This window comes from Triticum urartu, chromosome 7A (assembly GCF_056163025.1).
Source record: "Triticum urartu cultivar PI428250 chromosome 7A, HENAU_Tu73, whole genome shotgun sequence".
In the NCBI taxonomy this organism is placed as follows: Eukaryota; Viridiplantae; Streptophyta; class Magnoliopsida; order Poales; family Poaceae; genus Triticum; species Triticum urartu.
This window is the reverse complement of record NC_141879.1, coordinates 143338595-143482773: the sequence shown is the minus strand read 5'-3', so window position 1 is coordinate 143482773 and position 144179 is coordinate 143338595. Positions and strand designations below refer to the sequence as shown.

Genomic DNA, 144179 nt, shown 5'->3' with positions numbered 1-144179 from the left:
ATCAATTGTTGTGTCTTTGGGGTGCCCCCTGCCCCCGTATATAAAGGAGTGGAGGAGGGGGAGGGCCGACCCTCTCTATGGCGCACCCTAGGGGAGTCCTACTCCCACCGGGAGTAGGATTCCCCCTTTCCTAGTAGAACTAGGAGCCCTTCCAAGTAGTAGGAGTAGGAGGGAAGGAAAGGGAAGGGAAAAGGAGAAGGAAGGAAGGGGGTGCCCCATTTCCCTAGTCCAATTCGGACCAGCCCATGGGGAGGGGTGCGGCCACCCTTTGAGGCCTTTCTCTCCTTTCCCGTATGGCCCATTAAGGCTCAATACGAATTTCCGTAACTCCTCGGTACTCCCGAAAATACCCGAATCACTCGGAACCTTTCCGATGTCCGAATATAGTCGTCCAATATATCGATCTTTACATCTCGACCATTTAGAGACTCCTCATCATGTCCCCGATCTCATCCGGGACTCCTAACTCCTTTGGTACATCAAAACACATAAACTCATAATATAACCGTCATCGAACTTTAAGCGTGCGGACCCTACGGGTTCGAGAACTATGTAGACATGACCGAGACACGTCTCCGGTCAATAACGAATAGCGGAACCTAGATGCTCATATTGGATCCTACATATTCTACGAAGATCTTTATCGGTCAGACCGCATAACAACATACGTTGTTCCCTTTGTCATCGGTATGTTACTTGCTCGAGATTCGATCGTTGGCATCTCAATACCTAGTTCAATCTCGTTACCGGCAAGTCTCTTTACTCGTTCCATAATACATCATCCCGCAACTAACTCATTAGTTGCAATGCTTGCAAGGCTTAAGTGATGTGCATTACCGAGAGGGCCCAGAGATACCTCTCCGACAATCGGAGTGACAAATCCTAATCTCTAAATACGCCAACCCAACAAGTACCTTCGGAGACACCTGTAGAGCACCTTTATAATCACCCAGTTACGTTGTGACGTTTGGTAGCACACAAAGTGTTCCTCCGGTAAACGGGAGTTGCATAATCTCATAGTCATAGGAACATGTATAAGTCATGAAGAAAGCAATAGCAACAAACTAAACGATCAAGTGCTATGCTAACGGAATGGGTCAAGTCAATCACATCATTCTCCTAATGATGTGATCCGTTAATCAAATGACAACTCATGTCTATGGCTAGGAAACATAACCATCTTCGATTAACGAGCTAGTCAAGTAGAGGCATACTAGTGACACTCTGTTTGTCTATGTATTCACACATGCATTATGTTTCCGGTTAATACAATTCTAGCATGAATAATAAACATATATCATGAAATAAGGAAATAAATAATAACTTTATTATTGCCTCTAGGGCATATTTCCTTCAAGAGTCACTTCAAAGTCACTAATAGCGGAGAACAAATGAAGAGTTTATGGTAGGGTACGAAACCACCTCAAAGTTATTCTTTCCAATCAATCCGTTGGGCTATTCCTATAAGTGTCACAAACAGCCCTAGAGTTTGTACTAGAATAACACCTTAAGACACAAATCAACCAAAACTCTAATGTCACATAGATACTCCAATGTCACCTCAAGTATCTGTGGGTATGATTATACGATATGCATCACACAATCTCAGATTCATCTATTCAATCAACACATAGAACCTCAAAGAGTGCCCCAAAGTTTCTACCCTAGAATCACGACGAAAACGTGTGCCAACCCCTATGCATAGGTTCATGGGCGGAACCCGCAAGTTGATCACCAAAACATACATCAAGTGAATCACGTGGTATCCCGTTGTCACCACAGATACCCACAGCAAGACATACATCAAGTGTTCTCAAATCTTTAAAGACTCAATCCGATAAGATAACTTCAAAGGGGAAACTCAATCCATTACAAGAGAGTAGAGGGGGAGGAGAAACATAAGATCCAACTATAATAGCAAAGCTCGCGATACATCAAGATCGTGCCAAATCAAGAACACGAGAGAGAGAGATCAAACACATAGCTACTGGTACATACCCTCAGCCCCGAGGGAGAACTACTCTCTCCTCGTCATGGAGAGCACCGGGATGATGAAGATGGCCACTGGAGAAGGATTGCCCCCTCCGGCAGGGTGCCGGAACGGGTCTAGATTGGCTTTCGGTGGCTACGGAGGCTTCTGGCGGCGGAACTCCTGATCTATTGTGCTCCCCGATAGTTTTAGGGTATATGGAGATATATAGGTGGAAGAAGTACGCTAGGGGGCCACGAGGGGCCCACGAGGGTGGAGGGCGCGCCCAGGGGGTGGGGGCGCCTCCCTACCTCGTGGCCTCCTTGAAGCTTCCTTGACGTAGACTCAAAGTCTCCCGGGTTGATTCCCTTCCAAAAAACGAGTTCCGTGAAGTTTCAGGTCAATTGGACTCCGTTTGATTTTCCTTTTCTTCGAAACCCTAAAATAGGCAAAAAACAGAAACTGGCACTGGGCTCTGGGTTAATAGGTTAGTCCCAAAAATGATATAAAAGTGTATAATAAAGCCCATAAACATCCAAAACACTAGATAATATAGCATGGAGCAATCAAAAATTATAGATACGTTGGAGACGTATCAGCATCCCCAAGTTTAATTCCCGCACATCCTCGAGTAGGTAAATGATAAAAACAGAATTTTTGATGCGGAGTGCTACTTGGCATAATTTCAATGTAATTTTTCTTAATTGTGGCATGAATATTCAGATCCAAAAGATTCAAGATAAAAGTTCATATTGACATAAAAATAATAATACTTCAAGCATACTAACTAAGCAATTATGTCCTCTCAAAATAACATGGCCAAAGAAAGTTCATCCCTACAAAATCATATAGTTTAGTCATGCTCCATTTTCGTCACACAAGAATGCTCTCATCATGCACAACCCTGATGACAAGCCAAGCAATTGTTTCATACTTTAGTAATCTCAAACTCATAAACCTTCATGCAATACATGAGCGCGAGCCATGGATATAGCACTATGGGTGGAATAGAATATGACGAGGGGGTTGCTACCTCTTGAGCACTATGTTGGATTTCCCCGAAGAGGAGAGGATGATGCAGCAAAGTAGCATAAGTATTTCCCTCAGTTCTTGAGAGCCAAGGTATCAATCCATTAGGAGGCTACGCGCGAGTCCCTTGTACCTACACAAAACAATAGCTCAACGCAACCAACGCGCTTAGGGGTTGTCAATCCCTTCACGATCACTTACGAAAGTGAGATCTGATAGAGATGATAAATAATATTTTTGGTATTTTTGGTATAGAGATGAAAAGTAAAAAGTAAAAAGCAAAGCAATAATAAAGTGATGGAGATTGATATGATGAGAAAGAGACCCGGGGGCCATAGGTTTCACTAGTGGCTTCTCTCAAGAGCATAAGTATTCTACGGTGGGTGAACAAATTACTGTTGAGCAATTGACAGAATTGAGCATAGTTATGAGAATATCTAGGTATGATCATGTATATAGGCATCACGTCCGAGACAAGTAGACCGACTCCTGCCTGCATCTACTACTATTACTCCACTCATCGACCGCTATCCAGCATGCAGCTAGAGTATTAAGTTAAAAGCAGAGTAACGCCTTAAGCAAGATGACATGATGTAGAGGGATAGTTTCATGCAATATGATAAAAACCCCATCTTGTTATCCTCGATGGCAACAATACAATACGTGCCTTGCTGCCCCTTCTGTCACTGGGAAAGGACACCGCAAGATCGAACCCAAAGCTAAGCACTTCTCCCATGGCAAGAACAACCAATCTAGTAGGCCAAACCAAACTGATAATTCGAAGAGACTTGCAAAGATAACCAATCATACATAAAAGAATTCAGAGAAGATTCAAACATTATTCATATGTTGGGGAACGTAGCATAAATTCAAAATTTTCCTACGTGTCACCAAGATCTATCTATGGAGTCATCTAGCAACGAGGGAGGAGTGGATCTACATACCCTTGTAGATCGCGCGCGGAAGCGTTCAAGAGAATGGGGTTGATGGAGTCGTACTCGTCGTGATCCAAATCACCGATGATCCTAGCGCCGAACGGACGGCACCTCCGCGTTCAACACACGTACGGAGCAGCGACGTCTCCTCCTCCTTGATCCAGCAAGGGGGGAGGAGAGGTTGATGGAGATCCAGCAGCACGACGGCGTGGTGGTGGAAGTAGCGGGATTCCAACAGGGCTTCGCCAAGCGCTGCGGGAGGAGGGAGATGTGTCATGGGAGGGAGAGGGAGGCGCTAGGGCTTAGGTATGGTTGCCCTCCCTTCCCCCCACTATATATAGGGCCAAGGGAGAGGGGGAGGGCGCAGCCTTGCCCCTTCCTCCAAGGAAGGGTGCGGCCAAGGGGGGGAGGAGTCCATCCTCCCCAAGGCACCTCGGAGGTGCCTTCCCCTTTTAGGACTCTCCCCTCCTCTTGTCCCTTTGGCGCATGGGCCTCTAGGGGCTGGTGCCCTTGGCCCATATAGGCCAAGGCGCACCCCCTACAGCCCATGTGGCCCCCGGGGCAGGTGGCCCCACCCGGTGGACCCCCGGGACCCTTCCGGTGGTCCCGGTACAATACCGGTGACCCCGAAACTTGTCCCGATGGCCGAAATAGCACTTCCTATATATAATTCTTTACCTCCGGACCATTCCAGAACTCCTCGTGACGTCCGGGATCTCATCCGGGACTCCGAACAACTTTCTGGTTACCGCATACTAATATCTCTATAACCCTAGCGTCATCGAACCTTAAGTGTGTAGACCCTACGGGTTCGGGAGACACGCAAACATGACCGAGATGACTCTCCGGTCAATAACCAACAGCGGGATCTGGATACCCATGTTGGCTCCCACATGTTCCACGATGATCTCATCGGATGAAGCATGATGTCAAGGACTTAATCAATCCCGTATACAATTCCCTTTGTCTAGCGGTACGATACTTGCCCGAGATTCGATCGTCGGTATCCCGATACCTTGTTCAATCTCGTTACCGGCAAGTCTCTTTACTCGTTCCGTAACACATCATCCCGTGATCAACTCCTTGATCACATTGTGCACATTATGATGATGTCCTACCGAGTGGGCCCAGAGATACCTCTCCGTCACACGGAGTGACAAATCCCAGTCTCGATTCGTGCCAACCCAACAGACACTTTCGGAGATACCCGTAGTGCACCTTTATAGTCACCCAGTTACGTTGTGATGTTTGGCACACCCAAAGTATTCCTACAGTATCCGGGAGTTGCACAATCTCATGGTCTAAGGAAATGATACTTGACATTAGAAAAGCTTTAGCATACGAACTACACGATCTTGTGCTAGGCTTAGGATTGGGTCTTGTCCATCACATCATTCTCCTAATGATGTGATCCCGTTATCAATGACATCCAATGTCCATGGTCAGGAAACCGTAACCATCTATTGATCAACGAGCTAGTCAACTAGAGGCTTACTAGGGACATGGTGTTGTCTATGTATCCACACATGTATCTGAGTTTCCTATCAATACAATTATAGCATGGATAATAAACGATTATCATGAACAAGGAAATATAATAATAATCAATTTATTATTGCCTCTAGGGCATATTTCCAACAGTCTCCCACTTGCACTAGAGTCAATAATCCAGTTCACATCGCTATGTGACTAACACTCCAGGTCACATCCCCATGTGACTAACACCCAAAGAGTTTACTAGAGTCAATAATCTAGTTCACATTACCATGTGATTAACACTCGATGAGTTCTGGGTTTGATCATGTTATGCTTGTGAGAAATGTTATAGTCAACGGGTCTGAATCTTTCAGATCCGTATGTACCTCGCAAATCTCTATGTCATCTTGTAGATGCAGCTACTACGCTACATATGGAGCTATTCCAAATAACTGTTCTACTATACGAATCCAGTCTACTACTCAGAATAATCTGGATTAGTGTCAAAGTTTGCATCGGCGTAACCCTTTACGACGAACTCTTTTACCACTTCCATAATCGAGAAAATTCCTTAGTCCACTAGTTACTAAGGATAACTTTGACCGCTGTCCTGTGATCCATTCTTGGATCACTCTTGTACCCCTTGACTAACTCATGGCAAGGCACACTTCAGGTGCGGTACACAGCATAGCATACTGTAGAGAGCCTATGATAAAAGCATAGGGGACGACCTTCGTCCTTTCTCTCTATTCTGCCGTGGTCGAGCTTTAAGTCTTAACTTCATACCTTACAACTCAGGCAAGAACTCCTTCTTTGACTGATCCATCTTGAACACCTTCAAGATCATGTCAAGGTATGTGCTCATTTGAAGATACCATTAAGCGTTTTGATCTATCCTTATAGATCTTGATGCTCAATGTTCAAGTAGCTTAATCCAGGCTTTCCATTGAAAAACACTTTCCAAATAACCCTATATGCTTTCCAGAAATTCTACGTCATTTCTGATCAACAATATGTCAACATATATTTATCAGAAATTCTATAGTGCTCCCACTCACTTCTTTGGAAATACAAGTTTCTCATAAACTTTGTATACACCCAAAACTTTGATCATCTTATCAAAGCATACATTCCAACTCCGAGATGCTTACTCCAGTCCCTAGAAGGATTGCTGGAGCTTTGCATACTTATTAGCATCTTTCAGGATTGACAAAACCTTCCGGTTTGTATCACATACAACCTTTCCTCAAAAGACGTCGAGGAAACAATGTTTTGACATCCTATCTGCAAGATTTCATAAATAATGCAGTAATCACTAATATAATTCCAACAGACTCTTAGCATCGCTACGAGTGAGAAAGTCTCATCATAGTCAACTCCTTGAACTTGTTGGAAAAAATCTTAACAACAAGTCGATCTTTCTTAATGGTGATACTTACCATCATTGTCCATCTTCCTTTTAAAATCCATATGTACCTAACAGCCTTACGACCATCAAGTAGTTCTTCCAAATTCTACACTTTGTTTTCATACATGGATCCTCTCTCGGATTTTATGGCCTCGAGCCATTTATCGGAATCCGGGCCCACCATCGCTTCTCCATAGCTCGTAGGTTCATTGTTGTCTAGCAACATGACTTCCAAGACAGGATTACGTACCACTCTGAAGTAGTACGCATCCTTGTCATCCCACGAGGTTTGGTAGTGACTTGATCTGAAGTTTCATGATCACTATCATAAGCTTCCACTTCAATTGTTGTAGGTGCCACAGGAACAACTTCTTGTGCCCTGCCACACACTAGTTGAAGAGACGGTTCAATAACCTCATCAAGTCTCCACCATCCTCCCACTCAATTCTATCGAGAGAAACTTTTCCTCGAGAAAGGACCCGATTCTAGAAACAATCCCTTATTGCTTTCGGATCTGAGACAAGAGGTATACCCAACTGTTTTGGGTGTCCTATGAAGATGCATTTATCCGCTTCGGGTTCGAGCTTATCAGCCTGAAACTTTTTCACATAAGCGTCGCAGCCCCAAACTTTTAAGAAATGACAGCTAGTTCATACGGTGTCATCTCATCGGAATTACGTGGTGCCCTATTTAAAGTGAATGTGGTTGTCTCTAATGCCTAACCCATAAACTATCGTGGTAATTCGATAAGAGACATCATGGTATGCATCATATCCAATAGGGTGCGGTTATGATGTTCGGACACACCATCACACTATGGTGTTCCAGGCTGTATTAATTGTGAAACAATTTCCACAATGTCTTAATTCTGTGCCAAACTCGCAATTCAGATATTCATCTCTATGATCATATCATAGATATCTTATCCTCTTGTCACGACGATCTTTCAACTTCACCCTGAAATTACTTGAACCTTTCAATAATTCAGACTCATGATTCATCAAGTAAATATACTCAACATCTACTCAAATCATCTGTGAAGTAAGAACCTATCGATATCCACTACATGCCTCAGCACTCATTGGACTGCACACATCAAAATGTATTACTTCCAACAAGTTGCTTTCTAGTTCCATTTTACTGAAAACGAGGCTTTCAGTCATCTTGCCCATGTGGTATTATTTGCATGTCTCAAGTGATTTAAAATCAAGTGAGTCCAAACGGTCCATTTGCATGGAGTTTCTTCATGCATATACACCAATAGACATGGCTCGCATGTCTCAAACTTTTCAAAAATGAGTGAGTCCAAAGATCCATCAACATGGAGCTTCTTCATGCGTTTTATACCGATATGACTTAAGTGGCAGTGCCACAAGTAGGTGGTACTATCATTACCATCTTATATCTTTTGGCATGAACATGTGTATCACTATGATCGAGATTCAATGAACCATTCATTTTAGGTGCAAGACCATTGAAGGTATTATTCAAATAAACAGAGTAACCATTATTCTCCTTAAATGAATAACCGTATCGCGATAGACATAATCCAATCATGTCTATGCTCAACGCAAACACCAAATAACAATTATTTAGGTTTTAATACCAATCTCGATGGTAGAGGGAGCGTGCGATGCTTGATCATATCAACCTTGGAAACACTTCCAACACATATCGTCAGCTCACCTTTAGCTAGTCTCCGTTTATTCCGTAGCTTTTATTTCGAGTTACTAACACTTAGCAACCGAACCGGTATCTAATACCCTGGTGCTACTAGGAGTACTAGTAAAGTACACATCAACACTATGTATATCCAATATACTTCTATCGACCTTGCCAGCCTTCTCATCTACCAAGTATCTAGGGTAATTATGCTCCAGTGGCTGTTCCCTTTATTACAGAAGCACTTAGTCTCGGGTTTGGGTTCAACCTTGGGTTTCTTCACTAGAGCAGCAGCTGAATTGCCGTTTCATGAAGTATCCCTTCTTGCCCTTGCCCTTCTTGAAACTAGTGGTTTCACCAACCATCAACAATTGATGCTCCTTCTTGATTTCTACTTTTGTGGTGTCAAACATCACGAATATCTCAAGGATCATCATATATGTCCCTGATATATTATAGTTCATCACGAAGCTCTAGCAGCTTGGTGGTAATGACTTCGGAGAAACATCACTATCTCATTTGGAAGATCAACTCCCACTTGATTCAAATGATTGTTGTACTCAGACAATCTGAGCACAAGCTCAACAATTGAGCTTTTCTCCCTTAGTTTGCAGGCTAAGAAAATCGTCGGAGGTCTTATACCTCTTGACGTGGGCACGAGCCTGAAATCCCAATTTCAGCCCTCAAAACATCTCATATGTTTCGCGACGTTTCAAAACCGTCTTCGGTGCCTCAACTCTAAGCCGTTTAACTGAACTATCACGTAGTTATCAAAAAGTGTATGTCAGATGTTCGCAACATCCATAGACAACGTTCGAGGTTCAGCACACCGAGCGGTGCATTAAGGACATAAGCCTTCTATGAAGCAATGAGGACAAACCTCAGTTTACGGACCTAGTCCGCATAATTGCTACTATCAACTTTCAACTAAATTTTCTCTAGGAACATAACTAAACAGTAGAACTGAAGCGCGAGCTACGACATAATTTGTGAAGACCTTTTGACTATGTTCAGGATAATTAAGTTCATCTTATGAACTCCCACTCAGATAGACATCCCTCTAGTCATCTAAGTGATTACATGATCCGAGTCAACTAGGCCGTGTCCGATCATCACGTGAGACGGACTAGTCAACGTCGGTGAACATCTTCATGTTGATCGTATCTTCTATACGATTCATGCTCGACCTTTCGGTCTTCTGTGTTCCGAGGCCATGTCTGTACATGCTAGGCTCGTCAAGTCAACCTAAGTGTTTCGCGTGTGTAAATCTGTCTTACACCCGTTGTATGTGAACGTTGGAATCTATCACACCCGATCATCACGTGGTGCTTAGAAACGAACGAACTGTCGCAACGGTGCACAGTTAGGGGGAACACTTTTTTGAAATTTTAATGAGGGATCATCTTATTTACTACCGTTGTTCTAAGCAAACAAGATGCAAAAACATGATAAACATCGCATGCAATCAAATAATAGTGACATGATATGGCCAATATCATATAGCTCCTTTGATCTCCATCTTGGGGCTTCATGATCATCTTGTCACCGGCATGACACCATGATCTCCATCATCTTGTCTCCATGAAGTTGCCTCGCCAACTATTACTTCTACTTCTATGGCTAACGGTTAGCAATAAAGTAAAGTAATTACATGACGTTTATGTTGACACGCAGGTCATAAATAAATTAAGACAACTCCTATGGCTCCTGCCGGTTGTCATATTCATCAACATGCAAGTCGTGATTCCTATTACAAGAACATGATCAATCTCATACATCACATATATCATTCATCACATCCTTTTGGCCATATCACATTACATAGCATACCCTGCAAAAACAAGTTAGACGCCCTCTAATTGTTGTTTGCATGTTTTACGTGGCTGCTATGGGTTTCTAGCAAGAACATTTCTTACCTACGCAAAAACCACAATGTGATATGCCAATTGCTATTTACCCTTCATAAGGACCCTTTTCATCGAATCCGATCTGACTAAAGTAGGAGAGACAGACACCCGCTAGCCACCTTATGCAACTAGTGCATGTCAGTCGGTGGAACCAGTCTCACATAAGAGTACGTGTAAGGTCGGTCCGGGCCGCTTCATCCCACAATGCCACCGAATCAAGATAAGACTAGTAACGGCAAGCATATTGAACAAAATCAACGCCCACAACTACTTTGTGTTCTACTCGTGCATAGAAACTACGCCTAGACCTAGCTCATGATGCCACTGTTGGGGAACGTAGCATAAATTCAAAATTTTCCTACGTGTCACCAAGATCTATCTATGGAGTCATCTAGCAACGAGGGAGGAGTGGATCTACATACCCTTGTAGATCGCGCGCGGAAGCGTTCAAGAGAATGGGGTTGATGGAGTCGTACTCGTCGTGATCCAAATCACCGATGATCCTAGCGCCGAACGGACGGCACCTCCGCGTTCAACACACGTACGGAGCAGCGACGTCTCCTCCTCCTTGATCCAGCAAGGGGGGAGGAGAGGTTGATGGAGATCCAGCAGCACGACGGCGTGGTGGTGGAAGTAGCGGGATTCCAACAGGGCTTCGCCAAGCGCTGCGGGAGGAGGGAGATGTGTCATGGGAGGGAGAGGGAGGCGCTAGGGCTTAGGTATGGTTGCCCTCCCTTCCCCCCACTATATATAGGGCCAAGGGAGAGGGGGAGGGCGCAGCCTTGCCCCTTCCTCCAAGGAAGGGTGCGGCCAAGGGGGGGGAGGAGTCCATCCTCCCCAAGGCACCTCGGAGGTTCCTTCCCCTTTTAGGACTCTCCCCTCCTCTTGTCCCTTTGGCGCATGGGCCTCTAGGGGCTGGTGCCCTTGGCCCATATAGGCCAAGGAGCACCCCCTACAGCCCATGTGGCCCCCGGGGCAGGTGGCCCCACCCGGTGGACCCCCGGGACCCTTCCGGTGGTCCCGGTACAATACCGGTGACCCCGAAACTTGTCCCGATGGCCGAAATAGCACTTCCTATATATATAATTCTTTACCTCCGGACCATTCCGGAACTCCTCGTGACGTCCGGGATCTCATCCGGGACTCCGAACAACTTTCTGGTTACCGCATACTAATATCTCTATAACCCTAGCGTCATCGAACCTTAAGTGTGTAGACCCTACGGGTTCGGGAGACATGCAGACATGACCGAGATGACTCTCCGGTCAATAACCAACAGCGGGATCTGGATACCCATGTTGGCTCCCACATGTTCCACGATGATCTCATCGGATGAAGAATGATGTCAAGGACTTAATCAATCCCGTATACAATTCCCTTTGTCTAGCGGTACGATACTTGCCCGAGATTCGATCGTCGGTATCCCGATACCTTGTTCAATCTCGTTACCGGCAAGTCTCTTTACTCGTTCCGTAACACATCATCCCGTGATCAACTCCTTGATCACATTGTGCACATTATGATGATGTCCTACCGAGTGGGCCCAGAGATACCTCTCCGTCACACAGAGTGACAAATCCCAGTCTCGATTCGTGCCAACCCAACAGACACTTTCGGAGATACCCGTGGTGCACCTTTATAGTCACCCAGTTACGTTGTGACGTTTGGCACACCCAAAGTATTCCTACGGTATCCAGGAGTTGCACAATCTCATGGTCTAAGGAAATGATACTTGACATTAGAAAAGCTTTAGCATACGAACTACACGATCTTGTGCTAGGCTTAGGATTGGGTCTTGTCCATCACATCATTCTCCTAATGATGTGATCCCGTTATCAATGACATCCAATGTCCATGGTCAGGAAACCGTAACCATCTATTGATCAACGAGCTAGTCAACTAGAGGCTTACTAGGGACATGGTGTTGTCTATGTATCCACACATGTATCTGAGTTTCCTATCAATACAATTATAGCATGGATAATAAACGATTATCATGAACAAGGAAATATAATAATAATCAATTTATTATTGCCTCTAGGGCATATTTCCAACATCATAGATAGACTGGATCATAAACCCACAATTCATCGGTCTCAACAAACACACCGCAAAAAGAAGATTACATCGAATGGATCTCCACAAGAGAGGGGGAGAACATTGTATTGAGATCCAAAAAGAGAGAAGAAGCCATCTAGCTACTAACTATGGACCAGTAGGTCTGAAGTAAACTACTCGCACTTCATCGGAGGGGCTTGGATGATGATGTAGAAGCCCTCCGTGATCGATGCCCCCTCCGGCGGAGCTCCGGAACAGGCCCCAAGATGGGATCTCGTGGATACAGAAAGTTGCAGCGGTGGAATTAGGTTTTTGGCTCCGTCCCCGATCGTTTGGGGTACGTAGGTATATATAGGAGGAAGGAGTACGTCGGTGGAGCTTTGAGGGGCCCACGAGGCAGGGGGCGCCCTCCACCCTCATGACCGCCTCGTGGCTTTCTTGATGGAGGGTCCAAGTCTCCTGGATCTTATCTGATGAGAAAATCACGTTTCCGAAGGTTTCATTCCGTTTGGACTCTGTTTGATATTCTGTTTCTCCAAAACACTGAAATAGGCAAAAAAACAGCAATTCTTGGTTGGGCCTCCGGTTAATAGGTTAATCCCAAAAATAATGTAAAAGTGGATAATAAAGCCCAATAATGTCCAAAACAGTAGATAATATAGCATGGAGCAATAAAAAATTATAGATACGTTGGAGACGTATCAACAATCCCCAAGCTTAATTCCTGCTCGTCCTCGAGTAGGTAAATGATAAAAACAGAATTTTTGATGCGGAGTGCTACTTGGCATAATTTTAGTGTAATTCTTCTTAATTGTGGTATGAATATTCAGATCCAAAAGATTCAAGACAAAAGTTCATATTGACATAAAAATGATAATACTTCAAGCATACTAACTAAGCAATTATGTCTTCTCAAAATAACATGGCCAAAGAAAGTTCATCCCTACAAAATCATATACTTCAGTCATGTTTCATTTTCGTCACACAAGAATGCTCTCATCATGCACAACCCCGATGACAAGCCAAGCAATTGTTTCATACTTTAGTAATCTCAAACCTATAAACTTTCACGCAATATATGAGCACAAGCCATGGACATAGCACTATGGGTGGAATAGAATATAATGAAGGTGGTTATGTGGAGAAGAAAAAAAAGGAGAAAGTCTCACATCAACGAGGCTAATCAATGGGCTATGGAGATGCCCACCGATTGATGTTAATGCAAGGAGTAGGGATTGCCATGCAACAGATGCACTAGAGCTATAAATGTATGAAAGCTCAACAAAAGAAACTAGTGGGTGTGCATCCAACTTGCTTGCTCACGAAGACCTAGAGCATTTGAGGATGCCCATTGTTGGAATATACAAGCCAAGTTCTATAATGAAAAATTCCCACTAGTATATGAAAGTGATAACATGAGAGACTCTCTACTATGAAGATCATGGTGCTACTTTGAAGCACAAGTGTGGTAAAAGGATAGTAACATTGTCCCTTCTCTCTTTTTCTCTCATTTTTTCGGGCCTTTCCTTTTTTATGGCCTTTCTCCTTTTTTGGGGCCTTCTCTTTTTATGGCCTTTTTTTATTATTCCTCACTTGGGACAATGCTCTAATAATGATGATCATCACACTTCTATTTATTTACAACTCAATGATTACAACTCGATACTAGAACAAAGATGACTCTATATGAATGCCTCCAGCGGTGTACCGGGATATGCAATGAACCAAGAGTGACATGTATGAAAGAATTATGAACGGTGGCTTTGCCACAAATACTATGTCAACTACATGATCATGCTAAGAAATATGACAATGATGAATGTGTCATGATGAATGGAATGATGGAAAGTTGCATGGCAATATATCTCGGAATGGCTATGGAAATGCCATAATAGGTAGGTATGGTGGCTGTTTTGAGGAAGATATAAGGAGGTTTATGTGTGAAAGATCGTATCATATCACGGGGTTTGGATGCACTGGCGAAGTTTGCGCCAACTCTCAATGTGAGAAAGGGCAATGCACGGTACCGAAGAGGCTAGTAAGGATGGAAGGGTGAGAGTGCGAATAATCCATGGACTCAACATTAGTCATAAAGAACTCACATACTTATTGCAAAAATCTTGTAACATCCCAAATTTTCAATTTGGAATGTTATTCACTAGATCATCATTGCATATCATATTTATTGCATTTTGGTTGATCCTAGAAATTTTTCGCAACTCAAGGACCCTCGGAGAGAGTTGGGGATTTTGTTATTTTCATATTTGAATTGTCTCAAATTTTGAAAATAGGATCTTTTGATTTTATTTATTTTATCTTCAATTATTTCCATTACAAAAATATGAGAGAGGGAATAAAACGACTTTCCCAAAATAAAGAAATATTGAGGATTTAATAAAAAAATCAAATAAGATTTTATTTGGTTTTATTTGATATTTTATTTGAATTTAGGAAAAATGCGCGTTTTAAAAAATTGCATTTAGGCCCCAAATAAATGTTCATCCTGTGCGGCTTGATTTTAGAAGCCGGGGAAAATTTATTTCGGGATTTTTGGAGTCCGTTTAGTAGTCATTTTGTTTTTTTCCGAGCGTAAGTTTTTTTAAAAAAAAAACGTCCGAACCGACCTACAGGCCGTGCTAGGCCTGGACTCCTCCAGGCCTCAGCCATTATAAGCCGCCGGCCCACCCCGGGCCGAAACCCTAGCCGCCGCCCGCCTCGGACCCCGCGCCGCGCCGCCGCCCCGCGCCCTCGCTGCCGCCGCCGCGCCCGACGCCGCCGCCCCGCGCCCTCGCCGCCGCCGCCTCGCCGGAGCCGCCGACGCCCGTCTCGCCGCCGAGTCGCCGAGGTTGACCCGCCGGTTTTCGTTCGTTTTTTTAGTTTCATTTTTTTTCATTAGATCGGTTTTTTTCGGTTTAGGCTAATTAGCGAGCTTCGCTCGTTCGTTCGTTTTAACGAACATGTTCTTCATTTAGATCCAGTTAACGAACGTTCGTTCGTTAAACTGTTCGTCGTTTTTCTTTTTATCGGATTAAATCCGCGATTTTTCTGATCGTGATTTCTGATCCGATTTTCGTTTTAGTCTAACTTTTCGCTCGTTTATTGGAATCAGGCGATTCAAGCGCCTGGTGTTTCGTTTCGAAACCCTCTTTCCGTTAACCAACTTAAACAAGTTTTTGCCACTGTAAAAAAATTGCCTTAGATCCAGAATAGTAAACGAAGCCTATTTCTTTTGCCTTTTGTCTTTCGTTGTTTCGTTCTATTTGACTTTTGCCAACCAGAGTTCTTAAGTTGAATTTTCTGGTTATATCTGAAGGAAATATGCCCTAGAGGCAATAATAAAGTTATTATTTATTTCCTTATAATCATGATAAATGTTTATTATTCATGCTAGAATTGTATTAACCCTACAAATACATGTGTGAATACATAGACAAACAAAGTGTCACTAGTATGCCTCTACTTGACTAGCTCGTTAATCAAAGATGGTTATGTTTCCTAACCATGAACAATGAGTTGTTATTTGATTAACAAGGTCACATCATTAGTTGAATGATCTGATTGACATGACCCATTCCATTAGCTTAGCACCCGATCGTTTAGTATGTTGCTATTGCTTTCTTCATGACTTATACATGTTCCTATAACTATGAGATTATGCAACTCCCGTTTGCCGGAGGAACACTTTGGGTGCTACCAAACGTCACAACGTAACTGGGTGATCATAAAGGAGCATTACAGGTGTCTCCAAAGGTAGATGTTGGGTTGGCGTATTTCGAGATTAGGTTTTGTCACTCCGATTGTCGGAGAGGTATCTCTGGGCCCTCTCGGTAATGCACATCACTTAAGCCTTGCAAGCATTGCAACTAAATGCGTTAGTTGCGGGATGATGTATTACATAACGAGTAAAGAGACTTGCCGGTAATGAGATTGAACTAGGTGTTGGATACCGACGATCGAATCTCGGGCAAGTAACATACCGATGACAAAGGGAACAACGTATGTTGTTATGCGGTCTGACCGATAAAGATCTTCGTAGAATATGTAGGAGCCAATATGGGCATCCAGGTCCCGCTATTGGTTATTGACCGGAGACGTGTCTCGGTCATGTCTACATTGTTCTCGAACCCGTAGGGTCCGCACGCTTAAGGTTACGATGACAGTTATATTATGAGTTTATGCATTTTGATGTACCGAAGGTTGTTCGGAGTCCCGGATGTGATCACGGACATGACGAGGAGTCTCGAAATGGTCGAGACATAAAGATTGATATATTGGAATCCTATATTTGGACATCGGAAGTGTTCCGGGTGAAATCGGGATTTTACCGGAGTACCAGGAGGTTACCGGAACCCCCCGGGAGCCATATGGGCCTTAATGGGCTTTAGTGGAAAGGAGAAAGGGGCAGCCCAAGGTGGCCGCGCGCCTCCCCCCTTCCCCTAGTCCTATTAGGACTAGGAGAGGTGGCCGGCCCCCCTCTCTCTCTTTCCCCCTCGGGGAATCCTAGTCCAACTAGGATTGGGGGGGGGGGGAGTCCTACTCCCGGGAGGAGTAGGACTCCTCCTGCGCCCTCCTCCTGGCCGCCGGCCCCCTCCCCCTTGGCTCCTTTATATACTGAGGCAGAGGCACCCCAGAAACACACAAGTTGATCCACGTGATCTATTCCTTAGCCGTGTGCGGTGCCCCCTGCCACCATAGTCCTCAATAATACTGTAGCGGAGTTTAGGCGAAGCCCTGCTGCTATTTGCATCAAGATCGTCACCACGCCATCGTGCTGACGGAACTCTTCCCCGACACTTTGCTGGATCGGAGTCCGGGGATCGTCATCGAGCTGAACGTGTGCTCGAACTTGGAGGTGCTGTAGTTTTGGTGCTTGATCGGTTGGATCGTGAAGACGTACGACTACTTCCTCTACGTTGTGTCAGCGCTTCCGCAGTCGGTCTGCGTTGGGTACGTAGACAACACTCTCCCCTCTCGTTGCTATGCATCACATGATCTTGCGTGTGCGTAGGAAATTTTTTGAAATTACTACGAAACCCAACAGTGGCATCCGAGCCTAGGTTATTTATGTTGATGTTATATGCACGAGTAGAACACAAGTGAGTTGTGGGCGATATAAGTCATACTGCCTACCAGCATGTCATACTTTGGTTCAGCGGCATTGTTGGACGAGACGACCCGGACCAACCTTACGCGTACGCTTACGCGAGACCGGTTCCCCCGACGTGCTTTGCACATAGGTGGCTTGCGGGCGACTGTCTCTCCAACTTTAGTTGAACTGAGTATGGCTACGCCCGGTCCTTGCGAAGGTTAAAACGGAGTCTATTTGACAAACTATCGTTGTGGTTTTGATGCGTAGGTGAGATTGGTTCTTGCTTAAGCCCGTAGCAGCCACGTAAAACTTGCAACAACAAAGTAGAGGACGTCTAACTTGTTTTTGCAGGGCATGTTGTGATGTGATATGGTCAAGACATGATGCTGAATTTAATTGTATGAGATGATCATGTTTTGTAACCGAGTTATCGGCAACTGGCAGGAGCCATATGGTTGTCGCTTTATTGTATGCAATGAAATCGCGATGTAATGCTTTACTTTATTACTAAGCGGTAGTGATAGTCGTGGAAGCATAAGCTTGGCGAGACGACAACGATGCTACGATGGAGATCAAGGTGTCACGCCGGTGACGATGGTGATCACGACGGTGCTTCGGAGATGGAGATCACAAGCACAAGATGATGATGGCCATATCATATTACTTATATTGATTGCATGTGATGTTTATCCTTTTTATGCATCTTATCTTGCTTTGATTGACGGTAGCATTATAAGATGATCTCTCACTAAATTATCAAGAAGTGTTCTCCCTGAGTATGCACCGTTGCGGAAGTTCTTCGTGCTGAGACACCACATGATGATCGGGTGTGATAGGTTCTACGTTCAAATACAACGGGTGCAAAACAGTTGCACACGCGGAATACTCAGGTTATACTTGACGAGCCAAGCATATACAGATATGGCCTCGGAACACGGAGACCGAAAGGTCGAGCGTGAATCATATAGTAGATATGATCAACATAACGATGTTCACCATTGAAAACTACTCCATCCCACGTGATGATCGGTTATGGTTTAGTTGATTTGGATCACGTAATCACTTAGAGGATTAGAGGGATGTCTATCTAAGTGGGAGTTCTTTAACTTGATTAACTGAACTTAAATTTATCATGAAACTTAGTACCTGATTAGTATCTTGCTTGTTTATGTTTGATTGTAGATAGATGGCTCGTGCTGTTGTTCCGTTGAATTTTAATGCGTTCCTTGAGAAAGCAAAGTTGAAAGATGATGGTAGCAATTACACGGACTGGGTTCGTAACTTGAGGATTATCCTCATTGCTGCACAGAAGAATTACGTCCTGGAAGCACCGCTGGGTGCCAGGCCTGCTGCAGGAGCAACGCCAGATGTTATGAACGTCTGGCAGAGCAAAGCTGATGACTACTCGATAGTTCAGTGTGCCATGCTTTACGGCTTAGAATCGGGACTTCAACGACGTTTTGAACGTCATGGAGCATATGAGATGTTCCAGGAGTTGAAGTTAATATTTCAAGCAAATGCCCGAATTGAGAGATATGAAGTCTCCAATAAGTTCTATAGCTGCAAGATGGAGGAGAACAGTTCTGTCAGTGAGCATATACTCAAAATGTCTGGGTATAATAATCAGTTGATTCAATTGGGAGTTAATCTTCCAGATGATAGCGTCATTGACAGAATTCTTCAATCACTGCCACCAAGCTACAAGAGCTTCGTGATGAACTATAATATGCAAGGGATGAACAAGACTATTCCCGAGCTCTTCGCGATGCTGAAAGCTGCGGAGGTAGAAATCAAGAAGGAGCATCAAGTGTTGATGGTCAACAAGACCACTAGTTTCAAGAAAAAGGGCAAAGGGAAGAAGAAGGGGAACTTCAAAAAGAGCGGCAAGCAAGTTGCTACTCAAGAGAAGAAACCCAAACCTGGACCTAAGCCTGAAACTGAGTGCTTCTATTGCAAGCAGACTGGTCACTGGAAGCGGAACTGCCCCAAGTATTTGGCGGATAAGAAGGATGGCAAGGTGAACAAAGGTATATGTGATATACATGTTATTTATGTGTACCTTACTAATGCTCGCAGTAGCACCTGGGTATTTGATACTAGTTTTGTTGCTAATATTTGCAACTCGAAACAGGGACTACGGATCAAGCGAAGATTGGTTAAGGACGAGGTGACAATGCGCGTGGGAAACGGTTCCAAAGTCGATGTGATCGCAGTCGGCACGCTACCTCTACATCTACCTTCAGGATTAGTATTAGACCTAAATAATTGTTATTTGGTGCCAGCGTTAAGCATGAACATTATATCTGGATCTTGTTTGATGCGAGACGGTTATTCATTTAAATCAGAGAATAATGGTTGTTCTATTTATATGAGTAATATCTTTTATGGTCATGCACCCTTGAAGAGTGGTCTATTCTTGTTGGATCTCGATAGTAGTAACACACATATTCATAATGTTGAAGCCAAAAGATGCAGAGTAGATAATGAAAGTGCAACTTATTTGTGGCACTGCCGTTTAGGTCATATCGGTGTAAAGCGCATGAAGAAACTCCATTCTGATGGACTTTTGGAACCACTTGATTATGAATCACTTGGTACTTGCGAACCGTGCCTCATAGGCAAGATGACCAAAACACCGTTCTCCGGTACTATGGAGAGAGCAACAAATTTGTTGGAAATCATACATACAGATGTATGTGGTCCGATGAATATTGAGGCTCATGGCGGATATCGTTATTTTCTCACCTTCACAGATGATTTAAGCAGATATGGGTATATCTACTTAATGAAACATAAGTCTGAAACATTTGAAAAGTTCAAAGAATTTCAGAGTGAAGTTGAAAATCATCGTAACAAGAAAATAAAGTTTCTACGATCTGATCGTGGAGGAGAATATTTGAGTTACGAGTTTGGTGTACATTTGAAAAATTGTGGAATAGTTTCGCAACTCACGCCACCCGGAACACCTCAGCGTAATGGTGTGTCCGAACATCGTAATTGTACTTTACTGGATATGGTGCGATCTATGATGTCTCTTACTGATTTACCGCTATCGTTTTGGGGATACGCTCTAGAGACGGCCGCATTCACGTTAAATAGGGCACCATCAAAATCCGTTGAAACGATGCCTTATGAACTGTGGTTTGGCAAGAAACCAAAGTTGTCGTTTCTAAAAGTTTGGGGCTGCGATGCTTATGTGAAAAAGCTTCAACCTGATAAGCTCGAACCCAAATCGGAGAAATGTGTCTTCATAGGATATCCAAAGGAAACTATTGGATACACCTTCTATCACAGATCCGAAGGCAAGACTTTTGTTGCTAAATTCGGAAACTTTCTGGAGAAGGAGTTTCTCTCGAAAGAAGTGAGTGGGAGGAAAGTAGAACTTGACGAGGTAACTGTACCTGCTCCCTTATTGGAAAGTAGTACATCACAGAAAAATGTTTCTGCGACACCTACACCAGTCAGTGAGGAAGCTAATGATGATGATCATGAAACTTCAGAACAAGATACTACTGAACCTCGTAGATCAACCAGAGTAAGATCTGCACCAGAGTGATACGGTAATCCCGTTCTGGAAGTCATGCTACTAGATCATGATGAACCTACGAACTATGAAGAAGCGATGGTGAGCCCAGATTCCGCAAAGTGGCTTGAAGCCATGAAATCTGAGATGGGATCCATGTATGAGAACAAAGTGTGGACTTTGGTTGACTTGCCCAATGATCGGCAAGCAATTGAGAATAAATGGATCTTCAAGAAGAAGACTGACGCTGACGGTAATATTACTGTCTACAAAGCTCGACTTGTCGCAAAAGGTTTTCGGCAAGTTCAAGGGATTGACTACGATGAGACCTTCTCACCCGTAGCGATGCTTAAGTCTGTCCGAATCATGTTAGAAATTGCCGCATTTTATGATTATGAAATTTGGCAGATGGATGTCAAAACTGCATTCCTGAATGGATTTCTGGAAGAAGAATTGTATATGATGCAACCAGAAGGTTTTGTCGATCCAAAGGGAGCTAACAAAGTGTGCAAGCTCCAGCGATCCATTTATGGACTGGTGCAAGCCTCTCGGAGTTGGAATAAACGTTTTGATAGTGTGATCAAAGCATTTGGTTTTATACAGACTTTTGGAGAAGCCTGTATTTACAAGAAAGTGAGTGGGAGCTCTGTAGCATTTCTGATATTATATGTGGATGGCATATTGTTAATTGGAAATGATATAGAATTTCTGGATAGCATAAAGGGATACTTGAATAAGAGTTTTTCAATGAAAGACCTCGGTGAAGCTGCTTACATATTAGGCATTAAGATCTATAGAGATAGATCAAGACGCTTAATTGGACTTTCACAGACAACATACCTTGACAAAATTTTGAAGAAGTTCAAAATGGATCAAGCAAAGAAAGGATTCTTGCCTGTGTTACAAGGTGTGAAATTGAGTAAGACTCAATGCCCGACCACTGCAGAAGATAGAGAGAATATGAAAGATGTTCCCTATGCATCAGCAATAGGATCTATCATGTATGCAATGCTGTGTACCAGACCTGATGTGTGCCTTGCTATAAGTCTAGCAGGGAGGTACCAAAGTAATCCAGGAGTGGATCACTGGACAGCGGTCAAGAACATCCTGAAATACCTGAAAAGGACTAAGGATATGCTTCTCGTATATGGAGGTGACAAAGAGCTCGTCGTAAAAGGTTACATTGATGCAAGCTTTGACACTGATCCGGATGATTCTAAATCGCAAACCGGATACGTGTTTACATTAAACGGTGGAGCTGTCAGTTGGTGCAGTTCTAAACAAAGCGTCGTAGCGGGATCTACATGTGAAGCGGAGTACATAGCTGCTTCGGAAGCAGCAAACGAAGGAGTCTGGATGAAGGAGTTCATATCCGATCTAGGTGTCATACCTAGTGCATCGGGTCGAATGAAAATCTTTTGTGACAATACTAGTGCAATTGCCTTGGCAAAGGAATCCAGATTTCACAAGAGGACCAAGCACATCAAGAGACGCTTCAATTCCATCCGGGATCTAGTCCAGGTGGGAGACATAGAGATTTGCAAGATACATACGGATCTGAATGTTGCAGACCCATTGACTAAGCCTCTTCCACGAGCAAAACATGATCAGCACCAAGGCTCCATGGGTGTTAGAATCGTTACGGTGTAATCTAGATTGTTGACTCTAGTGCAAGTGGGAGACTGAAGGAAATATGCCCTAGAGGCAATAATAAAGTTATTATTTATTTCCTTATAATCATGATAAATGTTTATTATTCATGCTAGAATTGTATTAACCCTACAAATACATGTGCGAATACATAGACAAACAAAGTGTCACTAGTATGCCTCTACTTGACTAGCTCGTTAATCAAAGATGGTTATGTTTCCTAACCATGAACAATGAGTTGTTATTTGATTAATGAGGTCACATCATTAGTTGAATGATCTGATTGACATGACCCATTCCATTAGCTTAGCACCCGATCGTTTAGTATGTTGCTATTGCTTTCTTCATGACTTATACATGTTCCTATAACTATGAGATTATGCAACTCCCGTTTGCCGGAGGAACACTTTGGGTGCTACCAAACGTCACAACGTAACTGGGTGATCATAAAGGAGCATTACAGGTGTCTCCAAAGGTAGATGTTGGGTTGGCGTATTTCGAGATTAGGTTTTGTCACTCCGATTGTCGGAGAGGTATCTCTGGGCCCTCTCGGTAATGCACATCACTTAAGCCTTGCAAGCATTGCAACTAAATGAGTTAGTTGCGGGATGATGTATTACAGAACGAGTAAAGAGACTTGCCGGTAACGAGATTGAACTAGGTGTTGGATACCGACGATCGAATCTCGGGCAAGTAACATACCGATGACAAAGGGAACAACGTATGTTGTTATGCGGTCTGACCGATAAAGATCTTCGTAGAATATGTAGGAGCCAATATGGGCATCCAGGTCCCGCTATTGGTTATTGACCGGAGACGTGTCTCGGTCATGTCTACATTGTTCTCGAACCCGTAGGGTCCGCACGCTTAAGGTTACGATGACAGTTATATTATGAGTTTATGCATTTTGATGTACCGAAGGTTGTTCAGAGTCCCGGATGTGATCACGGACATGACGAGGAGTCTCGAAATGGTCGAGACATAAAGATTGATATATTGGAAGCCTATATTTGGACATCGGAAGTGTTCCGGGTGAAATCGGGATTTTACCGGAGTACCGGGAGGTTACCGAAACCCCCCGGGAGCCATATGGGCCTTAATGGGCTTTAGTGGAAAGGAGAAAGGGGCAGCCCAAGGTGGCCGCGCGCCTCCCCCTTCCTCTAGTCCTATTAGGACTAGGAGAGGTGGCCGGCCCCCCTCTCTCTCTTTCCCCCTCGGGGAATCCTAGTCCAACTAGGATTGGGGGGGGGGGAGTCCTACTCCCGGGAGGAGTAGGACTCCTCCTGCGCCCTCCTCCTGGCCGCCGGCCCCCTCCCCCTTGGCTCCTTTATATACTGAGGCAGAGGCACCCCAGAAACACACAAGTTGATCCACGTGATCTATTCCTTAGCCGTGTGCGGTGCCCCTGCCACCATAGTCGTCAATAATACTGTAGCGGAGTTTAGGCGAAGCCCTGCTGCTGTAGTGCATCAAGATCGTCACCACGCCGTCGTGCTGACGGAACTCTTCCCCGACACTTTGCTGGATCGGAGTCCGGGGATCGTCATCGAGCTGAACGTGTGCTCGAACTCGGAGGTGCCGTAGTTTCGGTGCTTGATCGGTTGGATCGTGAAGACGTACGACTACTTCCTCTACGTTGTGTCAGCGTTTCCGCAGTCGGTCTGCGTTGGGTACGTAGACAACACTCTCCCCTCTCGTTGCTATGCATCACATGATCTTGCGTGTGCGTAGGAAATTTTTTGAAATTACTACGAAACCCAACAATATCTCTTATTTGAGTTTTACCTGTGCATTAGTTGAGTACTTATTGTATGCTTGTTTGTTTGCGATAGAGTACCCGGAGTGTGCCGCTTGCTACTTCAAATCGCTAGGTTTCCCGGATCATCAGCAAGGCAAGTAACACTTTGGTCATACCTCCTACTACCCAGTTTTATTGCATTAGATCAATCCTTACACATTGCATGATTAGGATCTAATTAAATTGTGGGTTTGGGAAGTAGTTGAGGTAGTACCTATTACCTGTTATTATCAAACCTTTGGGAGTTACTTCTACGTTTGCTTATTATGCCATGCTATGCTAGTAGACGTGGATTGGGTGAGTGTATCCATGACAGATGTGAGATTGTTAATTAATGGTTTATTTATGGTGGCAACTTAAACACACATCTGGGTGGATTGAGGTACCTGGGTATTCCAGGATTGCCTGTTTTTCTTTATGGACCGCCACCCAGGCTCAAAGGGATCATGAGATTATTCATGCTAGAAACTTCCGTGTGCAGCCACAAGCTATTATGGGCTCTAGCATAGTTGACTAAGTCGTGCGAACTCTTACAGTGGTAGACTAGCAGATGTAGGGGATGTAGGTGGTACGGTCTACCCATCGTAAGGTGCTAGTGCTTCTGAAAGACTATGTCTCGGTCATCTGTTTCTCAAACACCATGTAGTGCGAGAAACCCAACGGAGGAGATCGAGTCTTGTGGGGAAAAGTGCGCAAACCTCTGCAGAGTGTATAAACTAATCATGATTAGTCGTGTCCCCGGTTATGGACATCTTGAGTATCTAGTACCTGGATTATCATGTGAATCTCAACATGTTACTATAAAATTAATTTTGATGGGTTTGTTTAATGATGATGCTTAATTGGGATTAAGAATGCTGTCAACCATTCTCAATGTTTAACAACCACCATGATAGTTAAATAAATTTATTCCTTTGCAGTAGGGAAAAATTGGCTTTACGCAAAACTGTAACCATAGAGCTTTCCACCAGCCAAATATGCATATAGAATAGCTGTTTCATTCCATTACTCTCTATGTGTTACATTGCCAGCATATTCCATGTGCTGACCCGTTTCGGGCTGCAACATTAATGTTGCAGACTTTTCAGATGACGATTAAGGAGTTTTAGGTCGTGGTTCTATACTCAGTGATGCCGTTGGAGTTGATGGACTCACTTATCTTCCAAGCCTTCCACTGTTATCGTTATTAGATGGCCTTAAGCCATATTTATTGTAATAAGTTCTCTATTGAGACACTCGATGCAATAAGTGTGTGATTGCTACTCTGTTATAAATCCTTCAAGTACTGTGTGGTGTCAGCATTACTGATCCAGGGATGACACCGAAGCACAGAGATTGGACCGTTTGAGGTCTGGTCGCTACAAGATGGTATCAGATCACACGCTGACTGTAGGACACGACCACTAAGCTAAAGACCTAGATCACTACTCACTCTCTTCTCTTTTCTGACTTCTCATCTTCTCTACTCTTTTAGGATGGCGGATGCAAGGAACTAGTTCACTCAACCGGATGAAGATACACCCTTTGGACGTCATTTGAAGGAAGTCACTAGATATCTGAACATAGGAGTACCAAGCTTCACCGGCACCTACAACGCCACTTTACCTGAAGAAGAGCGCTGGATGATTCAAGTTCAAGTTCCAGGAAGGACATTCATGCCAGTCACTGAGCCCATAGAGTTTGCTTTTGATGCTCCAACTTGGAGTCTAGGAAAGGGCATGACAACTCACATCGCCATGGGACGCATTGGAGAAGTCTACCGAAATGATCTCAAGGATACTATCTACCAGATTTGTGGGCGCCGAGATGAGCACTGGGAGATGATCAGCACCAGAAAGGATAGATCAATTGTAGCTTTTATCCAGGTGTTAAACTAGCACATTCGACGTCAGGAGAACCAGAAGTGCGCCGACATGATAGACCTGAAGAAGGCAAAGACAAGAATCAATGAACTGGAGGAAGAACTCAGGGCTACACGTGAAGATTATGAAGAGGAAATTGAAGTATTAGTGGAGAAGAATGACGATCTGATCAAGAAGATCGGAATATTTATGGGAGGCCCTACACCGGTAGAAGAAGAAGAAGAACCCAAGGAGATTCGCCCGGAAGACTACATCATCATCGACGACACCGACTCGGATCCAGATGATAGCGATGATGACTATGTTGATGAAGCTGGAGCAGATATCATGGAGTCTGCAACTGAAGAATATCTCTAGTAGACCACCTCATGAGTAGTAGTAGTCCACCATGTAAATATATTAGTCCGAGCACTTTTGCGAAAGTTAGATCGATTGTATGCCCTTGTTTGATTGATTGAATGAAGTGAATTGTTTGTTTTGCCTCATGTGCATATGGGTAGTGTTTTCTCTTTAGACCCCCTCTATTCTTAAATCTAATCTTTTCTAAAAACCCTCAGATGCCTCTGAGACGTGACCCGGATTTACCTTCCCACCGGCGCTCACCCAGTTGATCCAGCAACATAACACATTGATGCAGTTACTAGTCCAGAATCAGAATCAAGGGAACAACAACAACAACCCACCACCACCACCACCATCTGTTGATCACTTAGCCCGTTTTCTTAGGCTGAATGCGCTGGTGTTTTCCAGTAGCACCGAGCCGATAGTAGCAGATGATTGGCTCCGCAAGACAGCTAGAGAGTTAACCACAGTAGGATGCACGGATGCAGAGAAGGTGAAGTTTGCCGCACATCAGCTTGAAGGACCCGCAGCATCATGGTGGGAGAATTTCACAGCCACTTTCCCTGTCGATACTGTCACATGGGACCAGTTTCAGCAGGCTTTTCGAACTGCCCATGTTTCAGCAGGAGCTATGGCCATGAAGAAGCGAGAGTTTCACAACTTGCGCCAAGGAGGACGGACAGTTGGCCAGTATGTGGAGGACTTTAGTAAATTAGCACGTTATGCCTCAGATGACGTTGCTACGGATGCAGCAAAGCAGGAGAAGTTTCTGGAAGGACTGAATGATGAGTTGAGCATACAGTTGATGGTAGCAACCTTCAACAACTACCAGGAGTTGGTAGATCATGCTCTTATGATTGAAGGGAAGCAACAGCAAATTGAGAATCACAAGAGGAAGTATGGACAAGGAAAGTACAATTCTGGAGCTCAACAGAAGCCACGTTTTACCCCTAGACCGGGAGGACATTTCTAGCATACCCATGGAGGAGGTAGCTCGCACAATCACAATGGCCCCAAGACTGGTAATGGGAATGGAGGAAGCAACGGCTAGAACCGCACCAACCCATCAACCCCAGCCAAGAAAGACCTGCGCCAAGTCACTTGCTTTAAGTGCCAGAAGACCGGACATTATGCCAACGAATGTCCTGAATCACAGAATGGAAATGGCAATGGAAGCTCTGGAAAGAAGCCGAACCCTTTCAACAGGGGACAGGTGAACCACGTTAACATGGAGGAGGTTGAAGAGCAGCCGGATGCAGTAACCGGTAAGTTTTTGGTTAAGTCATTTACTGCACTCGTTCTTTTTGATACTGGTGCATCGCATTCATACATATCAAGGGGATTTGTGGATAAATATAAACTGCCAACCCAAGACCTTAGGTCACCCATGTTAGTAACCTCGCCTGGAGCAGAATATATGGCTAGTCTATGGTGTGATCGGTTACCATTAAGGATTGGTAACTACGTATTTCCATCAGACCTAATAGTGTTGGAATCTCAAGGATTGGATGTGATATTAGGCATGGATTGGTTGTCAAAGTATGAAGGGAATATTGAATGTGCTAGTAAGTCAATTTTGCTTACCACCCCAGAAGGGAGAAGGATCAAATATGTATCCCGACATGTGCCAAAAAGGACTCAAGCAAATTGTTTAACAGGAGTTGTGCAGGAGAAAGTACCAGTAGTGAAGGATTTCCCTGATGTATTTCCAGAAGAATTGCCAGGCATGCCACCGGATAGAGATATTGAGTTTCTGATTGAGCTTTTGCTAGGCACAGGGCCAATATCAAAGAGACCATATAGGATGCCTGCAAAGGATTTGGTGAAAATTAAGAAGCAAATTAAGGAGTTACTGGATAAAGGATACATTCGCCCAAGTTCTTCACCATGGGGATCGCCAGTACTTCTCATAGAAAAGAAGGATGGATCGTTAAGGATGGTTGTCGATTATCGAGGATTGAATGAAGTAACCATCAAGAACAAATACCCACTACCGATGATCAATGATCTGTTTGATCGATTGCAAGGAGCTAAGGTATTTTCCAAGATCGATCTACGATCAGGATACCACCAGTTGAAGATTCAGGAATAGGATATACCCAAGACGGCTTTTACCACCAGGTATGGGCTGTACGAGTATACCGTTATGTCATTTGGTCTGACTAACGCATGTGCATATTTTATGAACATGATGAACAAAGTGTTTATGGAGTTCTTGGATAAGTTCGTCGTAGTGTTCATTGATGATATCCTAGTTTACTCGAAGAATGAAGAGGAGCATAAGGAGCATTTGTGTTTGGTTCTTGGAAAGCTCAGAGAACATCAGTTATATGCCAAGTTTAGCAAATGTGAGTTTTGGTTGAAAGAAGTTGGATTTCTCGGACACGTTATATTCGGAGAAGGTATAACAGTAGACCCCACTAAAGTTGATACCGTGACCAAGTGGGAAGCACCAACCACAGTTGGAGAGATCCGGAGTTTTCTTGGAATCGCAGGATACTACCGGAGGTTTATTGAGAATTTCTCAAAGATTGTGAAGCCTATGACGGAGTTGTTGAAGAAGGATACCAAGTTCATATGGACTAAGGAATGTGAGGCTAGTTTTCAGGAGTTGAAGAAGCGTTTGGTTACCTCACCAGTGTTGATTTTACCGGATCAGACCAAGGATTATGAGGTGTATTGTGACGCTTCATGACGAGGACTTGGAGCAGTGCTTGTGCAGGAAGGAAGAGTTGTTTCATATGCCTCATGAGTTGAATTATGCTATGCATGATTTGGAGTTAGCAGTCGTAGTGCATGCACTGAAGACTTGGAGACATTTTCTGATTGGAAACCATTGCAAGGTGTACACGGATCATAAGAGTTTGAAGTATATTTTCACACAGAAGGAGTTGAATCTCAGACAAAGGAGATGGTTGGAGCTCATCAAGGATTATGATATGAGATTGCATTATCACCCCGGAAAGGCTAACGTAGTAGCTGATGTGTTGAGCCGTAAGAGCCACATCAACACCTTAATGACGGGAGATTTACTAAGGGAGTTAGCCAAAAATCTTCGAGAGCTATGTTTGGAAATAGTCCCGAGAGGCTATGTAGCAGCATTGGAGATTCAGTCTACTTTAATGGATAAGATCAGAGAAGCTCAAAGGACTGACAAGGAGATTGTTTCTATTAAGGAGAAAATGAGCAAAGGAAAAGCTAAGGGATTTTGTGAGGATGAGCATGATACCCTATGGTTTGAAGACCGTGTTTATGTGCCAAATGATCCGGAGATCAGGAAGTTAATTTTACAAGAGGCCCATGATTCACCATATTCAATTCACCCAGGAAATACCAAGATGTATTTGGATTTGAAGGATATTTTCTTGTGGACCGGAATGAAGAAGGATATTGCAGAGTATGTAGCAGTTTGTGATGTATGTCAGAGAGTGAAGGCAGAGCATCAGAAGCCAGCAGGATTGCTACAACCATTGCCGATACCCGAATGGAAGTGGGATAAGCTAGGCATGGATTTTATTACAGGATTGCCCAGAACACATTCAGGCTATGACTCGATATGGGTTGTAGTCGATCGTTTGACAAAGGTAGCTCATTTCATTCCAGTGAAGACTACCTATACCAGTGCAAAGTTGGCAAAGATATACATGACCAGGATCGTATGTCTGCATGGAGTTCCAAGGAGCATTATATCAGATAGAGGAACCCAGTTTACCTCAAAGTTCTGGAATCAGTTGCATGAGACTTTGAGAACCAGACTGGAGTTTAGCACAGCTTTTCACCCGTAGACAAATGGATAGACTGAGAGAGTCAAAGATTTTGGAGGATATGCTAAGAGGTTGTGCGCTAGACTACGGATCTAGCTGGGATGAGAATTTGTCGTATGCAGAATTCTCTTACAACAACAACTATCAATCCAGTTTGAAGATCGCCCCTTTCGAAGCCTTGTACGGAAGGAGGTGCAGGACCCCATTGTCCTGGGATGAAGTTGGAGACCGCCAATTGTTTGAACCGGATCTGATAAAGGAATCTGAACAGAAAGTGAAATTAATTCATGACAGGCTGAAGGTAGCTCAATCCAGGCAGAAGAGTTATGCAGATTCTAAACGCAAGGAGACAGTTTACGAAGTCGGAGACCGAGTTTATCTTCGAGTATCACCACTTCGAGGAGTTAAGCACTTTGGAGTTAAGGGAAAATTAGCGCCACGTTTTGTAGGCCCATACAAAGTTTTGGAGCGTATGGGAGAAGTAGCCTACAAGTTGGAATTGCCCAAAGGATTGTCGGGAGTTCACGACGTGTTCCATGTATCCCAATTGAAGAAGTGCCACGCAGAGATGGCTGACATACCGCTGAGAGATACGATACCACTGGAAGCGATTCAGTTGGACAGTGATTTGACCTATGAGGAGAAACTAGTTAAGATTCTAGAGTATGCCAGTCGAGTCACCTGCAGCAAGGTTATCGGGTTTTGCAAGGTTCAGTGGAGCCACCACACGGAGGATGAAGCCACCTGGGAACGAGAGGAAGAATTGCTGAAAGACCACCCTCACCTATTTTCTAGCCAACCCGAATCTCGAGGGCGAGATTCATCTTAAAGGGGGTAGGTTTGTAACATCCCAAATTTTCAATTTGGAATGTTATACACTAGATCATCATTGCATATCATATTTATTGCATTTTGGTTGATCCTAGAAATTTTTCGCAACTCAAGGACCCTCGGAGAGAGTTGGGGATTTCGTTATTTTCATATTTGAGTTGTCTCAAATTTTGAAAATAGGATCTTTTGATTTTATTTATTTTATCTTCAATTATTTCTATTACAAAAATATGAGAGAGGGAATAAAATGACTTTCCCAAAATAAAGAAATATTGAGGATTTAATAAAAAATCAAATAAGATTTTATTTGGTTTTACTTGCTATTTTATTTGAATTTAGGAAAAATGCGCGTTTTTCAAAATTGCATTTAGGCCCCAAATAAATGTTCATCCTGTGCGGCTTGATTTTAGAAGCCGAGGAAAATCTATTTCGGGATTTTTGGAGTCCGTTTAGTAGCCCTTTTGTTTTTTTCCGAGTGTAAGTTTTTTTAAAAAAAAAACGTCCGAACCGACCTACGGGTCGTGCTAGGCCCGGACTCCTCCAGGCCTCAGCCTTTATAAGCCAGCGGCCCACCCCGGGCCAAAACCCTAGCCGCCGCCCGCCTTGGACCCCACGCCGCGCCGCCGCCGCCCCGCGCCCTCGCCGCTGCCGCCGCCCCGCGCCCGCGCCGCCCCGCCGGACCCCCCCGCCGCCGCCTCGCCGGAGCCGCCGCCGCCCGTCTCGCTGCCGAGTCGCCGAGGTTGACCTGCCGGTTTTCGTTCGGTTTTTTAGTTTCGTTTCTTTTTCTTTAGATCAGTTTTTTTTGGTTTAGGCTAATTAGCGAGCGTTCGCTCATTCGTTCGTTTTAACGAACACGTTCTTCGTTTAGATCCAGTTAACGAACGTTCGTTCGTTAAACTGTTCGTCGTTTTTCTTTTTCTCGAATTAAATCCACGATTTTTCTGATCGCGATTTCTGATCTAATTTTCGTTTTAGTCTAACTTTTCGCTCGTTTATCGGAATCAGGCGATTCAAGCGCCTGGAGTTTCGTTTCGAAACCCTCTTTCCGTTTAACCAACTTAAACAAGTTTTTTCCACTGTAAAAAATTTCCTTAGATCCAGAATAGTAAACGAAGCCTATTTCTTTTGCCTTTTGTCTTTCGTTGTTTCGTTCGATTTGACTTTTGCCAACCAGAGTTCTTAAGTTGAATTTTCTGGTTAGATCTCTTATTTGAGTTTTACCTGTGCATTAGTTGAGTACTTATTGTATGCTTGTTTGTTTGCGATAGAGTACCCGGAGTGCGCTGCTTGCTACTTCGAATCACTAGGTTTCCCGGATCATCAGCAAGGCAAGTAACACTTTGATCATACCTCCTACTACCCGGTTTTATTGCATTAGATCAATCCTTACACACTGCATGATTAGGATCTCATTAAATTGTGGGTTTGGGAAGTAGTTGAGGTAGTACCTATTACCTGTTATTATCAAACCTTTGGGAGTTACTTCTACGTTTGCTTATTATGCCATGCTATGCTAGTAGACGTGGATTGGGTGAGTGTATCCATGACAGATGTGAGATTGTTAATTAATGGTTTATTTAAGGTGGCAACTTAAACACACATCTGGGTGGATTGAGGTACCTGGGTATTCCAGGATTGCCTATTTTTCTTTATGGACCGCCACCCAGGCTCAAAGGGATCATGAGATTATTCATGCTAGAAACTTCCGTGTGCAGCCACAAGCTATTATGGGCTCTAGCATAGTTGACTAAGTCATGCGAACTCTTACAGTGGTAGACTAGCAGATGTAGGGGATGTAGGTGGTACGGTCTACCCATCGTAAGGTGCTAGCGCTTCTGAAAGACTATGTCTCGGTCATCCGTTTCTCAAACACCATGTAGTGTGAGAAACCCAACGGAGGAGATCGAGTCTTGTGGGGAAAAGTGCGCAAACCTCTGCAGAGTGTATAAACTAATCATGATTAGCCGTGTCCCCGGTTATGGACATCTTGAGTATCCAGTACCTGGATTATCATGTGAATCTCAACATGTTACTATAAAATTAATTTTGATGGGTTTGTTTAATGATGATGCTTAATTGGGATTGAGAATTCTGTCAACCATTCTCAATGTTTAACAACCACCATGATAGTTAAATAAATTTATACATTTGTAGTAGGGAAAAATTGGCTTTACGCAAAATTGTAACCATAGAGCTTTCCACCAGCCAAATATGCATATAGAATAGCTGTTTCATTCCATTACTCTCTATGTGTTACATTGCCAGCATATTCCATGTGCTGACCCGTTTGGGCTGCAACGTTAATGTTGCAGACTTTTCAGACGACGATTAAGGAGTTTTAGGTCATGGTTCTATACTCATTGATGCCGTTGGAGTTGATGGACTCACTTATCTTCCAAGCCTTCCGTTGTTATCGTTATTAGATGGCCTTAAGCCATATTTATTGTAACAAGTTCTCTATTGAGACACTCGATGGAATAAGTGTGTGATTGCTACTCTGTTATAAATCCTTCAAGTACTGTGTGGTGTCAGCATTACTGATCCAGGGATGACACCGGATCACAGAGATTGGACCGTTTGAGGTCTGGTCGCTACAAATCTACAAGTCATCAAAAACCTCGGCACTACGCCCATGCTCCTAGGGGGGGGGGGTAGATTGGTAGGAAAAGACCATCGCTCGTCCCCGACCGCCACTCATAAGGAAGACAGTTAAATAATACCTCATGTTTCAAATTTGTTGCATAACGTTTACCATACGTGCATGCTACAGGACTTGCAAACCTCAACACAGACATTTCTCAATTTCACAACTACTCAACTAGCACGACTTTGATATTATTACCTCCATATCTCAAAACAATCATCAAGCATCAAACTTTTCTTAGTATTCAACACACTCATAAGAAAGTTTTATTATTAATCTTGCATACTAAGCATATTAGGATTTTAAGCAAATTACCATGCTATTAAGACTCTCAAAATAATCTAAGTGAAGCATGAAATATCAATAATTTCTATAAAACAAATCCATCACCGTGCTCTAAAAGATATAAGTGAAGCACTAGAGGAAAACTATAAAGCTCAAAAGATATAAGTGAAGCACATAGAGTATTCTATCAAATTCCAAGCCATGTATGGCTCTCTCAAAAGGTGTGTACAGCAAGGATGATTGTGGTAGACTAACAAGCAAAGACTCAAATCATAAAAGACGCTCCAAGCAAAACACATATCATGTGGTGAATAAAAATATAGCTCCAAGTAAAGTTACCGATAGAAGTAGACGAAAGAGGGGATGCCTCGCATCCCCAAGATTTGGCTTTTAGGTGTCCTTAGATTATCTTGGGGGTGCCATGGGCATCCACAATCTTAGGCTCTTGCCACTCCTTGTTCCATAATCCATCAAATCTTTACCCAAAACTTGAAAACTTCACAACACAAAACTTAAAGTAGAAAATCTCGCGAGCTCCGTTAGCGAAAGAAAACAAAAGACCACTTCAAGGTACTGTAATGAACTCATTATTTATTTATATTTGTGTTAAAACTACTGTATTCCAACTTCTCTATGGATTGTAAACTATTTTACTAGCCATAGATTCATCAAAATAAGCAAACAACACACGAAAAATAGAATCTGTCAAAAACAGAGCAGTCTGTAGTAATCTGTAGCTAGCACAAGATCTGGAACACCAGAAATTCTAAAATAAATTCCTGGACGTGAGGAATTTATATATTAATCATCTTCAAAAATAATTAACTAAATAGCACTTTCCAAATAAAAATGACATCAGTTCTCGTGAGCGCTAAAGTTTCTGTTTTTTACAGCAAGTTCAACAAGACTTTCCCCATGTCTTCACAACGGTTCTACTTGGCACAAAAACTAATTAAACACAAAAAAACAACCAAAACAGAGGCTATATAAATTATTTATTACTAAACATGAGAAAAAAGTAAGGAATAAAAATAAAATTGGGTTGCCTCCCAACAAGCGCTATCGTTTAACGCCCCTAGCTAGGCGTAACAAGCAAGAATAGATCTAGGTATTGCCATCTTTGGTAGGTAATCCATAAGTGGCTCTCATGGTAGATTCATATGGCAATTTTATTTTCTTTCTAGGGAAGTGTTACATGCCCTTTTTTAATGGAAATTTAAATCTAATATTCCCTTCCTTCATATCAATAATTGCACCAACCGTTCTAAGGAAAGGTCTACCGAGAATAATAGGGCAAGAAGGATTGCAATTTATATCAAGAACAATAAAATCTATGGGCACATAATTCCTATTTGCAACAATAAGAACATCATTAATTCTTCCCATAGGTTTCTTAATAGTGGAATCCGCAAGATGCAAGTTTAGAGAGCAATCATCAAAATCACGGAAATCTAGCAAATCACACAAAGTTTTGGGAATAGTAGAGACACTAGAACCCAAATCACACAAAGAATAAAACTCATGATCTTTAATTTTAATTTTAATATTAGGTTCCCACTCATCATAAGTTTGCATCAAGGCATCAACGATATGTTCGGTAAAGGCTTTATTTTGACTATAAGCATGAGGAGAATTTAGCACGGATTGCAACAAGGAAATACAATCAAATAAAGGGCAATTTTCATAATTAAATTCCTTGAAATCCAATATAGTGGGTTTAGCAACATCTAAGGTTTTATTTCTTTTAATCCCACTTTTATCAATTTCATCATCAAGATCTAAATACTCCGAATTCTTAGAACGCCTTCTAGGTAAGGGTGGATCATATTCAGTCCCATCATTATCAAGATTAATATTGCAAAATAAAGATTTAATAGGGGACACATCAATAACTTTTAGATCTTCATCTTGATTTTCATAGGAATTGGAAGAACACGCTTTAATAAAGGCATCTTTCATAGCACGCGTCCTAGCGGTTCTTTCCTTACACTCATCAATGGAAATTCTCATGGCTTTGAGAGACTCATTGATATCATGCTTAGGAGGAATAGATCTAAGCTTTAAAGAATCAACCTCAAGAGAAATTCTATCAACGTTCCTAGCCAAATCATCAACTTTAAGCAATTTCTCTTCAAGCAAAGTATTAAAATTCTTTTGTGAATTCATAAACTCTTTAACACTACTCTCAAATTCAGAGGGCATTTTATTAAAATTTCCATAAGAGTTGTTGTAGGAATTTCCATAATTATTAGAAGGATTACTAGGATAAGGCCTAGGATTAAAATTCCCTCTATACGCGTTGTTACCAAAATTATTCCTACAAACAAAATTCACATCCAGAGATTCATTATTATTCTCAATCAAAGTAGACAAAGGCATATCATTAGGATTAGATGAAACACTCTTAGTAGCAAATAATTTCATAAGTTCATCCATCTTTCCACTCAAAACATTAATTTCTTCTATCGCATGCACTTTTTTATTAGGAGATCTTTCAGTGTGCCATTGAGAATAATTAACCATAATGTTATCTAGGAGTTTAGTAGCATCTCCTAAAGTGATTTCCATAAAAGTGCTTCCCGTGGACGAATCTAAAAGTTATCTAGGAGTTTAGTAGCATCTCCTAGTTCGAGGGACGTCATCGAGTTGAACGTGTGCAGAACTCGGAGGTGCCGTGCGTTCGGTACTTGATCGGTCGGATCATGAAGACGTACGACTACATCAACCGCGTTGTGCTAACGCTTCCGCTTTCAGTCTACGAGGGTACGTGGACACACTCTCCCCTCTCGTTGCTATGCATCACCATGATCTTGCGTGTGCGTAGGAATTTTTTTCAAATTACTATGTTCCCCAACATACAAGTCATCACAATAATCATCATAGATAGCAACTTTGTTCTCATAATCAATTGGAACCTCTTCGAAAATAGTGGATTCATCACAAAATAAAGTCATGACCTCTCCAATTCCACTTTCATCAATATAATCATCATAAATAGGAGGCATGCTTTCTTCATAATAAATTTTCTCATCAAAGCTTGGGGGACAAAAAATATCATCTTCATCAAACGTAGCTTCCCCAAGCTTGTGGCTTTGCATATCATTAGCATCATGGATATTCAAGGAATTCATACTAACAACATTGCAGTCATGCTTAAGGGAGTCCTGGATTAGGGGGTCTCCGGACAGCCGGACTATATCCTTTGGCTGAACTGTTGGACCATGAAGATACAAGGTTGAAGACTTCATCTCGTGTCCGGATGGGACTTTACTTGGCGTGGAAGGCAAGCTAGGCAATACGGATATGTATACCTCCTCTTTTGTAACCGACCTTGTGTAACCCTAGCCCCCTCCGGTGTCTATATAAACCGGAGGGTTTTAGTCCGTAGGACAACATACAATGATACCATAGGCTAGCTTCTAGGGTTTAGCCCCTCTGATCTCGTGGTAGATCTACCTTTGTAATTGTCATATCATCAAGAACAATCAAGCAGGACGTAGGGTTTTACCTCTATCAAGAGGGCCCGAACCTGGGTAAAACATCATGTCCCCTGCCTCCTGTTACCATCCGCCTTAGACGCACAGTTCGGGACCCCCTACCCGAGATCCGCTGGTTTTGACACCAACATTGGTGCTTTCATTGAGAGTTCCACTGTGTTGCCACCATAAGGCTTGATGGCTCCTTCGATCATCGCTAGCAATGTGGTCCAGGGTGAGGCTTTCCTCCTCGGACAGATCTTCGTATTCGGCGGCTTTGCACTGCGGGCCAATTCGCTTGGCCATCTGGAGCAGATTGAGAGCTACGCCCCTGGCCATCAGGTCAGATTTGGAAACTTGAACTACACGGCCGACATCCGCGGAGACTTGATCTTCGACGGATTCGAGCCCATGTCGGACGCGTCGTACAGTCTTGACGAGCATGACGTAACTCTGCCGTCGGACAGTATTCAGGAGATCGTATCCGCAGCTACTCCGTCCATCAATCCGGAGCAAGTCACGCCATCCGAGAGCGGAGGGACGGACGCCGCCATGGAGGCCGCATTCTCAGTGGCGATAGAGCCGGATACTGACTTTACCCCTTACGAGAGCCGTGTCACCAAACCACTGGATTCATCCACGGCCACGGACTCCGAGCCGCTCATATCACTGCCCGTTGAGTCTGACTGGGTGCCGATCATGGAGTTCACCTCTGCGGACATCTTCCAGCACTCACCCTTCGGGGATATGATAAATTCATTAAGGTCTCTCTCCCTATCAGGAGAACCTTGGCCGAACTATGTCCGGCTAGAATGGGATGCGGGCGACGAGGAAATTCGCTGCCCACCCACCACCCACTTAGTAGCCACTGTCGATGACTTAACCGACATGCTCGACTTTGGCTCCGAAGACTTTGACGGTGTGGATGACGAAGCCGGAGACGAACAGGATCCACCACCCTCAGGGCACTGGACCGCCACCTCCTCATATGATATATACATGGTGGACACCCCCAAAGAAGCCAATGGGGACGAGAAAGCGGAGGATGACCCCTCCAAAAAGCAACCCAAGCGCCGACGTCAGCGGCGCCACTCTAAGTCCCGCCACAGCAAGAGCAGTGATACCGGCACGGGAGATAATAACACTCCGGATAGCGCTGAAGATAACAACAATCCCCTCCAGCACAGTGCAGAGCTAGAGGACGAACAAGCTAGCCCCCCAGAGCGGGCAACAGATGGAGAACCGGAGGAGGACAATTATATGCCTCTCTCTGAAGACGAGGCGAGCCTCGGCGACGATGAGTTTATCGTGCCTGAGGACCCCGTCGAGCAAGAGCGCTTCAAGCACCGGCTTATGGCCACGACAAGTAGCCTAAAGAAGAAACATCAACAGCTTCAAGCTGATCAAGACTTGCTAGCAGACAGATGGACTGAAGTCCTTGCGGCCCAGGAGCATGAATTCGAGCGGCCGTCCAAGAGTTACCCCAAACGCAGGTTGCTACCTCACCACGAGGAGGAAGCATTGAAGCCCCATTCACCAGTGTACGATGCGGCTAACTGGCCACTACACGGCCGAGCGAGAGAGGCGTTTCAGACTAAAGTTCAGTCTGCACCCCGTCGCCACTCAGTCAAAGATACTAAGGCCTGGGGCAACACAAAGGACCTGCGAGATATCTTGGACAGCAAGGCAAAAATCGCAAGGTCAATATACAGGACACGAACACGTGCGCCCACACGGGACGATGATCGTCGCGTCGGATACACCAAGAGTAAATCCGGCCGGGCCGAATACAACAGACAAGACTCATACGAACTACGTCGGGATATAGCCCGGCACAGAGGCACTGCACGCCCCCTATGCTTCACTGATGAAGTTATGAATCATGAATTCTCGGAGGGTTTCAAACCCGTAAACATCGAATCATACGACGGCACAACAGATCCCGCTGTATGGATTGAGGATTTCCTCCTTCACATCCACATGGCCCGCGGTGATGATCTACATGCCATCAAGTACCTCCCACTAAAACTCAAAGGACCAGCTCGGCATTGGCTGAATAGCTTGCTAGCAGATTCCGTCGGCAGTTGGGAGGATTTGGAAGATGCATTTCTTTATAACTTCCAAGGCACTTATGTGCGGCCACCAGATGCTGATGACTTGAGCCACATAACCCAGCAGCCAGGGGAATCGGCCAGACAATTCTGGACACGGTTCCTGACTAAGAAAAATCAAATTGTAGACTGTCCGGATGTAGAAGCCATAGCGGCATTTAAGCATAACATCCGCGATGAATGGCTCGCCCACCACCTCGGCCAGGAGAAGCCGAAATCTATGGCAGCCCTCACAACACTCATGACCTGCTTTTGCGCAGGTGAGGACAACTAGCTGGCTCGCAGCAACAACACATCAAAGAATCCGGATACCTCGGATACCAAAGACGTTAACGGTAGGCAGCGTCGTAATAGACCAAAGCGCCGCAATAATGGCTATAACTCCAAAGATACGACAGGCAACGCCGGATTCAAAGGCTCTAAATCCGATCAGCGGAAAAAGCCATTGAAAAGAAATACTCCGGCTCTGTCTAGTCTGGATCGCATACTGGATCGCCCGTGTCAAATCCACGGCACCCTTGACAAGCCAGCCAATCACACCAACAGAGAGTGCTGGGTGTTCAAGCAGGCCGGCAAGTTAAATGCCGAAAACAAGGACAAGGGGATGCATAGCGATGACGAGGAGGAGCCACGGCCACCGAACCCAGGAGGGCAGAAGGGGTTTCCCCCACAAGTGAAGACAGTAAACATGATATACGCAACCCACATTCCCAAGAGGGAGTGGAAGCGTGCACTAAGGGATGTCTATGCGATGGAGCCCGTCGCCCCGAAGTTAAACCCATGGTCTGCTTGTCCGATCACCTTCGATCGCAGGGACCACCCCACTAGCATCCGTCATGGCGGATCCGCCGCACTAGTCCTAGACCCCATCATTGACGGATTTCACCTCACTCGAGTCCTTATGGACGGCGACAGCAGCCTAAACCCGCTTTATCAGGATACAATGCGAAAGATGGGTATCGATCTCTCAAGGATCAAACCCAGCAAAACCACCTTTAAAGGCGTCATCCCAGGTGTAGAGGCCCATTGCATAGGCTCAATCACACAAGAAGTGGTCTTCGGATCACCGGATAACTTCCGAAGTGAAGAGTTAATCTTCGACATCGTCCCGTTTCGCAGTGTCTATCATGCACTGCTCGGACGGACAACATTTGCAAAATTCAATGCAGTGCCGCATTACGCATACCTCAAGCTCAAGATGCCAGGACCTCGCGGGGTCATAACAGTAAATGGAAACACAGAATGCTCGCTTTGTACGGAAGAGCACATTGCGGCCCTTGCAGCAGAGGCACAAAGCAGCCTGTTCAGATAGACAACTCATTCGGCGTTACAGCCCCCGGACACCTTCAAGAGTGTCCGGAATAATCTGCAACAGGATCGCCTGGCGCGATCTACGCTCGCCTAGCAATTCGGCCCCCGTCCCAGTCCCAGTACAGCAACGAAATTCGTGCCGCGCGTACATAACTACACATTGAAAATACCATGGACATAGGCGGGGGCACAATCAGGACACGCCCCGCATTGTGGCTTAACGACACCAGGGGCTGTATACCTTTGACATTCCCTCTCTCTTTCAGGGCGTAATTCTTCGGAAGGCCTTTCCGGCAGTTCGACGGTCAGACACATTTCGGAAGCAACAACCAAGGCGGTAAGAAGCTAAGATGAATACGGGAACCGCCAGGTGGTCTCTAGTAATACTTGATATACCTGCTTTTCACTATTATTGCGTAGCTTGCCTTGGATAGGACATTTTGAATTGTCCTACTTTACGCTTATTGCACTACTTGTACCAGTGCGCTTCGATGTATTATTCAAATAACAATGCATATTATTAATCTGTTATTGCATTATTTAAGTTTTTCTCTTTCTCTTATATGTCCATTTACGACATTCCGCACCTGCATGCTCGGGTACGGTCAGTACGCCAGGGGCTCTCGTTCACCCCGTAATACGGCGCAAGAAGTCCGAACACTTTCGACAGTGCGGCACCCCGAACTTATAGCATTATATGCATCAGCTCCGAATCATGTCTTGGGTCAAATGTTGGGTTGCCCGGCTCCCATACTTTGGTACCTTACGTTCCAATATATCGGCTAAGGTAGCGGTGGGAGAACTACTGCGATTGTGTCCCGGTTTTTCCGGACGAGCACCTCAGTAGAGAAAGCCAAAAACTGACTGTCATGATAAGGCGAGAGACTGGTCGCTATTCGAGAGGTTTCAAGTCCTTAAATACTTTTTCCGCTTCGGGCGAGGAGTCGGCCTTGTCCGGCTTAGGCATGTATAGCGCCCCAAATTCGGCCCTCCGAATACCAGGGGCTTCGCCAAAAATTGAAAATCATAGACTTCTATGGCTAAGTGAGAGCGATAAAGCATTATAGTATGATTGCCTGGTTCGTTGCGCTGAGAACCTCCCTTGAAGGACCCAAAATTGGGGTAAAGAGTGTTCAGATTCACCCCGAACACCCCAGTACTAGCTACATGGGGGCAGAAGCCGACGACTGGCCAACTCTCAGATTTTATAAACGTCCGCATAGAAGGTAATATTTTAAATTAAGAAAGCGTCACATGACGCAAAAGAACTCGTTTAATATTACAGGATCACATGGGCATGTTCATTCAAAAATTACATCCTTGGCACACTCATCCGCCACTAAGCGGGAACCCTTCAGGACGCTCTCATAGTAATTCTCGGGGCAGCAATGCTCCTTGCCCTTCGGCGGCCCCTCCTTCACAAGCTTCACGGCGTCCAGCTTTGCCCAGTGCACCTTCGCCCGGGCAAAAGCTCTACGTGCACCTTCGATGCAGACGGATCGCTTGATGACTTCAAGCCGTGGGCAGGCTTCCACCAGCCGCCTCACCAGACCGAAGTAGCTGCCGGACAAGGGCTCGCCAGGCCACATCCGGACTATAAGGCCCTTCATGGCCTGTTCGGTCGCCTTGTGAAGTTCGACCAACTGCTTCAGCTGGTCACTCAAGGACACGGGGTGTTCGGTCCCAGTATACTGAGACTAGAACAACTTCTCCGTTGAGCTCCCCTCCTCAGCCCAGTAAAACTCTGCGGCATCCAGCACACTGTGGGGAAGATCTGCAAACGCTCCTGGAGAGCTCCGAACTCGGGTAAGAAAAAGGAAAGTTTCCTTTACATGTTTTCTTTGCATATTGAATGCCTTACCCGCTGCTATCTTCTTTGCCGCATCAATCTCCTGGAGGGCCTTGTGGGCTTCGGCCTTGGCAATCCAGACGCTTTCAAGCGCCTGCGCGAGCTCGGACTCCCGCGTCTTGGAGTCAAGCTCCAAGGGCTCGTGCTTCTTGACGAGAGCCTCGAGCTCTTGCTGCACCTCGCCCACTCGGGCATCTTGTTTCTCCCGTTCAATACGTTCTTTGGCCGCTTTGTCTTCGGCCACGGACAACGCCTTCCTCAGGGTCTCCACCTCGGTCGTGGCCCCTGACAAATTCATGATGATCCTATTACTTTGCACATAACTTCTTTTTAACTATATAAAATGGGGTATATCTTACCTTTGCTCTCTTCGAGCTGCCCCTTGGTAAGGCCGAGCTCGTCCTCGGACCGCTTCAGGGCCTGCTTCAGTGCAGAGACCTCCGCAGTACGCGCGGCAGCGGCCAACAGGGAAGCCTGCACATACACATAGACATACTCTGATTAGACTCCTGAGTTATCATTTGATCCTCTATTCGGCTTTTCTTTGCGAACGCCGAATAGAGCATTAGGGGCTACTATCTATGCGGTAATATTTTTATATTTTGAATGGTTACCTCAAAGCCTGTTAGGAGGCTGGCGCAAGCTTCGGTCAGCCCGTTCTTGGTGGACTGAACCTTCTTAACCACCGCACTCATGATAATGCGGTGTTCTTCATCGATGGAAGTGCTGTGAAGTGCTTCCAGCAAGTTGTCCGGTGCCTCTGGTTGGACAGAGGACACCGGCACGGATGGTTGGCCCCCCTTAATGGGGGACCGCCTGCCGAAGTCCGGAACCATTGAAGGCTCGGGCACGGTGTCCGGCTGGGGCCCGAACTCAAAGCCCGTAGGAGCCTCGCTCCCTTGGTACCCAGGGTCCGGGAGGTCGCCGTGAGGCGCCCCCAGGACCGCCCCCCTTGGGACGGTGCCTCTTGAGACACCACCTCGGCGTTGTCCGTAGGGCGAGGGGTGGAAGCCGTCGGAGGAGAACCGCTGTTCATATCCGACAAGCCCAAAGAGCCGCTCGACGAGGGTACGTCGAGACGAGCTTGGGCTGGACTGCATAATCGGGTTCGGCATGAGCAAAGGCGGTACAATAAAACATACCATGAAATACTATGGTGTCCGGACACTTACGAATTCGCCAGGGGCTCGTACCTGGGTAGCCACTTGTCGCCGCTGTCGGCGGCCGTCGTGGCATAGTCCGGAGGGAGGGTCTTTCCCTTCTTGGACCCTTCGGCCTCCCCCGATGGGTCGGCCTTCCTTTTCTTGTCTCCCCCGGCGGGGGGGGGGGGACTTTTCTCCTCCTCCTCATTTCCGTGGGAGGAGGGCGCATTAGACTCATCAGACGATGAGTCCGATAGAACCATATTGCGCCGGAGACCCTTTTGGGTCCCCGCGGCCTTCTTCTTGGCCGTCTTTTCCGGCACCTCGTAAGGTGCCGGAGTCAGCATCTTTGTTAGAAGAGCGTTTGCAGGATCTTCGGGCAGGGGGCTGGGCAATCAAGCTGCTCTGCTGTCTTTATCCAGTCATGTTAATGACATGAAAGCTTAGATCCAGCACATAACTAAACCAGGGCGCATAAATACCCTGAGAGATATAAAAGCCTACCGAATGGGCGCGGCGCTTTGCGCTGAGTCCGCGGTCCTCGGTGAGGGAGGGAGGCATCTTGGCACCCTTGAACAGCACCCTCCAGACGTCCTCGTGCGTTGTGTCATAGAGCTCTCGCAGCGTCTGGTGCTGGGCTAAGTCGAACTCCCACAAAACAAATGCCCGTTGTTGGCATGGAAGGATTCGGCGGAGGAGCATGACCTGGACCACGTTGACGAGCTTGATTTTCTTGCTCGTCATGTTCTGGATGCAGGTCTGGAGTCCGGTCAGCTCTACCGGAGAACCCCAGGACAGGCCCTTCTTTTTCTAGGAGGTGAGCCGCGTGGGGATTCCAGATCGAAATTTGGGGGCCGCCACCCAGTTGGAGTCGCGCGGCTCGGTGATGTAGAACCACCCCGATTGCCACCCCTTTATGGTATCCACGTAGGTACCCTCGAGCCAGATGACATTGGGCATCTTGCCCACCATGGCGCCTCCACATTCTGCTTGCTGGCCTCCCACCACCTTCGACTTGACATTGAAGGTTTTCAGCCATAGGCTGAAGTGGGGTGATACGTCTCCAACGTATCTATAATTTTTGATTGCTCCATGCTATATTATCTACTGTTTTGGGCAATATTGGGCTTTATTGTCCACTTCTATATTATTTTTGGGACTAACCTATTAACCGGAGGCCCATCCCAGATTTGTTGTTTTATTCCTATTTCAGTGTTTTGAAGAAAAGGAATATCAGACGGAGTCGAAACGGAACGAAATCAACTGGAGAAGTTATTTTTGGAAGGAAACACACCTGATGGACTTGGACCCCACGTCAGAAGATACGGGAGCTGCCCACGAGGGTGGGGGCGCACCCACCCCCTAGGGCGCGCCCCCTGCCTCGTGGGGCCCCCGTGGCTCCCCTGGCGTGCTTCTTCTGCCTATATAACTCCATATACCCTAAAACATCCAGAACACACAATAGATCGGGAGTTCCGCCACCAGAAGCCTCCGTAGCCACCAAAAACCAATCTAGACCCGTTCCGGCACCCTGCCGGAGGGGGTAATCCCTCTCCGGTGGCCATCTTCATCATCCCAGTGCTCTCCGTGACGAGGAGAGAGTAGTTCTCCCTCGGGGCTGAGGGTATGTACCAGTAGCTATGTGTTTGATCTCTCTCTCTCTCTCGTGTTCTTGATTTGGCACGATCTTGATGTATCGCGAGCTTTGCTATTATAGTTGGATCTTATGTTTCTCCTCCCCCTCTTCTCTCTTGTAATCAATTGAGTTTCCCCTTTGAAGTAATCTTATCGGATTGATTCTTTAAAGACTTGAGAACACTTGATGTATGTCTTGCCGTGAATATCTGTGGTGACAATGGGATATCACGTGCCACTTGATGTATGTTTTGGTGACCAACTTGCGGGTTTCGTGACAATGGGAACCTATGCATAGGGGTTGGCACACGTTTTCGTCGTGATTCTCCGGTAGAAACTTTGGGGCACTCTTTGAGGTCCTTTGTGTTGGTTGAATAGATGAATCTGAGATTGTGTGATGCATATCGTATAATCATACCCATGGATACTTGAGGTGACATTGGAGTATCTAGGTGACATTAGGGTTTTGGTTGATTTGTGTCTTAAGGTGTTATTCTAGTATGAACTCTAGGGCTGTTTGTGACACTTATAGGAATAGCCCAACGGATTGATTGGAAAGAATAACTTTGAGGTGGTTTCGTACCCTACCATAATCTCTTCATTTGCTCTCTGCTATTAGTGACTTTGGAGCGACTCTTTCTTGCATGTTCAGGGATAGTTATGTGATCCAATTATGCTAGCATTGTTGAGAGGACTTACACTAGTGAAAGTATGAACCCTAGGCCTTGTTTCCTAGCATTGCAATACTGTTTACGCTCACTTTTATCACTTGTTACCTTGCTGTTTTTATATTTTCAGATTACAAAAACTATTATCTACTTTCCATATTGCATTTGTATCACTATCTCTTCGCCGAACTAGTGCACCTATACAATTTACCATTGTATTGGGTGTGTTGGGGACACAAGAGACTCTTTGTTATTTGGTTGCAGGGTTGCTTGAGAGAGACCATATTCATCCTACGCCTCCCACGGATTGATAAACCTTAGGTCATCCACTTGAGGGAAATTTGCTACTGTCCTACAAACCTCTGCACTTGGAGGCCCAACAACGTCTACAAGAAGAAGGTTGTGTAGTAGACATCAAGCTCTTTTCTGGCGCCGTTGCCGGGGAGGTTAGTGCTTGAAGGTATATCTTTAGATCTTGCAATCGAGTCTTTTAGTTTCTTGTTTTTATCACTACTTTAGTTTATAAAAGAAAACTACAAAAAAATGGAATTGAGTTTGTCTCATACGCTTCACCTTTTTAATATCTTTTGTGAGTATGATGGAAAATACAATTGTGCTCAAGTGCTAGAAGAAGAAATCTATAAAATGTTTGGCACTAAATGTTTGAATGATGAGCATGATTTCAATGTTGTTAGTACGAATTCTTTGAATATCCATGATGCTAATGATGATTGCACAAGTTATGATGAAAATGCCTCCTATAAACATGTCAATTTTTGTGGAGTAGACTGGGTTTGCAAGTACACACCAAATAGGGAAGATAGATATTGCAAGAGGCATAAGTACTTAGAAACCAAATTGTTGCAAGAAGAGCTAGATGAATGAGCTGAAAGATTCAATATTTTTCGTGCCCCTTGTGAACTTTGCAATGAACGTGGTCATTTAAAGCTCCAATGCAAATTGTTTCATGACCGAATCGTATCCAAAAATTGTGATAATTTGATTACCCTTGAGCATCATAAAGAGCTTAGTCTTCTTTTGGGGTATGAGGAAATGAAACGTATAACTGAGGGTATTCCAAAGTTTAATCTTGATAAATTTCTTGATTTTGATCTAGATAAAATTTATATGTATTGTGTGGTGAATTGTATTGAAAATCCTTATATTGCCAACTACATAAAGAAAAGAAAACAAATAGAAGATGAAGAGAATACTAATGAAAGGGAAGAGACTTCCCAATATCCTCCTATTATTTCTTATGATGAATCAGGTAACGAGGAGGAGCCTCCTATTCAACCAATCTCATTAATAAGGAGCTCCAAAAAGAGGATTGAACCCACACATGATGTGATGAAGAAGAAGAAAAGAAAAAGGAAGAGAGGTAAAAAGATATCTCTCCCAAATAATGCTGCTCCTAGTACTATTGTGCCTCATGAAAATATAATTGTGGAAGATAATGATACTTCTTATGATCTTGAAAATCTTTTTGGCACTTGCTTGGAAGAATATAATAATTGCTATACTATTGGTGCTATCCATGCTATTAATGATGAGAGTGATTATGCTTATGATACGAAAAGGCCCAAGCTTGGGGAAGCTATGTTTGATGAGGATGACATATTTGATAATATATTTGCTGCAATTAATGTTTGTCCCAAGCTTGGGTATGCTATGTTTAATAATGATGATATTTTTAGTCTCCCAAGTTTTGATATGCAAGTTTATAATGATGATAGCATGGCTCCTACTTATGATAATTATTGTGATGATACTTATGCTATAAAAAGTAGTGATTATATTTATAAAACTTGTCATGATTATGGTTACCCCTTCTCTGAACATTACTCTTTTAATGTGGAAGCAATTTATAGTATTCGAGTCTCTTATGATACTCCCACTATTATTCATGAGAAGAATTTTGCTTGTGTGGAGAGTAGTAAATTTTGCATGCTTGTAGATCATTAAAAGAATGCTTTAGGTGCTGGTTATATTGTTGAATTCATTCATGATGCTACTGAAAATTATTATGAGGGAGGAATATATGCTTGCAGGAATTGCAATAATATCAAGTTTCCTCTCTATGTGCTTAAAATCTTGAAGTTATGCTTGTTTTGCTTTCCTATGCAAGTTGATTCTTGTTCCCATAAGTTGTTTGCTCACAAAATCCCTATGCATAGGAAGTATGTTAGTTATATTCTTCATGATGCTCTCTTTATGTTTCAATTCTTATCCTTTATGTGAGCATCATTGAAATTATCATGCCTAGCTAGGCGCATTAAACGATAGCGCTTGTTGGGAGGCAACCCAATTTTATTTTTGTTCCTTGATTTTTGTTCCTGTTTAGTAATAAATAATTCATATAGCCTCTGTTTATATGTGGTTATATGCTTTTAATTAGTGTTTGTGGCAAGTATAACCTTTGGGAAGACTTGGGGAAAGTCTTGTTGATCATGCTGTAAAAACAGAAACTTTAGCGCTCACGATAATTGCTGCCATTTTTATTTGGAGAGTGCTATTTAGTTAATTATTTTTTAATATGATTAATAGATAAATTACTCAGGTCCAGCAATTTATTTGAGAATTTTATGAGTTCCAGAAGTATACGTTTGATCCAGATTACTACAGACTGTTCTGTTTTTGACAGATTCTGTTTTTCGTGTGTTGTTTACTTATTTTGATGAATCTATGGCTAGTAAAATAGTTTATAGACCATAAATAAGTTGGAATAAAGTAGGTTTAACACCAATATAAATAAATAATGAGTTCATTACAGTACCTTGAAGTGGTGATTTATTTTCTTATACTAACGGAGCTTACGAGTTTTCTGTTAAGTTTTGTGTTGTGAAGTTTTCATGTTTTGGGTAAGGATTCGATGGACTATGGAATAAGGATTGGAAAGAGCCTAAGATTGGGGATTCCCGAGTCACCCCAAGGTAATATTCATGGACAACCAAGAGCCTAAGCTTGGGGATGCGCCGGAAGGCATCCCCTCCTTCGTCTTCGTTCATCGGTAACTTACTTGGAGCTATATTTTTATTCACCACATGATATGTGTTTTGCTTGGAGCGTCAATTTATTTTTTTAGGATTTTCTTTCTGTTTGAATAAAATACCAAGATCTGAAATTATTAAATGTTAGAGAGTCTTCACATAGTTGCATAATTATTCGACTACTCATTGATCTTCACTTATATCTTTCGGAGTAGTTTGTCATTTGCTCTAGTGCTTCACTTATATCTTTTAGAGCATGGTGGTAGTTTTATTTTGAAGAAATAGATGAACTCTCATGCTTCACTTATATTATTTTGAGAGTCTTAAATAGCATGGTAATTTGCTTAAAATCCTAATATGCTAGGTATTCAAGAATAATAAAAAATCTCTTATGAGCGTGTTGAATACTAAGAGAAGTTTGATGCTTGATGATTATTTTGAGATATGGAGATGGTGATATTAGAGTCATGCTAGTTGAGTGGTTATGAATTTGAGAGATACTTGTGTTGAAGTTTGTGATTCCCGTAGCATGCACGTATGGTGAACCGTTACGTTACGAAGTCGGAGCATGAGGTGTTTATTGATTGTCCTCCTTATGAGTGGCGGTCGGGAATGAGCGATGGTATTTTCCTACCAATCTATCCCCCTAGGAGCATGCGCGTAGTACTTTGTTTCGATAACTAATAGATTTTTGCAATAAGTATGTGAGTTCTTTATGACTAATGTTGAGTCCATGGATTATACGCACTCTCACCCTTCCACCTTTGCTAGCCTCTCTAGTACCGCGCAACTTTCGCAGGTACCATAAACCCACCATATACCTTCCTCAAAACAGCCACCATACCTACCTATTATGGCATTTCCATAGCCATTCCTAGATATATTGCCATGCAACTTTCCACCATTCCATTTATTATGACACGCTTCATCATAGTCATATTGCTTTGCATGATCATGTAGTTGACATTGTATTTGTGGCAAAGCCACCGTTCATAATTCTTTCACACTTGTCACTCTTGATTCATTGCATATCCCGGTACACCGCCGGAGGCATTCATATAGAGTCATACTTTGTTCAAGTATCGAGTTGTAAATAAATAGAAGTGTGATGATCATCATTCAATAGAGCATTCTCCCAAATAAAAAAAGAAAGGCCAAAAAAGGGAAAGGCCAAATAAAAAAAAGAAAGGCAAAAAAAGAAAGGCCAAATAAAAAAATAAAAAATAAAAGGGACAATGCTACTATCCTTTTACCACACTAGTGCTTCAAAGTAGCACCATGATCTTCATGATAGAGAGTCTTCTATGTCGTCACTTTCATGTACTAGTGGGAATCTTTCATTATAGAACTTGGCTTGTATATTCGAATGATGGGCTTCCTCAAAATGCCCTAGGTCTTCGTGAGCAAGCGAGTTGGATGCACACCCACTAGTTTCTTTTGTTGAGCTTTCATATACTTATAGCTCTAGTGTATCCGTTGCATGGCAATCCCTACTCACTCACATTGATATCTATTGATGGGCATCTCCTTAGCCTGTTGATACGCCTAGTCGATGTGAGACTATCTTCTCCCTTTTTGTCTTCTCCACAACCACCATTCTATTCCACCTATAGTGCTATGTCCATGGCTCACTCTCATATATTGCGTGAAGATTGAAAAAGTTTGAGAACATCAAAAGTATGAAACAATTGCTTGGCATGTCATCGGGGTTGTGCATGATTTAAATATTTTGTGTGGTGAAGATGGAGCATAGCCAGACTATATGATTTTGTAGGGATAGCTCTCTTTGGCCATGTTATTTTGAGAAGATATAATTGCTTAGTTAGTATGCTTGAAGTATTATTGTTTCTATGTCAATATGAACTTTTGTCTTGAATCTTTCATATCTGAATATTCATATCACAACTAAGAAGAATTACATTGAAATTATGCCAACTAGCATTCCACATCAAAAATTATCTTTTTTATCAATTACCTACTCGAGGACAAGCAGGAATTAAGCTTGGGGATGCTTGATACGTCTCCAACGTATCTATAATTTTTGATTGCTCCATGCTATATTATCTACTGTTTTGGGAAATATTGGGCTTTATTATCCACTTTTATATTATTTTTGGGACTAACCTATTAACCGGAGGCCCAGCCCAGATTTGTTGTTTTATGCCTATTTCAGTGTTTTGAAGAAAAGGAATATCAGACGGAGTCGAAACGGAACGAAATCAACTGGAGAAGTTATTTTTGGAAGGAAACACACCTGATGGACTTGGACCCCACGTCAGAAGATATGGGAGCTGCCCACGAGGGTGGGGGCGCGCCCCCTGCCTCGTGGGGCCCCCGTGGCTCCCCTGACATGCTTCTTCTGCCTATATAACTCCATATACCCTAAAACTTCCAGAACACATAATAGATCGGAAGTTCCGCCGCCAGAAGCCTCTGTAGCCACCAAAAACCAATCTAGACCCGTTCCGGCACCCTGCCGGAGGGGGCAATCCCTCTCCGGTGGCCATCTTCATCATCCCGGTGCTCTCCATGACGAGGAGGGAGTAGTTCTCCCTCGGGGCTGAGGGTATGTACCAGTAGCTATGTGTTTGATCTCTCTCTCTCTCTCTCTCGTGTTCTTGATTTGGCACGATCTTGATGTATCGCGAGCTTTGCTATTATAGTTGGATCTTATGTTTCTCCTCCCCCTCTTCTCTCTTGTAATGAATTGAGTTTCCCCTTTGAAGTAATCTTATCGGATTGATTCTTTAAAGACTTGAGAACACTTGATGTATGTCTTGCCGTGAATATCTGTGGTGACAATGGGATATCACGTGCCACTTGATGTATGTTTTGGTGACCAACTTGCGGGTTTCGTGACAATGGGAACCTATGCATAGGGGTTGGCACACGTTTTCGTCGTGATTCTCCGGTAGAAACTTTGGGGCACTCTTTGAGGTCCTTTGTGTTGGTTGAATAGATGAATCTGAGATTGTGTGATGCATATCGTATAATCATACCCACGGATACTTGAGGTGACATTGGAGTATCTAGGTGACATTAGGGTTTTGGTTGATTTGTGTCTTAAGGTGTTATTCTAGTACGAACTCTAGGGCTGTTTGTGACACTTATAGGAATAACCCAACAGATTGATTGGAAAGAATAACTTTGAGGTGGTTTCGTACCCTACCATAATCTCTTCGTTTGTTCTCCGCTATTAGTGACTTCGGAGTGCCTCTTTGTTGCATGCTGAGGGATAGTTATGTGATCCAATTATGCTAGCATTGTTGAGAGGACTTACACTAGTGAAAGTATGAACCCTAGGCCTTGTTTCCTAGCATTGCAATACCGTTTACGCTCACTTTTATCACTTGTTACCTTGCTGTTTTTATATTTTCAGATTACAAAAACTATTATCTACTATCCATATTGCATTTGTATCACTATCTCTTCGCCGAACTAGTGCACCTATACAATTTACCATTGTACTGGGTGTGTTGGGGACACAAGAGACTCTTTGTTATTTGGTTGCAGGGTTGCTTGAGAGAGACCATCTTCATCCTACGCCTCCCACGGATTGATAAACCTTAGGTCATCCACTTGAGGGAAATTTGCTACTGTCCTACAAACCTCTGCACTTGGAGGCCCAACAACGTCTACAAGAAGAAGGTTGTGTAGTAGACATCATGGGGCCTGATGCGGAGCAAGGCCTCACACACGACGATAAATGCCGAGATGTTGAGGATAAAGTTGGGGGCCAGATCATGGAAATCCAGCCCATAGTAGAACATGAGCCCGCGGACAAACGGGTGGAGAGGAAATCCCAGTCCGCGAACGAAATGGGAAAGAAAAACTACCCTCTCACAGGGTTCGGGCGTTGGGACGATCTGCCCCGCATTCGGCAGCCGGTGCGCGATATTCGTAGGTAGGTATCCATCCTCCCATAACTTTTTGATGTTTTCCTCCGTGACGGAGGAAGCCATCCACTTGCCTCCTGCTCCAGACATGCTTGGAGTGGTTTGAGAAGAAGGACGCGATCTTGGGCGCTAGAGCTCGAGTGTGCGGGAATGGGAAAGTGAGAAGGAACAAGGCATGGGTGAAAAAAGTAGATCTTTGTCCCTTTTATAAGGGCGGAGGAGGCGATGAGTCTCCCCACTTGCCCGGCAAAACCGCTTATTCCCCAGGCGCCGTAATTGATGGCGCGGTTGGGTTACCCATGTCCGTATTGATGAGAATCCCGTGATAACGGGAACACGATCTCTGCTTTGACAAGACGTATCGAGAAAACTGCCTCGCGATGTGTGCGGAGCTGGTTGAGAAAAGCGGTTCGAATAATAACCGGGCCATGAATTGATGTAATACTATCAAAACATGTCAGCAGATCGGATTTATGGAAGTATTGTTCTCTCTACGGTGGTATGTGGAACTTATTTTACAGGGTCGGACACTATCCTTGCATTCAAACTCTTCCATGGTGTATTCGGAGGAGGAACCCGTCTTGCAATGCCGAAGACAACACTGCACGCCAGACTCATCGTCATTGAAGCCTGGTTCAGGGGCTACTGAGGGAGTCCTGGATTAGGTGGTCTCCGGACAGCCGGACTATATCCTTTGGCCGGACTGTTGGACAATGAAGATACAAGGTTGAAGACTTCATCTCGTGTCCGGATGGGACTTTACTTGGCGTGGAAGGCAAGCTAGGCAATACGGATATGTATACCTCCTCTTTTGTAACCGACCTTGTGTAACCCTAGCCCCCTCCGGTGTCTATATAAACAGGAGGGTTTTAGTCCGTAGGACAATATACAATGATACCATAGGCTAGCTTCTAGGGTTTAGCCTCTCTGATCTCGTGGTAGATCTACTCTTGTAATACTCATATCATCAAGAACAATCAAGTAGGACGTAGGGTTTTACCTCTATCAAGAGGGCCCGAACCTGGGTAAAACATTGTGTCCCCTGCCTCCTGTTACCATCCGCCTCAGATGCACAGTTCGGGACCCCCTACCCGATATCCGCCGGTTTTGACACTGACAATGCTCATCATTCAAATATTTAGTGCCAAAAATTCTAATGCATTCCTCTTCTAACACTTTGGCACAATTTTCCTTTCCATCATACTCACGAAAGATATTAAAAAGGTGAAGCGTATGAGACAAACTTAATTCCATTTTTTTAATTTTCTTGTATAAACTAAACTAGTGATAAAACAAGAAACTAAAAGACTCGATTGCAAGATCTAAAGATATACCTTCAAGCACTCACCTCCCCGGCAACGGTGCCAGAAAAGAGCTTGATGTCTACTACACAACCTTCTTTTTGTAGACGTTGTTGAGCCTCCAAGTGCATAGGTTTGTAGGACAATAGCAAATTTCCCTCAAGTGGATGACCTAAGGTTTATCAATCCGTAGGAGGCGTAGGATGAAGATGGTCTCTCTCAAGCAACCCTGCAACCAAATAACAAAGAGTCTCTTGTGTCCCCAACACACCCAATACAATGGTAAATTGTATAGGTGCACTAGTTCGGCGAAGAGAGGGTGATACAAGTGGTATATGGATAGTCGATAATAGTTTTTGTAATCTGAAAATATAAAAAGAGCAAGGTAACAAATGATAAAAGTGAGCGTAAACGGTATTGCAATGCTAGGAAACAAGGCCTAGGGTTCATACTTTCGCTAGTGCAAGTCCCCTCAACAATACTAACATAATTGGATCACATAACTATCCCTCAACATGCAACAAAGAGTCACTCCAAAGTCACTAATAGCGGAGAACAAACGAAGAGATTATGGTAGGGTACGAAACCACCTCAAAGTTATTCTTTCCAATCAATCTGTTGGGCTATTCCTATAAGCGTCACAAACATCCCTAGAGTTCGTAGAATAACACCTTAAGACACAAATCAACCGAAACCCTAATGTCACCTAGATACTCCAATGTCACCTCAAGTATCCGTGGGTATGATTATACGACATGCATCACACAATCTCAGATTCATCTATTCAACCAACACATAGAACCTCAAAGAGTGCCCTAAAGTTTCTACCGGAGAATCACGATGAAAACGTGTGCCAACCCCTATGCATAGGTTCATGGGCGGAACCCGCAAGTTGATCACCAAAACATACATCAAGTGAATCACGTGGTATCCCATTGTCACCACAGATACGCACGGCAAGACATACATCAAGTGTTATCAAATCTTTAAAGACTCAATCCGATAAGATAACTTCAAAGGGGAAACTCAATCCATTACAAGAGAGTAGAGGGGAAGGAGAAACATAAGATCCAACTATAATAGCAAAGCTCGCGATACATCAAGATCGTGCCAAATCAAGAACACGAGAGAGAGAGAGATATCAAACACATAGCTACTTGTACATACCCTCAGCCCCGAGGGAGAACTACTCCCTCCTCGTCATGGAGAGCACCGGGATGATGAAGATGGCCACCGGAGAAGGATTGCCCCCTCCGGCAGGGTGCCGGAACGGGTTTAGATTGGCTTTCGGTGGCTACGGAGACTTCTGGCGGCGGAACTCCCAATCTATTGTGCTCCCCGGTAGTTTTAGGGTATATGGAGATATATAGGCGGAGGGTGGAGGGCGCGCCCAGGGGGGTGGGCACGCCCCGCTACATCGTGGCCTCCTCGAAGCTTCCTTGACGTAGAATCCAAGTCTCCCGGGTTGCTTCCCTTCCAAAAATGAGTTCCGTGAAGTTTCAGGTCAATAGGACTCCGTTTGATTTTCCTTTTCTTCGAAACCCTAAAATAGGCAAAAAACAGAAATCGGCACTGGCCTCTGGGTTAATAGGTTAGTCCCAAAAATGATATAAAAGTGTATAATAAAGCCCATAAACATCCAAAACAGTAGATAATATAGCATGGAGCAATCAAAAATTATAGATACGTTGGAGACGTATCACGCGCCCGTGGCCGCGCGCGGCGCTCCTGTCGTTGTGGTATGAGCCCATGGCTGCGCCCAGCGGCGGTTCTGGGCGCGTGCCCATGGGGACACTCCTGTCATCCTGGAAGCGCCCTGTGGTCGAACCCGTGGCTGGTTGCGACCGTGGCAGCGCTAGCGGCTCGAACTGGACATGTCTTACTGTCGCACATCAACTGTTCGACGAAATGCTGGAGAAATACGGGAGAAATGATGGCATCAGCGTTGGATGGCAGCCTTCCGCTCTTGTTCACAAACCATGTCCGAACACAAAAGAGGACATTAGGAGCATCCATTTAGGGGTCAGCATTGGAGATGCCCTTAGGAATCGAATTGTTTCTTTTAAACCGGAGTCCTTAGACTCGATCCATCATTAAGAAGAAAAAACTTGCATGATTAATTGGAAAAAAAAACTAGACTAAAACCAATAATACCATCCTAGCCATCAAGGGCACCACCGGTCGACTTGACACACAACAAACACCACACACACGGCCGAGAGTATCATTTTAGTACCATTTGATTTCATTTCACTCCTAGGATTTTAGTTCTTTTTCTGCCAAGTTACGTTCTACGAAACTTATGTTTTGTTTCCTCGAGAACTTAGGACATCACTGGTATGTCCCTCGAACATTGCATCCATTCGGTTCTTTGAAACTTACCAGGACACGACCGCCGCAACTCATTTCTTTGTATTATCAAACAAAGGATTCCTTTTGTCTCGGAACAGTAAAATAGAACCTGCAAATCTCTTCTCACACCTTACTAATTCTTTTTGTAGTAAATCTTCCCGTTCTAGCATATTGAGTGTACATATTCTTTTTGAAATGCAAATCATCCAGCGAAGCATGGAAACCATTTCAGTGGTGGTAATGGCCTCCAATAGTTATTATTTGTTGCTGATCTCTGTATCGTATGCTACTTTGGTAGGCGAGAGCAATCAACCCCCCTCATAGTGGGGAGGGTAAAGAGCGTTCAACGCAAATGGTCCTTTCATTCGACCGCTTGTACCTAGAGCAAAGAAGCTTTGCGAGGTACGATAAGGGAAGATGGAATATTTGGTGGAGCGATTACTAAAGCCGACATTCTCGCTTCCGTTTCGTTGACCCCCGCTTTCGAGGTTGCTTCCCTCTAAGGTGGAACGAGAAAAGAAGATTTGAAAAAGGATCTTACAACCTTTAGGGTTGGGATAGGAGCGTCTCTTAACGGCTTCCTTCACCATTCGTCCAATGGACACATCCATTTAGCCGCTAATTAGCATGCGGTCAATTAGTTTAGGATTTATTCTTCTTTCATTTTCCTTGGGCCTCGAACAAGTTTTTTTCTCTCACTTCTGCCTCTGCTAGGTGGACAAGCTATGAGACTATTTAAAGGCTTATTCCCATTTAATAAGTTGACTTTTAAGCAAAAAAACTCGTCAGTTTCTAGTATTTTATTCCTGTGCACATCCAATAGGTCATCACCCCGAGTTACCGAACATTTATTTTGTGGTGCGCAGTCCGCAGACGCATGAACTTCTTTCTCCCTACTCCTTTCCCCTCGCCTTCTTCCTTCTACTGTCATCTTGTAGATATACTATCTTTTGACTCCTACCGGACGTTGCTTCCATCGGTCGTTGGAAGTCGATGGCCCCAACTGTGGACACCAACTACGGTGACTCCCGATGGTCGTATGCATTGCCCTCCCAACTCGCCCTACGTGAGAAAACCCCACTGGACCTCAATGCAGTTCATGAAATGGAGACAAAATACCATGTATCACTCTTAATCTCGTTCATATCAAGGTCGAATGCTTACTTTCCACTAAATTGGTTGTTTGTACTTTTCTAGTGCCCAATGTGTGACGACCTCGTAGGCGTGTGCGGCAGTGACAATGTTGTGAAGAACAAGTGCTTCTCCCTCTCTTTTTCAGAACACTGGAAAGAAGGACCAAGAAGTTTCAAATAATTATTCAAATATTGTCCACAAAATGTATGATTTCCTTATTAGTTCCTTATAGGGCAGCCACTAGACTGGCTGGACACGATAGTTAACTTGGTGAAGCAGCTCACTGGTGACAAGCAATGTGGTAGGTAGCCGCCGGCATCAAGCTCAAGGGATAAAGAGAAGGAGAGCGCGCAGGGTGAGAGAGAGAGAGAGAGAGAGAGAGAGAGAAAGGGACAGCTCAAGCCGTTTTGACCGGGTATGTCTGGACTGAGCGGTTGACGGACATTAGGCTAGTCATAGTGGGAGTAACTTAGCTAATAACATAGCGCACTCCAAGAAGTTAATGAGAAGTAGTAACATAATATGTTACTGTAACATAGCGGTTTCCAAGACAAGATGAGTCTACAAGCTAATAAATGAAGTCCTCTATGACACTAATGCTATGTTACTTTTACACTATGAAGGTAGTAACTTAGACTAGTGTCATATGCATGACACTAGTATAAGTTACTCCCCACTATGACCAGCCTTAGGGCCCCCACCGCCAACTACATGCACGCGCGCGCACCTGGCCTGATGGGTGAGACTGGACCGTCATAATCGACCTCGGTTTTTAATGAAATTTTATTTGTGTTTTTTGAAACCAAAAACTAAAAATGTGATAGGTTTGCCGTATGCAACAAGAAAAGATAGTTCCACGAAACCCTTAGCTTAAAGGGAGCTGCTACGCGTCCGCCAGCCGATGTTTGGATACCCTAGCTGATACCTGTCTGATCCGGTGTCTGTGCCCTGCATGCCCATTCGTTATTTCCCGCAACAAACACTCTGTTGCAGAAACAAGACAGTCTTAACCCGACCCCGACTGAGCTGTGCCCCGCGTGGCGCCGCCAGCAAGCCATCGCAAAATCTGCCCGCCGCCGGCGTGTAGGAGCTACTCTAGTTGCGAAACCTCCCCTTCTCTAATTTCTTGCAACAAGAACTTTGTTGCAGAACTTTCTCATAATTAATTTCCTGCAACAAGAGCTTTGTTGCGAAAACCCCTTTTCTCTAATTTTCCGCAACAAAGTCCCCTGTTGCAAAAACTCTTATTCTCTAATTTTCTGCAGCAAGACCCTTGTTGCAAAAATTGAAAAGACATCTCATGATGCGTCTAATTTTCTGTAACAAGACCCTTGCAACAACATCTCCGGCCACGTCGCGAAGTCTTCACTGCCGCCGTTCCGCAACAACGTTGTTGTTGCAGAAACTTGGAGTGTGCGTGGACGTAAGGCGTTGTGATGTGGCTATGTCTAGTGTTGGTGGTGCCAGGACGGTGGTCGCCCAGAAATGCAAGGGTGGGAGGGGGTGGGGGGTCTCCAATCCATACTTGCTGGAGTCGACGTCGGCCACCGCCGAACCCATCGTCGTCGCCACCGCGCTGGATATGCCCCGGTCGCCGAACGCCACCGCCCCCGCCGCCCTCCCAAATCTAGAAGCGTCGCCCTCCCAGAGACACGAGTCAACGGAGGCCAGCTGCACGACTGCTTATTCTGAAACAATAGCTCTGTTTCAGAAAATGAACGTGCGTGACGCGGAAAGCGAGGCCGTTCTCGTCTGTCTGGTCAACAGGCGATCCGACGGACACGGAGCCGGCGGATGCGCGCGCGAGATTGGTCGGCTGAAGGTAAGCTTTTCCCTAGCTTAAAAGGGGTAGTTTTATGTTGTATATTTTTTAAGTAATATGCTATATACTTCCAATAAAGAGAGACGACAGAGCAACACAGTGAGCTGTTCATCCAACATACACACACAAACACCGTACACATGCAAAGGAAAATTTCATCGGTTAGTTACGACGCACACAAGTCACCGGTAAGGGACAATAAAAAAACTGACACATGGACAAATCACGATACTAACATTTAACTCTGCATAGCGGGCAGGTAGTGTTGCACTTCATCCACGCGTCGATGCAGTCCCGATGGAACACGTGCCGGCAGGTCGGCACCTCGCTGCAGATGTCCTCGTGCACGAACACCTCCAAGCAAATCGCGCACACCAGCTTCTCCGACGCCCTCCTGCCCTCCATGGAGTACGGGAAGTATCCCAGCGTCACGGCCGGTGCCGCCGCCGGAGGCCTGCGCTCCACCGGGGCCAGGTGCTGTCGCACCGGCATCAGCTCCACCATCGCCCGTGCATATGCCGCCACCCGCGCGGCCCTTTGGCCTGCGACCACGTTGTCCTCTTCGTCCGATTCCCCGCAGCAGAGTGTGCAGAAAACCATTACGAACAGCAAAATCAAGCACAAGAGAAAGAAGCATAAGTATACGATCCCGAACACCTGCTCCATCGTTCAGATGCAAGCGGGTCAGTGGATGTGCTTAATTTGATCGGAATTCTTACATATACAATATCAACGTACGGTTATATATAACGACCTAAGTAATCCGTTGTAAATCGAGTCGGACATGGCCGCAAGGATGCTAATACGTTATCTCGTATAGAAGACCTCAACCGGGTGGAGATAGGCGTCACAAAGGGCAACGCAAACAGGACAGTTTGGATGCATTACGAAACAAATCAATTTGTTTTTTTTAACTGGAAGTCTTTGTGAACCAATCTGTAATTGGATGGTTAAAGAGATGGTGACACACCAGAGTTAAATTAAAAAAAAAGAGTTCTTCTTTTTGCGGGGGAAACCAGGAGTCCTTAGACTCGATCCTTTCATTGAGAAGAAAAAAAGCTATCGCCAATTTATTCGCCTTAGTTTTAATATCGTAGACTATGTGTTTGCACCTCGTGATTGTAATAAAGTTGCCCATGCACTTGCTGCATTGGGGAGTATTGGCCAGGTTTCTCACTGTCTGTGGATGGACGCTGTGCCGAATGATGCAAGTCTGTTGGTGGCCAGCGATGTTGCTGAGCCAGTCCAGTAATGGAATCCATGTTGTTTCAGGTAAAAAAGAAGAAGCATGATTAATTACGAAAAGCTAAACTAAAACCAATAATATCTTCCTGGCCATTGAAGGCAACACCGTCCAACGTGGTATACAACAAACACCATACACATGGCCGAGAGAAGCACATACGAGGTAACACGCGACATCATCATCGTCGACACTCCTTCCGGAGCAAACAACCCCGACTTTGCATTAGCACAATCATTGGCAACACCCTCACAACAGCATACACGTGAAGCCACAATAGGATCAACCTAATAGTCGGCTACGCTGCTCCAAAACTGAAGGTGGGCTATGAAGGGGAACTATGCATGACTGGTGCCAACATCAAGTCAGGCCACCCATCACATGCCATTGTCACCATAACGACCCCGTTGCGCAGCTCTGACTCCACTACAACAAGTAGACCATGACGATATTGCGGACACGCCGAAGAGCTAACTACCGCATACCTGACGCGACCCTAACCTTGCGGATCCACATAGTAGTTGTCAGATGAGCCACCAACGGCCACCACTTTGCCATGCAAATAACATGAAAAATCACCACCAACCATTGGCCTCACCAGTCAAGTCCATCTTTAAGATGAATTCCACGAGGGGTGCGCGACACTGAGGGTCATCATCATCCGATCCAGGCATACCTAGACCCAGGGAAGCATTACATGAGGGAATCCGAGGACTGCATCTCGACGTCTTCAACAAGGAAGCAACGCTCGCAGATGTCGCAGTTGTTGCTCTGGATACAACCGAAGTCTGGCTTTCACCATAAGCTAAAAAGGCGCTATGAAGGGGAACTATGCAGGACTGATGCCACAGACGATCACCAAGCTAGACCATACATCGCCCATCATTGTCACCACAGTGACCCTGTTGCGCAGCCAACTCCACTGCAACAAATAGACCATGGAGATACCACGGACATACCAAGAGCTAACTACCATAGACCTGGCGCGCCCTGACCTCGCGGATCCATATAGTTGTTGTCAGACAAGCCACAAATGGCCACCACATTGGCACGCAAACAACATGATAAACCACCACCAACCATCATTCTCGTCAGCCAAGTCTGTCATCACGACGATTTCCCCAAGGGGCGTGTGACACTGAGGTCGCCATCACATGATCCTGGCAGACCCAGACCTAGGGTTTCCCTTGGAGCATTCCGCGAGGGGATCCGAGGACTCCTCCTCGACGCCTTCAACAAGGGAGCGATACCTACAGGTGCCGCCAGTGTTGGCTCTCTCTTGCTCACTCCCCCAAATGAACTTCACTTCTCCACCATGCCCATCAGCATCGCTAATTGGACCACCATGGAAGTAGCTCACCCAAGCCCATTGGTTTTGGGGCCTGCAACCCCAGATTTGAGTCTTAGATCTAGGGTTGTGAGGTACCGCACCTCACGGCGAGAGAGATTATTGGGCCGAGCTGGAGCAACCTCGGGGAGGATGGAGTAGGCCACACTGCCACCTCCCCACACCATCAAGAGTCATATACCCAGCGTCGAAGGAGGGCCGCCGCACCTGGCTCACCATGCCGCACCGTGGGACTCCACACTAAGATGCAACACCAATAGAGGAGGAGGCCGCAAACACGGGGCCTGTATGGCCAGGTGATATTTTATAAATAGATCGAAAGTTTTACCCGCAAAAAAAAATTCTACATTGTGGTTGATCACTATCTTTGACTTCTGCCGCGCTCACATCCAACACCATCGGAAGGCGCGGCCCAGAAATGACGCGCGCTAAATTTCGCGCTATACACGCCCACACCCACGAGAGCTTACGTGTTGTGGCCTGTGGGCTAGTTGTGGGCTGTGGCGCTAGCTCGGTTGGGTCCCTCGGTCAGCGAACGGTGCGGGGTGGCTTTCTCTTCCTACCACTGTCTCTCTCTAGAGCGACGATTCAAAATTTTGGGAACTGCGCTGGGGGAGAGGAGGGACAGGTGCGCCTGGCACCGTCTCCGTCCCCCCCACCCCACCCCCAAATCCACTCCCCTCCACCTCCGCACCCTCACCACCCCACCGCGCCTTCGCCGGGATTTTTTTTGAAACTATGATGATTTTTATAGCAAATTCGGAAACTATACGTCCTAATGCATAAAAATCGAAACAATGACCCCATCGGCCTTCTGTTGACCGAAGAGGGACTTTTCGGCCTACAGTTAGCCGAAGTGGGCTCCTCAGCCTCCCGTCAACCGAAGAGTGCCGAGCTAGGCCGAAGAGCACTCTTCGGCTTCCCATTGGCATAAAAGTGTCAGGGGCACAAAATGTAATTAAGATGGCCTCAAATGAAAAAGTTATCAACATGAAAAATCTTCGTCTTGTCGAAACGGTTGATTTTGATATAAAAATCGTCTTAATCCAACATCGTATGCAACCTATAGAGCCAAAACAAGGTCAGGGGCAGAAGCTGCAGAGTTACTTCGGACATACCGAATGGATGCCAGAAAATTTGTCACGGGACACCGGGTGCACTCGGTGAGACCATGTGGATTACAGAAAAGTACGCAAGTTTGGTCACGTTCACTCGGTGAGACCGAACCAAACCACTCGTAGTCTTCGAAAATTTGCCATGGATTTTTTGATAGAATTTTTAGTCCTTTTATTGTACGGGAAGTCTAGCCGCCTCATAGATCGATGTGGACATTGTTCGTCTGCACCGGGAAGACACATGCCGGCATTGAAGAAATGTCTCTATCGCGATGACATGAATTGAGACCAAAACTTTCGGCGATGGCGTCATCCACCATGCAAAATAGAGGCAATGGTTACCTCTCAGGCCCGTCATCGTGTACCCTCAACGCCGGGGGTGATGCACACAAAAACGTCACCGTGTATCTTCGACGCTGGGGGTGATGCACCGTAGCTCATGTCGAAGGAGACCCGACCGGAAGTGTGGTACGCAAGCAGTCTTCCTGGTGCAGACGAACAATTTTTCAGATCAAAAATCCTAACTTTAACTCAGACAAAAATCTTTGGCAATTTTTTGGATCCATTCGGAGCCTCTGAGTGGTTTGGTTCGATCTCACCGAGTGAACGTGACCAAACTTGTGTACTCTTCTATATTCCACACGTTCTCACCGAGTGCATCGAGTGTCTTGTGACAAATTTTCTGACACCCATTCGGTCTGTCTGAAGTAACTCTGCAGCTTCTGCCCCTGACCTTGTTTTGGCTCTACATGTTGCATACGACGTTGGATTAAGACGATTTTTATATCAAAATCAACCATTTAGACAAGACGAAGATTTTTCATGTTGATAACTTTTTCATTTGAGGCCATCTTAATTACGTTTTGTGCCCCTGACACTTTTCGGCCAACGGGAAGCCGAAGAGTGCTCCTCAGCCCAGCTCGGCACTCTTCGGCTAAGGGGAGGCTAAAGATCCCACTTCGGCCAACGGTAGGCCGAAAAGTTCCTCTTCAGCCAACAGAAGGCCGACGGGGTCATAGTTTCGATTTTTATGCGTTAGGGCGTATAGTTTCCAAATTTGCTATAAAAATCATCATAGTTTCAAAAAAAATCCCTTCGCCGGGCGGCCTACCGCTGCTCCCCTCATGCCAGACGCCATGCTCGTGGAGGGTGTTTGCTGATTCGCTTCTGGGTTGGTGGATGTGTTTCCCTCGTGCTTCTACACATCTTTGCTTGTGTGATGGCGATGCACTTTCAGTTGCAACCCAGATTTATGCTAGTTATAAATTAGATTACATAGGATGTGTCTTATCTCATGGTTCTCTCACGACAGATGATATGTTTGGTGGCTGCGTAGTTTTAGCTGCTACCTAGATGCATGCTAGTCATAATTTAGATTACACAAGATGTGTCTTATCTCCTAGTTTTGTTGCGACGGGATGATATGTTTGGTTGTGACGTAGTTTTAGTTGCAACCTAGATGTATGCTAGTCATAGTTTAGATTACATAGGATGTGTTTTTTGCTTGCTATTTTTATGCAAGGGGTTGTACTTTTTCTATGCTATGTCGCAAGCAGGTTACATGCTACACATTGAGTTTTGCACCCTATATTTTTTTTACTTAGTAGACATAGATGCAGGGGGAATGCAGCAACAGTCTTCCCATTGTTTTTAGCACCCAGGTATATAGCACTTTGGTCTCATGGCAAGAGTTTTGTGGGACGGGGATGTAATAGGGGTTGGTTGATGGCGGATGTACTAGGATGGAGACGCACTTATCTACATCCAGGTTTGTACATGTGTTCATCCATGCAGATGTAGGTGCACGTGTTATCTGTAGAAGTGCATGCTCTAGCCAATGCAACCAAAAGACCGATCTGATGAAAGAGACTAGACAACACATTATACGTCAACACTCCCCCTCACGTGTGGCTCCCTCAGGCCTAAACGTGGACCGAAAGTGGGCTGCAATATAATTGCGTCAGCCGGGTCTTCAACTCAAGACCTCTTGGCTCTGATACCATGTAGAAGTGCATGCTCTAGCCAATGCAACCAAAAGACCGATCTGATGGAAGAGACTAGGCAGCACATTATACGTCAACAGTCTCTTTCATTAGATCGGTATTTTGGTTGGATTGGCTTGAGCATGCACTTCTACATTATCCATAGGGTTTTCTAGCATCAGCGATTTCGTCGAGGAATGGGAGAGGGGTGGGTGCAGTGCAACAGCATTTTTTTCTTAATGTGTAAAATGTAGTTGTGCTTGCTGATTTAGTTTGTGGCATGAGCTTGTTTGAATGTCAGAAGCGGGATTACATTAATGTACTGGATGTAAATGTTTTAAGGTGGTAGGATATTATCGTGAACTTTTATGGTACCAGCTTGTACATACGCCCACTAGTAGAAAAAAGGTCATTTGTCCCGGTTCGTAAGGCCCATTTGTCCCGGTTGGGGAACCGGGACTAAAGGGTCGGTACTAAAGCCCTATAACTTTAGTCTTGGTTCTTACACCAACCGGGACGGATGGGGCTCCATGTGGCCGCTGTGGCTTGCCCTGGCAGGGGGGCCTTTTGTCCCGGTTGGTAGCACCAACCGGGACCAATAAGCTACCACGCATCAGCATTTCAGGGGGCTAGGGTTTTTGTTTTTTTCTGAAAGGGGGAGGGGGGTTTTGGGGGGTTTTGTATGGTTAATTTTGGGGGGCTTCGTATATTGTGTTAGGTAGCTAATTAATTAATAGAGAGAAGTTTCCTCTCTTATCTCCGTGCTTGGTCGACGCTACGTACTATACGTATAGAGAGGCACTCGACACGCTAGCTAGTAAGCAAATGAAGGAAACCATTAAGTACAGAAGTTTGTCATGAACATATGCATATAGAGAGAAGTGATATCGACCTCTCCTTGTTCAAGAGATTGGTCGAACAACAAGTTTTCGTATATCTATCTGGCGCTACTGGCTACATATATACAATATTAAGATCTCTTACAATATAATCCCCTAATTATATATGAACTCAACTTCCAGATGGTATTCTCCGGCTTTATTGATGACGTGATCAAGAAAGAATCCCGCCAATTCCTCTTGAATTGCTTTGATGTGATCTTGGGGTAGGAGTTCATCCCGCATCTGCCACATCTAATTTGAAGAAGGGGGTCAATACATATATATGAATGAAACTTAACACAAATGATGGTAATATAATAAAATTGTGAATATTATTGCTTACGTACATCAAATTGTCTTTTAGAGTAGCCCCGGGTTTTTTGCAAGTCGCGTTATAGATGAACTTGCGAACATAGTATCCACAGTAATCATTCCCTTGTTCCTGCCACAAGCACTTTACAAGAAATAGAGGTCAATCAAACTAATAATGAAGCACTATAAATGGAATTGATGAAAGTAGCTAGAATCAACGAGATCGAGATGCGCGGAACTAGCTAGCTAGTACTACTTACTTTCGGGTATGTCCATCGCAGCTCCCCCGGCAGTCCTGGAGCTTGTGCGGTGAATACTTTCCAAACCTTGCGAGACAAAGAAAACAATTACTTGATATCAGGAAATGAACAAGAAGTTGCCGATATGGTGCGATAATGATCGATTGAACTTACTTCTCGAGCATTTTAGTCATGTCCGCATAGGTCTCGAGATCTTTTCGTCTTGAGTCTAAGACGGTTACTAGTCCATGCTCAAGCTTAATCTCCAGAAGAATATAGTGGAAGCTGCACACTCATGCATAACTCATCAATTACATTACTATAACCTCGAGTAATAAGGGAAACCGAATATGCACAAGACAGTAACACTCACTTGAAGTTGTAAGGAAAGAGTATTTATCTTTGTTTTGATTTATTAGCAACGATTTGAGCAAGTTGGCCTTCGTTTCTTTGGCATCAAATTTAACCGTATATTCATCTATGAGATTTGTGTTAATGAACCCAATGTCATAGATTTCTGCTTTTCTGCATTCGGCGATCTTCAATCTGCATAATATAGTGAGGATAATTATATATACATGCAATGAAAGAGCTGAGCTATATATAGAGAGACTTAATGACAGAATTAGTACTTACAGACAGTAGCAAGTGACCGTTAATTTATCAAGGGCCTTTTGATTGAACCACTGGAAGAACTCCTCAAATGGAACAGACAACAGTTCAATTCCAACGAGGTCGTGCTCCTCTTTAACTCTTAGCGTCAAAGTATCTCTGCATGTTTTCATGTACCAATCATGGAATCTTCGCATCATCGTTGTCAGAGTAGTTCCATCTTTGACGAGAGGCTTCCCGTACTGGTATTTGTGTTCGTCCACCTCCATTATATCATAATGTGCATCGTCGGGCAGGTAATCTCCAAGATTGGTATAACCAGGCACCATCCTCGGATCATTAGCGACGATATCGCTAGACACCTCTAGCGGGGGGCACGATTGGTTCGCTTGTTCGCCGAGCTGGGCAATTTTTTCCCAGCTCGTCGTTCTGCTAACCTTCAATCACTGATAGTACTTCCCGACCGCTCCGCTTCGATAAATAACTTTCCAATAATGCGCTCATAGTTGGTTTTCGGCGAAGACGGTGGTGGTTTCTTCAGGGCATCGAGTGTGTGCTTTGGTTTCACTAGATCTATCTTCTCCTCCGGAGGTGGATGTTTCTTTGCTTTCACCCATTCAAAGAAGTCCCTCACTTCAGCTTCCATGATCTTCATGTTTTCCTCCACGGTCCTCTCGTATGGTAACTTCTCTAGAGGCTTGAGAGATGGACCAAATCTGTATTGCCTCCCGCCTCTGGCTGTACTGCAAGATGCCGAAGCAGACAGAGTGGCTGTGGCTGTCTTCTTTCCTTGCTTACGAGGCGGAGGAGAAGGACTATGACATGCCAAAGTAGCCGGAGTGGCGGCGGGTCTCTTCCGCCCTTGCTGACGAGGCGGAGAAGGAGGAGGCTGGCTGCTCGGGCACGCCGGCGTGGCGGAGAAGGAGGCGGGGTGTCGCCACGCGCCGGAGAAGGAGGCAGAGTGCCCTGATCACTCACCGAAGGAGGAGGCGGAGTGCCCTGACTTGCCGGAGGAGGAGGAGGAGGCGGAGGCGTCCAGTTCGGAAGGTTGATGAGCTCCTTCCACCATAGGCAAGGAGTCTTCAGAGCAGAACCCAGCCGAGTCTTCCCTTCACCGGTAGGGTGGTCAAGCTCGAGGTCCTCAAATCCCTCCGTTATTTCATCCACCGTCACCCTAGCATATCCTTCTGGAATTGGACGGGAGTGAAAAGTTGCTCTGGGTTCAGGAGGTCAAACAGAGCCGATAGCCACCTTGACTTTGAAGTTCTGCCATTGTGTCATAAGGTGGCAATGTCGAGACTCCGCAATAGTATCCACAGGGTAGCTAGCAGGAGCCGTGAAGACAGGCTCCAGCTGAAGCAGCTCGGTGGAAGCCACGCTGCTTCTCCACTGAGATGGCGGGGTAGCTTCGGTAGGTCGCTTGCTGTGAACTGCTTCTCGTTCCTCTGGCGCTTGCACCCTTGCGTGCAGCTTTTGTAGTTCGGTTTGCTCCACTTTCTTCCTCCTCTCCTGGCATTTGTAACCGCCTGCATCCGGAAACCCAACCTTCCACGGAACGGAGCCTGGCATGCCTCGTGTCCGTCCAGGGTGCTCAGGATTCCCAAGGGCCATTGTGAGCTCGTCGTTCTCTCTGTCTGGAACGAACGTCACTTGCCGCACTGCGGCGATATAGTCCTGAAGCTTCGTGACGGGTATTCGCACTTGCTCGTTCGTCCAAACGCACTTCCCTGTTATAGGGTCCAAACTTCCACCAACCCTGAAGAACCAAGTCCGGCAACGGTCTGACCAGTTCAATGTCTCTGGTTCGACCCCTTTATCAAGCAGGCCATTCTCAGCCTTGGCCCACAATGGCCGGGCTTTGAGGTAGCCACCTGACCCCATGCGATGGTGATGCTCCTTCTTCGCAGCATTTATCTTGTTTGTTGCTGACATCTTCTTACTGTTGTCCGATGTATTGTGGGCCACAAATGCGTCCCAATGATCTCTAATCTTCTCATGCCGGCTGGTGAATTCTGGTGTCTCTTCTTTGTCGACAAACGTTGTTTTCAACTCATTCTTCCACCTCCTGAATAGATTTGCCATCTTCTTAAGAGAGCGAGACTTGATCAATGTCTCTTTAACTGGCTTCTCTGGATCCTCCTCTAGCGGTAGGGTGAAATTTGCCTTCAGCACGGTCCAAAGATCATCTTTTTACATATCGTTGACATAAGGCACCTCAAGGTCTTCCTTCATAGGCTTATACCATTGTTGGATGCTGATTGGGATCTTGTCCCTAACAAGAACCCCGCACTGAGCAGAAAATTCTTCCTTGGTCCGGATGGGTTCAATCGGTTGGCCTCGTGCGCGATTGCTGTGATCGTGAACCTTTCATCCGGGCGCAACCTTTTCTTCGGGCCTCGTTTCTTTACCGAAGTTTTGCTTTATCCGGAGGGCTGGAAAAAAGAAGAAAGAGGAGAGTTAATATTTGTACATACCAAAACAATGAATGCATAAATTAGCTAGTCAGCATAGGCTTAATTAATATATATACCTGGCCGGACTCTGTTCGGTCACCGGAGCCGTCATCACGGTCTCCTTCTTGCACCGGCATTCGGTCACCGGAGCCATCATAATCATGTCCTTCCACCTCCATTGTTCGATAACCGTAGCTTGCTTCACCCTCTCCTTCCAGACCATCGATGTCGTTGAGATACGACATGACATCACCTCCGGCTGCGATTATGTCGCCCAACACCTATTCTGCTGCCTCGTCTCGACCGTGCTCCATAGTTTCTGCAAATATTACAACATAGAAATTATTATACAAACATGACAGATGGATATATTAGTGGCAAACATAGACCTAGCTAGTAATCACAACAAGGAATCATATTAGTGGCCTCGACGCTTCTCTAATGTTTGGGGTGGCCTCGGCAACGCTTCTAGGGTTCGGGTGGCCTCGACGACAACGCTCTTTTAACTTGGTAAATTTGAGTGGCCTCGGCAGCGCTTCTAGGGTTTGGATCAACTTGTGCACATCCATAATGGGGGCATTCTTGTTAAATCTGGACCCTCGACCCCTGGACGACCCCGACCCTCGACCCCCTCATGTCACGTTTTTCTAGTGTCAAAGGATTCAACAAAACCATGTCTTCATCATTAGGCGAAAGTAACAGGCGCATGATGGTATGAAGTTCTGCAAAGTTGTTCTGGAATGGAGTCCCAGATAGGATAATTCGCTTTTTCGTACAAAGCTCGGCAAGAGCCTTCCAAATATCACTATTTGGAAGGCCTTTGCTGAAATTCATACAAAAAGGCGAATTATTCTATCCGGGACTCCGTTCCAAAACAACTTTGCACAACTTCATACCATAATGCCCTGGTTACTTCCGGCTAATGATGAAGCCATGGATTTCTTTAATACTTTGACACTAGGCAACCTCTTAACCCCTCGGCGATCTTCGACCCTCGACCGCTCGGACGATCCACGGCCCTCTACCCTATTTTCCGACCCTCGACCCCCTCATGTCACGTTTGTCTAGTGTAAAAGGATTCAACAAAACCATGTCTTCATCATTAGGCAAAAGTAACAGGCGCATGATGGTACGAAGTTCTACAAAGTTGTTCTGGAACAAAGTCCCAGATAGGATTATTCGCTTTTTCGTACAAAGTTCAGCAAGAGCCTTCCGAATAGGACCCCGTTCCAGAACAACTTTGCACAACTTCGTACCATCATGCCCCGGTTACTTCTGGCTAATGATGAAGCCATGGATTTCTTCAATACTTTGACACTAGGCAACCTCTCGACCCCTCGTCGACCCTCGAACCCTCGGTGACCCTCGAACTTCTACCATAGTTCTTGACCCTCGCCCCTCGAACCCTCGGTGACCCCCCCTCCTCATGTCGAAGTTATCGGGTAGGGGGTATATCGACCCCCCCACCCTCATGTCGAAGTTATCGGGGAGGGGGTATATCGACCCCCCCCCCCACCCTCATGTAAGAAGAGGAAAAAAGATCGAAAAAGAAAAAAGGGGAGAAGAAAGGAATAGAGGAGAAGATCGAAGAAAAAAGAAGAAAAAAAGGGGAGAAGAATAAAGGAATAGAGGAGAAGAAGAAGAAATAGAATTATTCTATTTTTTCTTTTTCTCCTCTTTTTTTCTTCTTTTCTTCTCTTCTTATTTTTTTCTCCTCTCCTCTTCTTCTCCTCTCTTCTTCTCTTTCTTCCTTTTCTTATTTTCCTTTTTCCACTCCTTCTTTTTCTTCTTCTTCTTCCTTCTTCCTTCTTCCTCTTTTCTTCCTTTTCCTTATTTTACTTTCTCCTCTACACTAACCTAAAATGCACCAACCTAAAATTAATATTTACTAATTAACAACCTAAATAAAAAACTTAATACATATATGAAAAAACATCATATGAAAAAAACATCATATGCATAAAAAACATCATATGAACATGATATGAAAAAACATCATATCAACATCATCACATATATGAAAAAAACATCGGAAGGCCGCCGGACCGTGGGGCGGTGCGGCGACGGCGCCCGGGCAGTGGTGGCGTGGGGCAGTGATGGCGTCGGGGCGACGTGGGGCGGCGACGGCATCGGGTAGGCACGGGGAGGTCACGGCGACGACGCGGGGTGGCGCACGGCGACGGCGTCAGGGCGGCGCGGGGTGCGGGTGGCGACGGGGGCAGGGCGCGGCGACGGGGGCGCGCAGACGGCGTCTGGGCGGCATCGAGGTGGTGGGCGGTGTCGGGGAGGCGGACGGCGTCGATCGGGGAAGCCTGGCGGCGTCGATGAGCTCGACGTCGTCGGGCGGGGGGGGGGGGGGCAACTGGCGATGAATTCATAAAATTTTCCTTGGTGCTACTTATATACCAGGAGCATTGGTCTCGGTTCATAGCACCAACCGGGACCAAAGGCCTCTTTTCAGCAGCCCAAAGGGCGGGAAACAGAGGCCTTTGGTCCTGGTTGGTGGCACCAACCGGGACTAAAGGGGTGCATTGGTATCGGTTCATGGTTGGTGTCACCAACGGGGACTAAAGGGGGGCATTGGTCCCGGTTGGTGCCACGAATCGGTACCAATGCACCCCTTTAGTCCCGGTTGGTGCCACCAACCGGGACCAAAGGCCTTGTGTAGGCCTGCATCAAAAGTTTAGTCCCACCTCGCTAGCTGAGAGAGATGGAGAGTGGTTTATAAACGCTGCTGCACCCACCCTCTCGACTCCTCTCAATTGTAGGCTTTCGGGCTTAATCTGTCACTTGTGCCTGTGGGCCTACTGGGCCTGTTGCGGGCCTGAATCCTGGCACATGGTTGGGTTTCTAGTCGTATTCACGCCGTGTTGGCCCAGTAGGTGGCACTTTTTTTGTTTTCTTTGTTGCTTTATTTATTTTATTTTGTTTCTACATACAACAAAATACTTACTATTGTTATTCTTATTTATTTTATTTAAAGTTTATTTATTTTTCTTTATTAAAGTTTATTTTGTTTCTACTTATTTATTTTATTAAGGTTTATTTTATTTTATTTTGTTTCTACTTATTTATTTTATTTTATTTTTTGTTTCTACTTATGTATTTTATTAAAGTTTATTCTATTTTATTTCTACTTATTTATTTTATTTTGTTTTTGCTTATAATGTTTTGAACAGAAAATACTTTGATAATTTTAGTTGCTTAAAATTTATATAATTTTAGTTTCAATAAAATTAGTGGTTTATAAAACTTTTAGTTGATTCCTTTTGTTATTAGAGTTTCATTAAAGTTTTATAGTTTATTCTTTTTTATATTAGAGTTTCATTAAATTTTTCTAGTTCATTCTTTTAGTTCATTATTTTTGCTATTAGAGTTTCATAAAAGTTTTTTAGATCATTTTTTTATATCAGTTCATACTTTGAGCTAAATGACCCTGAAATTGAAAAGCGCTTCAGATGAACTTTGAAGAGGTTGAAAATTGGCATGGTATCATCATTTTACCCACATAGCATGTGCTAAAAAGTCAAGAGGGTTACGGAAAAAACTGAATGCACTTCGTGTACAAAATGGACAATCTCTTTCGAAGTATCAGGGTTTCGGACAAAAGCTCATCTGTTACAAAGGGATTTAATTTTTTTACAACTTATTTGAACTCCAGACTTTTTGTGTGTTCAAAATGCACCATTCAAAGCCACATCATCAATTTTCAACCCTTTCTGACTTCATTTGTTATTTTTCATGCATTTACTAATTTTTTGAGCTATATGACCCTAAAAATGAAAAGCACTACAAATGAACTCTGAAAAAAGTTGAAAGTTGGCATGGTATCATCATTTCACCCACATAGCATGTGCTAAAAAGTTGAGAGGGTTACGGAGAAAACTGGATGCACTTCGTGTACAAAATGGACAATCTCTTTCGAAGTATGAGGGTTTCATAAGGAAACTCGTCTGTTACATGGATATTCTAGATCAAAGGCATCATCATAATAGTTGTGGAGAGAAAAGTCTTCACTTTTTCTTCACTTGTGTCCTTTGCTTATTGCGCCGTAACGATGGATAATCTTCATCATTTATCAGGGTGCTTGGGTCAGCCTTGACTTTGAAGGGAGGAATTTCATGAAACTCTTCATAATCTTCGGACATGTCTGTCTTGCCCTCACTCCCATGATGTATCTTTTTCCTGAAAGAACTATGTGGCGCTTTGGCTCATCGTATGATGTATTCGCTTCCTTATCTTTTCTTTTTCTCGGTTTGGTATACATGTCCTTCACATAGAAAACCTGCGCCACATCATTGGCTAGGACGAATGGTTCGTCGGTGTACCCAAGATTGTTCAGATCCACTATTTTCATTCCGTACTGTGGGTCTACCTATACCCCGCCTCCTGACAGATTGACCCATTTGTACTTAAACAAAGGGACCTTAAAATCATGTACGTAGTCAAGTTCCCATATGTCCACTATGTAACCATAATATGTGTCCTTTCCCCTATTGGTTGCTGCATCAAAGCGGACACCGCTGTTTTGGTTGGTGCTCTTTTGATCTTGGGCGGTCATGTAAAATGTATTCCCATTTATCTTGTGTCCTTTGTAAGTCAATACAGTCGAACATGGTCCCCTGGACAACGAGTATAGCTCATCACAAACAGTGTTGTCACCTCTGAGACGTGTTTCCAACCAACTGCTGAAAGTCCTGATGTGTTCACATGTAATCCAGTCGTCACACTGCTCCGGGTGTTTGCAGCGCAGACTGTTCTTGTGTTCATCGACATACAGGGTCACCAAGATAGAGTTCTGTAGAACTGTGTAGTGTGCTTGATACCAAGAATGCCCGTACCTGCATATTATTGAGTCCCCTCCAAGCATGCCTTTTCCAGTCAGTCTCCCCTCATACCGCGATTTAGGGAGACCTATCTTCTTAAGGCCAGGAATGAAGTCAAACAAAATCCAATGACATCCTCTATTTGATGGCCCATGGAGATGCTTCCTTCTGGCCTAGCGCGGTTACAGACATATTTCTTTAGGACTCCCATGAACCTCTCAAAGGGGAACATATTGTGTAGAAATACGGGGCCCAGAATGACAATCTCATCGACTAGATGAACTAGGACGTGTGTCATCATATTGAAGAAGGATGGTGGGAACACCAGCTCGAAACTGACAAGACATTGCGCCACATCACTCCTTAGCCTTGGTATGATTTCTGGATTGATCACCTTCTGAGAGATTGCATTGGGGAATGCACATAGCTTCACAATGGCTAATCGGACGTTTTCCGGTAGAAGCCCCCTCAATGCAACCAGAAGCAGTTGCGTCATAATCACGTGGCAGTCATGAGACTTTAGGTTCTGGAACTTTTTCTCTGGCATATTTATTATTCCCTTTATATTCGACGAGAAGCCAGACGGGACCTTCATACTGAGCAGGCATTCAAGAAGATTTCCTTCTCTTCTTTGGTAAGAGTGTAGCTGGCAAGACCTTCATACTGCTTTGGAGGCACGCCGTCTTTTTCATGCAAACGTTGCAGGTCCTCCTGTGCCTCCGGTGTATCTTTTGTCTTCCCATACATGCCGAAGAAGCCTAGCAGGTTCACGCAAAGGTTCTTCGTCGCGTGCATCACGTCGATTGAAGAGCGGACATCTAGCTCTTTCAAGTAGGGTAGGTTGCAAAATATAGATTTCTTCTTCCACATGGGTGTGCATCCCTCAGCGTCGTTCGGAACGGATAGTCCACCGGGACCCTTTCCAAAGATTATGTGTAAATCATTGACCATAGCAAGTACGTGATCACCGGTACACATGGCGGGCTTCTTCCGGTGATCTGCCTCGCCTTTGAAATGCTTGCCTTTCTTTCGACATTGATGGTTGGTCGGAAGAAATCGACGATGGCCCAGGTACACATTCTTCCTGCATTTGTCCAGGTATATACTTTCCGTGTCAGCTAAACAGTGCGTGCATGCGTGGTATCCCTTGTTTGTCTGTCCTGAAATGTTATTGAGAGCAGGCCAATTGTTGATGGTTACAAACAGCAACGCGTGTAGGTTAAATTCCTCTTGTTTGTGCTCATCCCACACACGTACACCGTTTCCATTCCACAGTTGTAAAAGTTCTTCAACTAATGGCCTTAGGTACACATCAATGTCATTGCCGGGTTGCTTAGGGCCTTGGATGAGAACTGACATCATAATGAACTTCCGCTTCATGCACATCCAAGGAGGAAGGTTATACATACATAGAGTCATGGGCCATGTGCTGTGATTGCTGCTCTGCTCCCCGAAAGGATTAATGCCATCCGCGCTTAAACCAAACCATACATTCCCTGGGTCACCTGCAAACTCAGCCCAGTACTTTCTCTCGATTTTTCTCCACTGCTACCCGTCAGCGGGTGCTCTCAACTTCCCTTCTTTCTTACGGTCCTCTCTGTTCCATCGCATCAACTTGGCATGCTCTTCGTTTTTGAACAGATGTTTCAACTGTGGTATTATAGGAGCATACCACATCACCTTCGCAGGAACCCTCTTCCTGGGGGGCCCGCCGTCAACATCACCAGGGTCATCTCGTCTGATCTTATACATCAATGCACCGCATACAGGGCATGCATTCAAATCCTCGTACACACCGCGGTAGAGGATGCAGTCATTAGGGCATGCATGTATCTTCTGCACTTCCAATCCTAGAGGGCATGCGACCTTCTTTGCTGTGTACGTACTGTCGGGCAATTCGTTATTGTTTGGAAGCTTCTTCTTCAATATTTTCAGTAGCTTCTCAAATCCTTTGTCAGACACAGCATTGTCTACCTTTCACTGCATGAATTCTAGTACGGTACCGAGCTTTGTGTTGCCATCTTCACAATTGGGGTACAACCCTTTTTTGTGATCCTCTAACATGTGATCGAACTTCAGCTTCTCCTTTTGACTTTCGCACTGTGTCCTTGCATCAACAATGACCTGGCGGAGATCATCATCGTCGGGCACATCGTCTGGTTCCTCTTGATCTTCGGCAGCTTCCCCCGTTGCAGCATCACCGTATTCAGGGGGCACATAGTTGTCATCATCCTCTTCTTCTTCGCTGTCTTCCATCATAACCCCTATTTCTCCGTGCTTCGTCCAAACATTATAGTGTGGCATGAAACCCTTATAAAGCAGGTGGGTGTGAAGGATTTTCCGGTCAGAGTAAGACTTCGTATTCGCACAATTTGGGCATGGACAACACATAAAACCATTCTCCTTGTTCGCCTCATCCACTTCGAGAAAATTATGTAGGCCCTTAACGTACTCGGAGGTGTGTCTGTCACCGTACATCCATTGTGGGCTCATCTGCGTGCATTATATATAACTAAGTGTGTCAAAAACCATTACAGAACATCATGAATAGATAAGTGACCAAATTAACAGAAGTTCATCATCACATTAAAACCAAAGTACATACATAGTTCTCATTGAACAACATATAGCTCTCCAGAGCATCTAGTTAAACCATACATTGAAACTATGTAAAACCTTTCAATGCAACAACAAATGCGATCATAATCACATTCAAGGTAACAATTGATCCAACGGCATAATGATACCAAGCCTCAGTATGAATGGCATATTTTCTAATCTTCAACCGCATTGCATCCATATTGATCTTGTGATCATCGATGACATCCGCAACATGCAACTCCAATATCATCTTCCCCTCCTCAATTTTTTTTATTTTTTCCTTCAAATAATTGTTTTCTTATTCAACTAAATTTAACCTCTCAACAATAGGGTCGGTTGGAATTTCCGGTTCAACTACCTCCTAGATAAATAAAATCTATGTCAGCTTGATGGGCATAATTGTCATAAACAATAAATGAACCAAATAGTTATAAAAGATAATATATATATACCACATTCGAATCATAGCCAGGACAAGGGCCGACGGGGGTGGATACCAAAACCATCGCACTATATAATAACAAGCAATAATAAAAGTTAGAAAATTAGACAGGTATCTATCTAAAGTAAGAATTTTTTTCTTTCAGAAGAAGATAAGAACAAGAGGCTCACCACGGTGGTGCACACAACGAGATCAGCATGGACGATCGACGGCGGTGAAGACGGGGATGGGACGTGACGGACTGCTAAACCTAGACAAATCTCGGGGAAAATGGAGCTTGGAGGTCGAGCTTCGAGAGGAGAAATCTTAACTAGTGTGGCTCGGGCATTTCATCGAACACCTTGTGTGCATAGGAGGTGAGCTAGAGCACCACAAAGCTCTCCCCTCGCCGGCCAGAAAAAACAGAGCACTGTGCAGTGCTCTGCTCGCGGGCGAGGGGTATATATAGCCACCTCATTGGTCCCGGTTCGTGGCTAGAACCAGGACTAAAGGCACCCCTTCTGTCCCGGTTCTAGGCACGAACCGGGACCAATGGCTGTGGGCCAGGAGCGAGGCCAATTGGTCCCGGTTCGTGCCTAGAACCGGGACAAATGGGTCCACTTGAACCGGGAAAAATGCCTCCTGAGGCCCGGCCGGGCCCCTGGGCGCACGAACCAGGATGTATGCCCCCCATGGGTCCCGATTCTTGACTGAACCAGGACTAATGGGCTGGCCAGCCTCGAACCAAAGCCCTGTTTTCTACTAGTGGCCATAATAGCCAATACTTTTAATCCTGGATGTAGATGTTTCAAGGTTGAAATTCGTGCTGGTTTTGTTTGTGGTATGAGCTTGTTTGGATGTCAGAACCGGGATTACATTCATATAATGGGTGGGCGCCATCGGTGTTTCAGTTTGTATGCATGTCATTCTTATGGCGTATGTACACAGCTATAAGAGTATGACAATTTTTTTGATATAGTATCAACAACATGCATTATTTTGACACCTTCTGCTGAGAAGCTTTAGAAAATTTCACTTGCTCTAATTGATTATTTACTCACTAAAATAGAGCAAATGAATCCCAAGTTCTCTAATACAGAAAATGTTATACCTGCAGGCTGCAGCAAAAAAAGATGTCTAATCATCAGAAACATGGTGTCCGTTTGCTCCAAAGAACCTTGGAGCTGCAGAAGTTTCCTATGGGAAGTGCACCAGTGTGTATACCTGTCATAGATGACACATATGAAGACTTGTTGAGATCCAATATTGGTCCTCTGATCGTTCATACACCTACTCAAGTTGCTTTTGTGCCACATAAGGTAACATCACCTTTCCCAGGAAAGCTGGTGAGGAAGGCAAATGCGGTCATGCCTGAAGAGATTGCATCAAGTGTCTATTCTGATGGTAGGCATGCTACAAAGAATGAGCACTTGAGGATTTCTGGACCTTTGGGGCAATATGATGAATCTGATTGTGTAGATTTCCCTTTTGCCTCTAAGAAAAAAATGCATTTCCAGAGAAGTCTAGCTCCTTTTGGTAATGAGGTGATATTTTCAATCTTGATCAGTAATCTTTCTAACTGCTTGGACACCCCTTTACCTTGTATCCTTGATGATTTGTGTAGGGATAAGCTAGGAGCTCCTTTTGTTTTAGATGAGACTAGGGTTGCAGTGTTTCATATGGAGCATAATAAGGCGATGGTTTTGATATAGTCTGTTACCCAAATATTTGGCATCTAGCCTCAATTTACTTGTTCGTGTTATATATATTTTTTGCTGAAGGAAACTTACAATGACAGAAGGTATACATGTTCACTTGTAGTACACACATTTCCTTAGAGTTAATTAGCTCTAGGTGGTGTATTTTTAGTTTTTCAGAACACAAACCTATGAACCGTAAATAGTTGGAGGTAAATATTTTGTAAACCTGACATCTGCTACATATTCATGGGGAATGGGCTATAGTGTAATTATTTCTTCCTTAAATTTGTTCGTGCAGTTTTGTATCTTCAATTTATTTATGACCATACTTTAATATGTATATAGTAGAATGGCTATGTACTCCTAGTTGTATGCACTCCCACTCACCATATTTTTGTGTATGGCCAGGGTGATGGGTGGAAGAAGATTGGGTCTTCCCTTCCATACATTCCAATTATAAACCCACATGCTAAGGTTGTTCGTCGATGGAACTAGTTTTTTGTAATATCATGCTTGGTTTCCATTTTCATTGACCCTCTGTTTTTCTTCCTACCTTTCATGGACAAGGTAAGCTTGCATCCTTTTATCCAAGCTCGGAGCTCTGTTAACGTCTGCAGTGGATCTAGGACATCCACACTGTTTAGATGCCACTTAGCCTCTAAGTTGGGTCCCACAAGATGGCCAGTTTTTATGGAAATTTGCTGCAATTTTAGATGATATTTTCCTCAATGATGGACCCCATATTTAACTTAAATAAAGCGAAAGCTAAACCATATCCTACTAGCAGGTGGGCACCTGTAACCATTTTTGTAGTTCATGGATGGCTGGAAGAAGCCTCCATGCTTGGAAGTGGCTAGCAAATTTTGCATGGTGTCCATGTTTGAGCGTTTGGCAGCACCTAGGAAGTCTTTCCTTAGAGGCTGCATTTTGACAATATGTGGATGTCACGACATCCATTTGTATTTGCTTCTACGATCATGCGACTATTACAATTTGGGCTTTTTGAGCTAGTGCCAGACCTACAATCAAAGGAGTTCATGTCAACTGTACATATTCTTGTAGTGCTCGATATATGGAACAATGCAGTTTTAAATCTTTTTGTCTATTTGATAGCCAGGAACTTATTCTCCATATGTCTCTTTTCATGGTAAGACATAAATTTAAAGCATCCGATTTGTTAAGCCCTGTATTGGATTGGATCTCTGGTCAAATTACTGTGTGCACAACAAGGTTGTACTTTCTAAATTCTAAACAAAATAGCCTTGACACAAATTACCTATAAGTGTGCATTTTTTATTTTTGTGGTGCAGGATAACAAATGCATAGTGTTCATTCGGTATTCGAAAGCATTAATTGTTGCAAGAACTATGACTGATACCATTGATGCTCTTCACATGCTTCTTCAGGTGAATATTGTCACATAATTCTTATATTTTTAATCTTCCTTGTCTATGAAATGACTATGCAACTCCCCTGAATTTTAAGAAAAAAGGGTTTTCATATATAGGTGTCAATCCATGGAAATAATCACCTCTTCTAAGTTTGAAATGTTTGTTTAGTATTCCACAAGCTTTTTTTATTATGAGTTAAAAATATTTCCACTTTTAACAACGAAAATCCCACTAACAGATTGAACCAGTTTCAACGCAGTATTTTGGTTTTCAAATCTGGTACAATGTGGTGAACATTTTCAAATCCGGTTCAACCTGTCATTTGTATCTAGATGTATTTTAGTTCTAGATACATCCCTTTTCATCCATTTTGATTACAAGTATTTACGAACGGAGGGAGTATTCAATTCACATATTTCCTTTAAAGTTATTATTGTAAGTACAACTTTGGAATTCCCTTCTATTAAGCTTGATATGAACTTACTTTCCTTAAGACAACATGACTCCCTTCTACTATGTAGCAAGAATTCTCACGAGGGGGTCATCCTTTTCTGTAAAATGTTCATATTTGCAGAGTTTTAGAGTGAAGTTGCTTCACTTCCTTGTAAATTGTGCCTACAAAGTTACAATCAGTGCATCATGATATGAAGGTTCTACCATGTTTAGAGATTATTTAGTTTCTTGCAAAATTTGCAGGGAAAATATTGTTAGCGAGTCAAAACACTGATTGAATGAAAGTTGGCTAGCTTGAGTGTGACCAAGGAAAAACAACCTGTTATTATACTAAAAAAATCAGAACTTTGATGTACACGTTTAAGCAAACGTTTAGACAATTAGTTGGGTTTTTCTTGATTTACCATCTCTTTTCAGTTCTAAAGCAATTCTTTTGATTAGCATCTGCTACTTTTTTTGCCCTTCTATTGTTTGTTTGGTAGTAGCTGTAGCGTTAGTCTGCAGCATACACACTCATTCCGTTTGAGCTTGCTTTTGTTCTGCTTTGACTCAAGAGGTCCCATTCAACATTCATCATGTAACGCCCTCGATGCGGCTATATCTCCCATGTGTCGAAGCACGACTTAGAGGCATAACCGCATTGAAAGCAATGTCGCAAGTGAGGTAATCTTCACACAACCCATGTAATACAATAAGGGAAAAGATACATAGTTGGCTTACAATCGCCACTTCACACAATTACATGAATAAAGAATTACATCAACCAGATACAATCAAGGTCCGACTACGGAACCAAAATAAAATAAGACTACCCCAAATGCTACACAGATCCCCGATCGACCCCAACTGGGCTCCACTACTGATCAACTAGAATGAAACAACACAAAGGATAAGATCTTCATCGAGATCCTCCTTGAGCTTGGTTGCGTCACCTGCACGGTATCATCAGCACCTAAAAACTGGTTTTTGGAAGTAAACTGTGAGTCACGGGGACTCAGCAATCTCACACCCTCGCGATCAAGACTATTTAAGCTTATGGGTATGGTAAAAGGTATGAAGTGGAGCTGCAGCAAGCGACTAGCATATTTGGTGGCTAACATACGCAAATGAGAGCGAGAAGAGAATGCAAAAGCACGGTCGAACAACTATGATCAAGAAGTGATCCTAGAACAACCTACGTCAAGCATTACTCCAACACCGTGTTCACTTCCCGGACTCCGCCGAGAAGAGACCATCACGGTTACACACGCGGTTGATGTATTTTAGTTAAGATCAACTTCAGGTTTTCTACAACCGGACATTAGAAAATTCCCATCTGCCCATAACCGTGGGCACGGCTTTCGAAAGTTCAAAACCCTACAGGGGTGTCCCAACTTAGCCCATCACAAGCTCTCACGGTCAACGAAGGATATTCCTTCTAGCGGGAAGACCCGACCAGACTCCGAATCCCGGTTACAAGACATTTCGACAATGGTAAAACAAGACCAGCAAAGCCACCCAGATGTGCCGACAAATCCCGATAGGAGCTGCACATATCTCGTTCTCAGGGCACACCGGATGAGCCAGATGTCGGGTGGGCCAGCCCAGAGTTGCCCCTGGTAGCTCTGGACATCGCTCAGTTGGACCAACACTTAGAGAAGCACTGGCCCGGGGGGGTTTAAAATAAAGATGACCCTTGAGTCTGCAGAACCCAAGGGAAAGAAAAGGCTAGGTGGCGAATGGTAAAACCAATGTTGGGCCTTGCTGGAGGAGTTTTATTCAAGGCGAACTGTCAAGGGGTTCCCATTATAACCCAACCGCGTAAGGAACGCAAAATCCAGGAACATAACACCGATATGAGGGAAACTAGGGCGGCAAGAGTGGAACAAAACACCAGGCATAAGGCCGAGCCTTCCACCCTTTACCAAGTATATAGATGCATTAATTAGATAAGAGGTATTGTGATATCCCCACATATAAAAATGTTCCAACAAGGAACAACATCTCCATGTTCCAACAAGGAACAAACTTCAATCTTCACTTGCAACTAACAACACTATAAGAGGGGCTGAGCAAAGCGGTAACATAGCCAAACAACGGTTTGCTAGGACAAGGTGGGTTAGAGGCTTGGCTCAACAATATAGGAGGCATGATAAGCAAGTGGTAGGTATTGCAGCATAGGCATAGCAAAAGAGCGAGCAACTAGCAAGCAAAGATAGAAGTGATTTCGAGGGTATGGTCATCTTGCCTGAAATCCCGCCAGGAAGAAGAACGAGTCCATGAAGAAGACAAACGGACGTAGTCGAACAGGTCCTCAAAAACACGACGTTATCGGAACCAACCCGAAGAAGCAACACCAGAAAGAAGCACACAACATAGTAAACAAACCACACACGAACATGGTATGATATGCGGGATGCGGTATGTGATGCATATGCATGATTTGACAAGGAATGGTTGAACCTGGCCTCAACTTGGAAATCCAAGAGTGCCACTGGAAAGGTGAGGTGATTTCGGTTGAAATCGATATAAAGATCACCGGAATCGGATGCACGGTTTGGAAATGGCAAGCAAAACAAATATGGCACCGGTCTGCGATAAACAGCAAGTGACCAACTAAATGCATCGAGATAAATATGCTACAACACTCAAATATGACAACAAAATACATGTCAGGGATCCACTCATGATGCTTGACAAAAGATGAACACTGAGCTACAGCTAATTCATCCATTAACAGGTTCAAACAAGCATGGCAAAAGTGCAAATGATAACAGGTTTCAGATTTAGTGAAATTAACACAAGTCCGGAATTTGACATCAGGAAGCACACTTTAGAGCATGAAAACTGCATGCTACAGGAACTTAACATGGCCAAGAAAGGCATGGCATGAAGCTAATCAAAGCACTTAAAAAAAAGTCACTTAGTGACCTTGAGCCAAAAGGGATCAGAAAATACAATTGCAAGCATGTGAACATGGCAAAAACATAAACAGATCTCAGACTTGGTGAAAAACTGGAGCATGCAAATCAGTTAACGAGTATGCATGTTTACGAGCTCGATGCACTCACTACAGGGCATGGCATGACCAACTAAGCATACACCCATCAATAATACATAGCATAGAAGCTATACATGGCAAGAACAACATCATAGCATGCACAGATCAATAGCAACATCCTCGGCAAAATCGCTAATCATGTCAACAATCTGCCAGGATTCACGATATAGCAAAAGTAGAGCTCGATTGACTCAAGATAGGGTACTCCATAATTGCAAACAAAGACATGGATGGATATAGCACTACAATGTTAACAAATCATCATTACTGATCATCCTCAAAAGAGGCACGGATCACTAGGAAACAACATGAACATATGGCCTAACAATAAAATCAGGACAAGGACTTAGTGAAATTCTAAGTCCCTGAAATCAGCATTACCGATTACACTACTTTGCAAGCTTGTGCTAGTCACCACAAATATCACAAAAATACATGGAAAGCACCTCTGTAAAGATGGCATGGCATTTAACAAAACACATGTTGAGCTCAGGATCATAGCATGCACACATTAAACATGGCAAAAATGACAAATAGCTATTTGATGCAACAGATCTGACAAATTCACCACATAGCCCTCTCCCAACAGAATTTCGTGCATCAAGATGAGCTCAAATGAAAATGATGCAATGAGATGAAATGATGTACTCATCGGGACGAACATTTTGATATGCTACACGCGCAAATCGGAGCTACGGATGTAGAGATACGACATGATGAAGATGGCAAAAAATAAGGGGAGAGGGGAAAGTCAACCCTAGTGGATCTAGGGTTTACTGTGCTCCCGATCCAGATCCAGGTCGCGGTGGCGCACAAAACGAGGTTCACCAGCCGGGCTGTCGCCGGAGATGCGGAGGTAGGCCGGGGTCGAGGCGGCGGATGGCGAGGGAGTCGCCGGACTCGGAGGAGGGCCGCGATGGCGGCGGCAACCTCGGGCGGTGTGGGGCGCGGCGTCATCGGCGGTCGCTGGCGCGGAATCGTTGGTTGTCGCCGGCGTCGGGGAGGACTGGTGACGAGACGGCGGGCGGGAGCGCAAGGGAGGACCCGGGCGGCGCGATAGGAAGAAGAAGCTCGGGCGGCGGCGCGAGGAGACCCGGGCCGCGGGGGCTCTCCTTGGGCCCGGCGGGCTTCGGCGCGGGGAGGACCCAGGGTGACACGTGGCAAGCGGCGGCTGGTGGCGGCGATGTGTCCGGCCAGACCGGACGTGTCCGGCACGGCGAGAGGGAGAGGATCTAGGTTTAGGGTAGGGGAGACCCGAAAATTTCGGGGGAGACCTAGTTTTATAGGTAGGAGGAGCTAGGAGGCTCCAAATTGAGCACAGTTTGCGGCCACGCGATCGTGATCGAACGCTCTAGACGATGGGAGAGGTTTTGGTGGGTTTTGGGCCAAATTGGAAGGGTGTTGGGCTGCAACACAAACGAGGCCTTTTCGGTTCCTCGGTTAACCGTTGGAGTATCAAACGAAGTCCAAATGGCACGAAACTTGACAGGCGGTCTACCGGTAGTAAAACAAGGCCGCATGACAAGTCTCGGTCCAATACGAAAACGTTTAACGCCCGCACACGAAAAGAGGTAGAAAGGGACACCGGGTAACATAGGAGCGCCGGATTGCAAAACGGACAACGGGGAAAATGCGCGGATGCATGAGACAAACATGTATGCAAAAGAAATGCACATGAAGACATGATATGCAATGCATGACACGCAAGCAATGACAAGGCAACAACAGCGAATAACTGGAAGACACCTGGCGCAACGGTCTCGGGGCGTTACACATCATTATTTGTGTATAACTACCAACGTGCGATACTTAATTCTGATATTCCCATTTAGGAGGGGTCAGGGCCCATCCTGTCTTTCTAAGCTCTGCTTTGTCATTACAAATTCCTGTTTTCAGAACTTTGAATATCTTTTGTTTGTTCTAAGGACTCGAGAATAGGGATCAACATGCATGAGATGTTTTTTTGCAGTTTAGGATGTCCTATGTGGATCCTGAGTCAAGAATAGCGGGAACATGAGATTTAGTTGACGAGCCTAAGAAAATTGATATGCGCTATCTTCGTGGTGCTTTCATAGCCGACCTATCTGTTATGCTTCTAGTTCCTCAGGTACTGTGTGTTTTGTTCGCTTGAATATAAGTTGCTTATATTAGAAATGAGTAAGTTGCCTTTTAAAATTATGTCACTAACACTTATTTTTGTTTAGAAAAATCACTGTCCATGTTTTCCTCGGAAATAATTTGTTTCTTCAAGTTCTTAACATTCTTTCTTTCTATTGGAGGGCTAGTAACTTAGTATTAGGGTATAATAAGAGCCTCAGTTTGTATTCTAATAAGAGTCTGGTACAATTGTAAGCACTATAACTCTGTAAATAATGACGAGAATGCACATTAGAGTCGTTAGTATGTTGTTCCGTGTGGTCTGTAGTCGTTGAGAGTTTAATTGGCTTGATGCGGGAGGTTCAGGGCATGCTAGATATGCCATGTAATGAGGGGGGAATGTTGGTGACATTGAATTCGGTATCAACGGTGGTGAATGTCGTAGGTTTGGAGGTGCTAGCGGTGGTAAGCTCGATGGTGATCTTGGTGGCTATGGAGGTCTTTGCGGTGGTCCAGGAGATGGAACTATTAGAGAGGTCTAGGAAGGTGATTGAAATTGGCAGAGGTAGCCGGGGTAGAGAGGTGAAGACCAGACTAGTGGTTGTGTTTGTAAGAGTTGGAGCATTGTATTCTGATAGAGGCTAGGGTGGAGGTGGTGATCATGGTGGGTACAGTGGTCTATCGTGATATTGGTATGTGAGTATACCAATCTCATATTTTACTTCAGTCATGGCAGCTGAAGCAAGCCTTGTAAAGTGGAGGCCTTGTTGCTGGTATTGGCTGTGCCTTTGATTGTTGGTTAGGTGACTTTAGTCAAGGAAACGTCTTAGTGAGTCTATTGCAATATGTCTGAAGATGGGCATGATTGCATCAGGCCCATATTGAGGGGAGTGTTGGATTGTTAAGAGTATGCACTAGAGTCCATTGCAGTCTTGAACACTATATAAAGGGCATGTAGTCTTGGGGGACAGAACACCTTTTAAGTTACGCATGTTGTATTCATCCTCTTACAATTTCCTTGAAAGCTCTTTCAGTCTTAGTTATTCATGCTAGTCCCAATAAGTTAGGTCCCAGGTGTTGAGCCTATTTTTCATAAGTAAATAAGAATATTCTGCTGGTTGGCGTCGCAAAGTATTCAGAGGCTTCTGCACTACAATTTGAGAGTTTCAAGTACTCGTCTACAATTAGCATTGCAGATATAACTCGGTTTTTCTAACGTTGTTGTTTTAGATATTGTACTAGTTGTGTGTTTGGTCTGTTATATCGTGACTGCTTTGCTTATTTCCCTACACTTCTACATGAACATGCACTGTGAACATGTGTTGGCCTTTGGCCCATTGGAAGAGAGTAAGGATCTACTCCAACAAGCTGGTGCATACAAATGTGTTTCTTCAACTGGTGTGGTTGGAGTTATAAAAAGCCACAAGCTTCTACAATCACATAAATTAATATGTTGTTGGAAATATGTTACCCACGTTTGACATTCTCTTTTCTCCCTGATGCATGTGATGATAGGACGGGTTATCCCTAAGTACATTGGGGTATCCGGTGCAAACTATGCGAAGAATTTGTTGCGTTCTACAGTTCTTGTTCAGTATGCCCCACGTGTCTTTAGATTTGTGCAATTACTTGGTGGGCAATCTGCTAATGGATTCATTTTTGAATCAGCATGGGCTAATTTTGTGATTAATCTTCTTGTATTTATTTTGGCTGGACATGTGGTTGGTTCGCTTTGGTACCTCTTTGGATTACAGGTCAGTCTCTCAAACATATACCATATCATTCATGCGTGCTTCAAATGCATCCTTATTTTTGAAGATAATACCAGATTACCCAACTGTATATCAATTATATTTATGTCACCTGGGGATTTAGCAACCCAACTAGCAAAAAATAAATGGTGCAGGGTGTGGTGTTTGAGATATACTAACCAAAGTTTCTGATGTATAAAAAGGAGAACCACGACCTTGCACTGTTCATATGCATCTAGACTGGCAACTTATCTTATTTGGTTGATGATATTAGGTATGCAGTTGAGTTTTTGTACTCGATTATGTTCTTCAATTTAGGGATTTATCTCTCCACAATGGAAAATATTGCAACCCGAGTGCTCATTTGGTTTTTCGTCATTAGTAGTTTGGTTCCCCAACCCTCTTAATTGTTATCCCAGATGTCAGTTATGATAACATGTATCTTTTCACATTTTATGCAGAGTGTTAATCATTGTCTACAGAATTCTTGTTTTGCACTTAATATAACATCATGTGCTCAGTTTATAGACTGTGGGTATGGCATTGGTGGGCTGGACAGAGTAAAGAGGCAGCGGTGGTTCAACAATTCGATGTCGGTTTTGATACTGCAAATGGTTTTTTCAAATATGGAATCTATGAACAATCTGTGTTGCTAACCATAGAACCTGCTATTAACCGCTACTAATATTCGTTATTTTGGGGCTTTCAGCAAATAAGTACTTTGGCGGGTAATCTGGTGCCAACCTATAATGTATGGGAAGTTCTATTCACAAAGGGTATCATTGCCTTGGGGCTTTTCCTTTTTGCGTTACTTGTCGGTAACATGCAGATTTTCCTTCAATCACTTGGAAAAAGGTAAGCCGCTGAATAGCAACTTCATCCTTCTTATGGACCGGTTTTGTTGCCACCTGGAAAGTAATTCATAGGACTATTTTCTTACTCACAAGAGATTGGAAATGCAACTGAGGAGACATGATATTGAACAATGGATGAGCCACAGGTAACTCCCAGAAGATCTGAGAAGGAGGATTAGACATGCAGAAAGGTTTAGTTGGGTGGCTATGAGAGGAGTGAATGAAGAAGAGGTTTTGAGCAGCTTACCAGAAGATATCCAGAGAGATATATGCCACCATTTTCACATATTTCTTAATAAGGTTTGCCATAATCATGTTTTTACAACCACTTGACTTCCTACCAGATCTATAGTCAAATGAACTTTTCTATCAAAAAATGAATCTTGCTTATCACGTGTAAATGGGATTTTTTTGGACGAGGTAGAGGAAGCTCCCGCCCTAATTTAGTGTGAGTAGCAGTATGGAAAGATATGGCATCTTTTGAAAGCACCTTTTGCATTGATATGACATATTTTTCCTGCCTCCACTAGCATTATGTCTTTTCTTCCTTGGTTTACCAGCAGACCTTTCTAGGTTTGGAGGAATCATTTCAAAGCCAGGGTCAAATTTTGGCCATTGAGTCTTGTCACACATTGGAGTAACTCCAACTGATAATCCATCTTGAACCTCTACTAAATAGTAATCATCTACGAACTTCTCAATATTAAGAACTTTTCCAAATAGAGCTATAGCATGAGTGCATTGTTTTCCAGAAAGCTACCAATGTCCACATCCACAATTTATATCAACCGCTACTCTCCAATTCTTCCCATCTTTTGTTATTCCTAAAATCTCAGCTGACATTGCTCCACTCTTCTGGATTTCATAGTGCAGCCCTCGGCTCTTCATGTTCAACTCATGTAACACACTTGGCAGGATAAGCCCTTCCATTCTACCGGCTATCTCTTACCTTGTGTAAATCTTCTCCATTATCTTCTTCCGGGGTAATCCCCTTTGTGAAAAAATGATCTTCTTCCTAATCTTATCCATATGATCAACAACTGGAAGGTCTTTGTAATCTTTAATCCAACTGATGAAGAATTATTAGATGTTGTCATCCACATAATCAGCCTTGCACACACTTTGGAGAATCTTCTTAATAATTGCCTTAGGATTTGCTGTTGCAATTTTCTCCATTAGTGTATCATACCTATGTTCTGTACATGCCCATGCGCAAGGCCACATTGGTACGTCTCCAACGTATCTATAATTTTTGATTGCTCCATGCTATTATATATTCTGTTTTGGATGTTTAATGGGCTTATTTATACACTTTTATATTATTTTTGGGACTAACCTATTAACCGGAGGCCCAGCCCAAATTGTCGTTTTTTGCCTATTTCAGTGTTTCACAGAAAAAGAATATCAAACGGAGTCCAAACGGAATGAAACCTTCGGGAGCGTGATTTTTGGAAAAAAATGTGATCCAGAGGACTTGGAGTGGACGTCAAGCAACCAATGAGGAAGCCACGAGGCAGGGGGCACGCCTACCCCCTGGGCGCGCCCTCCACCCTCATGGGCCCCTCATGGCTCCTCCGACCTACTTCTTCCCCCTATATATACCTACGTACCCTGAAAACATCGGAGAGCACCACGATAGCCTAATTCCACCGCCGCAACCTTCTATACCAGTGAGATCCCATCTTGGGGCCTTTTCCGGTGCTCCGCCGGAGGGGGCATTGATCACGGAGGGCTTCTACATCAACACCATAGCCTCTCCGATGATGTGTGAGTAGCTTACCTCAGACCTTCGGTCCATAGTTATTAGCTAGATGGCTTCTTCTCTCTCTTTGGATATCAATACAAAGCTCTCCTCGATTCTCTTGGAGATCTATTCGATGTAATCTTCTTTTGCGGTGTGTTTGCCGAGATCTGATGAATTGTGGGCTTATGACCAAGATTATCTATTGACAATATTTGAATCTTCTTTGAATTCTTTTATGTATGATTGGTTATCTTTGCAAGTCTCTTCGAATTTTCAGTTTGGTTTGGCCTACTAGATTGATCTTTCTTGCAATGGGAGAAGTGCCTAGCTTTGGATTCAATCTTGCGGTGCTCGATCCCAGTGACAGAAAGGGAAATGACACGTATTTTATTGTTGCCATCGAGGATAAAAAGATGGAGTTTATATCATATTGCATGAGTTTATCCCTCTACATCATGTCATCTTTCTTAAAGCATTACTCCGTTCTTATGAACTTAATACTCTAGATGCATGCTGGATAGCGGTCGATGTGTGGAGTAATAGTAGTAGATACAGGCAGGAGTCGGTCTACTTGTCACGGACGTGATTCCTATATACATGATCATACCTAGATATTCTCATAACTATGCTCAATTCTATCAATTGCTTGACAGTAATTTGTTCACCCACCGTAATACTTATGCTATCTTGAGAGAAGCCACTAGTGAAACCTATGGCCCTGGGTCTATCTTCCATCATATTAATTTCCCGTCAACTAGCTATTTCTGGCACCATTTATTTTGCAATCTTTGCTTTCAATCTACATCATAAAAATACCAAAAATATTTATCTTATTATTATTATCTCTATCATATCTCACTCTTGCAAGTGGACATGAAGGAATTGAAAACCCCTTTGTCGCATTGGTTGTGAGGTTCTTATTTGTTTGTGTAGGTACGAGGTGGCTCGCGCATGGTCTCCTACTGGATTGATACCTTGGTTCCCAAAAACTAAGGGAAATACTTACGCTGCTTTGCTGCGTCACCCTTTCTGCTACCTCTTGAGCACTGCGTTGGTTTTCCCCGAAGAGGAAGGGATGATGCAGCAAAGTAGCGTAAGTATTTCCCTCAGTTTTTGAGAACCAAGGTATCAATCCAGTAGGAGGCTACGCGTGAGTCCCTCGCACCTGCACAAAACAAATAAATCCTCGCAACCAACGCAAATAGGGGTTGTCAACCCCTATAGGGCCACTTACGAGAGTGAGATCTGATAGATATGATAAGATAATATTTTTGGTATTTTTATGATAAAAGATGCAAAGTAGGCAAAGTAAATAGCAAAGGAAATAACTAAGTAGTAGGAGATCAATATGATAAAGATAGACCCGGGGGCCATAGGTTTCACTAGTGGCTTCTCTCAAGAGCATAAGTATTCTATGGTGGGTGATCAAATTACCATTGAGCAATTGACATAATTGAGCATAGTTATGAGAATATCTAGGTATGATCATGTATATAGGCATCACGTCCGAGACAAGTAGACCGACTCCTGCCTGCATCTACTACTATTACTCCACTCATCGACCGCTATCCAGCATGCATCTAGAGTATTAAGTTAAAAACAGAGTGACGCCTTAAGCAAGATGACATGATGTAGAGGGATACACTCATGCAATATGAAGAAAACCCCATCTTGTTATCCTCGATGGCAAAAATACAATACGTGCCTTGTTGCCCTTACTGTCACCGGGAAACTACACCGCAAGATTGAACCCAAAGCTAAGCACTTCTCCCATTGCAAGAAAGATCAATCTAGCAGGCCAAACCAAACTGATAATTCGAAGAGACTTGCAAAGATAACCAATCATACATAAAATAATTCAAAGAAGATTCAAATATTATTCATAGATAGACTTGATCATAAACCCACAATTCATCGGTCTCAACAAACACACAGCAAAAAGAAGATTACATCGAATATATCTCCACAAGAGAGGGGGAGAACATTGTATTGAGATCCAAAAAGAGAGAAGAAGCCATCTAGTTACTAACTATGGACCCGTAGGTCTGAGGTAAACTACTCACACTTCATTGGAGGGGCTATGGTGTTGATGTAGAAGCCCTCCGTGATCGATGCCCCCTCCGGCGGAGCTCCGGAACAGGCCCCAAGATGGGATCTCGTGGATACATAAAGTTACGGCGGTGGAATTAGGGTTTTGGCTCCTGTTCTGAACGTTTGGGGGTACGTGGATATATATATATAGGTGGAAGGAGTACGTCAGTGGAGCAACAAGGGGGCCACAAGGGTGGAGGGCGCGCCTGGTGGGGGTGGGCGCGCCCCCCTACCTCGTGGCCTCCTGTTTTATTTCTTGACGTAGGGTCCAAGTCTCCCGAGTCTTGTTCGTTGAGAAAATCACGTTCCCGAAGGTTTCATTCCATTAGGACTCCGTTTGATATTCCTTTTCTTCGAAACCCTAAAACAGGCAAAAACAACAATTCTGGGCTGGGCCTCCGGTTAATAGGTTAGTCCCAAAAATAGTATAAAAGTGGATAATAAAGCCCAATAATGTCCAAAACAGTAGATAATATAGCATGGAGCAATCAAAAATTATAGATACGTTGGAGACGTATCAAGCATCCCCAAGCTTAATTCCTGCTCGTCCTCGAGTAGGTAAATGATAAAAATAGAATTTTTGATGCGGAGTGCAACTTGGCATAATTTTAATGCAATTCTTCTTAATTGTGGTATGAATATTCATATCTGAAAGATCCAAGACAAAAGTCAGTATTGACATAAAAATAATAATAATTCAAGCATACTAACAAAGCAATTATGTCTTCTCAAAATAACATGGCCAAAGAAAGTTCATCCCTACAAAATCATATGGTTTAGTCATGTTTCATTTTCGTCACACAAGAATGCTCTCATCATGCACAACCCCGATGACAAGCCAAGCAATTGTTTCGTACTTTAGTAATCTCAAACCTATAAACTTTCACTCAATATATGAGCGCGAGCCATGGACATAGCACTATGGGTGGAATAGAATATAATGAGGAGGGTTATGTGGAGAAGACAAAAAAGGATAAAGTCTCACATCAATGAGGCTAATCAATGGGCTATGGAGATGCCCAGCGATTGATGTTAATGCAAGGAGTAGGGATTGTCATGCAACGGATGCACTAGAGCTATAAATGTACGAAAGCTCAACAAAAGAAACTAAGTGGGTGTGCATCCAACTTGCTTGCTCACGAAGACCTAGGGCACTTGAGGAGGCCCATTGTTGGAATATACAAGCCAAGTTCTATAATGAAAAATTCCCACTAGTATATGAAAGTGACAAAACAAGAGACTCTCTAACATGAAGATTATGGTGCTACTGTGAAGCACAAGTGTGGCAAAGGATAGTAACATTGTCCCTTCTCTCTTTTTCTCTCATTTTTTGTGGCCTTTCTCTTCTTTTTATGGCCTTTCTCTTTTTTATGGCCTTTCTTTTTTATGGCCTTTCTCCTTTTTTTATATATTCCTCACTTGGGACAATGCTCTAGAAAATGATGATCATCACACTTCTATTTATTTACAACTCAATGATTACAACTCGATACTAGAACAAAAGATGACTCTATATGAATGCCTCCGGCGGTGTACGGGATATGCAATGGACCAAGAGTGACATGTATGAAAGAATTGTGAACGGTGGCTTTGCCACAAATACTATGTCAACTACATGATCATGCTAAGCAATATGACAATGATGAATGTGTCATGATGAACGGAATGATGGAAAGTTGCATGGCAATATATCTCGAAATGGCTATGGAAATGCCATAATAGGTAGGTATGGTGGCTGTTTTGAGGAAGATATAAGGAGGTTTATGTGTGAAAGAGTGTATCATATCACGGGGTTTGGATGCACCGGCGAAGTTTGCGCCAGCTCTCAATGTGAGAAAGGGCAATGCACGGTACCAAAGATGCTAGCAAGGATGGAAGGGTGAGAGTGCGTATAATCCATGGAATCAACATTAGTCATAAAGAACTCACATACTTATTGCAAAAATCTACATGTCATCAAAAACCTCGGTACTACGCACATACTCCTAGGGGGATAGATTGGTAGGAAAAGACCATCGCTCGTCCCCGACCGCCACTCATAAGGAAGACAATCAAATAACACCTCATGTTTCAAATTTGTTGCATAACGTTTACCATACGTGCATGCTACGGGACTTGCAAACTTCAACACAAGCATTTCTCAATTTCACAACTAATCAACTAGCATGACTTTGATATTGTTACCTCCATATCTCAAAACAATCATCAAGCATCAAACTTCTCTTAGTATTCAAAACACTCTTAAGAAAATTTTACTAATCTTGAATACCTAGCATATTAGGATTTTAAGCAAATTACCATGATATTAAGACTCTCAAAATAATCTAAGTGAAGCATGAGAGATCAATAGTTTCTATAAAACAAATCCACCACCGTGCTCTAAAAGATATAAGTGAAGTACTAGAGCAAAACTATATAACTAAAAAGATATAAGCGAAGCACATAGAGTATTCTAACAAATTCCAAATCATATATGGCTCTCTCAAAAGGCGTGTACAGCAAGGATGATTGTGGTAAACTAACAAGCAAAGACTCAAATCATACAAGACGCTCCAAGCAAAACACATATCATGTGGCGAATAAAAATATAGCTCCAAGTAAAGTTACCGATAGAAGTAGACGAAAGAGGGGATGCCTTCCGGGGCATCCCCATGCTTTGGCTTTTAGGTTTCCTTAGATTATCTTGGGGGTGCCATGGGCATCCCCAAGCTTAGGCTCTTGCCACTCGTTGTTCCATAATACATCAAATCTTTACCCAAAACTTGAAAACTTCACAACACAAAACTTAAAGTAGAAAATCTCGTGAGCTCCGTTAGCGAAACAAAATAAAATATCACTTCAAGGTACTGTAATGAACTCATTCTTTATTTATATTGGTGTTATACCTACTGTATTCCAACTTCTCTATGGTTTATAAACTATTTTACTAGCCATAGATTCATCAAAATAAGCAAACAACACAAGAAAAACAGAATCTGTCAAAAACACAACAGCCTGTAGTAATCTGTAGCTAGCGCAAGATCTGGAACCCCAAAAATACTAAAATAAATTGCTGGACGTGAGGAATTTATCTATTAATCATCTTCAAAAATAATTAACTAAATATCACTTTTCAAATAAAAATGGAAGTAGTTTTCGTGAGCGCTAAAGTTTCTGTTTTTTTACAGCAAGTTCAACAAGACTTTCCCCAAGTATTCCCAACGGTTCTACTTGGCACAAACACTAATTAAACACAAAAAACACAACCAAAACAGAGGCTATATAAATTATTTATTACTAAACAGGAGCAAAAAGCAAGGAATAAAAATAAAATTGGGTTGCCTCCCAACAAGCGCTATCGTTTAACGCCCCTAGCTAGGCATAACAAGCAAGAATAGATCTAGGTATTGCCATCTTTGGTTTTCAACTTCTTAGCGGAATCAAGCTCAAATCCGGGAGGTTCTTTACGTTTCCCTTCATATTCTGAAATTTTTAGATCTAATGAATCCAACCGCTTATTGCAAAGGGTAATCAACATATTCATGCGGTGAATATTTCCACTAATGTCTTAAGAGGTTCAAGAGATTTCTGCAAGATTTTAGTAACTTCACAAATTTTTTCAAAAACTTGTGTCTCTTCCTGAGTAGGATGAGGCCCCTTTTGTTGAGGTAGTGTTCCCACTATACCTTCTATAATTTCAAGTGCGATATGGGGATCGATTTCAATAAAATTGCCTTTGGCAACACAATCAAGAGTTGTCTATGAGACATATTTAATCCAACATAAAAATTGCGAAGCAAAATTCTCAGGTTTATTTCAGAGGTACAATTACAATAAGACTCCATTATTCTCAACCAGGCATCTTTTAAGTTTCTCCTAGTCTCTGTTTAAAGTGAAAGATTTCGAACTCAGGAGTCAACAGAGAAGATAAGGGACTAGCCATAACGAGAAGCAAACAAACTAACACACAAGCAAACAGAAAGCAAGCGGGCAAAAAGAGGAAAATAGAGAAAGAGAGGGAGGATAGAGAGAGAGAGGGCGAATAAAATGGAAAGGGTGAAGTGGGGGAGAGGAAAATGAGAGGCAAATGGCAAATAATGTAATGCGGGAGATAAGGGTATGTGATGGGTACTTGGTATGTTGACTTTTGCGTAGACCTCCCCGGCAACGGCGCCAGAAATCCTTCTTGCTACCTCTTGAGCACTGCGTTGGTTTTCCCCGAAGAGGAAGGGATGATGCAGCAAAGTAGCGTAAGTATTTCCCTCAGTTTTTGAGAACCAAGGTATCAATCCAGTAGGAGGCTACGCGCGAGTCCCTCGCACCTGCACAAAACAAATAAATCCTCGCAACCAACGCAAATAGGGGTTGTCAACCCCTATAGGGCCACTTACGAGAGTGAGATCTGATAGATATGATAAGATAATATTTTTGGTATTTTTATGATAAAAGATGCAAAGTAGGCAAAGTAAATAGCAAAGGAAATAACTAAGTAGTAGGAGATCAATATGATAAAGATAGACCCGGGGGCCATAGGTTTCACTAGTGGCTTCTCTCAAGAGCATAAGTATTCTATGGTGGGTGATCAAATTACCATTGAGCAATTGACATAATTGAGCATAGTTATGAGAATATCTAGGTATGATCATGTATATAGGCATCACGTCCGAGACAAGTAGACCGACTCCTGCCTGCATCTACTACTATTACTCCACTCATCGACCGCTATCCAGCATGCATCTAGAGTATTAAGTTCAAAATAGAGTGACGCCTTAAGCAAGATGACATGATGTAGAGGGATACACTCATGCAGTATGAAGAAAACCCCATATTGTTATCCTCGATGGCAACAATACAATACGTGCCTTGTTGCCCTTACTGTCACCGGGAAACTACACCGCAAGATTGAACCCAAAGCTAAGCACTTCTCCCATTGCAAGAAAGATCAATCTAGTAGGACAAACCAAACTGATAATTCGAAGAGACTTGCAAATATAACCAATCATACATAAAAGAATTCAAAGAAGATTCAAATATTATTCATAGATAGACTTGATCATAAACCCACAATTCATCGGTCTCAACAAACACACCGCAAAAAGAAGATTACATCGAATAGATCTCCACAAGAGAGGGGGAGAACATTGTATTGAGATCCAAAAAGAGAGAAGAAGCCATCTAGCTTCTAACTATGGGCCCGTAGGTCTGAGGTAAACTACTCACACTTCATCGGAGGGCCTATGGTGTTGATGTAGAAGCCCTCCGTGATCGATGCCCCCTCCGGTGGAGCTCCGGAACAGGCCCCAAGATGGGATCTCGTGGATACAGAAAGTTACGGTGGTGGAATTGGGGTTTTGGCTCCTGTTCTGATCGTTTGGGGGTACGTGGATATATATAGGAGGAAGGAGTATGTTGGTGGAGCAACAGGGGGCCCACGAGCATGGAGGGCGCGCCTGGTGGGGGTGGGCGCACCCCCCTACCTCGTGGCCTCCTGTTTTATTTCTTGACGTAGCTTCCAAGTCTCCCGGGTCTTGTTCGTTGAGAAAATCACGTTCCCGAAGGTTTCATTCCGTTTGGACTCCGTTTGATATTCATTTTCTTCGAAACCCTAAAACAGGCAAAAACAGCAATTCTGGGTTGGGCCTCTGGTTAATAGGTTAGTCCCAAAAATAGTATAAAAGTGGATAATAAAGCCCAATAATGTCCAAAACAGTAGATGATATAGCATGGAGCACTCAAAAATTATAGATACGTTGGAGACGTATCACTTTCCTCTTCAAGGGAAAACCAACGCATGCTCAAGAGGTAGCAAGAAGGATTTCTGGCACCGTTGCCGGGGAGATCTACGCCAACTCAAGACATACCAAGTACCCATCACAACTCTTATCCTTCACATTACATTATTTGCCATTTGCCTCTCATTTTCCTCTCCCCCACTTCACCCTTGCCATTTTATTCGCTCTCTTTTCCTTTCGTCCTCTCCTTCCGTTCGCTTTTCTTCTTCTTTTCGCTTGTTTGCTTGTGTGTTGGATTGCTTGCTTGTCACGATGGTTCAAGATAATACTAAATTGTGTGAATTTTCCAATACCAACAATAATGATTTTATTAGCACTCCAATTGCTCCTCTTACCGATGCTGAATCTTGTGAAATTAATACTGCTTTGTTGAATCTTGTCATGAAAGATCCGTTTTCTGGCTTTCCTAGTGAAGATGCCGCTACCCATCTAAACAACTTTGTTGATTTGTGTGATATGCAAAATAAGAAAGATGTGGATAATGATATTGTTAAACTTAAGCTATTTCCGTTTTCGCTTAGAGATCGTGCTAAAGCTTGGTTTTCGTCTTTGTCTAAAAAATAGTATTGATTCATGGAATAGGTGCAAAGATGCTTTTATGTCTAAGTATTTTCCTCCCGCTAAGATCATCTCTCTTAGAAACGATATTATGAATTTTAAGCAACTTGATCATGAACATGTTGCACAATCTTGGGAGAGGATGAAATTAATGATACGTAATTGCCCTACACATGGATTGAATTTATGGATGATTATACAAAAAATTATGTCGGGTTGAATTTTGCTTCTAGAAATCTTTTAGATTCGGTCACGGGAGGCACTTTTATGGAAATCACTTTAGGAGAAGCTACTAAAATCCTAGATAATATTATGGTTAATTATTCTCAATGGCACACCGAAAGATCTACTAGTAAAAAGTTCATGCGAATGGAGAGGTTAATGTTTTGAGTGGAAAGATGGATGAACTTATGAAATTGTTTGCTAATAAGAGTGCTCCTACTGATCCTAATGATATGCCTTTGTCTACTTTGATTGAGAATAATAATGAATCTATGGATGTGAATTTTGTTGGTAGGAACAATTTTGGTAACAACGCGTATAGATGTAATTTTAATTCTAGGCCGTTTCCTAGTAATTCCTCTAATAATTATGGTAATTCCTACGACAATTCTTATGGAAATTATAATAAGATGCCCTCTGATTTCGAGTATTAAATAATTTATAAGTTCGCAAAAGAGTTTCAATGCTTTGATTGAAGAAAAATTGCTTAAGATTGATGAGTTGGCTAGGAACGTGGATGGAATTTCTCATGATGTTGATTCTTTGAAACTTAGATCTATTCCACCTAAGCATGATATCAATGAGTCTCTCAAAGCCATGAGAATTTCCATTGATGAGTGCAAAGAAAGAACCGCTAGGATGCGTGCTAAGAAAGATTTCTTTGTGAAGGCGTGTTCTTCTAGTTTTTATGAGAATAAAGATGAAGATCTAAAAGTAATTTATGTGTCCCCTATTAAATCCTTGTTTTGCAATATTAATCTTGATAATGATGGGACTGGAGATGAGTCAACTTTAGTTATAAGGCATCCCAAAAATTCGGAGTTTTTAGATCTTGATGCAAAATTTGGTAAAAGTGGGATTGAAGAGGTTAAAACTCTAGATAGAAACGAACCCACTATCTTGGATTTCAAGGAATTTAATTATTATAATTGCTCTTTGATAGATTGTATTTCTTTGTTGCAATCCGTGCTAAATTCTCCTCATGCTTATAGTCAAAATAAAGCTTTTACTAAACATATCGTTGATGCTTTGAAGCAATCTTATGAAGAAAAACTTGAGTTGGAAGTTTCTATCCCTAGAAAACTTTATGATTAGTGGGAACCTACAATTAAAACAAAAATTAAAGATCATGAATGCTATGCTTTGTGTGATTTGGGTGCTAGTGTTTCCACGATCCCAAAAACTTTGTGTGATTTGCTAGGTTTCCGTGAATTTGATGATTATTCTTTAAACTTGCACCTTGCGGATTCCACTATTAAAAAACCTATGGGAAGAATTAATGATGTTCTTATTGTTGCAAATAGGAATTTTGTGCCCGTATATTTCATTCTTCTTGATATAGATTGCAATCCTTCATGTCCTATTATTCTTGGTAGACCTTTTCTTAGAACGATTGGTGCAATTATTGATATGAAGGAAGGGAATATTAGATTCTAATTTCCGTTAAGGAAAGGCATGGAACACTTCCCTAGAAAGAAAAGTAAATTACCATATGAATCTATTATGAGAGCCACTTATGGATTGCCTACCAAAGATGGCAATACCTAGATATATCTTCGCTCTTATGCCTAACTAGGGGCATTAAACGATAGCGCTTGTTGGGAGGTAACCCAATTTTGTTTTTATTCCTTACTTTTTGCTCCTGTTTAGTAATAAATAATTTATCTAGCCTCTGTTTTGGTTGTTTTTTTGTGTTTAATTAGTGTTTGTGCCAAGTAGAACCATTGGGAAGACTTGGGGAAAATCTTTTTGATCTTGCTGTAAAAAACAGGAAGTTTAGTGCTCGCGAGAATTTCTGCCATTTTTTATAGGAGAGTGCTATTTAGTTAATTCTTTTTGCAGATGATTAATAGATAAATTCCTCAGTCCAGCAATTTAGTTTAGAATTTTTTGGTTTCTGTTGGGGATATTAAACCGGGCGGAGGCACCGGGAACAGGAGCACCGGTTCAACCGCGCACGATGGACCCGCCTCGCCAGAACAACGTGGTGCCACATTATGTACCAACACCTCTCGGGCATTATTCCAACCCATTGGACAATATTGTGGTCGCCGCTTCACGTCTGGCAGCCCTCCCAACCGACGGCGAGTCACCAGTTGCGGTGGAAGCACGTCGGGCCAGGGATCTCCTTCAAACAGCGCTAAATCAACAGCAGGCATATTCACACAGTCGTGAGAGGATTCATTCCACTCCCCGTCCAAGCCGGAGCTATAGCAGACACATGGAGGACGAACCGGTTGTGTCCAGCAGTGCACGTCGCCGAAATTCACCACGAGGAAACAACCCGGCAGGGGGAGGTGCTAATGCGCAGGATGTTGTGGACCATGGCCGCGCGCGTCGGGGGGCCGAGTTAGCAGCTCGACACGGAGCACGACAACATAATCTGGTTCACCCTACCGCTTCAGTAGAGCCAGGTGTGGTGTTCAGTTCCTTAGGGGTGTTGTGTCTCACCCCCGCTTTGCTTAATGTGAGACTGCCCAAGGACTTCAAGGGACCTCGCAAGGTACCAAATTACACCGCCGATTTGCAACCAGAGGCGTGGGTGGAAGGCTATGAGATGGCAATGGGGATGTTAGATGTGGATGAGGCAGTGTGTGCTAAATATTTCACCATGATGTTGGAAGGAACAGCTCGTACTTGGTTGAAGAGCTTACCAACCAACTCTATCGGATCATGGACTGAATTGAAGCACCGGTTTATCCAGAACTTCAAAGATACTTGTAAGCAGCCAATGTCAATCATGGATCTGGCCGCTTGTGTCCAAGAGGAAGGGGAGTCCACAACCCATTAGGTCAAACGGGTCTCAGCGATTTTGCACTCATCAAATCGTATCAATGCAGACACCGTAGTGTTTACATTAGAGGGCAATTGACGTTTCCTGCCGCTCAAACAGAAATTAGGAAGGCTCAAACGTCACTGCAACGATATGTCAACGCTCATGGCCGCTTTGGTTAAGTATGCCGATTCAGATAATACCAAGGACCCGGATTCAGAGGAGGACAAATCAGGGAAAGGGAAAAAGAACGGCAACGCCAAGGGTCAGCAACATAATCCGGCAAGCCATGGGAACAACGGTAAGCGCAAGGCCGACAGCAGCTTGGACTTTGTTGCTAACACCAATGCTCAGGAGAATGGCCAGCGCCGTAAGGGCAAGCAACCGCAGAGGGGTGGAGTTTCAGGCCCCAATTTGGAGCGCATGTTAAATCAGCCCTGTCCAAAGCATGGATCAAAGGAGAAGCCAGCGTCACATCTTTGGAAGGCTTGTTATATCATGCGGATTTCAAGAATTCCAATATGTTCCAGTATGATAATGGCCCGCTCGGCGGTTCAGGAGGTGGTTTCCACGGGCCGGGTTACGGAGGTGGTGGTTCTAGTTCAGGGTTTCAAGGCAACCAAACCGGACACATCAATCAAGGGCACCAAGGCAACCAGGGAGGTTACAACCATCAGGGGAATCAGCAGCAACAGCAGCAGTCGGGTTACCAGAGCAATCCCAAGCAGCTAAATAGCGGGCAATATCATGTTTTCACTACTAGTTTGTGTAAGCGTGATCAGAAGCTTCACAAAAGGGTGGTAAACTCTGTTGAACCGGCAGTGCCTCAGTATTTACGCTGGTCAGAGCAACCCATTTTATGGAGTAGAGAGGATCACCCACCCCGGGTTGATAATCCGGGTCACTTGGCCCTGGTGGTAGCCCCACAAGTTGGGGGTTACAAGTTTACTAAAGTGCTCATGGATGGGGGAAGCAGTATCAACATTCTATATTATGACACATTCCGCCGTATGGGGTTGACAGATAAGAATCTTAAACCATCAAATATGGTCTTTCATGGGGTGGTGCCTGGTAAGTCTGCATATTCTGTTGGCAAGATAGCCTTAGAGGTAGCTTTTGGAGATGATTATGACTCAAGGTCAGAAACATTGATGTTTGAGGTGGTAAAGATCAAAAGTCCGTACCACGCCTTGTTTGGATGGCCGGATTATGCTAAATTCATGGCGAGGCCATGCTATGTTTATCTACAGCTTAAAATGCCAGGTCATAAGGGGACTATCACAGTACATGGAAGCAGAAAGATCGCTTTGGAGTGTGAGGAAGGTGATGCGGCTTATGCTGAGTCGGTTTGTGCCACGGAAGAATTGAAATTTTATAAGGAGCAAGTTGATCCGGCAGATATGACCTCTTTGAAAAAGCCGACTACAGAGCATGATCCGGCGTTGAAGTTCAAATCGGCTACAAATACTAAGATGGTTGACTTTGTTCCTGGCGATTCATCCAAACAGTTCAGCATCAGTGCTAACCTGGATCCCAAATAGGAAAGCGCGCTCATCGAGTTCATCCGTGAGAATTGGGACATCTTTGCATGGAAACCTTCTGACATGCCAGGTGTACTGAGGGAACTCGCTGAGCACAGACTCAACATTGATCCTAAGTTTAAACCGGTCCGGTAGTTTCTCCGCCGCTTCAATGAAGAAAGGCGTAAGGCTATCGGTGAAGAGGTAGCCCGTTTGTTGGCCGCAGGGTTTATTGTAGAGGTCTTTCATCCAGAGTTGTTGGCTAATCCGGTGCTGGTTCTCAAGAAAAATGGCAATTGGCGTATGTGTGTGGATTACACAGATTTAAACAAGGCTTTCCCTACAGACCCCTTTGCTCTCTCTCGCATTGATCAGATAATTGATGCTACAGCAGGTTGTGACTGTTTGTGTTTTCTAGATGCGTATTCTGGTTATCATCAGATCAAGATGGCAGTTAAGGACCAGGAGAAGACAACTTTGATAACTCCCTTTGGAGCCTTCTGCTATGTTCCATGTCTTTTGGACTCAAGAGTGCCCAGGCAACTTACCAGCGATGTGTTCAGAATTGCCTTCATATGCAAATTGGGCGCAATGTTCATGCATATGTGGATGACATTGTGGTAAAGTCCAGAAAGGAGGAGACATTGATAGATGATTTGAGAGAAACCTTTGACAATCTCCGGGTTTACAATATGATGCTCAATCCGGAGAAGTGTGTCTTTGGTGTCCCGGCAGGCAAGCTCTTGGGTTTTCTGGTGTCAAACAAAGGCATTGAGGCTAATCCGGAAAAGATTGCAGCAATTACATCCTTGGCTAAACCGGCGTGTATCAACGGTGTTCAACGTCTGGCCGGCCGGATTACAGCCTTGACCCGGTTTATCAGTCGCCTTGGAGAGAAGGCCATCCCTTTATATCAGATGCTCAAGAAAACAGATAACTTTGTTTGGAGCGAGGTAGATGATAAAGCGTTCGAGGATCTGAAGAGGCAGCTAGCTGAACCGCCCGTGCTTGCAGCGCCGATCAATAAAGTGCCGTTATTACTATATGTGGCTACTAATGCCCAGGCTATTAGCGTAGCCATTGTGGTAGAGCGCAAGGAGCTTGGCAAGGAATATCCGGTTCAACGGCCGGTTTATTATATCTGCGAGGTGCTCATTGAGTCAAAGCAGAGGTATCGCATTGGCAGAAGCTGGTGTATGGAGTGTTTATGGCAAGCCGAAAGCTTAAACATTATTTTCAGGGCCATCCCATCACAGTGGTCAGTTCAGCTCCTCTGGGCGATATCATTCAAAACATAGAAGCAACTGGCCGGATTGCCAAGTAGGCTATTGAGCTTGGACCTCATGGGCTCAAATATATACCCCGCATAGCGATCAAATCCCAGGCACTCGTGGACTTCATCAATGATTGTACAGAGTTACAGGCGCCTGAAGAGAAACCAGATAATACATATTGGACTATTCATTTTGATGGGTCCAGGCAGTTGGAGGGCTCGGGGGCTGGAGTCATACTAACTTCCCCATGAGGTGACAAGTTTTGTTATGTCCTCCGTTTAATGTTCCCTTATACTAACAATGCAGCTGAATATGAGGCTTTGCTCCACGGTCTTCGGATGGCTAAGGAGATGAATTTAAGCCGAGTTAAATGCTTCGGCGATTCAGATCTAGTGGCGCAACAGGTGTCTGGCACTTGGGATTCTAAGGACCCACTCATGGCTGCATATCAGCGAGAGGTGGACATAGTGGCTGGTCACTTTAAGGGTTATCAGGTGGACCATATAGACTGGCGGAAGAATGAAGCAGCAGACGCTTTAAGTTGTCTTGGTTCCCAGCGTAAACCAGTCCCGCCCAATGTCTTTCTTGATGTATTGCATAATCCGTCAGTCAAGGTGCCAACCGAAGAAGATTTGGCTATTCCTGATCCGGAGGCTCAGTTGGTGGCAGCTCTGCATGCCATACCGGATCGGACAATCCCCTATCTGGCTTACATGAACCAGGGCGAGTTACCAGACGATGAAACGTTGGCCCGACAGATAATCCAGCGTTCCAAGTCCATGACCATACTCAGTGGGGAGTTACATCGCTACAGCGTTTCAGGAGCAATTCAGCGTTGTGTTTCTCCTCAAGAAGGTTGTGAGATTTTGCGAGAAATCCACGAAGGGGACTGCGGTCACCACGCCGGTTCAAAGTCTTTGGTGGCTAAAGCTTTTCGCCACGGTTTTTACTGGTTGACGGCGCATGCTGATGCGGAAGATTTAGTCAAGAGATGTGACGGGTGTCAAAAATTCGCCCGCCGTGCGCACATTCCGGCTCAAGAGTTGCGGATGATTCCATTTACGTGGCCGTTTGCGACTTGGGGGCTTGATATGGTTGGACCCTTCAAGCGATCCAAGGACAAAAAGACCCATCTGTTAGTAGCAGTTGATAAATTCACCAAATGGGTGGAGGCAGAGCCAATCAGCAAGTGTGATGCATCCACAGCGGTTCAATTCATCAAAAAGGTGATATTCCGGTTTGGCTTTCCACACAGCATTATAACTGATAATGGTACTAACCTGTCAAAAGGGGAGATGGAAGAATTTTGTCAACGTGAGCACATCCGGCTTGATCTAGCATCGGTGGCTCACCCCCAGTCTAATGGTCAAGCAGAGAGGGCAAATCAGGAAATTCTACGAGGTATCAAACCCAGGCTTATGGTTCCCTTAAAGCGGACGCCGGGTTGTTGGGTTGAGGAGCTACCTTCTGTGTTATGGAGCATCAACACCACACCCAATAGATCTAAGGGTTACACACCTTTCTTCATGGTCTATGGAGCGGAGGCAGTTCTTCCTAGTGTTGGGGAACATAGTAATTTCAAAAAAATTCCTACGCACACGCAAGATCATGGTGATGCATAGCAACGAGAGGGGAGAGTGTGATCTACATACCCTTGTAGACCGACAGTGGAAGCGTTGTGACAACGCGGTTGATGTAGTCATACGTCTTCACGATCCGACCGATCCAAGCACCGTTACTCCGGCACCTCTGAGTTCTTGGCACACGTTCAGTTCGATGACGATCCCCGTGCTCCGATCCAGCAAAGCATCGGGGAGGAGTTCCGTCAGCACGACGGCGTGGTGACGATCTTGATGTTCTACCGTCGCAGGGCTTCGCCTAAGCACCGCTACAATATGACCGAGGTGGAATATGGTGGAGGGGGGCACCGCACACGGCTAAGGAACGATCACGAAGATCAACTTGTGTGTCTAGAGGTGCCCCCCTGCCCCCGTATATAAAGGAGCAAGGGGGAGGGGGCGGCCGACCTAGGAGGGGGCGCGCCAAGGGGAGTCCTACTCCCACCGGGAGTAGGACTCCTTCCTTCCTTGTTGGAGTAGGAGAAGGGGAAAGAGGGGGAGAGGAAGAAGGAAAAGGGGGCTGCGCCCCTTGTCCAATTCGGACCAGAGGGGGTGCGCAGGCCTCCTTCCTTTTGGCCTCTCTCCTCTATTCCCGTATGGCCCAATAAGGCCCATATACTCCCCGGCGAATTCCCGTAACTCTCCGGTACTACGAAAAATACCCGAATCACTCGGAACCTTTCCGATGTCCGAATATAGTCGTCCAATATATCGATCTTTACGTCTCGACCATTTCGAGACTCCTCGTCATGTTCTGAATCTCATCCGGGACTCCGAACTCCTTCGGTACATCAAAACTCATAAACTCATAATATAACTGTCATCGAAACCTTAAGCGTGCGGACCCTACGGTTCGAGAACAATGTAGACATGACCGAGACACGTCTCCGGTCAATAACCAATAGCGGGACCTGGATGCCCATATTAGCTCCTACATATTCTACGAAGATCTTTATCGGTCAGACCGCATAACAACATACGTTGTTCCCTTTGTCATCGGTATGTTACTTGCCCGAGATTCGATCGTCGGTATCCAATACCTAGTTCAATCTCGTTACCGGCAAGTCTCTTTACTCATTCCGTAATACATCATCCCGCAACTAACTCATTAGTTGCAATGCTTGCAAGGCTTCAGTGATGTGCATTACCGAGAGGGCCCAGAGATACCTCTCCGACAATCGGAGTGACAAATCCTAATCTCGAAATACGCCAACCCAACATGTACCTTTGGAGACACCTGTAGAGCTCCTTTATAATCACCCAGTTATGTTGTGGCATTTGGTAGCACACAAAGTGTTCCTCCGGCAAACGGGAGTTGCATAATCTCATAGTCGTAGGAACATGTATAAGTCATGAAGAAAGCAATAGCAACATACTAAACGATCGGGTGCTAAGCTAATGGAATGGGTCATGTCAATCAGATCATTCAACTAATGATGTGATCCTATTAATCAAATGACAACTCTTTGTCCATGGTTAGGAAACATAACCATCTTTGATTAACGAGCTAGTCAAGTAGAGGCATACTAGTGACACTCCGTTTGTCTATGTATTCACACATGTATTATGTTTCCTGTTAATACAATTCTAGCATGAATAATAAACTTTTATCATGATATAAGGAAATAAATAATAACTTTATTATTGCCTCTAGGGCATATTTCCTTCACCTAGTGACATCCGTCACTACTCGCCCCGTGTGACAGCTTATGTTGAAGTTGATAATGAGAAGGCACGTCAAGATTCTCTGGACCTGTTGGATGAAGAGTGTGATCTGGCCGCAGCACGATCGGCGATTTATCAACAAGGTCTCCAACATTATCACAGCCGCCGGGTTAAAACCAGAACCTTTCAATAAGGCGATTTGGTGCTCCGGCTCATCCAGGATCAGACTGATATGCACAAGTTATCCCCACCTTGGGAAGGACCCTTTATGGTCAGCAAAAATCTACACAACGGATCTTACTACCTCATTGATGTTCGAGAGCATAAAGACTCACGTCAATCGGAGGAGGAGACCAAGCGGCCATGGAACATAGCTCTCCTTCGGCCTTACTATACTTGAAGCCATAGGCTCTTCATCTGTACATATTTATGATAGTGTATATATTATATAATAAACCGGAGACTCCGGTTAAGCGGGGTATCTGTTCTTTTTACATCATGTGTATGCTATATGAGTTTACTGACAAAGCGGAGTTTTTTAATCCGGTCTTAGCAGTTGCACGGGTATAAAGAAAATCACTAGGGGGCTTGGTCATATTTGAACTACAGCTACACCTCTTGATCGGTTTTGAAACCACGAAGGGATATCACTAGGGGGCTTGGTTGTTATCACACCATGGCTACACCTCTTGATAGGCATTTAGGCCACAAAAGAAAAATATGTGGAGCCAAAGAGAGTGTTGCACAAAGCACAAACTCAAACATGGGCACACACTGAGCACAACTCACAAAGTTACTTGGGGGCTCTTTTTGCAAAGCAACAAAGAGTTTGAAAGGACCCTTGTAATTGGCTATCAAGCCACGGCTTGGAAGCCTGGTGTATTCACCTAAAAACCTGGGTTAACCTGCCTTCATCAAGTAAGCCACTCCTGTCCAGGTAATCCTGGTATGACCCATGGAACGTTTGACATGTCAATCTTTTATAGACCCTGAACTTGTCAAAGTTAAAAGGATGATTGGTTAATTGGAGGCCCATCTTAAAAGGCTTTGTTAAATGGTTTAACTCAGAGGCCTGGCAGCCCATGAAAAGCCTCGATTTGGAGCCTGGCAGCTCATAAAAAGCCTTGTATATTTTCCTTTTTGAGTTTTATTTGTTGAAATTCATCAGTCTTTTTTGATAAACCGGCGTCCTTGACCCGGCTTGCTTTTCAACTGCAAGTTGTTGGCACATGATCAGTTATAAACCGGTGTTTATTGACCCGGTCTGGTTTGACTAAATAACCAGTGTTATAAAGAAAACCCGGTAGTTTTCCCGGTCCGGTTTAATATATAGACCGGCATTACAGAGATGGGGTTATCAACATTCCGGATGGGTATTAACACCTTTGCCATATACACCGTTGGTCAAGCAATGAGGTATGTTATGTATATTGCTTTTTGTACAAACACTTTGATTATTTCATCTATGTACTGTACACTTCTTGGACATAATGACCCGTCTAGCGGTAAATCGCTAGACACTTTTAAGTTGTTGAACCCAGGAACACAATTCATCATGGGTTATGCATAAATATATCCCAAAAGGTGGCACACGTTGTCATGAGGCATTACAAAACATGCTCGATGGCATGGCAAATAACGGAGTTTTGGCTATCCTATTACAAGAAGCTTTCAAAGCGGCTCCAATGGCATAATTGTTTTTCACAAGATCAGCACACGATGGCCAGTAAACCGGCGACCGGCTTAGGACGCTTCGTCTGGACGGTTTGATGGTTGAGGGTCAGTTGGTGTGGGCACTTCTTCATCCCTCCCCAGACACTGGAAATCAACCATCGACCAATCGATTCCAGTTAAAGCTTGAAATACTGCTTCCTCATGGATAAGATTGGAGGGGTTAATATCAGGAGCATAAGTGTGCTTACGAATCGGAGGCACAAGTTCTTCAACTTCATGAATGTCGGTTGGCTGTCTTTTCCCTTCAGCATCATAAACCGGTTGAAAATGGGACAAGTCTGTATCATCGGCCAGTTTGCTGGCTACTAGTCGCATCTGTTTGGTCAGCCGCCGGAGGTCATCATTATTAAAGTTTGAACCGTCTTCCTTCACACCTAGGTGTCCTTTAATGATATCCTCCGCTTCAAGATCTGGAATCCAGGCTTTGGCTCGAATAAGTGCGGTTAAAGCTCCTGACCTGGCAGCTGCTTTCTTCAATTCGGCAATACGGGCTGGTAACATGGCCAATTTCTCAAGTGTTTCCTTAATCAAGGTTGGGGCCGGTTTGTTATAAGCTGCCGTACAAATAGCCCGCTGAGAGCCAGAGTACAGCTGTTCAACCAATGTATATGCCGCTTTGAGCTTCATCCGCATGTCTGTACCAAGATGAGCAATCTAAGTACCTACCAAAGATTTGTATCAACGTTCCGGCCAGTGATAAGGTTCATTGACTTACGCAAAACACATAAGCAGACACTTACCAAAGATAGCAGAAGTAATAGCATTGATTTGCCGTTTTAAACCAGCTAGTTCATCTGCAACTGGCTTTAGGGCTGCTTCGGCGACTTCAGCTCTTTTGGGTAAACCGGACTTTTCGGATTCCCAGTTAGCACGATCTTTGGTGAAATCTTCCTTCAGCTTTTCCATTACGGCCAGGGCTTGGGTCTGCTCCTCTTTGGCTTTTGCAGCCTCTGCTTGTTGTGACTTCACATTTTCTTGCAAGTCAGAGTTTCGAGCATCTTTGCTTCTCAGTTCAGCCTGCAACGCTGAAGGCATATTAAGCAACAGGTTATATATGTTCTAAGTACAAAGCGTATAACAAGTTATGCACTTCATACTTGGGGGCTAATGCATGTTCGCTCTAAAGTGCTGCATTTTATACAAGTCTCCAGAACAATACGAGCATTATACTGGACACTTGGGGGCTAATGTGCGTCTGTTCTAAAGTGGATGCATGGATTAAAACCCGGATTAACTTGCCCAGTTAAACCGGCCTTTGGGAGTTATGCTACACAAGGTTATCTAATTGTTAAAAGATGAGTCTTGGTTACAAAGACTCGGTTTACGATTAACATCATAAAACGGCCCTTGGGGGCTACTTGGGCTACTGTTTCAGCTATGAGTCAATAAACAAAGGGAGACGAATTTACCTCATATCGCTCTTTCATCAAGTTTACCAAACCGGCTTCATAGTCCCGGTTTGAGTGCAGACGGTTCAAGAAGCCAGAGTGAAGCTCTTCAGTGTTGAAATGAGCATAGCTTGATAAATCACTGCTCCACTTGCCTTTTTCCTTAGCAGCTTGCTCTTCTTTGGCACTATGTTGAGCCAAGATGACGGGATGGCCAGGAGAGCTATGGCCCATTCCAGTAATGATAACATCATCTCCTTGACCTTCAGTAGGTTTTGCTGGTGACAATGGAGTATCAGCATTTCTCACCGGACTAGTCCGGTTTGGCTCTGCCAGTTCAACGTCAGGTGCGGCAGGTTTAGCGTCAGCTAGTTCATCGGTGTTTTCGCCTTGAAGGGGCGGTTCACCAGTGGCAGCTTCAGGATGAAGGCCCTCCAGTTCATAAGTTTGTTCCGGTTCACCTCTGGGTTCTTCTTCAAAAGTGGCCGGGTCTTCGGGCGGATTGGTGACCCGAGCTTTCTTGCTGGGTTTGGCTTTGGCCCTGCAAACAAAAATATAAAAGGATTAATATCTTATTCAAGTTCTATGATGCATTGAAGGAAAAGGTTTTACAACTTACCCGGCCACAGTTTTCAGAGGAGGGAGTTGAGTTGCAGTTGACTCGCCAGATGATGAGGGAGGTGTCACTTGATAATTTGAATCGGATGGATTAAGAGGTTGTCTGAAATAACCTGCCTTGGGGGAAGAATGGTCAGGAGAAGGGGAGACCTCAGACCGGCGCTTCTGAACCGGGGTGTCAGGTAAACTGGCTGAAGTGACCTGTTGGCCACTGTGCCGGGTTGTCCGGCGAGCTTCATGCTGCTGAGTCTTCAAAATAAATGTTGGATCCAAGTGAGCAAGAGGGTGGGAAAAGCTTACTTTCCGGACTGCTTGGCGGGTTTTTTGTGTTGGCATAGAGTCTGAACCGGAGGAAAGGGTAATTACCTCTACATCATCAGCTTGACTGCCTTCTACGCCCCCCTGAGGAATATCATTGTTAATGAGATGCATGAAAAGAGAGCCAAGTGAGTCAAGTTCTACCTCAACTTCCGGATCATCAGTGTCGTCATCAAGCTCCATGTTGATCCGGTAAGCCGTTTTCTGTTTTGACGTCCGTTTGACGGCTTTGGTTTTGGGGCGAGATGGTTTGACCACTTTGTCCCCAGTTGGCTTTACCGCTTTTTCTATGGTTTTCTGTTTCCAGAAGGGGTCATCACCCTATACATACATACACAGAAGAAGGATTATAGGTTGCACAAGATAAAAACATTAGAGATGAAAAGGAAGTACAATGCTTACAGCAGGCGGTTTGTTCTTGGCATAGAAGGGACTCAAACCGGTTTGACTACAGACCAGCTCCGATTCATTCAAATCTTTTTTACGCCTTCAGTAACTTCTTCCTCGGAGAGTTGAAGGTTGCAATGGCGTTGAGGATCGTCAACCTCACCGGTATACTCACACATTAAACCGGGACGCTGGCTTAGAGGCAAGATGCTCCAAGATATCCAACAACGCACGAAATCCACGCATGTTAAACCATTGGCCATAAAGGCCCGGAGTTTGGCGAGTTGAGGGACATATTATGCCCTTTCGGCGGAGCTCAAGCATTGCGGCATCGGATGGGTATTGGAAAGCCGGTGATCACGAAAGCCTGGAAGGGGATTTTCGTCTTCAGGCAAAGTATCTCTGCAATAAAACCAAGTTTGGTTCCATTCCTTTGGGTGGCTGTGATGTTTGGCATGAGGAAACTCAACTTCTTTCCACTTTTGAATCGAAACACCACCAAGTTCTGTGTTCGGGCCATTTACAAACTCTGTGCGCCGGTTTAAGTGAAAGAAATCCCGGAACAGTTCTGCAGTTGGTTCTTCCTGTAAGTATGCTTCACAGAAGACCTGGAAGTTGCATAGGTTGGATACTGAATTTGGCCCAATATCTTGGGGATGGAGTTGGAAATTGGCAAGCACATCCCGGTAAAACTTTGATCCTAGCGGTTTGAAGCCACGGTTTATGTGGTCAACAAAGACCGCCACCTCACCCTGCCTTGGGGTCAGAGGATTTTTTGTTCCTGGAACTCGCCATTTAATTTCAGTTTTCTTAGGCAAGGAGCCGATGCTAACCATCTCATTCAGCTGAGTTTCAGTAACCCGGGAATGAGCCCAGTTGCAAGTAGTGAATTGTTTGGCCATTGTGAAACAAACAAGCTGAAAATGAAAGGTCGGTTTATAAATCACGCATGATGATATGCAAGATACAATGGAGTAAGAAACGTACTGATATGCGAAATGGCATAAACTGGAGACCAATGCAATAAGGGAAAAAAGGTAATACCAGGACAGGGGTACTCAGACACTGTTAAACCGGAGTATAACTATAAAGGTAAAGGGCTCCTCCGGTTTATCAGAGGGCTAATGGTATAGATTGATTATGCAAAGTTAAACCGCCTAGGTTGGCATGAGGAGAAACAGATTTCACAGAGACATATGAAAATATCATATCTAAGGTAAGACAGAAAAACAAAAAATATTTTGACCTAAAAAGGGGGTAAGACTCAAAATAGTTTATGAAGGACTACATCAGCTTTTGCGCATAAGGATCTATGGTGGTAATAGAAGATTAGCCACGGCAAGGGATACGATAAGTGTGAAGCATTCATCTACAGGCCAAGGAAGAACAGCACCAAAAGCTCCGATGAACTTCAAAAACCGCGAAGAACAGGGAAACCCTAATGGATCTAGAAAGGAAGGGGGAAGGACTTACTGCGGCCGCGGAAGCAGCAGAGGTGTGCTGCAGAACTCTGGTGCGAACAGGTCGATGCAGCGGCCGACGGTGAAGCAGAGGCGAGGCTTGGCGATGACGGCGGCGCTTAGGTGCGAAGACGCCGCGAGGAAGAAGAAAGGAGGAAAGGAGAGCATAAAAGAAAATAAAGGGGTCCTCTGCCCCTATTTATAAGGTGAAGCAATAAAACGGCAAGTGCGGGAATCGAGGAGCCCAAAAATGGATAAGTTAATAAGGGTGTCGCCTCGGTGACTGAATACACATTAAATGAAGGTAATCTTCGACATCAACGGATGGATGACGTCAAGGCAGTTTATCATAATCTTGAAGTATGATGTCACGGCGGTTTACAAGATCAAGGTGAAGATATGAGGGAGGAATTTTTCTAAGTGTAGAAGATTGACATGAACAAGTTCAAACCAATCTGGGGCCTAATGTTGGGGATATTACTACTGGAGGTAAACCGGCCTTATGTAGCCGGGTTAACTCCTTGAAGATTAGAAGCCTATGAAGATGCAAGGATGGTGGCGCTTCACGAAGGCCCAAGTCCCAAAGGCGGGTTAAAGCCTGTAAATGTAAACCGACCTAGTCATGTAACTTGTATTGTAAGATAGGAAGGATAGAGACCGAACCGGACACGTTTATGATCCGGCTTCAGGACTCTATAGCCCGGCGGGCGTCAACCTATGTATATAAAGGGACGAACCGGCAGCGGTTTAGGGACAGACAACAACTCGAGAGCCAGACAATGCGGATTCGCTCCCTGGACTTCGAAACCCTAGCAATACCAATCACAACTAGACGTAGGCTTTTACCTTCCTTGAAGGGGCCGAACTAGTATAAAAACTCCACGCGTCCCCTTGTCCGGTTTAACCCCTTTAAGCTAACTCGTAGCGATGGCTCCACGATTAAGTCCTTTCACAAGGACATCTGCCGTGACAAACCCATGACAGTTTCCATAAGTAGGCGAAACCTACAGATTACTATAGACTGTTCTGTTTTTGACAGATTCTGTTTTTCGTGTGTTGTTTGCTTATTTTGATGAATCTATGGCTAGTAGTGGAATTTATAAACCATAGAGAAGTTGTAATATAGTAGGTTTAACACCAATATAAATAAAGAATGAGTTCATTACAGTACCTTGAAGTGGTGTTTTATTTTCTTTCGCTAACAGAGCTCACGAGATTTTCTGTTAAGTTTTGTGTTGTGAAGTTTTCAAGTTTTGGGTAAAGATTTCATGGATTATGGAACAAGGAGTGGCAAGAGCCTAAGCTTGGGGATGCCCAAGGCACCCCAAGGTAAAATCCAAGGACACCAAAAAGCCTAAGCTTGGGGATGCCCCAGAAGGCATCCCCTCTTTTGTCTTCGTCTATCGGTAACTTTACTTGGAGCTATATTTTTATTCACCACATGATATGTTTTTGCTTGGAGCGTCTTGTATGATTCGAGTCTTTGCTTTTTAGTTTACCACAATCATACTTGCTGTACACACGTTCTGAGAGAGACACATGATACGTCTCCATCGTATCTACTTTTCCAAACACTTTTGCCCTTGTTTTGGACTCTAACTTGCATGATTTGAATGGAACTAGCCCGGATTGGCGCTGTTTTTAGCAGAATTGCCATGGTGTTATATATGTGCAGAAACAAAAGTTCTCAGAATGACCTGAAACTCCACGGAGATTATTTTTGGAAATAATAAAAAATACTGGCAAAAGATCAAGACCAGGGGGCCCACACCCTAGCCATGAGGGTGGGGGTGTGCCTGCCCCCTTGTAACACCCCGGATGTAACTTTCCCTATTTGTACTCCAACTCTTGCCGTTTCCGGCGTTAAGTTATATTTATTTCTCGGGTTCGGGTCTTTGTCTCCATGTGTTGTTTTCGTTTACATGCATCTCATATCATGTCATCATGTGCATTGCATTTGCATACGTGTTCATCTCATGCATTCGAGCATTTTCCCCGTTGTCCGTTTTGCATTCCGGCGCTTCGTTCTCCTCTGGTGGTCATTTCTAGCTTTCTTTCGTGTGTGAGGATTAAACATTTCCGGATTGGACCGAGACTTGCCAAGCGGCCTTGGTTTACCACCGGTAGACAGCCTGTCAAGTTTCGTATCAATTGGACTTCGTTTGGTACTCCAACGATTAACCGAGGGACCGCGCCTCTCCGTCGGCCGGTGGCCGCCGCCCCACGCCCGAGCCGGCTCCGCCGTGCTCCTCCTCGCCACCCCGGGCCACCGCCTCCTCCGACGCCGACCTCGCCGCCCGCCGACGCCGGCAAGTCCCCGGCGAGCTCCTCCCCAGTCTGGCCGCCACTGTTCCGGCGAACCCCGGCGACCTCCTCGGGAAGCGTACTGGATCTGAGATCTAGAAGGAGGCGGTTGACTTTCTCTCCCGAATCCTAGTTTTTCGGGCATACTTTGACCAGTGATAACTCCGCATCTGTAGCTCCGTTTTGGACATATAGTATATCAAAATGTTCGTCTCGACGAGTACATCATTTCATTCCATTGCATAATTTTCATTTGAGTTCATCTTGATGCTCAAAATTCTGTTAGAAGGAGGCTTCGTGAGTTAACTGTCAGATCTGCTAGTTCATCTTAGAATTTTGTCATTTTTTGCCATGATTATTGTGTGCATGATATGCCTGTGAGTCCTTCATATGTTTTGTTAAGAATTTTGTCTTCTTTCCAGAGGTGCAACCCATGCATTTTTAGGATGTGTGTGGTGACTTGTGCAAGCTTGCAAAGTGAGGCACCCGGTAAATCTGTTTTCAGGGAAGTCTGGGATTATTTAGTTCATGATGCCATATGTTCAGCTTGTTTCCTAGTGATTCGTGCCTCTTTTGAGGATGGTCAGTAAAGGAGTTTTGTTAATCATGTTATGCTCTATCCATCCATGTCTTTGTTTGAAATTATGGAGCACCCTAGCTTGAGTCAATCGAGCTCTACTTTTGCTTCGTTGTGAATCTGGGCAGATCGTCAACTCGTTTGCGATTTTGCTGGCGTTGTAGTTGATCCGTGCATGCTATGCCATTGTTCTTGCCATGTCTAGCTAGCATTTTGTGCCTTCTTATTGGATGTATTCTTGCCTTGCCATGACTTGCACCGTAGTGAGTAAATCGAGCTCGTTTACATGCCTTCGTGAGTTATATTTCAGCATGTCTCAGTTTTCACTGTCTGAAAACTGATTGTGTTTTAGCTATGTTCGTGTGCCCGTTAGTATATTTTGTGATCCCTTTTGGCCTCAGGTCACTTAGGGACTTTTGTTAAGCTTGTTGACTAGCTCCAGGCCGTGTTCTTACTTATCTTAATCAGGTCATGTATCGTGTTGTTTTGCTGCTCCGAAGAGGGCTTCGTGATCTGAAATTTCAGACAAGTGTTAATTTCACTAAGTCTGAGATCTGTTTTGCATTTGCGTTTTTGACATGCTTGTTTGAACCTCGTATTGGATGAATTGGCCGTGGCTCAGTGCTAGTCTTTTGCTAAGCATCTTGTGTGCATGCCTGCCATGTTTTTTGTTGCCATGTTTGGTGGCTGTAGCATGTTCGTTGCATTGCATTTAGATGCCTACTTGCTGTAAATCGTAGACCGGTGTCATATCTTAAAACGCTTGCCATTTCCAAACCGTAACTCCGATTCCGATGATCTTTATATCGTTTTCAAGCGATTTCATCTCATCTTTCCAGTGGCACCCTTGGAATTCCAAGTTGAGGCCAGGTTCATGCATTTCCTGTCATATCTTGCATTTTGCATCCCGCATCGCATCCCGCATAGCATATCATCATTTCATCATATTGCTTGGTCTTGCACGTGGTTGATTGTACCCTTGTTGCTTGTTTGTCTTGTTGGGTAGAGCCGGGAGACGAGTTCGCTACCGAGGAGCCCATTGAGTTTGCTTGTGAGGATCCAGTCAACTCTGACAACTTTGCAGGCAAGATGATCATACCCTCGAAATCACTACTATCTTTGCTATGCTAGTTTGCTCGCTCTTGCTATGCCAATGCTACGATGCCTACCTTTTGCTTGTCAGCCTCCCAATTGCCATGTTGAAACTCTAATCCACCATGTCCTAGCAAACCGTTGATTGGCTATGTTATCGCTTTGCTCAGCCCCTCTTATAGCGTTGCTAGTTGCAGGTGAAGATTGGAGCCGTTCCTTGTTGGGACATTTAATTACTTGTTGGGATATCCTTATCTTGCCATGTTATCTCAATGCATCTATATATTTGGTAAAGGGTGGAAGGCTCGGCCTCTCGCCTAGTGTTTTGTTCCACTCTTGCCGCCCTAGTTTCCGTCATATCGGTGTTATGTTCCCGGATTTTGCGTTCCTTACGCGGTTGGGTTATAATGGGAACCCCTTGATAGTTCACCTTGATTAAAGCTTTTCCAGCAATGCCCAACATTGCTTTTACCATTCGCCACCTAGCCTTTTCTTTCCCTTGGGTTCTGCAGACTCAAGGGTCATCTTATTTTACCCCCCCCCCCCGGGCCAGTGCTCCTCTGAGTGTTGGTCCCACCAAGCGATGTCCGGGGCTACCAGGGGCAACTCTGGGCTGGCCTACCCGTCGTCTTGCTCATCTGAGTGTGCCCTGAGAAAGAGATATGTGCAGCTCCTATCAAGATTTGTCGGCACATTCGGGCGGTGTTGCTGGTATTGTTTTAACCTGTCGAAGTGTCTTGAGTTACCGAGATACCAAGTCTGATTTGAACGTCTTGGGAGGAGGTCTATTCCTTCGTTGACCGTGAGAGCTTGTCATGGGCTAAGTTGGGACTCCCCTGCAGGGATTGAACTTTCGAAAGCCGTGCCCGCGGTTATGGGCAGATGGGAATTTGTTAATGTCCGGTTGTAGATAACTTGAACCTTAATTAATTAAAATGAATCAACTGTGTGTGTCACCGTGATGGCCCCTTCTCGGCAAAGTCCGGGAAGTGGACACGGTGTTGGAGTTATGCTTGCGCAGGTTGATTCTCTAGATTCTCGCTCGCGCTTTGCCTCCTCTTCTCGCTCTCTTTTGCATATAAGTTAGTCACCACCTATGCTAGTCGCTTGCTGCAGCTCCACATATACTTGCCTTATCCTTCCTATAAGCTTAAATAGTCTTGATCGTGAGGGTGCGAGATTGCTGAGTCCCTGTGGCTCACAGATACTATAACTCCAGATGCAGGTCCAGGGGATTCCGCTCCAGGTGACGATTACGAGCTCAAGTGGGAGTTCGACGAGGACTCTCAGCGTTATTATGTTTCCTTTCCCGATGATCAGTAGTGATGCCTAGTTGGGGTTTGATTCAGGGCCTTGTCGCATGTTGGGTTATTTTCCATTTTGGCGCCGTAGTCGGGCCATGAGTTTTTGTATGATGCATGTTATTTATGTACTTTGATGTGACGTGGCAAGTGTAAGCCAATTATGTACCTCCCCTTTTATTATGCATTACATGGGATGTTGTGATGATTGCCTAACTTGCGACATTGCTTTCAATGCGGTTATGTCTCTAAGTCGTGCCTCGACACGTGGGAGCTATAGCCGCATCGAGGGTGTTACAAGTTGGTAATCAGAGCCTTCCCCGACCTTAGGAGCCCCATTGTGATCGTTTTAGAAGCCGAGTTGTGTCTAGAAAAATGTTTTGAGTCTTTAGGAATTATATATCGGAGAGTTTAGGAATTCTTTTTACTTCCCAGTCTCCTCATTGCTCTGGTAAGGCATCCTGACGTAGAGTTTTGACTCTTCTCTTCTCAAATTTCACTAAAAAAAATTTTAGGATCACGCGAGTATCTTGGAATCGTTCCGATGGCTTATGATGAGAACATTGTCTTGGTGCCTCCTGTCAGGGGTTTAGTGGAAGTGTCCCGGGGAGTTGAGCTCTGAGGTGTTGTCATCATAATTTTATCGTTGCAATTCTAGAATACTTGAGATATGTTCGCCGACATCGAAAATCTCTTTTATGCAGTTCGTTGGTGAGATAACCTCGACGCCACCCAGTACTGGGGCGGGAGTTCGGGAGTATCACCATAACTTGTATAACGAATGCTTTTTGAAGGTTGAGGTAGATGGTTTCCGAAGTTTTCTTGGTTATGTGTTGAAGGATGGATACAGCTGGATGTAGGATTTGCTAGTTTGGGTGAGATATTATGCTTCCCCTGTATCCCCAACACCTGATTGCATAACCGGAAAGGTTCGGGAGTTTCATAGGTGGGAATTCTAGTAGCTCTAGTTCTTCTTCCACGGATATTGGTTTGAGATTGGGATTTCTTACCGATTATTCGTTCTTGATCCATACCTTGTTGATTTATTTCTCTACCTTAATTCTACGTGGCTTCTCAATTTATGGATATGTGACCATTTGAAGAGGAATGCATTCGTTCATTTTGTTCGGATGTGAAGACTATATGTTGCAATTTTCATTCCGTTGGTTTCAGCTTCATTTATCTGTCTATGTGCTAACGGTGGTCAACCTCTTCAGGATGGCTCCCGCTAAGAGCACCAGTCAGAACCAGAATCAAGATCCGCCACCACATCCACCTCCTCCAGAGGCATGGCAAGCTGTGATGGCCGCAACCAATGCAAACACTCAGCTGATCATGCAAATTCTCCAAGAGCGCAATCAAGGCAGTCAAGGGAATCAAGGCAGCAATTAGAGTCACTTTGCTACACTCAACCAGTTCCTTGCTAACGGGCCAAATACTTTCAGCAATTGTGTTGAGGCAACCAATGCTGACGATTGGCTTGTGGATCTGTGTAAGCATTTCGAGTGCAGCAACGTCAGGCCTGAGGACTTTGTGAAGTTCGCTTCCTTCCAACTCAAAGATCAAGCTGCAGAATGGTTCCAGCAGTACAAGGACTCCAGAGGTGGACGTGTTATCACTTGGGATGATTTCCGTCGAGATTTCCGAGCTCATCATATTCCGTAGAGCGTGGTTGAAAGCAAGCATGAGGAATTCCGCAATCTGAAGCAAGGTTCTTTGTCTGTCTATGACTACAACAAGTTGTTCCAGAAGCTTGCCCATTTTGCCAAGCAGGACGTCCCTGATGAGAAGAGCATGATATATCAGTTCAGCGGTGGTCTCAGAGAAGATATTCAGCTCGCTCTTGTTCTCTTTGAGCCCTTGAGGTACGATGAGTTCTACAACATGGCACTGAAGCAAGAGGCTGCTCAGTTGAGGTGTGATGCTTCCAGGAAGCGAGTCAGAGATGTTACTCCTTCTTCCTCTACTCAAGTGGCCAAGCAGCAGAAGTTTTGGCTTCCTCCTCCTCCGTTCCGTCAGCCGTTTCAGCAGAAGAGCAAAGGTGGCAGTGGTTCTTCCCACCCACCCAACCCAGGCTTTCACAACAAGACTTCGTCTCAAGCTCCAAGATCGAGTGCTCCGTATCACCGCCCGCTTTCAGAGGTCACGTGCAACAAGTGCCAACAGAAGGGTCACTATACCAACAAGTGTTTCAACCAGAGGCGTCTTCCTCCTCCTCCTGTGAGATCGGCAAGTACAGCTGTGGTCAAGCATAACCCTAAGTCCGCCAAGGTCAACTTGCTGAATGCAGCTCAGGCAGAGGAATCACTAGATGTGATCATGGGTAACCTTCCTGTTAATGACATTCCCGCAAGAGTTCTTTTTGACACTGGTGCATCTGTATCATTTTTGTCGAAGCCTTTTGCATCCATGCATGATGTGCATACTATTGATTTGCCTAAGCCGATAGCGGTTTCTTCTCCGGGTTTGTTCATGAACACCAAAATGATGGCTCCGGATGTTTCTATCACATTGGGTGACTACAAGTTTCTTTCTTCTCCTATGGTGCTTGGTAACTCGGATATTGATCTTATTCTCGGGATGGATTGGCTTTCTAAGCACAAGGCTCAGCTTGATTGTGCAGCCAGGCAGATTCAATTGACTCATTCGTCTGAGGATGTAATTGTCTTTGCCGCTCGGGATGATACTATCCGTCTGTTTTCTCTCAATGAGAAGGGTGAATTGGATGCTATCGCTCAAATTCCAATCGTTTGCGAATATCAAGACGTCTTTCCAGAAGAGCTCCCAGGAATGCCTCCGCACCGGCCAGTTGAATTCGTTATTGAACTTGAGCCTGGCACGGAACCTGTGTGCAAACGTCCTTACAAGCTTGGACCTGAAGAGTTGAAGGAGCTGAAGAAGCAACTCGATGAGCAAGAAAGAATGGGTCTTATCCGGCCTAGTTCTTCTCCATGGGGTTGTGGTGTTCTTTTTGTGAAGAAGAAGGATGGAACGGACCGACTTTGTGTTGATTACCGTCCAGTGAACAAGAAGACCATCAAGAACAAATACCCACTTCCCAACATCAATGAGCTGTTCGAACAACTCAAAGGTGCCCAAGTATTCTCCAAGCTTGATCTCCGTATGGGTTATCACCAGATTCGCATTCGTGAAGAAGATATTCCCAAGACAACATTCAGAACAAGCTTTGGTTCATATGAATACACTGTCATGTCTTTTGGCCTCGCCAACGCTCCTCCGACGTTCTCTCGCATGATGAACTTCATTTTCAACGCCTACACCAATGACTTCGTTTTGGTCTATCTCGATGACATTCTGGTTTTCTCCAAGAACAAGGAAGATCATGCCAAGTACTTGCGTTTGGTTCTTGATAAGCTCAGGGAACATCAGTTCTATGCCAAGTTCTCCAAGTGTGAATTTTGGCTCGATGAGGTTCTTTATCTTGGTCATATCATCTCTGCCAAGGGCATTTCTGTGAATCCCGAGAAGGTATCCGCAATTGTGAATTGGGAACCTCCTCAGAATGTGAAGCAACTCCGCAGTTTTCTCGGTCTCGCAAGTTATTGCCGAAGATTCGTTGAAAACTTTTCCAAGATCGCGAAGCCTCTCTCTAATCTTCTTTAGAAGCACGTCAAGTACGTTTGGTCTCCGGAGTGTGATATTGCCTTCAACACTTTGAAAGAGAAGTTGATCACTGCTCCAGTTCTGACTCCGCCTGATGAATCCAAGCCGTACGAGGTCTTTTTTGATGCCTCTCTCCAAGGTCTTGGCGCAGTATTGATGCAAGAGAATAAAGTGGTTGCTTATACATCTCGCCAGTTGAAGCCTAATGAGAAGAACTACCCCACTCATGATCTCGAGTTGGCGGCAGTTGTGCATGCTCTTTTGACTTGGAGACATCTTCTATTGGGAAGAAAAGTGGATATTTTCACTGATCACAAGAGTCTCAAGTACATCTTCACTCAGCCTAATCTCAACCTAAGGCAAACTCGATGGGTCGAAATGATTCAAGAGTATAATCTGAGTATTGAGTATACTCCAGGCAAGGCCAATGTGATTGCTGACGCTTTGAGCAGAAAGGCCTATTGCAACAGTCTGATTCTTAAGCCTTATCAACCCGAGCTTTGTGAAGCTTTCCGCAAACTTAATCTGCAAGTTGTTCCTCAAGGTTTCCTTGCCAACCTTCAAGTCTCTCCTACCTTAGAAGACCAGATTCGCCAAGCCCAGCTTCTTGATGCTATGGTGAAAAAGGTGAAGATTGGGATTGCCAAGAGTCAGTCCAAGTACAAGTGCTACCGCCTTGATGACAAGGACACTCTCTTCTTCGAGGATCGTATTGTTGTACCCAAAGGTGAACTTCGTAAAGTGATCATGAACGAGGCTCACAATTCTCTCCTCTCCATCCACCCTGGGAGCACGAAGATGTATCAGGACCTCAAGCAAGCTTATTGGTGGACTCGAATGAAGCGCGAGATCACTCAATTCGTGAATGAATGTGATGTCTGCAGAAGAGTGAAGGCAGAACACCAAAGGCCAGCTGGTCTCCTCCAACCTCTTGCCATTCCAGAATGGAAATTTGACCACATTGAGATGGACTTTGTGACTGGGTTTCCAAAGTCCAAGTGTGGCAATGATGCTATATTTGTTGTCATCGATAAACTCACCAAAGTGGCGCACTTTCTGCCTATCAAAGAGTCGATCACTGCAGCTCAATTGGCGGAACTCTATACCTCTCGCATTGTCTCTCTGCACGGTGTTCCTCAAGTGATATCTTCAGACCGTGGCAGCATCTTTACCTCGAAGTTTTGGGATTCTTTTCATAAGGCCATGGGCACCAACATCCGCTTCAGCACAGCTTTCCATCCTCAAACAAGCGGTCAAGTCGAGCGTGTCAACCAGATTCTTGAAGATATGCTCAGGGCTTGTGTGATCTCCTTCGGCATGAAGTGGGAGTATTGTCTTCCTTACGCTGAATTCTCCTATAACAACAGTTTTCAAGCAAGTTCGGGCAAGGCCCCTTTTGAAATTCTGTATGGCAGGAAGTGCCGTACCCCTCTCAACTGGTCTGAAACCGGTGAACGTCAGCTTTTGGGTAATGACTTAATCACAGAAGCAGAAGAAATGTGCAAAGTCATTCGTGATAACCTCAAAGCAGCCCAATCCCGCCAGAAGAGCTACTATGATAGTAAGCACCGTGATTTGGCTTTTGAGATTGGAGATCATGTTTACCTCCGTGTGTCTCCTATGAAAGGTACTCGTCGCTTTGGTATCAAAGGGAAGCTTGCCCCTAGATACGTGGGACCTTTCAAGATTGTCAGCAAGAGAGGCGACCTCGCCTATCAACTCGAGCTTCCTTCAAACTTTGCAAATGTTCATGACGTGTTCCATGTGTCTCAGCTTCGAAAGTGCTTCAAGACTCCTGACCGCACCGTCAACTTCGAGGACATTGAGCTCCAAAAAGATCTCTCCTATCGTGAGCACCCAGTTGCTATTCTTGAAGAGACTGAACGCAAGACTCGCAACAAGTCAATCAAATTTCTCAAAGTCAAGTGGTCTCACCATTCCGACCGTGAAGCTACCTGGGAATGCGAGGATAACCTCCGTTCTGAGTACCCGGATTTCTTTCAGTCCTAGATCTTGGGACGAGATCTTTTTGTAGTGGTGGAGTGTTGTAACACCCCGGATGTAACTTTCCCTATTTGTACTCCAACTCTTGCCGTTTCCGGCGTTAAGTTATATTTATTTCTCGGGTTCGGGTCTTTGTCTCTATGTGTTGTTTTCGTTTACATGCATCTCATATCATGTCATCATGTGCATTGCATTTGCATACGTGTTCATCTCATGCATTCGAGCATTTTCCCCGTTGTCCGTTTTGCATTCCGGCGCTTCGTTCTCCTCCGGTGGTCATTTCTAACTTTCTTTCGTGTGTGAGGATTAAACATTTCCGGATTGGACCGAGACTTGCCAAGCGGCCTTGGTTTACCACCGGTAGACAGCCTGTCAAGTTTCGTATCAATTGGACTTCGTTTGGTACTCCAACGGTTAACCGAGGGACCGAAAAGGCCTCGTGTGTGTTGCAGCCCAACACCCCTCCATTTTGGCCCAAAACTCACCAAACTCTGCTCCATGTCCTAGAGCGTTCGATCACGATCGCGTGGCCGAAAACCGCACCTCATTTGGACTCTCCTAGCTCCACTTATGCCTATAAATAGCCCCCTCCATTTTTGGATCATCTCCTTCCCCGGAACCCTACCCTAAAAAAAATTTCAGATCCGCCGCCGACGGACGTGTCCGGAGCGGACTGGACAACGTCCGCCGCCATGCCAAGCCACCCGCCGATCGCCACGTGGCACGCCTGCCCGCGCCGCCGCCGAAGCCCGCTCGGCCCGGGGAGAGCCCCCGAGGCCCGAGCCGTCGCCGCCCTTCGTCCCGCGCGCCGCCGCCCTTCGTCTTTGCGCCCGGTGGCCGGCGCCGCCACGGGCCGCACCGCGCCGCCGCGGGCGACCTCGCCTCTCCGCCGGCCGATGGCCGCTGCCCCACGCCCGAGCCGGCTCCGCCGTGCTCCTCCTCGCCGCCCCGGGCCACCGCCTCCTCCGGCGCCGACCTCGCCGCCCGCCGACGCCGGCAAGTCCCCGGCGAGCTCCTCCACAGTCCGGCCGCCACTGTTCCGGCGAACCCCGGCGAGCTCCTCGGGAAGCGTACTAGATCTGAGATCTAGAAGGAGGCGGTTGACTTTCTCTCCCGAACCCTAGTTTTTCGGGCATACTTTGACCAGTGATAACTCCGCATTCGTAGCTCCGTTTTAGACATATAGTATATCAAAATGTTCGTCTCGACGAGTACATCATTTCATTCCATTGCATAATTTTCATTTGAGTTCATATTGATGCTCAAAATTCTGTTAGAAGGAGGCTTCGTGAGTTAATTGTCAGATCTGCTAGTTCATCTTAGACTTTTGTCATTTTTTGCCATGATTATTGTGTGCATGATATGCCTGTGAGTCCTTCATATGTTTTGTTAAGCATTTTGTCTTCTTTCCAGAGGTGCAACCCATGCATTTTTAGGATGTGTGTGGTGACTTGTGCAAGCTTGCAAAGTGAGGCACCTGGTAAATCTGTTTTCAGGGAAGTTTGGGATTATTTAGTTCATGATGCCATATGTTCAGCTTGTTTCCTAGTGATCCGTGCCTCTTTTGAGGATGGTCAGTAAAGGAGTTTTGTTAATCATGTTATGCTCTATCCATCCATGTCTTTGTTTGAAATTATGGAGCACCCTATCTTGAGTCAATCGAGCTCTACTTTTGCTTCGTTGTGAATCTGGGCAGATCGTCAACTCGTTTGCGATTTTGCCGGCGTTGTTGTAGTTGATCCGTGCATGCTATGCCATTGTTCTTGCCATGTCTAGCTAGCATTTTGTGCCTTCTTATTGGATGTATTCTTGCCTTGCCATGACTTGCACCGTAGTGAGTGCATCGAGCTCGTTTACATGCCTTCGTGAGTTATATTTCAGCATGTCTCAGTTTTCACAAAGTCTGAAAACTGATTGTGTTTTAGCTATGTTCGTGTGCCCGTTAGTATATTTTGTGATCCCGTTTGGCCTCAGGTCACTTAGGGACTTTTGTTAAGCTTGTTGACTAGCTCCAGGCTATGTTCTTACTTATCTTAATCAGGTCATGTATCGTGTTGTTTTGCTGCTCCGAAGAGGGCTTCGTGATCTGAAATTTCAGACAAGTGTTAATTTCACTAAGTCTGAGATCTGTTTTGCATTTGCGTTTTTGACATGCTTGTTTGAACCTCGTATTGGATGAATTGGCCGTGGCTCAGTGCTAGTATTTTGTTAAGCATCTTGTGTGCATCCCTGCCATGTTTTTTGTTGCCATGTTTGGTGGCTGTAGCATGTTCGTTGCATTGCATTTAGATGCCTACTTGCTGTAAATCACAGACCGATGTCATATCTTAAAACGCTTGCCATTTCCAAACCGCAACTCTGATTCCGATGATCTTTATATCGTTTTCAAGCGATTTCATCTCAGCTTTCCAGTGGCACCCTTGGAATTCCAAGTTGAGGCCAGGTTCATGCATTTCCTGTCATATCTTGCATTTTGCATCCCGCATCGCATCCCGCATAGCATATCAACATTTCATCATATTGCTTGGTCTTGCACGTGGTTGATTGTACCCTTGTTGCTTGTTTGTCTTGTTGGGTAGAGCCGGGAGACGAGTTCGCTACCGAGGAGCCCGTTGAGTTTGCTTGTGAGGATCCAGTCAACTCTGACAACTGTGCAGGCAAGATGATCATACCCTCGAAATCACTACTATCTTTGCTATGCTAGTTTGCTCGCTCTTGCTATGCCAATGCTACGATGCCTACCTTTTGCTTGTCAGCCTCCCAATTGCCATGTTGAAACTCTAATCCACCATGTCCTAGCAAACCGTTGATTGGCTATGTTATCGCTTTGCTCAGCCCCTCTTATAGCGTTGCTAGTTGCAGGTGAAGATTGGAGCCGTTCCTTGTTGGGACATTTAATTACTTGTTGGGATATACTTATCTTGCCATGTTATCCTAATGCATCTATATATTTGGTAAAGGGTGGAAGGCTCGGCCTCTCGCCTAGTGTTTTGTTCCACTCTTGCCGCCCTAGTTTCCGTCATATCGGTGTTATGTTCCCGGATTTTGCGTTCCTTACGCGGTTGGGTTATAATGGGAACCCCTTGATAGTTCGCCTTGATTAAAGCTTTTCCAGCAATGCCCAACATTGGTTTTACCATTCGCCACCTAGCCTTTTCTTTCCCTTGGGTTCTGCAGACTCAAGGGTCATCTTATTTTACCCCCCCCCCCCGGGCCAGTGCTCCTCTGAGTGTTGGTCCCACCGAGCGATGTCCGGGGCTACCAGGGGCAACTCTGGGCTGGCCTACCCGTCGTCTTGCTCATCTGAGTGTGCCCTGAGAAAGAGATATGTGCAGCTCCTATCGGGATTTGTCGGCACATTCGGGCGGTGTTGCTGGTCTTGTTTTAACCTGTCGAAGTGTCTTGAGTTACCGAGATACCGAGTCTGATCGGAACATCTTGGGAGGAGGTCTATTCCTTCGTTGACCGTGAGAGCTTGTCATGGGCTAAGTTGGGACTCCCCTGCAGGGATTGAACTTTCGAAAGCCGTGCCCGCGGTTATGGGCAGATGGGAATTTGTTAATGTCCAGTTGTAGATAACTTGAACCTTAATTAATTAAAATGAATCAACTGTGTGTGTCACCGTGATGGCCCCTTCTCGGCAGAGTCCGGGAAGTGGACACGGTGTTGGAGTTATGCTTGCGCAGGTTGATCCTCTAGATTGTCGCTCGCGCTTTGCCTCCTCTTCTCGCTCTCTTTTGCGTATAAGTTAGTCACCACCTATGCTAGTCGCTTGCTGCAGCTCCACATATACTTGCCTTATCCTTCCTATAAGCTTAAATAGTCTTGATCGCGAGGGTGCGAGATTGCTGAGTCCCTGTGGCTCACAGATACTATAACTCCAGATGCAGGTCCAGGGGATTCCGCTCCAGGTGACGATTACGAGCTCAAGTGGGAGTTCGACGAGGACTCTCAGCGTTATTATGTTTCCTTTCCCGATGATCAGTAGTGATGCCTAGTTGGGGTTTGATTCAGGGCCTTGTCGCATGTTGGGTTATTTTCCATTTTGGCGCCGTAGTCGGGCCATGAGTGTTTGTATGATGCATGTTATTTATGTACTTTGATGTGACGTGGCGAGTGTAAGCCAATTATGTACCTCCCCTTTTATTATGCATTACATGGGATGTTGTGATGATTGCCTAACTTGCGACATTGCTTTCAATGTGGTTATGTCTCTAAGTCGTGCCTCGACATGTGGGAGCTATAGCCGCATCGAGGGCGTTACAAGTACCATACAGAATTGTAACACCCCGGACACACCCGCCGGTGGTCGTTACTCTTGGCGGGATCTAGACTGGCCCCACAGATCAATACTAGTCTTTTCTGTGCACTTTGTCCTCACTCGTGCGCACCCGAGAGTAACTTCCCGGTCAGTCACCCATCCTGACACTACTCCAAGCTGAGCACGCTTAACTTTGGAGTTCTGTCTGAATGGGCTCCCGGAAAAGAAGAAATTCCTTATTGATATGAGTAGTCTATCATCCCTAATAAGCCAGGCTATCACATACACCCCCACTTAGAGGAACCGACGTCCTCGTCGGGCCACAGGAACGTTCCCTCTTGGCACATACGTCTGTGCATCCAGTCCGGTACATGTGCCATGCCGGGTGCCACGACGGGTCACAAACGTCATGAACAACATGACCGTGCACCTGTCCGTAACCATCCGTGTAACCGCGAGGGTCGGCTCTGATACCAAATTGTAACACCCCGGACACACCCGCCGGTGGTCGTTACTCCTGGCAGGATCTAGACTGGCCCCACAGATCAATACTAGTCTTTTCTGCGCACTTTGTCCTCACTCGTGCGCACCCGAGAGTAACTTCCCGGTCAGTCACCCATCCTGACACTACTCCAAGCTGAGCACGCTTAACTTTGGAGTTCTGTCTGAATGGGCTCCCGGAAAAGAAGAAATTCCTTATTGATATGAGTAGTCTATCATCCCTAATAAGCCAGGCTATCACACCCCTGGGCGCGCCCCCTACCTCGTGGGCCCCCTGGAGATCCTCCGACCTCAACTCCAACTCTATATATTCATGTTCGGAGAGAAATAAATCAAGGAGAAAGATTCATCACATTTTACGATACGGAGCCGCCGCCAAGCCCTAAACTCTCTCGGGAGGGCTGATCTAGAGTCCGTTCGGGGCTCCGGATAGGGGAATCCGTCGCCGTCGTCATCATAAACCATCCTCCATCACCAATTTCATGATGCTCACCGCCGTGCGTGAGTAATTCCATCATAGGCTTGCTGGACGGTGATGGGTTGGATGAGATTTATCATGTAATCGAGTTAGTTTTGTTAGGGTTTGATCCCTAGTATCCACTATGTTCTGAGATTGATGTTGCTATGACTTTGCTATGCTTAATGCTTGTCACTAGGGCCCGAGTGCCATGATTTCAGATCTGAACCTATTATGTTTTCATTGATATATGAGAGTTCTTGATCCTATCTTGCAAGTCTATAGTCACCTACTATGTGTTATGATCCGGCAACCCTGAAGTGACAATAATCGGGACCACTTCCGGTGATGACCGTAGTTTGAGGAGTTCATGTATTCACTATGTGTTAATGCTTTGGTCCGGTACTCTATTAAAAGGAGGCCTTAATATCCCTTAGTTTCCGCTAGGACCCCGCTGCCACGGGAGGGTGGGACAAAAGATGTCATCCAAGTTCTTTTCCATAAGCATGTATGACTATATTCGGAATACATGCCTATATTACATTGATGAATTGGAGCTAGTTCTGTGTCACCCTAAGTTATGACTGTTACATGATGAACCGCATCCGGCATAATTCTCTATCACCGATCCATTGCCTACGAGCTTTTCATATATTGTTCTTTGCTTATTTACTTTTCCGTTGCTATTGCTATCATCACTACAAAACACCAAAAACATTACTTTTGCTACCATTACTTTTGCTATCGTTACCACTACTATCATATTACTTTGCTACTAAATACTTTGTTGCAGATATTAAGTTATCCAGGTGTGGTTGAATTGACAACTCAGCTGCTAATACTTGAGAATATTCTTTGGCCCCCCTGTGTCGAATCAATAAATTTGTGTTGAATACTCTACCCTCGAAAACTGTTGCCATCCCCTATACTTGTAGGTTATCAACACACATGAATCAAAATTTATTAGAATACTCTATGTGTTTCACTTATATCTTTTGAGCTATATAGTTTTTGCTTTAGTGCTTCACTTATATCTTTTAGAGCACGGTGGTGGTTTCATTTTATAGAAATAATTGATCTCTCATGCTTCACTTATATTACTTTGAGAGTCCTTTAGAACAACATGGCAATTTGCTTTTAGGCATAATAAAAAAGCTTTCATATAAGTGCATTGAATACTAAGAGAAGTTTGATACTTGATGATTGTTTTGAGATATGGAGATAGTAATATTAAAGTTGTGCTAGTTGAGTAGTTGTGAATTTGAGAAATACTTGTGTTGAAGTTTGCAAGTCCCATAGCATGCACGTATGGTAAACGTTGTGTAGCAAATTTGAAACATGAGGTGTTATTTGATTGTCTTCCTTATGAGTGGCGGTCGGGGACGAGCGATGGTCTTTTCCTACCAATCTACCCCCCTAGGAGCATGCGCATAATACTTGGTTTTTGATGACTTGTAGATTTTTGTAATAAGCATGTGAGTTCTTTATGACTAATGTTGAGTCCATGGATTATACGCACTCTCACCCTTCCATCATTGCTAGCCTCTTCGGTACCGTGCATTGCCCTTTCTCACCTTGAGAGTTGGTGCAAACTTCGCCAGTGCATCCAAACCCCGTGATACGATACGCTCTATCACACATAAACCTCCTTATATCTTCCTCAAAACAGCCACCATACCTATCTATTATGGCATTTCCATAGCCATTCCGAGATATATTGCCATGCAACTTTCCAACATTCCGTTTATTATGACACGCATCACCATTGTCATATTGCCTTGCATGATCATGTAGTTGACATCATATTTGTGGCAAAGCCACCGTTCATAATTCTTTCATACATGTCAATCATGAGTCATTGCACATCTCGGTACACCGCCGGAGGCATTCATATAGAGTCATACCTTGTTCTAGTATCAAGTTGTAATCATTGAGTTGTAAATAAATAGAAGTGTGATGATCATCATTAATAGAGCATTGTCCCAAAAAAGGCCAAAAAAAAGAAGGCCCAAAAAATAAAAATAAAAATAAAAAGGGGCAATGTTACTATCCTTTTTTCCACACTTGTGCTTCAAAGTAGGACCATGATCCTTATGATAGAGAGTATCTTGTTTTGTCATTTTCATATACTAGTGGGAATTTTTCATTATAGAACTTGGCTTGTATATTCCAACAATGGGCCTCCTCAAGTGCCTTAGGTCTTCGCGAGCAAGCAAGTTGGATGCACACCCACTTAGTTTCTTTTGTTGAGCTTTCATACATTTATAGCTCAAGTGCATCCGTTGCATGGCAATCCCTACTCCTTGCATTGACATCAATTGATGGGCATCAGCCCATTGATTAGCCGCATCAATGTGATACTTTCTCCTTTTTGTCTTCTCCACATAACCCCCTTCATTATATTCTATTCCACCCATAGTGCTATATCCATGGCTCACGCTCATGTATTGCGTGAAAGTTGAAAAAAGTTTGAGATTACTAAAGTATGAAACAATTGCTTGGCTTGTCATCGGGGTTGTGCATGATAAGAGCATTATTGTGCGATGAAAATGGAGCATGACCAAACTATATGATTTTGTAGGGATGAACTTTCTTTGGCCATGTTATTTTGAGAAGACATGATTGCTTAGTTAGTATGCTTGAAGTATTATTATTTTTATGTCAATATTAAACTTTTATCTTGAATCTTTCGGATCTGAACATTCATGCCACAATAAAGAAAATTACATTGAGAAATATGTTAGGAAGCATTCCACATCAAAAATTCTGTTTTTATCATTTACCTACTCGAGGACGAGCAGGAATTAAGCTTGGGGATGCTTGATACGTCTCCAACGTATCTATAATTTTTGATTGCTCCATGCTATCATATATTCTGTTTTGGATGTTTAATGGGCTTATTTATACACTTTTATATTATTTTTGGGACTAACCTATTAACTGGAGGCCCATCCCAAATTGCAGTTTTTGCCTATTTCAGTGTTTCGCAGAAAAAGGATATCGAATGGAGTCCAAACGGAATGAAACCTTCAGGAGTGTGATTATTGGAAAAAAATGTGATCCAGAGGACTTGGAGTGGACGTCAAGCAACCAATAAGGAAGCCACAAGGCAGGGGGCGCGCCTACCCCCTGGGCGCGCCCTCCACCCTTGTGGGCCCCTCATGGCTCCACCGACCTACTTCTTCCTCCTATATATATACCTACGTACCCTGAAAACATCGGAGAGCACCACGAAAACCTAATTCCACCACCGCAACCTTCTGTACCCGTGAGATCCCATCTTGGGGCCTTTTTCGGTGCTCCGTCGGAGGGGGCATTTATCACGGAGGGCTTCTACATCAACACCACAGCCTCTCCGATGATGTGTGAGTAGTTTACCTCAGACCTTTGGGTCCATAGTTATTAGCTAGATGGCTTCTTCTCTCTCTTTGGATCTCAATACAAAGTTTCCTCGATTCTCTTGGAGATCTATTCGATGTAATCTTATTTTGCGGTGTGTTTGTCGAGATCCGATGAATTGTGGGGTTATGATGAAGATTATCTATGAACAATATTTGAATCTTCTCTGAATTCTTTTATGTATGATTGGTTATCTTTGCAAGTCTCTTCGATTTTTCAGTTTGGTTTAGCCTACTAGATTGATCTTTCTTGCAATGGGAGAAGTGCTTAGCTTTGGGTTCAATCTTGCGGTGCTCGATCCCAGTGACAGAAAGGGAAACAACACGTATTGTATTGTTGCCATCGAGTATAAAAAGATGGGGCTTATATCATATTGCATGAGTTTATCCCTCTACATCATGTCATCTTGCTTAAAGCGTTACTCTGTTCTTATGAACTTAATACTCTAGATGCATGCTGGATAGCGGTCGATGTGTGGAGTAATAGTGTAGATGTAGGCAGGAGTCGGTCTACTTGTCGCGGACGTGATGCCTATATATATGATCATACCTAGATATTCTCATAACTATGCTCAATTCTATCAATTGCTCGACAGTAATTTGTTCACCCACCGTAATACTTATGCTATCTTGAGAGAAGCCACTAGTGAAACCTATGGCCCCGGGGTCTATCTTCCATCATATTAATTTTCCGTCAACTAGCTATTTCTTGCACCGTTTATTTTACAATCTTTACTTTCAATCTATATCATAAAAATACCAAAAATGTTTATCTTATTATTATCTCTATCAGATCTCACTCTTGCAAGTGGCCGTGAAGGGATTGACAACCACTTTGCCGCGTTGGTTGCGAGGTTCTTATTTGTTTGTGTAGGTACGAGGTGACTCGCGTGTGGTCTCCTACTGGATTGATACCTTGGTTCTCAAAACTGAGGGAAATACTTACGCTGCTTTACTGCATCACCCTTTCCTCTTCAAGGGAAAAACAACACATGCTCAAGAGGTAGCACACATATACTTCAGCACATCACCCCTAAATATGTTTCTGAAATTAGTCATGAGATGCCTGAAACACTCACAGTGCGTGTGTGTCTGCCTGAGCCTGGTTCGTGTTGAGTTGTTTTTGCACAAGGGCAAAATCTGAAATTGGAAAATACTTAATCGATTAAAAAAAGTGCAGTAGCAACGAGAGTAATAGAAACAAACAGAATGGTAGATGGCTATAACGTTGCGATCTTTTGACGGTATATATCTAAAGATGAATCTTTCGATGGTATATATCTAATGTAGGTTCTTTTGATTGTACAAACCCAAATTTCCCTATATTAATCGTGAGAACCATGCTGTCTTTATTTGTAGATTCGATTATTCGCTTTGAAGGATTGTGGACTTTGCGACGCTGTCTGTGACAAGTTGAAGCATAAGTTATATGTTAGGGGAAGTGACATTCTTTCTCAGGATCATCTTGTTGAAAAAATCATCTTTGTAGTGCGGGGTAAACTAGAAAGCATCAGTGCAGATGGAAGCAAGTCTCCATTACATGAAGGAGCTGTGTGTGGGGAAGAGCTGCTTATGTGGTGGTTGGAGTAGCAAGTTGCAGGCTTGCAGATATTTACCTTAGCTTATTGCTTTGTATTTGTTTTTTAGTTCGACTGATCTTTTCTCATATTCTTCTCTATATTACATCGTCCAAATTTCTATCAGATGGGGAGAGGATGAAGCTGCACTGGAAGGCAATACGTACGATCAGATGCCTAACAAATGTTGAAGCTTTTGTGCTACAGTTCACCGATTTGGAAAGAATCACTCTGGAGTTTTCAACAGTATTGCAAAATCCACGTGTTATTGCGGCAATCAGGTATCATCATTAAGTTTCTGGTCGGCTGAAATATGTACACATTAAGTTTTCAGTTGATGAAGCTGATGCAGGCCCCATATTAGTTTGTTTACTGATGCTTGGATCATGTCGAACAGGTATGACTCACCGTCCTGGAGGACCGCTGCAGCAATCCATATCCATGTCGTGTGGAGGCACCGTCAGAGGCAACTGAAGGGAGCTGCACTGTTGCAAGGTTAGTGATACTAGATTTAGCATAATTGATGTCATTGGTGGCTGTGTGGATATGCTAGAGCTTGAGCTACAGGGAACCAAATAAACAATGTAATAGCACAAATCATAATTTTAACTAGTTTGTAGGGCACGGCCGTATGCTAATGGAGGTTAGATTCGAAAGGAGAACTGGCATGGTCATGCTACAGTCACTTGTTCCTTATTGGTGGGGATCATGTAGCTTCAGAACCCAGAAGAGTGTTCTATGTTTTCTACTTAAGAGTGCATGTTGTAGAACATTGCAACTCCAATGGTAAATTGCTGATATCGTTTCTATTAGGCAGGCTGTTTGTCACAACTTTCCTCTTAGGTCTTTTGATATATGCCATTAAACAGTTGTACTTGATCCACAAAAAGTCTCCGTAACTTTACATGATGCTAAATAATTTTTAGGTGATCTGTAGCATGTCCATATGCAGTGTATTCGTTTACACGTATTTATATCCCATTGCTTTATCTCATATTTATTAACTTGCGCATATTTTATTTCGTTGGCCTCTCTTTGTAGGTTCCGCCGTGCTATCTGAGCTCTTAACTTGATTTTCTATTATTATTTTTGGTACAGGAATGTAACCTCAACTAATTGCTCCCTGACCACACCATCATTTGACATACCAGATGTTGAAGATCTTTTTGCTTCCCCATCTCTCCTTCTTACATAGGTTTTGCTGCTATGCTGGGAAGTTTCACAAGGAAAAGAGAATCAAATGTATATGCAATCGAAGATCCACATGTAAATTTCCAGAGGCCCTATCAGCACAATCTCGTGGTGCCAGGAATGCTGCTGCTTAATACAATGTCGTGACCTACAATCCTCGTTGAGCTGCTTTCGCTGAAAATACTTTTTTCAAAGAAGTGATGCGAGTGAACTAACATGAGTGTTTTGCCAACTGTGTTGAGAAAACTTCTTCCATGTTGTATATCAGCATTTGATGTCCCCAAATAGTGTTTGCCTTTTTGGCTTTGACAGGAGTAACGTTGTTAGATGTGTGCAAACTGTTGACAGATGATGTTGTTGGCTCTCGTGGACAAGGGTCGTCATAACTCTTTTGATATGGAATGCTCTCTTTTCTGACATTTGTTTGGTGCCTATTTCTTTGGTGTTCGCCTGCTTTTTGGTTGCGGCGGTGGTACATGCTCTGTTAACTCTATTGGGAGTTATAACCAGTAGATAACGTTCACTCTACAAAGAGAGCCTAAATATGTCATTTGTCTTTTGGTTAATAGTGAATGGATGGATTATGGAGGGAGTGTGGCTTTCTTTTGAAAATTGCAGGTGTACGATTCATCTCGTGCTGAATGACCTTGTTATAACCAGGTGCAGTTCCAATATGTAAAGGAAACCACAAAGCCTTAAATCTTTCAAACACATTGCAAAGACACGTATGAATTTTAGAACATCCTAGCTAGATCTTGTAGAATATGTCTATGACTGCAGGGACAGAACAGTAGCCGGCAATTCTAGAGCAAGGATTGATGGCTTTCCTGGTGAAAACCACGATGCCGCTGAGCACCCTCTTGATCGTCAACTGTTGAAAATATGAAGAGTGAAGTGTGTTTTAAATCACTAAGGCCCTGCATGTCAGTGAGAGTGAGAGGAGGCAGGTAGGGGACCCGCATGTCAGAGAAGCTACGCCATGCCTCCGTGGTTTTGTTAATGCCAAGCCAATGTCCTGCTATAAAACAAGCCTAGCGCCACCATTGCCGCAAGCACGAAAAGCTTTCTCCTCTCGGGGTTGGTTGGTTGTAGTGTAGCCTTTGTCCTCTCTCCTTGCATAGTGCAGGTGTGCTCTCGCGCGAAATGCATCTGCATTCCCACGGGCAAACACGAGTGTTGCTCTCACTGACAGTGCAAGTGTGCTTTTCGTGATAGAGCACAAACCATAAAAGGGAAAACAAAGGAGGTGTCCTCCCACCCACAGCACAGTTGTGCTCCCACCGGCAGCATAGTTGTGCTCCATGCATGGTGGAGCACATCGACACAAGAAAGGAAAAATGAAAGATGTGCTTCCACGAGAAACACACCTATGCATACATGGGCAACATAGTTGTACTCCCAGCGGTGCAACACATTCAACCACAAAAGGAAAAAAAAACTTGCACGACAACCTCTCCTTCCACCACGTGTCGAACACAAAGCGCACACGAGGTCGACCTTGTCACGTGATGTCGTGCCACTTGTCACACGGATAAGTAGGTGCTGATATATATCGCCTACATCTCGGTCGCTAGCGTGTGGGGTGGGTTAGCCCATTGGCGCACACCTTGTACAAGTTGTGGTTTCTTTTTGCCTTTTATTTTTTTCCCACTATCACGGTTTAAAAATGTTCATGAATTTTAAAGAGTCTTCACCAATGAAAAATTTATTCATGAATTCAAAAAATAGTAAATTTTAAAAACTAGTCATAAAATGGGGGAAAAGTTTGAGAATTAAATAAATGTTCGTGAAATAGCGAAAATCCACAAAATTCAAAAAAGTTCACCTATTTTAAATATTTTCATAAATTCATAAAATATTCGTGTATATGAGAAAAAAATCATGAATTAAATTTTTTTTCATAAATTTAATAAATGTATGAATTTGAAAAAATAAAAAAATGATAAAAATAATAAACCAAAGAAAACCAGAACATAAAAATTAAAAATAAAATAAAACCAAACATAAGGTTCTGGAACCTTCAAAACCATGCTACTCCATACACTTCTGCTACCTCACTAATGGGTCGGCACTGAAGGGTACAAACTGGTCTTACACACTTCCATGCGGGTATTTCCCTTATTTTTCCCTTTTTCTTCATGGTTATCTTTGGTTTTTTCGTTTTCCCTTTTCCCCTTATCATTTAAAAAATGCATATCTACCTTTTCAATACATGTTGTATATTTGTGTATGCACGTGGAACATTTTTCTGATAAACGTTGAATATATTGTAAATACACGATGAAAATATTTCCAAATACATGTTTGAACAATTTTGTGAATACATGTTTAACATTATAAATGCATATTGAATATATTTTTTGAATGGCAGAAGCTTTTTTTAATTACACGCATTTTTATTGTATAAATATTTTTTAAATTGTCACTAAACATATTTTTTCAACCGTATGGCCATTTTATGAGACATTGTTAAAATTGTCTTAAAATTTTAAAACCGCATAAACAATGTTTTTTACAAATGAGAACATTTTTTTTAACTAGTGAATGCTTATAGATGTCGTGAGATTTTTTTTAAAACATAGCGAGCAAAACCTTTACACTGCATTAAATTTTCCTAAATAGCAGGGAAACTTTTTAAATGTATTATGTAATATAGGTTTTAAAAATATATATTACAATATTTAATTTTTTAATAAAAATAAAGGAAAGAAAGAACGAATGGAGCTACTGGATCGGCCAATAGCAACGACCCTAGGTGCCCCGTGCTAAACCGGCTAAATGCTATATGTCGCTTATACTGATCAAAGGAAGTCTCGCCTCTTAAGCTCGGGTAATGGCCCGGCGCGGTACTGTAGCTCGTTTGAGCTGGTTCGGCTTGTTTTTCTACTCATTTCGTGTTGTTTGTAACTGTTTTTGACAAGTTTTCTTCAGTTTTCTGTCTTTCTTCACCATTTTGTCTTCAGTTTGCTTTTTTTCTCCTTCATTTTCTTTGTTTTTTGTTTGTTGTTTCTTCACCACTTTTCCCTTTTAATTTTATTTTCCTTATGTTTATCTTTGTTTCTTCTTGTGTTATTCATGATTTTCTGTTTTCCTTTATCAGTTCATGGTGTTCTTTGTTTCAATAATTTTCTTTTGTTTATATTTTAGTTCTCACCTTTTTTTCCTTTTTCTTCAACACATGTCTAGCCTCTCCTGTTGGCATCGCTATAGGTAGTGTATAGCCGCGCCCGCTCAACAGGAGAGGCTGTGTTCCTCCCTCCACTGGACACAAGCACACGTGACCGCAAGAACGGCGTTACCTATACCCCTTGAAGGAAAACACACACCTCCCTTCCGCTCGCATACATGTTTTGGGCCGGCCCAATAGTGCAAATCACACTGTTTTTTTTTGCTTTCATTTTTTTCTTTTTCCTTTACTCCTTTTTTTCCTTTCTTTTTATCTTTTTTATTTCGGGAACATTCTTGGAAAAAAGCGAACAATTATTGTTCATCGAAATCAGAAAAAGTACATAAAATTAAAAAATGTTCATAAAATTCAAATTTTGTTCGTGCAATTCAACATTTAAAAGTGTGAACTTTTTGTACAAATTCGCTTAGATTTTTAGAAGCAGTCAATATTTTTCTTAAAATTGTGAACATTTTGAAATCATGAATATTTTCCAACTTCGCAAACATTTTTACAGGGCATAGACATTTTTAGAAATTGTGTTATTTAGAAATCAATAATATTTTTTCAATTCACAAACATTTTTCTGGAAACCATGAAGAATTTTTGAATTCGTAATTACTGTCTAATTCCTGAATATATTTTTTAAAATTCAGGAATATTATTTGATTTCTCGAACAATTATCAAAATCACAAACATTTTTATGAATTTGTGTATATCCTCTATAACACTAACCTCCCTAGTTTAAAAGAGCCCATATCCAGTTGAGGTCTCTATTCCTTTCAATTCTTTTAATTCAATATGTCTAATAATTTTGAAGCCCTTTCATTCGATTGAGGTATTCAATTTTGGATTATGTTTACAATTTTGGTTGGTCCCATAATTTTTCAAATCAATCAGCAGAAAGCGATCTATAAAAATATATTAATCCTTCACACCGTCTCACCGCCTAGGAAAAATAAGCCTCTATAACACTAAGCTCCCTAGTTTTAAAGAGCCCATATTAAAGGTCTCCAATTGGAATTGGATCACCCAATTTGACTGGGTCGAACAATTTCTCAAAGCTCTCTTATTTCATTCGTTTATACTATTTTTTAAGGCCTCGCGATCAATAGAAGTCTCCAGTTAGAATTGTGTCAACCGATTTTGACCAGGTTAACTATTTCTCAAAGCTCTCGTCTAATATTTTATACTATACACTATGCTTCCTAATTTTGATAGGCTCACAATTAACCGAGGTCTTCATATTAGGATTGGGTCATCCGACTTTGAATGGGTCAACAATTTTTCAAGGAGCTCTTCCATTCAATTCTTTTAATTCACTATGTCCAATAATTTTGAAGCCCTTTCAGTTGATTGAGGTATTCAATTTTGGATTATGTTTACAATTTTGATCGGTCCCACAATTTTTCAAGTCAATCAGCAGCAAGCGATCTATAAAATTGTATTAATCCCTCACATTGTCTCATCACCTAGAAAAAGAAGCCTCTGTAACACTAAGCTCCCTAGTTTTAAAGAGCCCATATTAAATTGAGGTCTCAAATTGGAATTGGATCACCTGATTTTGACTGGGTCAACAATTTTTCAAAGCTCTCTTATTTCATTCGTTTATACTAGTTTTTAAGGCCTTACAATCAATAGAAGTCTCCAATTATAATTGGGTCACCCAATTTTGACCAGGTTAACTATTTCTCGAAGCTCTCATTTAATCTTTTATACTATAAACTATGCTTCCTAATTTTGATAGCCTCACAATTAACTAAGGTCTTCATATTAGAATTGGGTCACCTGATTTTGACCGGGTCAACAATTTCTCAAGGACCTCTTTCATTCAATTCTTTTAATTCACTATGTCCAATAATTTTGAAGCCCTTTTCATTCGATTGAGGTATTCAATTTGGAATTATGTTTACAATTTTGATCGATCCCATAATTTTTCAAATCAATCAGCAAGCGATCTATAAAAATATATTAATCCCTCACATCGTCTCACCACCTAGAAAAAAGAAGCCTCTATAACACTAAGCTCCCTAGTTTTAAAGAGCCCATATTAAATTGAGGTCTCCAATTGGAATTGGATCACCCGATTTTGACTGAGTGAACAATTTCTCAAAGCTCTCCTACTTCATTCGTTTATACTAGCTTTTAAGGCCTCGCGATCAATAGAAGTCTCCAATTAGAATTGGGTCACCCGATTTTGACCAGGTTAACTATTTCTCAAAGCTCTTATTTAATCTTTTATACTATACACCATGCTTCCTAATTTTGATAGCCTCACAATTAATTGAGGTCTTCATATTAGAATGGTCACCCGATTTTGACCGCGTCAACAATTTCTCAAGGAGCTCTTCCATTCAATTCTTTTAATTCACTATGTCCAATAATTTTGATGCCCTTTCATTCGATTCAGGTATTCAATTTTGGATTATGTTTACAATTTTGATCGGTCCCGCAATTTTTCAAATCAGCAGGAAGCGATATATAAAAATATATTAATCCCTCACATCGTCTCATCACCTAGAAAAAGAAGCCTCTATAACACTAAGCTCCCTAGTTTTTGCCCATATTAAATTGAGGTCTCCAATTGGAATTGGATCACCCGATTTTACTATGTAAACAATTTCTCAAAGCTCTCTTATTTCATTCGTTTATACTAGTATTTCCAATTCACGAATAATTGTTCGAAATCACGAATATTTTCTGAATTTGAACATTTTCCAATTTGAGAACATATTTTTTTGAACTCATGGATAATGTTTTAATTCAACAAAATAATTTAAAATTGGGAATTATTTGATATACAACTTCATTTGAAATCCAGAATACTTTTAAAACGAAGAAAAATAAATAAATAAGTGAACGGAAAAAAACAAGGGTACCTTGCCCCCAATTTGACCGGCCAAAGTTTCGCCTGGCGGAGCGACTGGTGTGCGGTACATCGCGTGGGTTGGGCGCTCGGGCTACGTCTCCCCTTTCTAATAAGAATTGCCTACGGCGGGAATACTACGGCCCGCCCATTAGCTGGGTCGCTCGTTGCCTTTGCTCGCCCGCGTCTGGTCGCTCAGTTCGATCTATTTTGTTTTGCTTTTACGTTCTTCTGTTTTTATTTTTTTTCATTATATGCTTTCGGTTTTCTTTCTTTTTTCATTGGTTTCCTTTGGTATTTTATTCTTCTTTATACTTTATTTTTGTTTGTTTCCTTCTTGAGGTTTTTGAGTTCCGTTTAATTCTTCACTTTTCTTTTTGTTACTTTAATATATTTCTATTTTTTCATACACATTGTACATTTTTGTATACATGTAACTTTTTAATATTTTTTGAACATTTTGGAAATACACGGATAACATTATACAAAAATATTTTGAATAAAATTATTAAACATGTTAAAACCTTTTCCAAATGATAATTTTTTTGAACTATGAGACATATTTGTACATTGTACAAACATTTTCTGAAACTTACATGAACACATTTTTGAAACATATGAATATTTTTTAAATGCGGCGCACATATTTTTAAACTGTGTGACATTTTTTTATTTGTCACAAACATTTTTCATAAACAAAGTTTACATTTTCTAATTTTTACATATACATTTATGTTTTTTATAGATCAGAAACATTTTCCTAAATTTTAATAGTTATTAAATACATGATTAAAAAAATTCAAAATATGTTTAACATTTTTAAAAATGTGATATACATTTTAATTACATGAACATTTCTACAAACATTTTTTCAATGTCATGTACATTTTTAATGACAAGTGCGACATTTTTTGTTATTGTAATGTACATTTTTAATGACATGTGTGACATTTTCTAGTATGAAGTGATATGCTCTCTTAGCTCTTTTGGAGAATGTATAGATTTATCACCATCTTCCATGATAGAAATGCTATTCTTTCTTTTTCTTTGCTTTTTTCTGGAAATAAGCAATGTCCCTGTAGCAGCCACTCAATGTTCACCTCCTCTTTTGTACCAATATAACTCTTCCATCTCACAAATTTGGACCAATTGGGCTTTCAATTCATATCTTAGCCTCCATTCATTAGTTCCAGCTTTGCTATCAATGACAGACATATCTTATATTTACTAATTGGAAGCACCATACGAGGCTCCACGTTAATTCTTGTGCAAAAAAGGTTTGTGGTATATATTTTAATTCATTAGCTATAAACTAATAAATTCATGATTTAAGGCAGAAAACAATTCGTAGCTAGCAATGCAAAAATACGTAAAATAATTTTTTTTAAGTATGCAATTTGCAGACCAAACATTTCTAACTTTAATTATGACCTATATATATAATGCAAAAAATATTTGCTAGCTTTGATAATGGCCTAT

General features: G+C 43.8%; 1 protein-coding gene and 1 pseudogene across 1 annotated transcript; one reads left to right on the top strand and one right to left on the bottom strand.

The window, feature by feature from the left end:
* Window positions 1-60150: 60150 nt before the first annotated feature.
* On the bottom strand, window positions 60151-60519 carry LOC147958628 (RING-H2 finger protein ATL39-like). The gene has a single exon (XM_087532226.1). It carries the CDS (start codon window positions 60517-60519, stop codon window positions 60151-60153), a length of 369 nt encoding a protein of 122 aa, XP_087388352.1.
* Window positions 60520-79085: 18566 nt separating this feature from the next.
* LOC125518531 (putative cyclic nucleotide-gated ion channel 20, chloroplastic) lies at window positions 79086-135976 on the top strand (annotated as a pseudogene).
* Window positions 135977-144179: the final 8203 nt, after the last annotated feature.

What these genes read in the sequence shown, in the direction of transcription:
- LOC147958628 (XM_087532226.1), bottom strand. Translation starts at nt 60,519, where the DNA reads ATGGTTTTCTGCACACTCTGCTGCGGGGAATCGGACGAAGAGGACAAC.